The sequence below is a fragment of the Budorcas taxicolor genome, chromosome 18, assembly GCF_023091745.1.
Source record: "Budorcas taxicolor isolate Tak-1 chromosome 18, Takin1.1, whole genome shotgun sequence".
NCBI classification, from domain to species: domain Eukaryota; kingdom Metazoa; phylum Chordata; class Mammalia; order Artiodactyla; family Bovidae; genus Budorcas; species Budorcas taxicolor.
In genome coordinates, this window is record NC_068927.1 from 46,152,878 (window position 1) to 46,262,518 (window position 109,641).

Genomic DNA, 109,641 nt, shown 5'->3' on the forward strand with positions numbered 1-109,641 from the left:
GAAGTAGTCTGGGCTTGGTGGACCCCTAAGCGTCACTTCCTTTCCCCTGGTGTTGGCTCTCCATGCCTCCCTTTCCGTTTCCATGTTTTAATGATACCCTCCCTGCTCAGTGATTTGTGTTCAGGAAGCTAGGCAGTGATTACTTTTGTTTCTGCTCTGTGAATTTCCTCCCCCACTTCCTATTTTTACTGAGCAACTACAGGAAGTGAGGCGTCTCCTGGCTGGCAGCTGCTAAGTCCTGATTTTAGGTGGCAGAGAGCAAGGCTTTAGGGCTCTCTTTTTTTTAAATTTAGTTAATTTATTTATATTTATTTATGCTTATTCTTTGACCATACCACACGGCATGTGGAACTTCCCTGACCAGGAGTTGAAACTGTGTTCCCTGCAGTGGAAGCACGGGATCTTAACCCCTGGACCATCAGGGAAATCCAAGGCTTTAGGGCTTTTGGGTGGATTATTGTTTGTCTTTAGGTGGACAGGGGGCTGTCCTGTGCATTGCAGGATGTTTAGCAGCATTCCTGGCCTTACCCACTAGCACTTTCTCAGTTGTAACAACCAAAAAATGTTTCCAGACGTTGCAGAATGTCCCCTGGGTGGATGTCTGTGTTTGTGAGTGAGTGAGAGTGTGTTTGTATGTTTGTATGTATAGCCTTGTCTTCACTTGTTGAGAGCCACTATGTTAAAGATTGAGTGCTGACTTACTAATTTTGTGAAATGGGATAAAATAGAATGTTTGGTCCCTTGGGATTGGAGCTATTTGGTAGTTTTATTCCAGTATCTGATATTCTCATGCATTTTGAGCTTGCTACTTAGATTTTGCTATTGTCTATTATGCTTTCATTGAAAGGTCTTGGGGCCTGAGCATCTGGAGGCTTGGCTTCTAGTCCTCATAGAAGATACTCTTTCTTGGCCTTACATGCTTGCTCCTGAAGGCTAGTTCTTTGGAAGCTGAACAGTGTAAGGGAGAGAGCAAGAGGCATTTAGGATGTAACGGTAACAATAGCCAACATTTATGCAGTGTTTATGCAGACCAGGTGACCAGGATTGAACTGTGAACTGTGGTGAACACAATTGGCAGGACTGAATGTTGTAAGAGACTGTAAGGAAAGGGAACAGGATAGGGACCACCTGGGCTAACACATTTAGGGTTGATATCAAGGCAGTAAATATACAGGAGGGAGACCAAGGGATGGAAGGATGACTAGCATGGCTTATGAGTCTAGTCCCAGGAGAGTTGAATTTGGGTCCTCAGCAATAGACGTGGGTATGATCTAAAGAGAAACAACTTTCCTCTTTTTTCATCTCTCCAGTTCAACTTCCTGCCAATTCCTGTCAAGAATCCTATAGCATGAAACCATCTCCTAAGGATAATAAATAGAATGTCTCAGTCTAGATAATTGACAGAGGTGAGTAATGTAGTGATGGAGAGCTCTGCTGCTAGTGGCAGGCTCCCCAGGTGCAAACCAGCTCTTTGGGGACTATTTACCTCACCAGTGTAGCAGGAACCTGAAGAACTCACTCAGCTTCTTATGTTACCTCACAGGGTCATTAGGTAACAAATGTGAAGTGTGTAGCACAGTGCCTGCTACTTAGTATCTATTCAGTTAATGTCAGTTGTTTTTCTGTTACAGTTCTAGTGAATATTAAATGAAATTATGTATCTGAAGCTCTGGGTGTAATGCTTGACACATAGTAGTCACTTAATGATCAGTTTTATTGAGGAGAACTTGGGTGAACATGCCATTTTGTCAGCTTTTTTTTTTCTTTTTCAAGTGGACTCTTATCTAGCACTTAGCTTACTGCTTCTGTGGCTAGCAAGGCTGAACATATGAATGCTGTATAGAAATAGCCATTAAATAAATACTGAGGATGAACTAATTATTCAGCGAATAGCTGTTGAATGTTTACAAGGTGCTTAGCACCCTTGAATATCTTAAATGAGCTTCTTGATCTTTGCTGGAGGTGGCAGAGAAACACAGGGGAAGCTGGCAGTTGTGATGCAGTACATTACGGTGCAGCGGAGATGAGGCTAAGACAGGGCTAAAGACAGGATGCTATGTTGCACACGCAGGTGCTCCTACCGCAGGCTCTGTCAAGGTCTCTTCCCAAAGGAAGTGACGGGTCAGACATCCAGGAGGAGGGAAAGTAAGCCGGGAGAGCTTTCCATGCAGAAGGAGCTCAGTGGGTAGATGGTGAGAGGAAAAATGGCACAGGCACGAACTAGGCAGAAATGGGGTGGGGGAGGTGGGAGAAAGATGGGAAGGTAATGGAGAGCCGTAATCGGTTTTAAGCAGGAGAGTGGCATGATTAATCACACAGCAACCAGAGAGGAGCAGTCCAGGCATTTGGAAGATCACTCACGAGGCTCCTCTATAATTCAGGCAGGAGATAAAGATAGTTAGAACTTTGGATTGGCAGTGAAAATAGAAAAGACTTGTAAAATGTTAAGGAGACAGAACGAACATGACTAAATGATTAATTGAATATAACTCCAGGTTTCTGGCTTATTCGTGTAGGTTAATAGTGATGCCATTCACCAAGACAGGGAAGGAATATGGAAAGACTGGGGAGAATTGGTTCTAGACATTTGATTCAAAGACCTGTGTACTGGGCCGTTGAATATTTGGAATATGGAGCACAAGAGAAAGATTGGGGCTAGAGAGATGGATTTGGGGATCCTCCCAGTGAGAATTTGTTGATCTTAGAAACAGGATGCAACACAGAGCTCTGAGGAACTGCAGCATTTCAGCTCTGTCAGTGACTCAGAGAGGTGACTGAGAATGGCCAGAGGGGCAGGAGGAGAGCAAGGAGAACTAGCATCTTTGTCTGTCGCTCTTTTTAATGTGACAGCAGAAGGGGAGCCGAAAGAAGAGTCCTAAGGAGAGAGCAAGAGAGACCGAAGAACTGGGTCTTCTGGACATTTTCTCTTGTCTGAATAGATACTTTAAATTTGTGAATGTTGGGAATAAAATTCTTCAAAGCATTTTTCTGGAATGCGTTGCTAAATATGGCTTGTGTCATTCTGACTGACCCCCCCCAAAAAAAAATCACCATGGAAATGGTTGGACTTTGAACTTCATGGACAATAGCTTCACTTACCTCCCTAATTTCCTGTGAGTGTCCCCACATTATCAAGAGTGGGTATTTAGATTTACATTGCTGTGGACTGGAGAGGACAGAGATTTTTCTGTTTTCTCTGAAGGAGTTGTTTTTGGAGTCGTCATCTTTATTTTAAATAACAGCTTTATTAAAATGTAAGTTACACACCATCAGTTCACTCACTTAAAGTGTATCATTCAATGATTTTTAGTGTATTCATAGTTATTAGAACTACCACCACAATTTCAGAACGTTTTCATCACTCCAAAAAGAAACGCTGGGAAAAAAAAAAAAGAAACCCTGTGCTCATTAGCAGTCATTCTTTGTTTTTCTCAGTCACCCTAGCCCTAGGCAACCATTAATCAAACGTTCTGTTTCAGTGGATTTGCCTATTCTGGACACTGCATATTAATGGGATCATGCAATTTGTGAACTTTGTTTCTGGCTTCTTTCACTTAGTGTAATGTTTTTAAGACTCATCTATGCTGTTTTATGTATCAGTACTTCATTTCTGGTTTTTTTTTTTTTTTTTTTTTGGCTACTTGGCATGGCTGGTGGAATCTTAGTTTCCCAACCAGGGGTTGAAAACCAGGCCCCAGCAGTGAAAGCACCAAAATCCTAACTACTGGACCACCAGAGAATTCTCATGCTTCATTCCTTTCATGCCTGAAGAATATTATTCCGTTGTATGGCTATATGCCACTAAGTTGTTACACATTTGGGTTATTTCTGCTCTTTTACTATTATGAATAATATTGCTCTGGACCTTCATGTAAGGTTTTTGTGTAGACATATGTCTTTCATTTTTCTTGGGTATATACATAGTTGTGGAATTATTTGGTCTTATGGTAATTCTGTTTAAACTTTTGAGGTACTGCCAGACTGTTTTCCAAAGTGTCTGCACAATTTTATATTTCCATAGATTCCAGTTTCTTCACATCCTTGCTAACACTTGTTTTGACTGTATTTTTATCATAGTCATCCTATTGTAAAGTGATATCTCATGACTTTGATTTGCATTTCCCCGATAGCTAGTGATGTTAACCATCTTTCCGTTGCTTGTTGGCAATTTGTATATCTTCTTCAAAGGGTTCATCTATTTTTGATCATCACTTTGGACAAGGTAGATGAAGTTGTAAAACCTGATACTGTAAAAGAACAGATGAACATATAGAGAAATGAGGGAAAAGCATGCGTGTGTATGTGTGTGGTAAAAGATGCTATAAACAGAGAAAGACGAAGGACAGGCTCCCCAGAGAAATAACTAGCACTCTTTACCCATCTCAGGCATGAGCTTGAGAAACAGGGTGCTTGATGATCCTGTTATTTAGCTGTGACTTTTCTTCCAAAGTAAAGCCTCTACCATGGTCTCTCTCTTCCGCACATCACTTTGTCTTAAGACTACAGGTATTGCAACCACTGCCAAGTTTCTGTAGATCTATGGTCTGACAAGTAGAGAGGTCAGTTGCCACATGGATTAATAGTTTCATCTATATTGAAGTGTGTATCAGAATTTCCTTCCTTAAGTTGAATGATATTCCATTATATGATTATATCACACTTTGTTTATCCATTCATCCACTGATGGACATTTGGCTTGTTTCAGCCTTTTTGCTATTATGCATAATTCTGCTATGAACATTGGTGTACAAATATCTGTTTGAGTCCCTGCTTTCGGTTTTTTTCTGCATATACCCAGGAGTAGAATTGATGGATCATATGGTAATTAGTTATTAATGTATGTTTAATTTTTTGAGGAACTGCCATCCCATTTTCCAAAGTGACTATACCATTTTACATTTCTACCAGCAATGAACAGGGCTTCAGTTTCTATATCCTTGCCAACATGTTGTTTTCTGTGTTATTTTTTCTTTTTATAATATTGTTTCTAATGCATATGAAGTGGTATCTCATTTTGGTTTTGTTTTGCATTTCCCTAATGATTGGTGATGGTGAGTATTCTTTCATGTGCTTATTGATCATTTGTTTATTTCTTTGACAAATGTCTATTCACGTCCTTTGCCCATTTGACAATTGTTTTGTTTACATATATGTTTTTGAGTTGTATGAGTTCTTTTTATATTCTGGATATTAATTCCTTTACAGATATATGATTTACAAATATTTTCTCCCATTCTTTGGGTTATCTTTTTACTCAAAGTTATCTCTGCCAGTTGTGTCCTTTGATGTATAGAAGTTTTAATTTTGATGAAGTAAAATTAGTCTAGTTTTTCTTTTGTTGCCTGTGCTTTTGATGTCATATGCAAGAAATCATTGCCAAGTCCAAACTCATTGATTTTTATATATTTAGGGAATTTCACTCCAAAAGAGTTTTTCTTTTGATTCTTAGATTCTACCACTTTTGGCCGTTAATAGAGCTTAATTTTCAGGTTGACTCTGAGTCCTAGGACACGGGCTGGGTAGTGTTAAATGGGTTCCCTAATTTCTGACTGGATAAGAATTCCTGGGCTTATCTTTAGTTTTTGAGCCTAGATCTACAATCAGTGATTCCTTTCTTTTTTAAAAAAATCATTTATTACTTCTCTCTGGTTGCATTAGGTCTTCATTGCTGCGCACTGGCTTTTCTCTAGTTGTGGGCCAGTGGGGGCTACTCTTCACTGGAGTGCAGGGGCTTCTCATACAATGGCTTCTCTTGTGGAGCACAGGCCGTAGGCACATGGGCTTCAGTAGTTGCGGCCCATGGGCCTGGTTGCTCCATGGCATGTGAAATCTTCCCAGACCAGGGATCTAACCTGTGTCCCTGCATTGGCATCCACTGTACCACCAGGGAAGTCCCAAGAATCAGCCATTTCTATAAGGAGTTCTCATTCTAGTTGGTGGGAGGAAATCATATTAAGGGAGATAATTGCAACTGAGATATGAATTTAGGTTTTTTCAGTAAAGTAAATGTGTGCTTTTTAGAAAGAAAAAGATAAATCATGATTCAAATTTAATAGAAGGATTAAGACTTTTATTTCTTTGATTTTATATTTGTCTCTCTTTTCCTTTGTTGACCAGAGAGATACAGTCAAGATCCTATTTTAATTTGAAGTAACCCTTCTCTGTACCACTAATAGGAGTTGGCTGATTCAGTGGCCAGGAGTGAGAAATATGGAGGAGACCAGGTAGATGAACCTGTTTCCCACTCCTCACTGTACCTGCTGATTCAAAGCTGGACATTTATCCAGCTCTTCCTGGAGGAGGGCTGTGCTTCTCCACCTGTCTGGCTTCACGTGTTCTGGGAAATGTCTAGCTCTGCTCTGGTTTATCTTGTCGTACAATTTCCTCTGCTTCCTCTCTGTCTTCTAGAAAGTGACCAGCACTTAAATAGACTGTATCCCTCATCTGTTCTTATTACTGTTATGTTGATTCCCTTGTGAATATCTTTACTGTTACGTCTTCGGGATTTGAGCAACGTGGGCAGGTAAGTACATGTGCTGTTTTATTTAGCCTGTCTTCTTGAAATGAAGCTACTTTGTGCCATACCGTTTCTGACAACGTGTGCTGAGTGCTGCGTGCATGAGGAGTCACTTCAGTGGTGTCTGACTGTGTGACCCTGTGGACTGTAGCCCACCAGGCTTGTCTGTCCATGGGGTTCTCCAGGCAAGACTACTGGAGTGGAATGCCATGCCCTCCTCCGGGGGATCTTTCCAACCCAGGGATCGAACCTGAGTCTCTTATGCCTCCTGCATTGGCAGGAGGGTTCTTTATCACAAGTGCCACCTGTGAAGCCCCATTTCTGACAATAGGACTGTTTTTCACTCCTTTTTCTCTATTGGCTTAATGACTGAAATGGATTTTAAATTGTTCTCTGTGTTCACAGATAATAGCTATCACATCATTGAAACGTGATGCCAGCCACCCTAGAATACAGAGGTTTCTACTCAGTTAAGGGATTGGGTGACTTTATAAGACCTTTCTTGTCAGTAACTTTTTCTCAGACAAGCAGAATAATAAGGCCTACTTATTTTCACTTATTGGAATGATGATAATAGGATCATCAAACATTTAGTAGTTAATATGTGCCAGACATTATTCTACATGCTTTCTATGTATAAACTCATTTAACTCAATAACAGTAGTTACGGTTATTATCCGTATTTTACAGACGATGAAACTGAGGCACAGAGAGGTTAAGGAGCTTGCCCAAGGTCACATAGCTGGTAAGTGGCAGAGCCAGGATCCCACCCAGTTAGTTTGCCCCAAGACCACTGTTTTCCACTACATTCTTTGAAGGGAAGCCCTTCAAGTTTTTTCAGGATGACCACTTTTTTTTAATGTTATCAGTTATGGGTATAAGAAAACCCTTTTTAAAAAATTTGTTTATTTTTAATTGGAGGATTATTGCTATACAATATTGTGTTGGTTTCTGCCATAAGGAAAACCCTTTTATACTTAGCTTTTGTCTAGTTTCGAGCCTGTTCTTTGTTATTGGTCGAACTACAAATTGCTGCTGACTTTGATTATAGAAAGGAATGTTTTAAAAGATGTAGTTAGGTCTGAGTTCAATTTTAATTTATTGAGAGTTTTTGCAAATTATTGTAGTGTTGAAAAGATGTGACATCTCCTAAAATGTCCTTTTCTACTATGTGTTTGAGAGTCTTAGGCAGCATTAAAACTTATGAATACAACACAAATCTTACAAGCCTTGGCTACAGCTAATTTCTGAGGTCTTTCACAATGCATATTTATTTCCATGTAGCATGAATAGTGGATTCATAAATGGTGAATATTTTCCCAGTGAAAATTCTTTTCAAGAAAATACAGAGCAGAAATGTCCTTAAATGGATTGAACATATTTTAGCCCTTCAGGGAGATAAATAGGGGGGGAAGGCTTTCAAAAAACAGCAAGACAAGCACTGAGAATACTTTAAAAAAGGAAGGGATGTATTCCCATGCTTACATACATGTTTGTGAGCATTTTAAACTTTTTTTGGCTTTACTAGGTCTTTGTTGCTGCACATGGGCTTTCTCTAGTTGTGATGTAGAGGGGCTGCTCTTTGATACTGTACATGGGTTTTTCATTGCAGTGGCTTCTCTTGTTGTGGAGCACAGGCTCTAGGTGCTCGGGCTTCAGTAGTTGCGACGCACAGGCTCAGTAGTTGTGGCACATGAGCTTAGTTTCTCCATGGCATGTGAAGTCTTCCTGGACCAGGATCGAACCTACGTCCGCTGCATTGGCAGTTGGATTCTTATTCACTGTGTCACCAGGGAAGTCCTTTTTAAACTTTTTATTTACAGAAATGTTTGATCATGTGCAACAGTAGAACAGATAAAACAATGAAGCTCGTGCGTGCCTGTCGCTGAGCTTCCAGCAACATTTTGTGAAGGGCTGTTATAATGACTGCCATGATGATGACTCCTTAGATGCGTGTCACCACCTTCTTTGCATATTGTTTCTGGCAAAGTCCCATTTGAAAATGATAGGACTTTAATGGTATTTCAATTCCATGGTACTTCCTTGAATTCAACACTGTCTAGTTTTGATTACAGCAAAGATCAGCACAGGAACACCAGATCTATTAAGAATAAGTAGAAACCAATTTTTATTTTCTTAAGGGTCTTGTTTGTTCTGTCTGGTGAAGAACCGCAACCTTAACTGTGACTAAAATGGTTTTGTTAGAAGCAGTTATGATATAAGCAGAAGTTTTCATTGAATTGTCCAGCCAGCCCCTTGATTCTAAGATATAGAATCATTTATCACATGGAGGTGGAAGTCCCTTTCTGGATTTTTGAATGGATAGAAATGTTGATGAAATGCACCAGTTGCCATAAGTAGTGCTTATATAGTCTGCATCTTCACATGTCCTCGTCCTTGTGACTTTCAGCAGGTTTTCAGCTGACCAGTTTTGTTCTCAAATTATAGTATGTGTCTAGAACCACTTGAGAATCTTGTAAAAAATGCATGTTTTTTTCTGCCCCTAATCCCAAAGATAGATTCTTTAGATTTGGAGTGTACCCCAGGAATCAGCATTTTAACAGTCATTTCATTAAAAGGGATATTCTAATTCTAGTGTCAGAGAAGGAAGTCCTTAAGCTTTGGTTGGCTTTTTCCTTTCAACCTAGTGCAACAAGGTTAATGTTAATATGGGATCTTATCAAAAATTGCTTAAAATTTTCCGTTCTTTTGTTTTCACCATTCTTAATGATATGTTCAATGGGCATTATAACCACTCCTTGAACACTGATGTGACATACAGACAGCCTTATCCTAATACAGTTGCATCTTTGGTCTTCTTTTTTTTCTCTTGGCTGGACTGGGGCTTTGTTGCTGTACATGGGCTTTCTCTAGCTGTGGTGCGCAGGCTTCTCGCTGCGGTGGCTTCTCTTGTTGGGGAGCAGGGGCTCTAGGGCGCATGGCTTCAGTAGTTTCGGGGCATGGGCTTAGTTGCTCCTTGGCATGTGGGATCCTCCTGAACCAGGGATTGAACCCATGTCCCCTGCCTTGGCATGTGGAGTCTTAACTTCTGGACTACTAGGGAAGTCCTGCGTCTTTGGTCTTTAACAATTCAATTATGATGCTCATGACCTGAGGACCGCACCTCAAGAATATAGGTGCACAGGCCATGATGTGGATTCAGAGGGTCCAATATGGAGATTCCCTGGTGCTCCAGTGATTAGGGACCCCGTGCTTCCCCTTAGGGGGCACAGGTTCAATCCTTGGTTGGGGAACTAAGATCCCACAAGCCAGACGGCATGGCCAATGAACAACCAGCAAACAAAAAGTAAGCAAAAATAAAAAATCACTAAGGGTCCAGTATGTATTTCTCTTTGGTTTCCTGGAATGTGTTAAGTTGAGCCTTTGTCCTCCCCTGTTTGGTTATCTGCTGGACCAACCCTAAATGAAGTTTTGATGATGTCACCTGCTACCTCCAGCTCTATGTAGCCTTCTTCTGTAGGGAAGGGAAGGGAAGCACGGAGAGTGTGAACAGCAGGTGGTTCTTCACCTGGGACTCCAAATCCAAAACTGAAGGAAAACTCTGGTGTTTTGGATACATGTTTGACTATGGAGTGTTTTGTCATCAGTTCCTGAAAGGAATCTGTGGCCTTTCCCTCCCCACCTCCTTCCACTCCCCCACTCTGCATACATACACACAACAGAGAGCCGTGTCCTAGAGCAGCCTATGTGAGAATCACCTGGCCTCTAGACAGCAGTTGTAGGGACACCAAATTGCAAAACAGTCTCTACTCTGTGGAATCAGAATTGCTCTTCATCATCTGGTAAAAACTGCAAGCCACAGCTGGGCTGGGTGGCCAACTGTGGCCAACTGTATTGCTTAACTAATATTCCATGTGTCCCCTACATTTCCGAGTTTATCTTGCAGTTACATTGGCATATGTGACTAATACTGACCAAAGGGAAGTGACGTGTGCCACTTATGTTGGGAAGTGATGTGTGTCACTTATATTGGGAGGCACTGAAGAATGGATATGGGTTTCTTTTCTTGTGCTAAGGTGACTGTGGAAAGTACAAGTTCCAGTGATGTCCCTACAAGCTGAAGGGCTGCCAGACCCTCATTGAGTGTTATGTGAGCAAGAAATAAATCATCTTAGGTTAGGCCACTCCTTTCAGGATTTGTTCCTATAGCATAGCTTAACAAGGATAGTGCTGAATAGAACACTTCCATATGCATTTAGAGTTCTGGGAGTAAAGATGTAGGTACTGTGTGGTCTAGTGCAGACATTTAGTACCTTGAGATCTTTTTCCTTCATCTGAATTGAAAGGTATCCCTGGAAAACTTTTTTTTTTTTTTTTTTTGTGGCATGCAGGATCTTAGTTCCCCGACCTGGGATTGAACCTATGCCCTCTGCATTGGGAGCTTGGAATCTTTTTTTTTTTTTTAACATGTAGATTTTGTCACTTTAAAAAATTATTTAGTTATTTATTTTTGGTTGTACTGAGACTTCGCTGCTGCGCAGGCTTTTTCTAGTTGTGGAGAGTGGGAGCTGCTCTCCAGCTGTGATACACAGGCTTCTCGTGACACTGGCTTTTCTTGTTGAGGAGCACAGGCTCTAGGGGACATGGGCTTAGCAGCTGTGGCTCCTGGGCTCTAGAGCACAGGCTCAGTAGTTGTGGTGCAGAGGCTTTGTTGCTCCAAGGCATGTGGGATCTTCCTGAATCAGGGATCAAACCCACACCTCCTGCATTGGCGTGTGGATTCTTTATCACTGAGCCACCAGGGAAGTCCTGAGCTTGGAGTCTAATCACTAGACTGCAAGGCAAGTCCCCCAAACTTATTTTTTATTACGTACCTTTTGCTGTTAAATGAGAAGTTACATAGGGAAAATAACAGTCTTGTTGAGATATAATTCACATACCATATGTGTTATAGTATATTCAGAGTTGTTCAACAGTCACACTATCTAACTTCAAAGCCTTGTTATTACGCTGAAAAGAAACCCTGTACTCAATTAGCAGTGACTCTCCGTTCCATAAATCTACTTGTTTCTATGGATCTTCTTATTCTGGGCATTACGTATCAGTCAGGGTATATAATATATAGCTTCTTGTGTCTGGCTTCTCTTGCACTTAGTACAGTGTTTTCAAAATTTGTCCATGTTTTATAATAGCATGTATCAGTACTTCATTCCTTTATATGTGCATAATATATATTTAATGTTCCATTGTATATCTATGCCACATTTTGTTTATTCATGCATCAGTTGATAAGAGATTTGTGTTCTTTTTTTTTTTTTGATTATTTTGAATAATGCTGCTGTGAACATTGATGTGTAGGTTTTTGTGTGAATTTATATTTTTCTTCTCTTGAATATATACATTGGAGTGGAATTGCTGGGTCATGTGGTAACACTGTACTTATTTTGAGGAGTTGCCAAACTGTTTCCCAAAGTGCTATACTTTTTACAGTCCTACCAGCAATGTAGGAGGGTTCCAGTTTCTCTACATTCTCACCAACACTTGTTATTGTTTGTCTTTTTGATTGAAGTAATCATCTTTGATGAAGCAGCTACATGCAAACCAGTCAGTGAGATATTAACGTATATTTTAACTTGTTAAGTTGTTCTTTAAGCAGTTGTAATATACACTGGCATTTTTATAAAAATATTCACCATAAGCGTAGCACTAAAATAAAAAGTGTAATGAATAATAACAATTCTTCTGCTTGTTTAGTGTTTACAAATTTTCTTTTTAAAATAATGGATTCTAGAAGGGAGAAAAAGGGAGTAGGTGATTCTCCAAATGTAATTGTTGTCTCTCTTTTTAAAAAATTAATTTATTTCTTGGCTGTGCTAGGTCTTCTTGGGTTTTCTCTATTTGCGGCAAGGCGGGGATCTCTCGAGTTGTGATGCTCGGGCTTCTCGTTGTGGTGGCTTCTCTTTTTGTGGAGCACAGGCTCTGGGCACATGGGCTTAAGCAGTTGTGGCACACAGACTCAGTAGTTGCAGCTCACGGGCCCTAGAGCATGGATTCAGTATTTGTGGTGCATGGGCTTAGTTGCTCTGCAGCATGGAGATTTTCCTGGACCAGGGATCAAACTTGTGTCCCCTGCACTGGCAAATGGATTCTTACCCACTGCACCATTAGGCAAGTCTATACTTGTTCTCTTAAAGCATAAATTTGTCTCTATAAATTATGTACTTCTAATTTGTCAGATAGAGTATACCTTAAATATATAAGCTTGAGCCTTTTAAAATCACAATGAAATCCTGAAAGGTTGTACATAATGAAGTAGTTGAATTGTTACATTAAATATATCCTGGGGTTCACTACTTAAAGGAGTTTCTGTGTATCTTTTAAGATGGTCAGTAACCCTCTGATTATTTGTTTCGTAGATTGATGTTTTTGTTTATTTTTAAGAAGAAGAGTACCCCATTATGTTGGGAATACAAGTGTTTGAAGTAGTATTATGTATATAGTTGATCCTCACATAGATGCTCACAAATCTCAGATCCTGTGTTTGCAGATTAGCTTAGTGGCTAAAATTTATTTGCAACATAAAATAAATACTTGCAGACCTCTTGTGGTCAGTGGTAGACATGTGCAAAGTGGCAAAAAATTTGAATTGCCCAACATGCACACCCCCAGCTGGGGTTGAACAGGGTGACTGTCTGCCTTTTCATTTCAGCTCTCAGACTATAAACAAGTATTCTTTTCATAGTCTCTTTAGTGCCACGTTTTTTGCATTTTTATACTTTTTGTTGGCAGTTTCACTGTTTAAAATGGCCCCTAAGTATATTACTGAAGTGCTCTCTAGTGTTCCTAAATCCAGGAAGTCTGTGATGTACCTAAACAGAGAAAATCCATGTTTGATGAGTTTGATTAGATATGAGTTATAGTGCTATTGCCTGCGAGTTCAGTGTTAATGAATCAACAATATATGTTAACTAAGGTATCTTTAGATAAAAACATAAAACAAGGTTATATGTTAATTGGTTGGTGAAAATGTTTTGACTAGACATTTACAGGATCTTAACTTTGCATGTCTTCTGAGAGTACTGATTTAGTATTTGCTAATTCAGTGTTCATAGCAACTTTACATAGCTATAGAGTCAACTGTATGTTATGAGTTGTTTTTCTCTTGTTGCTTTCAAGAGTCTCTCTTTGGCTTTCGGCATTGGATTATAATGTATCTAGACTGAATTTTTTTTTCAGTTTATCCTACTTGGAGTTTGTTGAGCTTCATAAATGTATAGATTCATGTGCTTTCCATCAAATTTGAGAAATTTGGGAACTTTATTTCTTCAAATTCAGACTTAAATTGAAGAAAGTAGGGAAAACCATTAGACCATTCAGGTATGATCTAAATCAAGTTCCTTATGATTATACAGTGGGAGTGACACATAGATTCAAGGGATTAGATCTGATAGACAGAGTGCCTGAAGAACTGTGGACATAGATTTGTGACATTGTACAGGAGGCAGTGATCAAGACCATCCCCAAGAAAAATAAATGCAAAACAGTTGTCTGAGGAGGCCTTACAAATAGCTGAAAAAAGAAGAGAAGCTAAAGGTAAAGGAGAAAAGGAAAGATACACCCCTTTGAATGCAGAGTTCCAAAGAATAGCAAGGAGATAAGAAAGCCTTTCTCAGTGATCAATGCAAAGAAATAGAGGAAAACAATAGAATGGGAAAGATGAGATCTCTTCAAGAAAATTAGAGATACCAAGGGGACATTTCATGCAAAAATGGGCACAATGAAGATCAGAAATGGTGTGGACCTAACAGAAGCAGAAGATAATAAGAAGAGGTGGCAAGAATACACAGAAGTATACAAAAAAGATCTTCATGACCCAGATAACCACAATGGTGTGATCACCCACCTAGAACCAGACATCCTGGAATGTGAAGTCAAGTGGGCCTTAGGAAGCATCACTACAAAGAAAGCCAGTGGAGGTGATGGAATTCCAGTTGAGCTACTTCAAATCCTAAAAGATGATGCTGTGAAAGTGCTGCAGTCAATGTGTCAGCAAATATGGGAAACTCAGCAGTGGCCACAGGACTGGAAAAGGTCAGTTTTCATTCCAATCCCAAAGAAAGGCAATGCCAAAAAATGTTCAAACTACTGCACAATTGTACTCATCTCACACGCTAGCAAAGTAATGCTCAAAATTCTCCAAGCCAAGCTTCATCAGTACGTGAACTGTGAATTTCCAGATGTTCAAGCCGGATTTAGAGAAGGCAGAGGAACCAGAGATCAAATTGCCAACATCCGTTAGATTATCGAAAAAGCAAGAGAGTTCCAACAAAACATCTGCTTTATTGACTACACCGAAACCTTTGACTGTGTGGATCACAACAAACTGTGGAAAATTCTGAAAGAGATGGGAATACCTGACCACCTTAACCTCCTTCCTGAGAAATCTGTGTATGCAGGTCAAGAAGTAACAGTTAGAATTAACTGGACATGGAACAATGGACTGGTTCCAAACTGGGAAAGGAGTACATCAAGGCTATATATTGTCACCCTGCTTGTTTAACTTATATGCAGAGTACATCATGAGAAACACTGGGCTGGATGAAACTCAAGCTGGAATCAAGATTGCCAGGAGAAATATCAGTAACCTCATATATGCAGATGACACCACCCTTATGGCGGAAATTGAAGAACTAAAGAGCCTCTTGATGAAAGTGAAAGAGGAGAGTGAAAAAGCTGGCTTAAAACTCAACATTCAGAAAACTAAGGTCATGGCATCTGCTCCCATCACTTCGTGGCAGATAGATGGGGAAACCATGGAAACAGTGAGAGATTTTATTTTGGGGGCTCCAAAATCACTTCACAGTGACTGCAGCCATGAAATTAAAAGATGCTTGCTCCTTGGAAGAAAAGCTATGACCAACCTAGACAGCATATTGAAAAGCAGAGCCATTACTTTGCCAACAAAGGTCTGTCTAGTCAAAACTATGGTTTTTCCAGTAGTCCTGTCTGGATGTGAGAGTTGGACTATAAAGAAATCTGAGCACCAAAGAATTGATGCTTTTGAACTGTGATGTTGGAGAAGACTCTTGAGAGTCCCTTGGACTGTAAGGCAATCAAGCCACTCAATCCTAAAGGAAATCAGTCCTGAATATTCGTTGGAAGGACTGATGCTGAAGGTGAAACTCCAATATTTTGGCCACCTGATGCGAAGAACTTCTTGGAAAAGACCCTTATGCTGGGAAAGATTGAAGCCAGGAGGAGAAGGGGATGACAGAGGATGAGATGGTTGGATGGCATCACCGACTTGGTGGACATGAGTTTGAGCAAGCTCTGGGAGTTGGTGATGGACAGGGAAGTCTGCAGTCCACGGGATCACAAAGAGTTGGACACGACTGAGCACCTGAACTGAACTGATTTCTTAAAATACTTTTTTTGTGCCTTTCTCCCTCTCTTCTCCTTCTGTGATGCTGGTATGCTTGGTGGTGTCCCACAGTCTTTGAGACATTTTTCTTCTTGTTTCTCAGTCTAGATAATCTCAATTGGTTAATATGTAATTTCACTGATTCCTGTTTACATCTGCTGTTGAGCCCTTAATTTTTTTATATCAGTTATTATATTTTTCAACTCCAGAATTTGTTTGGTCCTGTTTTTTTTTAGTATCTCTTTTATTAGTATTCTGAATTTGCTAAGACATCATTCTCATATTTTTCTTTAATTTTTTTTCCTTTTTAATGATTTTTTTAAACTTGAAGTATAGTTCTGCAACCATCAGCACCATCTAATTCTAGAATGTCTTTATCATCTCAAAAAAGCTGTATTAATTGATAACCACTCCCCATTTCCTTCCTCTCCTTAGGTCCTGGCAACTACTGATCTACTTTTTTCTGTCTCTTTGCGTTTGATTTATATGAATGTTTCATGTCAGTGGAATCTCACATTTTATCTGGCCTTCTATTTCTGGCTTCTTTCTCTTACCATAGTGTCTTCGAGGTTCAGTCACACGGTAGCGTTTATCAGTGTGCTCAGTCACTCAGTTGTAGCCAGCTCTTTGTGACCCCATGAACTGTAGCCTGCCAGGGTCCTCTGTCCATGGAATTTTCCAGGCAAGAATACTGGAGTGGGTTGCCATTTCCTTCTCCAAGCATTTAGCAATGTTTCATTCATTTTTTATGGTTGAATAATATACCATTGTGTGGCTGCACCACATTTTGTTTATTCATTCTTCAGTTGATACACTTTAGTTGTTTCACTTTTGGGCTGTTATGAATAATGATGCTATGGACATTCATGTGTAATTTTTTTTTTTAATGAACTGATGTTTTTCAGTTTTCTTGGGTATATGCTTAAGAGTAGAATTGCCTGGTCTCAATGGCAACTCTCTGTTTAATGTTTTGAGGCACTGCCAAACTGTTTTTCACAGTTGCAGTATCATTTCACATTCTCACCAGCAACTTAGGAGGGTTCCGGTTTCTCCACATTCTCACCCACACTTATTTTCTGTTTTGTTTTTTGCTTGTTTTTACTGTAGTCATGCTAGCATGTGTGAAGTGATATCTTACTGTGATTTGTTTTTCCCTAGTGACTATCCATGTTGGGGATTGTTTCATTTGGTTATTGGCTAGTTGTATGTCTTTCAAGAAACGTCTGTTCATATAATTTGCCCACATTTTTCTAGGTTATTTGTCTTAAAAAAATTTTTTTTAAAGTTCTTTTTATATTCTGGATACTAGACCCTTAACAGATACATGATTTTCCATTATTTTTGCCCATGCTGTGGGTTGTCTTTTCACCTTGGTAGTAACCTTTGATGCACAAATGTTTTTAGTTTTGATGAAGTCCAGCTTATCTATTTTTTCTTTTATTGTTTGTGTTTTAAGATGTCATGTCCAAGAAACCATTGCCTAATCTAAGATCACAAAAATTTGCACCTATATTTTCTTTTAAGAGCTTTAAAAGTTTTAGTTCTAACATTGAGGTCTTTGATCCATTTTGAGTTACCTTTTGTTTATAATATAAGAGAGGGGTTCTTATTCATATATATTTTTTTCCATGAGGATATCTAGTCGTCGCATCATTTATTGAGAAGACTGTTCTTTCTCAACTGAATGGTTTTGCACCCTTGTCTAAAATTAGCTGACCATAGGTGTCTAGGTTTATTCCACACTCTCAATCGCATTCCATTTACATATATGTCTTTCCTTAAGCTAGTGCTCTGCTGTCTTTGTTACTGTAGCTTCACACCTAGGTTTTCAAATTAGGAAGTGTGAGTCCTCTGACGTCTTGTTTTCAGTACTTGGTAGGTTATCTTGGGTCTCTTGCACTTCCATATGCATTTTAGGATCAGCTTGCCTGTTTCTGTGGAAAAGGTTCAAATTTTGATAGAGACTGCATTGAATTTGCAGATGAATTTGGTGAAGTAGTATATTTTTAAGCATCACCGGTTTCATTTACATAAACTTTGGACTGTGAAGAAGGCTGAGCGCCGAAGAATTGATGCTTTGGAACTGTGGTATTGGAGAAGACTCTTGAGAGTCCCTTGGAGTGCAAGGAGATCCAACCAGTCCATCCTAAAGGAGATCAGTCCTGGGATTTCTTTGGAAGGAATGATGCTAAAGCTGAAAGTCCAGTACTTTGGCCACCTCATGCGAAGAGTTGACTCATTGGAAAAGACTCTGATCCTGGGAGGGATTGGGGGCAGGAGGAGAAGGGGACGACAGAGGATGAGATGGCTGGATGGCATCACTGACTCGATGGACGTGAATCTAAGTGGGCTCCGGGAGTTGGTGATGGACAGGGAGGCCTGGCATGCTGTGATTCATGGGGTCGCAAAGAGTCAGACACGACTGAGCAACTGAACTGAACTGAACTGAACTGAAAGTGGAAAAAAGTTTAATGTTTACGATGTTTATTAAAAAATTAAGTGAGTGTGTGGGCCTTACTTGACCTTCTTGAATCATTGGCAGAGGAATGGGGGTGGAGTCTCAGAGCCAGGAGCACCAGTGTGCAACAGACAACAAAGAAGGGTGTAAGACACTCACTGTGGCCAGTTCAAGGTGATAGTTGTCCTTCACAGAACGCACCGTTTCCATGTGAGCAGCCTTCTATCCTTCAGCACTCCTGCTGAGTGTTTCTCTTGCCCTTCTGAATTTGTACAGCCACATTGGTAACAGTGGAACACTTGAGTAGGGATGGATATGATTGCCTTATTATATGTAATTAATTTGAAAAATGAACATTTGGGAACATATTTCTTGCATATAGCTGTTTGATATATCATTTCTTGAAAAGTTTATGAGAGTTTTTAAGAGTCGAAATTCTCTTGAACACAGAGCTACAAATGGTGCCAGTTTAACTGGATTTATATGCTAGCCAGGTTAGGGTTGTACTTTTAGAGTATGTGTTTGTATTCATAACACTTTTCTCATCTCTTGCTCTTATAACCTGTCTACCTTCCTGGGTTCCTAATGGAATTGTAGAATCATAAAGAAGGCATGGTAATTGGCTATAATGAGTGAAAAGGTGGTTGTTGTTTAGTCACTCAGTTGTGTCTGACTCTGTGACCCCATGAACTGCAGCATGCCAGGCTTCTGTGTCCTCCACTGTCTCCTGAAATTTGCTCAAACTCATGCGCATTGAATCGGTGATGTCACGGTATGACGTATTTATTTTTATCTACCAAAAAAGCAAAGTAGAAAGAAAAGCTAGTTCTCAATAAGTAGATCAAACTATATACAGACATCATGTAGACTACATATGTCATTCAATAAAATGTATTTGAACTATTGTTATGTTTGAGAGAGCAGGTTGTTAAGGCAAGTGTAAACCTAATTAGCTGTGGAGGGAGAATCACACTGCTTCACTATTGTAGGTTCAGAAATGACAACCAGGGATATTTAGACCCTGCCTTTTGCACCTATCCAGAGCCAGGGCTTGTGTAGAAGCCTCCCGAGGGTGTAGGAACTGGCACAGCCTCCTTGACTTTGCTTTGATCATCTAGAGGGGAAATTGGTACTGGATGAGGATGAGAAGCAAACCTGCCAGCCACTCACCTCTCCAGCCTCTGTCTTTCGGATGCTGGACTTCGGCCGACCTGGGTATCCTGAACAGACCTAAAGTCATCCTGCTTCAGAGTCTTTGCTGTGGTAGTCCTTTCACGTGATGAGCCCTGGCCATCACTCTTGCACTTATCAAAACCTGGCGTACAATCATGGCCTACCTCCTTAAGGTAGAGTAACATTTCCTTCATAACAACCTTGATTTCTCAGTCTTTTGCTCATCGCTGCACTTCCCAATCCCCCTTAAGGTTTTGTGAGTGGTGTATTTGTCAACGGTCCTAATCGGGTACTCTTCTAATTGGATTTGTGAGCTCTTTGAGGAAAAAACAAGGGAATGCCAAACACAAACATTAGTCCAGGCCCCGTGTGATGTGTCACTTGTCAGCCTGAACTTTGAAGCGGTTTGTGTGGAATCAAACATTTTTTGTTGTGTTATTTTTGTACTACAACTTGAGGAATTTTCTAACCATCATCATATCATAGTTCTACTCTTTTATAATGTTTCTTATTCATTTGGAGCCCACCTTTGTGGATGATAGCATTTCAGGAGTTAATGTTCCAGAATTACTCACTGTCCTATAACTCTTCTAATTCTGTCTATTCCCCCCCCTCACAGGAAATGACTTAGAAGCCTTACAAGTACATCTGTGCATTTTTGCTTCAGACTTTACAATTGAGGGCCAACCCAGTCTGGAAGCACCTCTTATTAATGTTACAAGGAAACTGCTACCTCAGCAAACAAAAGGAAAGAAGAAGACTTATAATAAAAAATGCCATTTTTTTGAAGAAAAAAAAATTGTTTTCAGAAAATATTAAAGGAAATTTGGAAATTTTTCGCATTTAGAAAAAGCTTTACAGGTAAATGGATTTGGCAGGCAGGCTCTGTCAAAATTCTGAGATTTGATCTTCCTTCCTAAGGACTTAGTGTGAAGTGATTCTGTACTGCTTTTTAAATTGCTGTTGATCAGCTTGTGGGTTTTTGGGTTCTAACTTTTCTGGTATATTGAAGATACATTATATTACATTTTTTAAAGTTAAGTTATTTTTCTGCCATTGTAAATACAAGTATCAAAATATTCTTGCAAAGCAGTTCTCAGTAAACATTTTCCTCAGCAACCATATCTTTTTATTAAGAGGATGGAATGCTAGCAGTTCTTATATAGCATTTTGGACACACTTATTTTTTGTCAGAAGTCCTGCCTCCACTGAAAATATTAACTAGATAAACTTCTTGTCCTTTTCACGTCGACATTGGATCACATGGTCACCTGCCTCATGGAAATGCCTTTTTTAAAACTTAGATTTGCAGAACTCCACTATTTTTATACCTAGCCACCGTTTTAGGAAGAAAAAAAAAGGAATCAGAACCCTGACCCTCTCCCGGTCACTGGGACAGTGCCCTTCCCGCATGTATTGCTGCAGTGCCCAGGACAGTAAAATGGACTACAAGCGGCGCTTCCTGCTTGGCGGGTCCAAGCAGAAGGTGCAGCAGCACCAGCAGTACCCAGTGCCCGAGCTGGGCCGAGCACTGAGTGCTCCCCTGGCATCTGCGGCCACCACCACGCCCCTGGGCAGCCTGACCGCTGCAGGCAGCTGCCACCACGCCATGCCCCACTCCACTCCCATTGCCGACATCCAGCAGGGCATCTCCAAGTACCTGGACGCCCTCAACGTCTTCTGCCGTGCCAGTACTTTCCTCACAGATCTCTTCAGCACTGTGTTCAGGAACTCTCACTACTCCAAGGCAGCCATGCAGCTCAAAGATGTGCAGGAGCACGTCATGGAAGCAGCCAGTCGGCTGACTTCAGCCATCAAGCCTGAGATTGCCAAGATGCTGATGGAGCTTAGTGCTGGGGCTGCGAACTTGACGGATCAGAAGGAATTCAGTCTCCAGGACATTGAGGTAGAGTATCTTCTCTGTCATACTTGGGTTGGAAAGTGTATTCCAGAGGTAAGTGAGAATGTTGTTTTAGTTTTTTCTCAAATCACTGAAATGATGGTCTTTGTCCTCTTTCCACTGATTCTCTGTTCCTATGAAAAAAAATTTTTTTTGCATGCCACGTTTTGAATTGCTTTCATTTAAAATTAAGTAGGATAGAAGATTATTAAACAAATTAATTAGCCTAGATTTTCTTTAAATTTTCAACTTGGAAGTTAATTTCCAAATAACATGCTGTTAAAGTACACAGTGATGTGATGTGATAGTCACTCAGTTGTGTCCGACTCTTGCGACCCCATGGATTGTAGACCGCCAGGCTGCTCTGTCCGTGGGATCTCCCAGGCAAGAATACTGGAGTGGGTTGCCATTCCCTTCTCCAGGGGATAAAGTACACAGTAGGGACTGAGAATTCTAAATGTGATTATAAAGATTTATTTGTGAATTGTCATTATATAGACCCGTTGGTTTAATGTAGCAAGTTCTACACATGTTTACAGGATAAAGGTATTTTTCCAGTTCTGAATTTACAGTTGTTCATATTAGGATACATTTGATTCTTATTCAGGACATTTCTTAGGTCTTTGGTAGTCAAAATGAAATATTCTCCCTTTTTCAGGGCTTTATAAAATTGGAATATGAATTTCATTCAGAATAAAGGTGATGTTTTTCCTTCCTTCATTTAGAAAATAATTGTTGAACTGTCATCTGGTAAATTCACTCCACTGCTAGATTTTTAAAATTATTTTTAGTTGCTCAGAGAGTTTGTCTGAGTTTGATTTTTCCATGTGTCCTTGTACATTTTAGCAGCACATCAGAGGTTAGATTTCTGGATGCTAGGAGGGAGAATGTTTTTCCAGCATCCCGGGGTTGTATTTGATTTTTGGAAATCACCAGTCTTCTGAACCAAATCTCATGATTGCAGTGGCTGAATAAGCTAATTTATACTCTTGTGGGTTTGGGGGGAACAAAAGCTAAGCTATTAAGTATTATGACTCACTTTTAGTGTGTTTAAAAGGCATATTGTGATTTGGAAAGCATTTCCAAAAGGAATTTTTTTGTTTTATTTTCGGCTGTGCTGGGTCTTCCCTGCTGCACAGGTTTTCTCCAGTTGTAGCGAGAGGTGGCTACTCTAGTTGCAGCTTGCCGACTTCTCATTGCAGTGTCTTCTCTTGTTGTGGAGCATGGGCTCCAGGCGTGGGGGCTCAGTAGTTGTGGCACACGGACTTAGTTACTCCACGGCATGTGAGATCTTTTAGGACCTAGGGATCGAACGCATGTCTCCTGCATTGTGGATTCTTAACCACTGAACTACTGGGAAAGTCTTCCAAGAGGAATTTAAAATTATTTTCGAAAAGACATAATAGTCTTGGTTTAAATCAGGCATTAGGCATCTTCAGATTTTTTCTGTAGAGGGCAAATAGTAAATTTTAGGCTGCGTGGGCCACATTTGTCTCTGTCACAAATTCTTTGTTTTTTGGGTTTTTAAAAAAATAACCCTTTAAAAATCTGATAACCAGTTTTCCCTTGGAGACTTGTCTATTGGACTGGATTTGGCCTATTGCTGAATCTGCTGGTATAAATGTATACATGTGTAATATCTTCCTTGGGTCATTCTGTTTTGAACCTATCCAAATATATTTTTATTTTCTGATTTTTTTCCTATAGTCATGGCATATAGTCAGAGAAAGCATGATTTTGCAGTGTTTTTAAAAGTGGCTTGGCATAGTTTAAAGTATTTTTTAATATTATACATGTAAATCATATATAAAGCATATTTTTTAAAAAAATTGTACTTCTCAAAAGAAACTCAAGCAGTAGAATTTAACAGTACTGCTCGACTCTCCCATCTCATTCCTTTTCCCAGAAGAGACCACTGTTAACTGGGTTGGTGTGTGCCATTCCAGACTACTGTGTATAGATGCACAGATACACAGCTGTGACTTTTGTTTGTTTTATGTGAAAAACCAAGTGCAGCTCCCTGTCTGCTTGATGGCTGCTGGGCAGAGATGTGACAAGAGAGCACTTAGAGACTGCGTTCTCTGAAACAGTTGAACAGCATTAGGCCCAGACTGTTACAGCTATCATCCTATAATGGCACAACCATCATTAGCTTTATTTAGAATTTCAGTCAAGAGTGGTTTGAAAAATGAGGCCAAAGCCTCTTATTTTAACATGAACAATACTGAACTCTTCTTCAGGCCATGCCTCCAAGTGCTGGAGGAGACAGAGCTAGGCCTCCAGGGCCACTTCCCCTCTGACCCAGTGGGCAAGTGCCCGTGTTCCCCAGGACAGGACAACTAGAGAAGGCTGCACTAACCCTGAGGACTTGGAGTGAAGTAACCCACTGGGTGCAGTAGCACTTAGCCGGTCCCTTCTGCTTTTCTGGGACCAGTGTGGACCATTTGAGCTGAGAAAGGGAAGTATTTCTTGTTGTGTTTTGGAATTTTGGCTTGACTTTCCCCATTGAAATGTGATTAGGATAGCTGGAACACTACCATGTTTTTGTGTATAATGGGCTAAACAGGCTTTCAGAGTCTAAACTGGAAACTAAGTGCTGTTGATGGGTTTTAGAATCTATGCTTGTATTCTGGGTTTCAAACTGCTGACTTATAAGTAAATCCTAAAATGTGATTGCCAAATGTAGGCCTGCAGACTTAACATTTTGCTCTTTCCACAGAACAGTATTTGTTGTTTCTGGAATTTATGTACCGCCGTGGTCCCTGTCTCTCAGGATATTCACCAATTCAGATGGAATAGTTAGGCATTTTTTCCCCTGTGTTGGCTTTTAAAGATTTTATCAGCAAGGCCCAGAGACGCTCTTTAGCATTCATCCTTGGGGAAAGAATCTGTGGTCTAACATCGATGAACTTGACTGACTAGGCAAGGACCTGTGCTTGGCCACTGAGCCTAGGACTGTGGTTGAAGAAAGCCCTGAATTCAGTGTTCAAATGCTTGACCGTTTTAAACCTGAGATAGAGTACTAGTTCCACTGTCCCACCCCTTGAGGGGGCGAAAACATGCTTCTGATGCTCCCTGAGTTAAAGTCAGGTTTGGGATATGCTCACTGATTGACAGACCCTGCCGCCTGTGTCTAGGAACTGCAGTTGCTGACTGTGTGCTCTGGGGCAGGCAGGGTGTACATGAGTCCTGTCCTGTCTGTGTTCATTAGTGACTCTGCCCCTTACTTCAAGTGGTTCACCCTCATAATCCCACTGTTAGAGAAGTAAGTTGTGAGGGTTAACTAGTGCTCTTGACACTGCTTATTATGGGGCATGGAATCACAAAATGTGGGTTTAGAAAATGACTCTGCTTCTTATTGTCTGTGTGATGTTGAGCAAATCTTCTAACGTCTGTAAGCCTCAGTTTGCCCATCTGTAAAATGGAATTACCACCCACCTTCACAAGAGTTCTTGTGAAGATCAGAAGCGATTAGTGAGTGAAATACTTTACCCAGTTAGTTGTCATCCCATGTTATTATTGCTCCCAGCATGGCCTGAAAGGTGCTATTAGCCCTGCTCTGAAGTACAGAGCACAATTATGTACAGAGTCAGCGTCAGAGAGGAATGTACAGCACGTCATTCTTCTCCCCAGAACGCTTTTAGGGGGAAAAAGTTGCCAGTCCTAGGACATTTGCTCTACTCATTTATTTCCTGGTTCTTTAGGCAGGCCACCTCCCTTTCCCTTCTGTGTTACTGTTTCTTTGGGTGTTATAAGATGGCAGTAGTATTACCTTGCTTGATGTAGAAACTGTCAGGATCTTTTCAGCATAAAAGCCCTTAGGGACCTCTTCTACCAGTAGTCACTGCTCTATTACCTTGTAACTAGGATTCCCAGGTGGTGCAGTGTTGAAGAACCCACTTTGCCAGTGCAGGAGATGCAAGAGATGCAGATTCGATCCCTGGGTGGGGAAGATCCCCTGGGGTAGGAAAGGGCTAGCCACTCCAGTATTCTTGCCTGGAAAATTCCATGGACAGAGGAGCCTGTTGGGCTACAGTCCATGGGGTTGCAAAAGAGTCAGACATGACTGAGCAACTGAGCATGCATAGAATGGGGATGCTCAGGGAAGGGAATGGAGAGGGATGTGGGACACTTGCAGTAGCTAGGATTTTTTGAACAAGCCAGTTGACAGTTCAGATGGGATTTTCCCCCCTCTGGATTTATAGAAAATGTAGAGTTTACTTTGTATATGAACTGGAATGTTGTCTAAAATTAGAAATATGATCTTAATCAAGTGCTCCATGGGGATTCCTTTGTGTAAGTCTCTATCAGTCCAGCCAAAATGAATTCAGGAAAAATATGGTTTCCCACGTTGAATTTGTTCATCATATAAAGCTTTGACATCCCACAGCATTTTTTACAGGTAGACCACATGAGACCTGCTGTCTTTATCTTTTTGAGTCTAGAGGCATCTTCATTGGTATGTTAATTCCAATGTTCCTGTTAAAGGCCAGGCTACATGAGTTGAGTGGCTGTGAGTTCTCTTTGGTTTTGTCTACCTCAGTTTTATTTGTCCTAAAAATCTGGTATCCTAACTGATACTGAGCCTTAGACTCATTTGCAAGCAAAACATGTAGTTCATATTAAAGAAGTGTAGGCAGTCCCCTAACTAGGTTTTTATTTATTAGAAAGTCACAAATGTTAACTTCTTTTTACAAACATCTGTCACTCTTTTTAAATGAAATTACTTTTTCAGTGCAAATATGTAAGTGAAAGAATGAAACTGACTTGTAGTTCATGTGTTCATTAAACAGATATATGTTGCATACTTTACTTTGTGCCAGGCACAGAGGAAGCAGCGGCGAACAAGACAGAAGTGCCTCCTTTCATGAAGATAGATGAGGACTGTGATCTTAGACACTTGGTTAGAAAAGGCATCAGTGAGAATGTGATATTTGAGAAAGAAACTGGGGGAGATGAAGAAGCAGGCCTTGATGATAGCCAGGAAAAGAGGGTTCTGGGGAGGGGGAACAAAGCTCTTGAGGCAGGAGCAAACCTGAGTGTGTAAAGAGCAGTGAGGGTCTGTCGTGGCTGAAACAATGAGTGAAACGGACACGAGGGGTGAGGTCAGACAGGTAAAGAGGTCATTTTCTGCAGGGAGGATGAGAGAAGGACAGCAAGACGAAGTGATGACACCTCTCGCCTTGCTTTCTTCACCACTTGGGAGCTCTGGGGTTCTCGTTTCACGTTGGGGCCTCAGTATTGATACAGGGTTCCCAAGAGTTGTATGCCTTTAAAGGGATGTATTTTATATCTTCCAGCATTTTTAGTGACTTTCCAAGTACAGTGTCCCTCAACATCTGCAGGGGATTGGCTCTAGAACCCCCTGTACCGAAATCTGAAGATTCTCAAGTCCCTTATATGAAATGGCATAATAGTTATATAGAACCTACATACATTCCCATGTGTAATTTAAATAATCTCTAGATTATTTATAAAACTTAATATGGTTTAAATGCAGTGTTAATAGTTATTAAATTCAGTATAAATGCTATCTAATAGTTGCCTATGGCAGATTCAAGTTTTGATTTTTGGAACTTTCTAGAGTATTTTCCCCTGAATATTTTTGACCTGTAGTTGGTTGAATCTGCACAAGTGGAAATTGTAAATCAGAGGACCCCCTGTGTCACCATATTATAAATAGACTTTAAATCAAGTCTTTATGTAATTGCACCTTGGCTTTCAGTTCTGTGCATTGACAGATATCTTTTCTATACTGTGTACCTATGAATATGTTTGAAATAATTTATTTGTGAGCACTGACTGACTCTTAAGGACCTTAATTCAGGCATTTTAACGTTTATTTTGGATAGATGTATGCCAGAAATGCTGCAGAGCAACAGTAATGGAAAATATTAGAAACTGGTTTCAAAATGTGATTTTCATTAACCCTAATGGAATTAAATTTGCATAGTGTTTTTTTTTCCTTTGCCTAAAGGTAAAATTCAGTGTTACTTCTTTCTTGTTTCGTCTAGTTGACCTTCCATAACAGATTATGGAGTAAATGTTTCCTAACTATATATGCCAAATGAAAATTCAAATTGCTGGTATTAATCAGAAACTCAAATTCATTTTATAAAAAAACATATATAAATCCAGTTTTCAGGCTGTTAATTTCTGTCACTCTTCTTGGCTGTTCTTTTAACCAACTGAATGTTATCTAAATTGTCTTCAGATTTTAACTATTAGAAGAAGCTGTAATTAATTAGGCAGTTGAAATTTGGGTGATTGTGCAAAATTTCATTGTGAACAACAAATAAGATTTACTGCCTTCCCAGCCCATCTTTATGGGTAGAAGCTCCTGGGGCCAGAGGGTATCAGTCACTCTGGAGGGACTAGACCCTTTGATTTGTTAAGAAGTGCTGTGCACAAAAGAGATACAGATGTAAAGAACAGACTTTTGGACTCTGTGGGAGAAGGTGAGAGTGGGATGATTTGAGAGAATAGCATTGAAACATGTATATTATCATATGTGAAACAGATTGCCAGTCCAGGTTCAATGCGTAAGATGGGGTGCTCAGGGCTAGTGGCACTGGGATGACCCTGAGGGATGGGATGAGGAGGGAGGTGGGAGGAGGGTTCAGGATGGGGAACACGTATACATTCATGGTGGATTCATGTGAATGTATAGCAAAAACCACCACAATATTGTAATTACCCTCCAATTAAAAAAAAAGAAAAGAAAACTCAGTGCCAACAAGAATAAATAAAAGGATGGAAAAAGATGAAAAAAAAAGTGCCGTGCAGCCCACTCATTATTCTGAAAATTGTTAATTAAAAGGAGAAAAATGAGGAATTAAGCAAATTTCCTGCTTCTCCACTACAGACATTTTTCAGGGTAACCAAATATAGCCCTAGTGGATGAGGGAAGTTTTCTTCTATTTAGAAGACTCTGAGTACTCTCCTGTGTAGAAAAGATGATAAGATTAGAAAACTCACCATTTTGCATACCATAATGAATTAATTGACTCAGGTGGTGGTCAACAATGGGGGATAAAATCATTTGATGAAAGGCTGCTGGAGAGGAATCGGGCGTTTCTCAGCCAAATCCATTGGTCAACCTCAGCATCACTGAATCCGAGACAACCTTGTGATTGTGTCTCCTGATAAGAACTATACAGCACTCCCATAATGCAGTCTTATACTTATCGGTCTTTCTGCCATATCCTGGCGTGGGAAGGACCCTGAAATAATCTAGTCAAGTCTCTAGAAGGAATTGCCACTCTACAGGAAATTTGGGTGTGGTGGCACAAGTTATATAACACCATAAGGGAGCAATCACAATCACACAAATCCAGAAAGTGGCATATTCTATAGGCAGTTGACTTGATTTGTTCAGCAAGTCTAGTAGCATGAAGAAAAATTCAGTAGAGAGTTAAGAGATACAAATTAAAAGAGAATTGAGATAAAACAACCAAATAAAATGAGGTTTTTGGAGTTGAAATTCAAACCAAAAAAATAAAGACTTTTTTTGGCTACACCACATAGTTGATGGGATTTTAGTTCCTCGACCCTGGGTCCTCAGCAGTGAAAGCATGGAGTCCTAAGGACTGGACCACCAGGGAATTCCCCCCAAAAAGACATTTTTAAAGATAAGTTGGGAACTTTGAACATGTATTGGGTCCTGGTTGATTGGGATTTGCTCCAAAACATTCCAGCAGAATAAGGTAGAGTTGGGGAGAAGGATGAAAAAAACACAGCAAAATGGTTTTACTTGTTGAAGGTTTTTGATGGGTACATGGGGTGAGGGGTTGTTATACTCTGTTTTTGTGTATGGTTAGACATTTTCCAAGTTTAAAAAAAAGGGAGAGAGAAACTTATGACCACATGACAGGAGTAATGTATCATAAACACCCAATAAATAATTCCATTTCATGGAGTGATTTGTTCATACGAAGTGGTCTTCTAACAGAAACAGAAGTATTTAGGAAAAGTCCTGTGTTCTGTCTTACAGAATACTCCTCTGGCACTCTGGTCCTAAGTTTGTTGTTGGGGGGTTTTCCTATACAAAGCAATTTGGGATCAGTTCTAACATGTTTATATATATATATATATATTTTAATATGTATCTATTTCTTTCTTTGTTCATTTGGCTGCACTGGGTCTTAGTTGCTGCACTTGGAATCTTCGATCGTCACTGCAGCATGTGGAATCTTTTTTAGTTGCAGCGTGCAAACTCTTAGTTGTGGGCATGTGGGATCTAGTTCCCTGACCAGGGATCGAACCTGGGACCTTTGCATTGGAAGCACAAAGTTTTAGCCGCCAAACCACCAGGGAAGCCCCAGTTCTAACACTTTTTCCTGGAGTTAGCATCAGATCCCACAGTTAATGGCTCAGTCCCATAAGATTCCCCCTACCCCCTCACTTAGATACCAGTTACAAGTCCAGGGTGTTACCTATGTTTCTTAACAACTGGCTATAAATCAAAAGAACCCCATGACCCCTTCCACAGATTTGATTAATTTGTTAGAACAGCTCACAGAGCTCAGAAAAAAACATTTCTGAGAAATGTTTCTTCATCTCAGAAAAAAACTCAGTTATAAAAGGATGTTACTTAGGAACAGCCAGATGAAAGATATGCATAAGGCAAAGTTCGTGGTAAGTGGTGTGAGCTTCCATGCCCTTTCCAGGCCTGCTACCCTCCCAGCACCTGCACATGGTCTTTATCCCAGAATCTTTCTGAACCCCATCCTTTGGGCGTTTCTGAACCTTCATTTCACAAGTGTGGTTGCTTCAGTTTTGGTTGTTGGTGATTGATTCTCTCTCCAGCCTCTTCCCTTCTCCAGAGGGGTTGGGCTGAAAGTTTCAAACTTGGTTCCCCTGGCAACCAGCCCCTATCCTTAGGGACTTTCCAAAAGTCACCTTGTTAACACAAACTCAGGTATGGGGAAGATGCTTGTTATGAATAACAAAAGATACTTTCTCTCTCTTATCACTTAGAAAATTCCAAGGGTTTTAGGAGCTGTGTGCCAGGAACCATGGGAAAAGACCAAAATACATATTTATTATTAGTCACAATATCACAGAGAGTATTATTGAATAAGGTATAGTGATGAGAAAAAAGGCAAGTGCTTTTCAGAAAAAAATGAAGGAAATAAAAGTGAATCAAGGAAGAAAATGATGAGAATAGAGGAAAGATACCTCTGAAGGCAGGACCCCAGCAGCAAAGAGGAGTCGAGGAAAGAATGCTGTGCTTGCAATTTTGGTGACTAAAATGGCAGTGTTGCTTTCTTTTAGGAGACTATAATTTAATATTTCATAGTTACTAAAAAGTTATAGTTACTAAAAAGACAAGATGGCAGAGGAATAGGGAGGGGAGACCACTTTCTCCCCCACAAATTCATCAAAAGATCATTTGAATGCTGAGCAACTTCTACAAAACAACTTCTGAAACTGGTGGAGGACACCACACATCCAGAAAGGCAGCCCATTCTCTTTGAAAGGAGGTAGGACAAAATATAAAAGACAAAAAGAGAGACAAAAGAGTTAGGGACGAAGCCCTGTCCTGGGGAGGGAATGGGGAAGGAGTTGAAGTTTCCGCACAGTAGGAAACCCTCGCACAGGCGGGTCTGTGGGGAGTTTTGGAATCTCAGGAGGCAACGTAATTGGGAGAAAAAAAAAAAAGAAACCCATAAAATACAAGTCTAACCACTACTGTGGAAAAAAGAACTTTGCCGGAAAGGCTCTAACCTAACAACCTAACCTGGCCTGGCCTGCTCACAGAACAAAGGATTAAACGAATACCAAAGGAGAGCTAGCTGTGTACCGGCCCCTCCCCGCCCAGAGGCAGAGAGGCAGGCTTGGGACAGCCAGAGCCAGAGAGCAAGGGGCTGCATGTGTCTCAACCCCAGAGACACATCTTCCACCAGGAGGGTCACAGCCTGAGATCAGCTCTCTAGAGGAGACATGCGGTGCACCCAGGAAACCAAGTGGCCGGGACCGGGGAGGTAATTAAGATGCACGGCTCACCTGGGACAGTACGCTTGACAAGCACCTGTTCACCTGAGCTGCTTAGATCTGGGAAGGGTGCAAAACACACGCCCAGCCCACAGAGACTGAGCCAGAACTGGGTCTGAGTGTCTCCTGTGGAGGTACAGGTACCTTTTGAAGGTCATCATTATCTTCATTACCTCCACCATAGTTTGGGCTCAGGTCAAGCAACAGGGAGGGAACACAGCCCCTTCCTGCTGCTCTCCCATCAGGAAGAGCAGTGGCCTGCCACAGGGGCTCTGGGTGCAGCAGACCTGGGTAATGGCATAAGCCCTCTTGGAGGAGGGCGCCATTACCCTCACCATAGAACCACCAGAACTTCCACAGGACTGGGGAAACAGACTCTTGGAGGGCACAAACAAAACCTTGTGCACACCAGGATCCAGGAGAAAGGAGCAGTGACCCCACAAGAAACTGACCCAGACATGCAATGAGTGTCCAGGAATCTCCGGTGGAAGCATGGGTTGGTGGTGGCCTGCTGCAGGGTCAGAGGTGCTGAGTGTAGCAGGGCATGCATGGGACCTTTGAAGGTCATCATCATCTTCATTACCTCCACCATAGTTTGGGCTCAGGTCAAGCAACAGGGAGGGAACACAGCCCTGCCCATCAACAGAAAATTGGATTAAATTAGATTTACTGAACATGGCCCCTCCATGAAATCAGATTGATTATATTCTTTGCAGCCAAAGATGGAGAAGCTGTATACAGTCAGTAAAAACAAGACCGGGAGCTGACTGTGGCTCAGATCGTGAACTCCTTATTGCCAAATTCAGACTTAAATTGAAGAGAGTAGGGAAAACCACTAGACCATTCAGGTATGACCTAAATAAAATCCCTTTTGATTATACAGCAGAAGTGAGAAATAGATTTAAGGGACTAGATCTGATAGAGTGCCTGATGAATTATGGACTGAGGTTCATGACATTGTACAGGAGACAGAGATCAAGACCATCCCCATGGAAAATAAATGCAGCTGGGGAGGCCTTACAAATAGCTGTGAAAAGAAGAGAAGTGAAAAGCAAAGGAGAAAAGGAAAGATATAAGCATCTGAATGCAGAGTTCCAAAGAATAGCAAGGAGAGATAAGAAAGCCTTCCTCAGCAATCAATGCAAAGAAATAGAGGAAAACAACAGAATGGGAAAGACTAGAGATCTCTTCAAGAAAATTAGAGACACCAAGGGAACATTTCATGCAAAGATGGGCACTATAAAGGACAGAAATGGTGTGGACCTAACAGAAGCAAAAGATATTAAGAAGAGGTGGCAAGAATACACAGAAGAAGTATACAAAAAAGACCTTCATGACCCAGATAACCACAACAGTGTGATCACCCACCTAGAGCCAGACATCCTGGAATGCGAAGTCAAGTGCGCCTTAGGAAGCATCACTACAAAGAAAGCCAGTGGAAGTGATGAAATTCCAGTTGAGCTATTTCAAATCCTAAATGATGATGTTGTGAAAGGGCTGCACTCAATATGCCAGCCAATTTGGAAAACTCAGTAGTGGCCACAGGACTGGACAAGGTCAGTTTTCATTGCAATCCCAAAGAAAGGCAATGCCAAAGAATGTTCAAACTACCGCACAACTGCACTCATCTCACGCTAGTAAAGTAATGCTCAAAATTCTCCAAGCCAGCCTTCAACAGTATGTGAACTGTGAACTTCCAGATGTTCAAGCTGGATTTAGAAGAGGTAGAGGAACCAGAGATCAGATTGCCAACATCCATTGGATCATCGAAAAAGCAAGAGAGTTCCAGAAAAACATCTACTTCTGCTTTATTGACTATGCCAAAGCCTTTGACTGTGTGGATCACAACAAACTGTGGAAAATTCTTTAAGAGATGGCAATACTAGACCACCTGACCTGCCTTTTGAGAAATCTGTATGCAGGTCAGGAACCAATGGTTAGAAGTGGACATGGAACAACAGACTTGTTCCAAATCAGGAAAGGAGTACATCAAGGCTGTATATTGTCATCCTGCTTATTTAACTTCTATGCAGAGTACATCATGAGAAACTCTGGGCTGGATGAAGCACAAGCTGGAATCAAGATTGCCGAGAGAAATATCAGTAACCTCAGACATGCAGATGACACCACTGTTATTGTAGAAAGAGAAGAACTAAAGAGCCTCTTGATGAAAGTGAAAGAGGAGAGTGAAAAAGTTCGGTTAAAACTCAACATTGAGAAAACTAGGATCATGGCATCTGATCCTATCACTTCATGGCAGATAGATGGGGGAACAATGGAAACAGTGATAGACTTTATTTTGGGGGGCTCCATAATCACTGCAGATGGTGACTGCAGCCATGAAATTAAAAGATGCTTGCTCCTTGGAAGAAACGCTTTGACCAACCTAGACAGCATATTAAAAAGCAGAGACGTTACTTTGCCAACAAAGGCCATCTAGTCAAAGCTATGTTTTTTTCCAGTAGTCATGTATGGGTGTGAGAGTTGGACTATAAAGAAAGCTGAGCACCGAAGAATTGATGCTTTTGAACTGTGGTGTTGGAGAAGACTCTTGAGAGTCCCTTGGACTGCAAGGATATCCAACCAGTCCATCCTAAAGGAAATCAGTCCTAAATATTCATTGGAAGGACTGATGCTGAAGCTGAAACTCCAATACCTTGGATGCCTGATGCCAAGAACTGACTCATTTGAAAAGTCCGTGATGCTGGGAAAGATTGAAGGCAGAAGGAGAAGGAGACGACAGAGGATGAGATGATTGGATGGTATCACCGACTCGATGGACATGAGTTTGAGTAAATTCTGGGAGTTTGTGATGGACAGGGAGGCCTGGTTAGAACTGAGGTGAGCATTTGAACTGAACTGAAGTTAGTACTATTCATGTTCCCATTTTTTGATGAGATAGGTATGGAGTGGTTAAACAACTTTTTAAAAGTTTCATGGCAGATCCAGACTTTAGACACAGACAATCTGATTCTGTAGAGTACAAATTCTTGACAGTAGCTCTGCACTGCCTCTCAGCAAAACAAGGGATTGACCCCATGAACTGAAGAAAGTTAGCTCGCTCTCTCTCTGGTCATGACTGGATACAGGGGCTCACACAGTGCTGAACAGATCCAGACTGTCTCCATGCCAGAGTTACCAACACCCTCTGTTCTCTCCCAGGTTCTGACAAAAGTTCTGGAACTCAGTCTGATTGGCTTGACTTGGGTCACTTGCCTATCCTTGGGCCTGGTTGGCAAAAAGGTTAAACTAACGCACCGACTGGTCAGGCCTGACTGTGTGTCCAGTTTTGGTGCTGGGGTGCCTCCAGGCTGAGGGCACAGAGGGAGCAGTTCCCTGACGGCTGCTTCCAAAGCCACGGGACTAGGTGTTGGAGAGGCCACACTGCAGGTTCCAGGTGGAGCATGTCAGAGGATATGATGGGGAACATATTTATGACCCTGGAAACACCTGTTGAATTGTTTTGCTTTCAGGATTTTAGCAGTTTATTATGTCCTCTATGAAGCTTTCAGTTATGTCTCTTAGTAAAATTTCATAATTTCCGTTCTAGTGGCTGTGTATATTTTTAACATTCTTAACTAATCTTTATTTTAGTTGCTACCGTGAATGAAGTTTTATCTATGTATTTTTTGGCTTTGCTGGGTCTGTGTTAGTGTGCAGGCTTTTCTCCAGTTGTGAGTGGGGGCTATTCTCTAGTTGTGGTGTGTGGGCTTCTCATTGCAGTGGTTTCTCTTGTCGGGGAGTATGGGCTCTAGGGTTCTCGAGCTCAGTAGTTGGGGTGCTTGGGCTCGATTGTAGTGGTGCTTGGGCATGTGGGATCTTCCTGGACCCAGGGATTGAACCCGTGTCTTCTGCACTGGAAGGCAGATTCTTTACCACTGAGCCACCAGGGAAGCCCAGGATGAAATTTTATTTGAAAGTTTTTTTCTGTAACATAGGAACACCCTTGACTTTTTTATTTTTGTCTTATCTCCTGGTCTGTGGCTGGACTCAATAATTCTGATGTTTCATTTGGTTTATTTGGGGTTTTTTGGTATATGTGATCATGTCATCTATATATATCTTCTCCCTTCCAGTAGTTATATATCTTGTTGCATTGAACATAGATTTTACTTTTACTTTTTGGCCATGCCACGTGGCTTATGGAATCTTCTCTGAGGGACTGAACCCAGTCCATGGCAGTGAAAGCCCAGAAATCCTAACCATCAGACCACCAGGGAACTCTCTGACTATCAGCATAGATTTTAATATATAAAACAATGAGCTTTAAGAATGAGCATCTTTTTTTTTTTTTTTAAAGAATGAGCATCTTTGGTCCTCATTTTAATGAGAATGCTTTGGATGTATTACTATTGATTATTAATTTTAATAAATTAGTTTTATTTTGTATGTGATGCATACTTATGGTAAAAAATACAAACATTCTGAATGCCATAAGTTCACTTCTCAAGAGGTCATGCTTCTCTCTTCCAACTCCATCTCAGTCCCAGGTGGAACCACTATTAACTGTGTATCTGGGCAGAAAACCACAAGTAGATACACATACACAAACATACAGGGAAAACACACCTTTCTAGGCCCTATATACACCCTTAATTCCCTCAGTAGCATACTTGTTAATTGCAATATTGGTTCTCGGTTTGAGAGAATAAGCCTGCATTTCCAAGGCGTGACATGTTATACCCGATTCTTCATTCTGGGCAAGTGTGTCACTCACAGGAAAGCCTTGCATGGTTTACAGCCTTTTTTTCTCCAGAAGAGTCATTATCTCCCCCTTGCCTGTTGGGGATATCACCCTCAAAGTAAGCTCGAGGTTGCAGCTGGTGTCCATGGGTTGGCTGCAGTAGAGCTGTCCAGGGAAAGAAAGCAGGAAGAGTTCAGGGGTAATAACATTTGCACATGGATGCTGCCATGATGTCTTGCCCTCAGCTCTTCAGTCAACATGCTGCTCTTGGACTAGATTGGTGCTTTTATGCGGAGAGTAGCAACTGCTTTTTTTCTTCTTTCAACAAATATGTACAGAAAGATTGTCCGCTGTGTGCCAGGCACTGAGAATGTGACTGGGAGCAAAACAAAAGACCCTGTCCACATTCCGCTTAACTCCTAGGTAGTGAAACAAACGAAAAATAAATGGCCCATACAAACATAATGTCAGGTAGTGAGAGGCTCTATGAAGAAAAAGAATGAAGAAGAAAGACCTCTCTGAGGATGGAACATTGAGCAATGTCTGTCTGAGAGATAGAAGGATGCTCCAGGTAGGATAGTGGTTCATTTGCAAATAGGGTCAGTGTGGGCCTCCTTCAAAGGACACTAGGCATTGTCTAAAAGTCCAGTGGTTAGGACTTGGCACTTTCGTTGCTGGGCCCTGGGTTTGATCCCTGGTTGGGGAATTAAGGTTCCACAATGTGGCATTTTGCATGGTACAGCCGAAAAAATAAATAACCAACTCTGGAGGGTTTTTTGTTTCTTTTTTTCTTTTTTTTTTTTTTAGAAATATCGTTCTTGAAAATAGGACTATACTTCCCAACCTCCCTTACAGCTAGGAGCAGTCACTTGAGTAAGTTCTGATTCATGAAGATGTAACTGGAGGTTTTGGATGAGACTATAAGGAAGTTTCCTTAGAGGGAAAAAGGGTGCTCCCTTTTCCTCGCTTCCCCCAGTTTTTTACTGTCTAGAATGCAGGCAAAATGGCTGAAGGTCATTTAATTACTTAGAACTGAGAGGTTATTGAAGTATGTGAGTCTTGTGTGAGGATGAAGAGCAGAAAGATGGGAACTGAGCTCCCTGTGATACTCAGGAGCTCTCATCCTAGCTCTGGACTGCCAAACCCTAGATGTATTTTTGCCTTTGTTATTCACATTGCGAAGTTGTGTCAGACACTCTGCAGCCCAGTGGAGTGCAGCACACCAGGCTTCTCTGTCCTCCACTGTCTCCAGGAGTTCGCTCAAATTCATGTCCATTGAGTCGGTGATGTGATCTAACCATCTCATCCTCTTTCACCCCCTTCTCCCCCTGCCCTCAGTCTTCCCCAGCATCAGGGTCTTTTCCAGTGAGTTTGCTCTTTGCATCCGGTGGTCAAAGTATTGGAGCTTTGGCTTCAGCAACAGTCCTTCCAATGAATATTCAGGGCTCATTTCCTTTACGATTGCCTGGTTTGATCTCCTTGCTGATTTTCATCATAGAAAGAAGTAAACATTGGTCTTATGTAAGCCACTGCATTTGTTGTTGTTGTTATGTGTAGATAAAACGAATCCTAATTGAAAGGAAGCAGGAAGATCGGTTAAGAGGCTTTTAAAGTAATCCAAGCAAGAGATGACTGTAGCTTGGAATAGAATGGTAAAAGAGGGGGTGACTAGAAGCACTTCTACTCTTTTTCAGTGTGGTAAACTATACATAGCATAAATGTTGCCATCTTAACAGTTTTGAAGCATACAGTAGCATTAAGTACATTAATATTTTTTGCAGCCATCAACCACTATCCACCTCCAAAACTTCATCTTCTTCCCAAACTGAGTCTCTGCCTTCTGAACAATAACTGCCCCTCCTCCTTCGTCTACCGTAATTGACGTGGACTTAGTTCTTGTCACTGGCCTTGCACTGTCTCATGTCCTGGATGATAGTTTATAATTATACTTATTAGTTATGTAAAGATGTGTAGTAGTGTAGCTAAAATATAAAACTTCCTATGTGTGTTGCATGGTAATAAATTTTTGATATATTTTATTTTGGAAAGCAGACTAAAATAACATATGAAAGTGAAAGTTGCTCAGTTGTGTCCGACCCTTTGTGACCCTGTGGACTATATAGTCCATGGAATTCTGCAGGTCAGAATACTGGAGTGGGTAGCCTTTCCCTTCTCTGGGGATCTTCCCAACCCAAGGATCGAACCCAGGTCTCCCGCATTGCAGGTGGATTCTTTACCAGCTCAGCCACCGGGAAAGCCCAAGAATACTGGAATGGGTAGCCTATCCCTTCTCCAGCAGATGTTCCCAATGCCAGGAATTGAACTGGGGTTTCCTGCATTGCAGGCAGATTCTTTACCAACTGAGCTATCAAGGAAACCCCAAAACAACATATAAAATATCTAATTTTGGAAAAAAAAGAAAAAAGTTTCAGATGTAGGCCGGTTTGCAAACATGTAATCAGTGGTTATATCTATTCAGTAATATCTGACACTGTTTCTTTATTGAGCCCATCTTTTCCTCTTAATTTATTTGCAGTGAATATGTATTACTGGTATAAAAGTTTCTGTGAATCACAGTGCTTGGCCTGTGAAGCAGTTTAGAAACTGTGTCTGATGATATTGTTACCAGCAGTAAAGCAGCGTGTCAGGGGCAGAATGTAATCTTGTCTGAATGTTGAACGTTTGCTGTTGGCTCATCCATCCTTGGGCATGTGTTAGCTTTCTCTTGTCCCTAGTTCTTTCTCCTGTACATAGCATGGCAGCTTCTTTGTGCTCTGGGTTGATACCAACTGCAAAGAGATTATTGTTTTGTTAAGTGCTTTAAAAAACAAAAAGTTTAAATACTCACTGCTAATCAGTTTTTAGGTCAGACTGTACATCTCGGTCTCAGTGAGCTTGGTTTTTACATTTTCATCCTGTGATGTAATCTCCATAAGGTGCTTTCCATAGTCCAGGCGTGGTCTGCTGCATTCTCTGTTTCTCCGGAGACACGTTTAGGTCCTTATATCCCATTCCGGTCTCTTGGTTAGGTCATTATGTAATAACTGTGGAATTATCATAAGGACAAAAGATTGAGAACACTTGGAACCAACTGTAATGTTTAAGGTAGAAGTAAGTTTTGAAGAGAAAGAAATGATTGAATGACCTTGGAATTTCTAATAAAAGCTGCCAATCCGGATTGACTTCATTTCATTCATTCTTGACTTTTAAACTGATCAGAAATAAATACCAGGGCCCAAATGTTTGACACTATGGCATATGCAACATTTCTGCTTGTGCTTCACTTTGCAGGGATATGAGAAAGACGATTTATTCAGTGAGTTTGAGTAGAAAATGAATTTAGACATTGTGTATATCGATGTGAAAATCACAAGGTGTGTCACAGGTGGGGTGGACTTGGGCAGTCTGTAATTTCAACACGTGGGGATATAGTAAGGGCTGAGTAAGGCCGTGGCCCTGGAAGAGGAGTAGCTAAAAATTTGAAAATATTCTAGGAAGGTAGAATTGACTATGGTGGTGTAGAAAGGGTGGTCTTTTGGGGCTCAAAACAGGATGACCTTAAACTAAAATCTGTTTTAATTAATACAATAGAAAAATCACTGAAAAGAAAAGGTTTCCTGGTTATATCCATAAAGATAACCCCCTATATAGGTCCACTTATAGAGCCATGGGAAAGTGAGCACGTACCCTTTTCCTCCGCCATCAGCAAGTCCCAGAAAACAAGGTTTATTTCAGTAGATGCTCAGTGGCTGTTTACAATCCAGAATGCTCCATGGATGTTTAGAAGCAGTAGTGGCAAGGTCACTTAGTGTCTGTATTCAGGAGTTGGGCTTTTATGAGGAATTTAAGTCATACCAAAATATTTCTCTCTCTCTTTTTTTCCTTCTTTTTTTAAAGCTGTGCCGTTGCATGGTGTGTGGCATCATAGTTCCCCAACCAGGGATCAAACCCACACTTCCTGCAGTGGAAGTACAGAGTCCCAACCACTGGACTGCCAGGGAAGTCCCCAAGATGTTTCTCTTAATGCAACTCTGATAGTGGCCTCATATTGCCCCCAATTCCATCCAGTTTGGATGCCTTGAGATGAAAGTGTGTTTGTTTTTTTTTTTTAATTCAGATGCCAAGGGTAAGATTAAGTCTGATTGCTTTCTTCATAATTCTTGAATGAGACTGATGGGCTGAAGGCCCAAACAGATGTTTTGGGGCTTGGAATTCCTTAAGAGGTAAGAGAAGTTGTTCCTTTTCCCAAGCTCCATGTGCCCTCTCCCATTTTATCATTGCTGTTTGCAGCCAGTCTTAACTGTTGTCTGCTATGCAAATCATGAACTTCAAGACTCATGCCACCCCAAAGTGCCACAGGCGCTTGTGAAATTTGTTGCAGTCCTTTTCCCACTATCAGAGAAGACTGAGCCGTGCCTCCCAGTCTTTGTTCATCAGCGTCCCTGCACAGCGGTCCCCTCCCCTTCTTGATATCCTTAGCCACTGTTGTGACTACGTCCTGGATCTTGTCGTATGAAAATAGCACAGTCTGGTGGTTAGAACAGTTTTTGGAGTTAGACTCAGTGTCAGATCTCTACTGCACCACTTATTACCTGCTTGACGTTGGAGCAAGGTTCTTTCTCCCTCTAAGCCTCAGTGTTGTTATCTGTAAAATGGATGAATTGCTCTCACCCCCACAGCTTCACTTCACTGCATGTAAAGTACTTGGTATGGGTTAAACACTCAGTAAATGGTAGCTCTTGATTGACATGGACTTTCGTAGCTCCAGTGACATTTTAATCTCACTGACCACTCGTTTGTCCTTTAGCTTGCTACACATGTTCTGCATCTTCATGGGATCCCATAATCCAGGAAATGGTCTCCTTGTGGAAGAGACAGTTGAGACCCCCCCTGGTCTGGTGGTTAAGACTCTGCACTTCAAATGCAGGGGCCATGGGTTCAGTTCCTGGTCAGGGAACTAAATTCCCACATGCTGCTCTGCCAATATATAAGTAAATAGATGCAACTTTAAAAATAAAATTAAAGAGAAAATAACTGTCCTAGGCCCTTGGGTCACATGCTTTCAGATCCATAACTTTAGAGTCTCTGTTGGTTTCCAGGTTTCTCAGGAAGACCCCAAGGACTGGCACGTCCCTGGGTCAGGGAGGATGGAGCTTGTGACAGGAAGGAAATTGGGCTAAGACAGGAGATATTGTAGAGAAAAGGTGGGCAGAGACAGGCTGGAGGTTGAGCTCAGTCCTCTTCTGTTACTTAGGTACACTTGTAGAACATTCTTTAGATAGCTTTTCCAAGATCCAGGGTAACCATCGTTTTGATTGGCTTTTTAGTGAATTGTTTACAACACAAATATTTTATTGCAACCATAATTTGTGCTCTATACCTCATAAGTAGGGAGAGGGAGATGCTGAGGTCTTGTTTTTGCCACTTGAAAATCCCATGGACGGACGAGCCTGGTAGGCTGCAGTCCATGGGGTCGCTAAGAGTCGGACATGACTGAGCGACTTCACTTTGACTTTTCACTTTCACGCATTGGAGAAGGAAATGGCAACCCACTCCAGTGTTCTTGCCTGGAGAATCCCAGGGACGGGGGAGCCCAGTGGGCTGCCGTCTATGGGGTCGCACAGAGTCGGACACGACTGAAACGACTTAGCAGCAGCAGCAGCATACATAAGGAAGAAATTTAAGTTGGATGTCTCATCCAGGGTCAAGCATGTGAGAAGTGGTGGTGGTAACATTCCGAACGTCCCCCTTCTAAAACTGACCACCATCTCTCCCCATTCATTCCTGCAGCAGTGATGTCCTCTTTCCACCATTCTGCCCTCAATGGCAAGAGGACCCTCCCCAGCCCCTAGCCTGCCATCAGCAGCATTATCAGAGTGTCCTCTTCCAGGCCCAGGACCCTGCATCAGGCCTTCAGAGGCCGTTCCTAGAACTTCCCTTCAGAAGGGATGGACGGGGTACTCCCATTGTTCCCATGCTCTTGTCCTCAGAGAGCCTTTACCTTCCCACCTTGCCCCTCAGTGTTCCTTCTCCAATAGCCCCTGCCTTTGCACATCTACTTACTGTCCCCCACCGTTAGAAGGTAACCCTCAGGACAGTGACTTGATCACTGTATTTCTTGTAGTATCCTCTAGCTTTTTTTGTGCTTTGTACATACCACACACTCACATATTACACATTTGTTGAAAGAATGAATGACTCAGTTGTATCTGTCAGCAGCTGAAAGAATGTGAGCCCAGAGCGAATGGCACATGGCACGTCACTGCTCTCTCCTAGCAGCCAAGGAAGAAGGAGGAGGAAGAATTTGTGTGCCTGAGGACTCACACTTCTAAATAAAAAGGCCCTTTTAAGAACCAACAGGCAAAGGCCCTCTGGAGCCTCTGGAGGCTTCAGGCCTCCTCCTGGGTTTGCTCTGTGTGGAGCTTCAGAACACCACGTCATTCTGGCCTGAGCCAGTTAAGGGTGAGCGTCTGTCATGGGTCTGGTTTCAGTGTTGTGAGCACACAGCTGTCTCCAGGCGTGTAGATCTTGTTGAGGGCAAGGTGCACGCTGGCTAAGGGCATAGACACTTGAGTCAAGTGAGCCCTTTGCCAAATTCAGTTTGTGTCCCCTTGACAAAGTTTCATAACCTTTCTGTGCTTTAGTCTTACTGTTTGTGAAATGGGAATGACCTCACATGGTTGTTCCTAGGATTGAATGAGAGAATCCATGTGAAATCTTTAGCGCAAGTGAGGTGCATGCTGAGTGTTCAAGCTGGCTGATACTGTGTACAGTGCTAATTAAATCCTGTTTTTTTTGTTTGTGTCACAAGTTCCAGGTTGCTAGGTCTGTTTACTCTGTGTGGCTCACTCTGCCCATCTCTGATGGGAAAGAGCTTTGAGGGAGTAAGTGGAAACCCAGGGGGTTTGGGTGGGAATTCAGCCTGTTTTTCTGATTGTTCCCTGCAGAGGGAGGATGCTATGATGTGAAATTTCTGTGTTTGTTTTAGTTTTGTCCTGGTGATTTCCACAGGGGAAAATAATTCAGAGGGAGTAAGTGTCACCACTGGGAACTTGCCTGACTTTCTTTCTCCAGGAGGAAGAACTCTGCCTAGTGCGGGTAGGAAGGGGCAGCATCTGAACCGTGTGCTGGGAGGTGAGAGGTCCAAGGAGGGGTCTTATTTCTACCTGCTTCACAGGACAGTACCAGGCCAAAGAGGGCACTGGGGTTGAACTGTAGCTGCTTGTAACAGCAGTGGGAACCGTCACCGTGCCCCCGGGCAGTGCACTGATGCTGGCAACTGGTGGGCCCTCTTTGCTGTCCTCCAGTGGGATAAATTACAAACTTAGTAAGTAATTTTTTCTTAGCAAACCACTCTATAGGCCAGTGAAATATGAAATACTTTCCATTAAAAATGTTTTGAGGGACTTCCCTGGCAGCCTTGTGGTTTAATACTCTGCTTCCAATGCAGGGGTTATAGGTTCAATCCCTGCTTGGGAAATTAAGATACCACATGCCACATGGCATGGCCAATATATATATATGTATATATATAGTTTTTTTTGAATGTTATGAGGCATGTAAAAAAGTTACAATAAAGTTTTGTTGTTGTTGTCAAATTTGGTATGGATAAAACAACTGTAAAAGATTAGGGAAAATGTCAGTAATCTGAAAAGTGTCTGTTCAAGTTGCTTTGCAAGTAGCAAATTCTTATCTCCTTTAAAGAAAAAAGAAATAGGAAATTGTAGAGAATACCTTGTAGCTGGAGTTAACACAAGAAAGCAGAGAACAACAGTGTCAGAGAATAGCTCTTGCCAGTGCCAGAGGTTGACAAATAAAGGCACGTTTGTATCTTTTGTTGGTGGTATGTTGTATGTTTTTAGTACACATATTTTTATAATTATATATTAATAGTATACATTGACATAGCATTATGTACTTAGTTTCTAAAGTAAATTTTCTGCTTTAATGGACTATTGTATCAATCAATAGCTATACTAATATGTATTAGGCAAGTGGTTTTCTCCTGATCTGACACATGGATGTACCAGTATGTTTTGTTAACTCTGAGAAGACAGGTCTGTCAGCTTTGTTTCATAAGACTGGAAATATGACATACAGCTATGTTAATAACTATGTAATTACTATGTTAATAACACTGTTACTAAAATAACCTGTATCTTTGGATTCCATTTCCAGTGGAATATGTTCTTATAGTCAAACTGACCTTTCAGGTTTATAATCATCTGGCTTTTTTTCTGCCTTCTGAATACTGTGTGGAGAGAACTGGAATTGTGGCTTGCTGTGATTCCACTGGAGCTCACAGACAGTTAGGGTTGGTGTGAACAAGAATCCAGATGAGGAGAGTGGACGACGGGAGTAAGGGGAGGCTAGGTGGGAAGTGGGGAGGTCCATTCAAACCTTGAGGCTAGCAACTTGGTTATAATGTTTTGAGTTCTAGGCACCAGGCCACCCAGGTCCAAATGTGAGAACAAAGGCAGATCCTTTGTGAACAAAGGCATAGTGACTTTGTAACTTCCATGTGATTTCAGAATTCCAGTTAATTGTTACCTCTACTCAAATTGATAGTTGAGAATTGATTGCAGTAATGCAATATCAACCCACAACCTGAAAGTCTCTGACTCTCTTGTCTTCACAGGTGTTGGGACGATGCTTCTTGACAGTGGTGCAGGTCCATTTCCAGTTTTTGACCCAGGCATTACAGAAGGTACAGCCCGTGGCTCACTCTTGCTTTGCTGAAGTTGTTGTGCCAGAAAAAAAGAACAGCAGCAGTGGCGGCGGTTTGTCTGGCATGGGCCACACATCGGAACTGGAGGAAGCTGTGCGATCCTGGCGAGGGGCTGCTGAGGTAACCCTGACTCTGGGGAGATCAGTGCCCTTTGTTCAGATAGGAGAGGCTCCAGAGGGCCTTTGCCTGTTGGTTCTTAAAAGGGCCTTTTTATTTAGAAGTGTGTGAGTTTTCAGCTGCTGTCGTTAGATTGTTGATTCATTTAACAGTGAATGCCTTTGTAAATGCTCACTTCACACCAGGCATGCACCAGGTACTGGGAAGACAGCCTCTACTCACAGCCTCCTAGGAGAAAGGGCTTTACAAAAACAGGGTTGAGGAGAGGCCTTTGACAAGAAGTGCAGCAAAGTTTTTAGAAAGAGGGACCAGGGCAGAGAGGCTGGAGGGTAAGTGGAGTAAGCAGTCAGCTAGGTAGCTAGGTGGGGATGCAGTCAGCAATGACACTCTTTTTGTTGGTATTATAATACTCCTTTGTTTCTGAGGCTGGAAAAAAAGCCTTGCAAGTCAACACTTTAACTAGGATTTACTGTTCCATTTCACAGAGTAAAAGAGAATTTATATTATAATATTTAGTTTGACTCATAACCTCAATTAAATTGGCAAACTATTTGATTTTGTTTTAGAAATCTCCTCTAATCAAGTTTGTAAACATCTTTCAGCATTTTAACATTATATGTTCTGTTGTTTACTTAGTTCAGTTTTATGATGTTCCGTTGCATTGTTATTTCTTCTCAATTTCTTTTCGCTGTGTTGGTCTCTTTCATTTTAAAGATTCTCCTCTGCTTTCTTGGTGTTTATGGGAGCAGCCATGCAGTGCTAATTGGGGGTTGAGTGCAGGAGTGATACCTGCTGACTTCATCGCAAGTGGCCGGGCAGTGGGGTCCACACCTTTATCTTCTCACCTCACAGCCCTCTGTGCCCTCCTGGCTGCAGTCTCCTGATCACGCTGCTCACACTCTACAGCCTTTGTACGTGACTTAAGGTCTTCTCTACCCAACCTGTGGGTATCATTCATGCTGAGATCCCAGCCCAAGTGAGCAGTCTTCTGGTGCTCCTGTGACCTCCTGGCCTTGACCTTTTCCTTCACCCACTTCTGTCTGCCCTGGCTTTCTGCCTTCCTTACTTTGCTTTCAGCCAGTGACCCTGCCCCCTACACACTGAGAAAACAGAATGTACCTAGCAGCAGCCCCTCTTCTCCATTTCCACCCAGACGACACACCTCTCCCATTCAGACCCTCTCCTGTTCCTTCCTCTTCGATACAGCAGAGGAGGCGCCCTCCACTCCTGTGCGGAGTCTCCCTCTCTCCACCCTGCCCCCACCCTCAGGGCCTCTGTGCTGGGACCCTAGGTTTTGTCTCCCACCTCCTCAGCATGTTCCCACCAATACACAAATAGACTTACAAATAAAAATCCTCCATGCTCTGCCCTGTTTCTCTGCTCTTTTCATAGTCAGCTTCTTGGAAGAATTGTTTGCCTCACCTTTGATTCACCCTAAAAAGAGATTACTATTATCAGATATTTCAAGCATATAGGAAATGTCACATACATAACCATCTATCTTCCTTTTAGCTTTGGCAAGTGAATCTTCACTTTTTGCCACATGTGCTTCATACCTTTTAACAGAAAAATACTGTTACAAATGCAGTTGAATTCCCTTTATACTTCTCCACTGTCTTACTCATGTTCCTTTCTCTCTCTCGAGATAACCTCTTTTGATTTTGGAGTGTGACTCCTATGCATATTTTTATAGTTTTATTCTATATGTGTGTATCCATATGTGTATTGTTTTGCACAATATGAAGCTTTATATATAACGGGCATCATTCAGCTCACTAAAATCTGGCTTCCAGTCCTCCACCAGAACATGCCTTATCTTGTCAAGGTCACTGGTGCCTTCTGTGTCGCCAGAAACATTGGCAGAAATCCAGGGATCCCATTGACTCCATTTAGCAGCTCACATCGACTTGGGCCCTGGAAATCCTCTCTCCTTATGAAGAACCAAGTGCTCTTAGTTACCCTCTTACCTCCTAGGCTAGCCTCTCCAACCACTTTGCTATCTTCTCTTCAACATAACTTAAGAATGTGAGTTCCTCAAGGCCCAGTTCTACATGTCCTTTTCTCTGAGGGCCTCCATCTAGTCTTGGAACTTTGAAAACCTCTTGTGTGCTGGGGCTGTGGCGTATGTGTGCCCAGTTCCCTTCTCCTGTGGCCTCAGGCCCCCGTGTTCGGCTGCTGTTCTCCTCAGGTCTTCAGATGGCTCAGCCCTTGCCTTCCCACATACCCCTGTTCCTCTTCAAACCGTCCCTGCGCTAGCAAGTAGTACCCTCTCACACTGGGTCCCTTATGCAAGAAACCTGACATTTACCCTCCAGTTTTTCTGTCACAACTGCATCCAGTCCATACGAAAGCCCCGCAGACCCTGCCTCCAGAAGACTATTGTAGACCTGTCCCTTCATTCTGTGTCCACCGTCACGGACTTATTTCAGGGGATCCTTACTCTCCCCTGACGTCTTCAGAGGCTGGGCCTGCTTCTCCCTTTCCTGTCTTGCTGCCCCTCATCTCTCCCTCTTTCCTTAGGGTAAGGGGTAGACCTGTCCCTTGACCTGCCTAGTCCCGCATAGTCTGGCTCCTGCCTCCCCACCAGCCGCCTCTGGCCCCTCTCCCCGCTCCCTGGGTTCTAGTTCCTGCGCCTACATCTCTGCCTGTCCACCCCCTCCCTGACCCTGCACTTCTGTTGACTGCTTCCTCCTCTTTAAATGCAGCCTCAATGATGATTTCTCAGTTTCTTGGGTGCTCCCTGTCACAGTTCTTTATTTCCCTTGGGATGTGTTTTTCCATTTTATATTTTTCAAATGTTTTATTTGCTTGCCTTTTCAACCTACGAAGCTGTTAGCTCCAAGATTATAGGGACCAGGACTGGTGCTCCACTGTCTATCCAGTGACTCCTCTAACGTAAGACCTCTTTGTGAGCTACATATTTCGACTAAATGAAGAGTTCTAGAAAGAGAGTCAAATGGTTTCAAAATGTGAGACTATTAGGGTGCAGGGAGTGATTGGTCTTCATATAGAATTCGTGAAGCTTTGGAAATCTATGACATTATAGCTGCTGAATTTCCTTTAGTCTTGCAGTGTTGGTAAATGTTATAACTCCATTAACCTAGAAGAACAAAAATTCACTGCTTAAAAATGTTATTTGTTGCACAAGTATTATTGCAATAAAAATAGATGTTGAAAAAATTGAAAGACAGTTCATCCTGAATCCTTCCTTACATCTAATAAATCAAATATATATTTTTCTATAATCTCTAGTCCTGATCCATATGTATAGATAACTAGCATTTCATCATAAGACACAGACTAGTCTTCCTGTTTTTCTGTCTTATGTCTTCTTTTTCTGTCTTATGTATTCATTGTTGTTGTTTAGTTGCTAAGTCATGTCCAGCCCTTTGTGACTCCATGACTGTAGCCCACCAGACTTGTCTGTCCATGGAGTTTCCCAGTCAAGAATACTGCAGTGGATTGCCATTTCCTTCTCTAGGGTATCTTCCCAACCCAGGAACTGAACCTGTGTCTCCTGCTTAGTAGGCAAATTCTTTACCACTGAGCCACCTGGGAAGTTCAGTGTACTCTTCATAAGCATATATTTAATGACTAAACAATAAGTATTTCATTTTTCTGTGAGGATTTCAAAAGTTCTGTTTCTCCTTTAATGTTACAATGTAGTTTTTTTCCTGTTGGTGAGGTTTTTTTACTTTGGTGTATAGGACCACTCAACCAAATAGATACATTTTTTAATTTTGGAAACTTCAGGGGCCAATATACTAGGGTATCTATCTTTTTAAAGCAGAGAAACTTAAAATGTGAGATATATATATATATATATATAAAACAGGTAGGTAAGTCTTTTTTGCAGGGTTTTTTTTGACTGTGCCATGAGGCTTGTGGGATCTTAGTTCCCAGATTATGGATTGAACCCAGGCCCTCAGCAGTGACAGTGTCAAACCCTAACCACTGGACCACCAGGGAATTCCCAGGGGGTTTCTTAAATAAGGTAGTGCTATGTTGGGTTTGTTTTCTCATCAGTGCTTGGTTTAGTCTTTCAGAATTTCTGGCTGCTCTCTTCATAATAGAGATAATCCAGAATGACTAATGCTTAGATAGTTTCTTGCTTTATTTTCATTGTTTCTTTTCTTTTTTTTTTTTTAATTTTGCTAGTATCTGTAGCATCTTCTTTTACCTACCAGTCATTATTTCTGTTGCAGGCAACATCTAGACTGAGAGAAAGAGGCTGTGATGGCCGCCTGGCGGGAATTGAAGTTCAGCAGCTCTTCTGTTCTCAAAGTGCAGCAATTCCCGAGCACCAGCTAAAAGAACTGAACATAAAAATTGATAGTGCTCTGCAAGTATGTTTTTCAAAACTAGCACATTAATATCTGAGGAATGAAAACAAGGGGAGGAGTTTAAGTTTTGATGTTGAACCAACTGGAAAAGTAATAGGATAGTAGTTGGCTTCATGTCTTTTAATAATTATAGAAATTTACGATTTCTATTTTCATTGGACCGTGTCAGTTTAAAATCTACTATGTAATCTTGATTCTTAAAAACAATTTCTTTGCAGGCATATAAAATAGCTCTGGAAAGCTTAGGTCACTGTGAATATGCAATGAAAGCTGGTTTCCACCTGAATCCAAAGGCAATAGAAGCCAGTTTGCAGGTACGTTATTCCGTCTGGTGGCTCTGGTGAGCTGTGGTGTGCCAGTCGCGCCATCCACGTGAGCCAGTCGTCTTGAGAGCTGAGCCGCGGGTCACCTCTCTTGTCCTCTCCACCCATTTTCCAGGGCTGCTGCAGCGAGGCAGAGGCCCAGCAGACGGGGCGGAGGCAGACCCCGCCACAGCCCATGCAGTGTGAGCTTCCCACTGTGCCCGTGCAGATAGGATCAAGCTTCCTGAAGGGGGTCTCCTTCAACGAGTCGGCTGCCGACAACCTGAAACTCAAGACGGTAGCTTCCCATGGGGTTCCTCCAACCCGGTTGTGAACGTGAAAATAGAGTTCTTAAGGACACCTGGCGGCTTGTAAAGAATCTGGGTTAAAAAGCAAAACTGAAGCCAGGAGGCACTGGCCTTCCTCAGTAAACTGTTGTCTAGAAGCAGACCAGAGTGACGTTCCCCCCCCCACCCCGCCCCCGCACACACACATTTGATAGGTCTTTACTGAGCAACCGTTAGTACCAGACTAGGAGGTTTGACAGCCCCCTAGGTTGTGATAGTAACACAGGAGGAGGGGGCCTCAGCTAGAGGATTAAGGGATGTGACCCTTGAGAAGAGGGCTTAACGCAGAGAAAGACCTGAAGAATAAGTGTTGGGGTGAGGCTGGGGCTGTGAGACAGCCAGGAAGTGAGAGCCTGTCCCAAGAGCTGAAGGCCTTCCTTAGAGCTGAAGCAGGGTGTCCTCTGGCTATCCAGTACAGTCCCTGGTAGGATTTGGATTTAATTGTCCTGAAATGAGGGCTGGGCTCTTCTAGTTTGTAAAAGTTGTCCAGGTGATTCTAACGTATAGTCAGAACTGAGAGTCTAGAACAAGGGGAGACATGGCACTGCCCAAGGCTGGAGAAGCAGCCCAGGGAGATGGAAAGCCCCCAGTTCAAGGCTGGTGCCCCACCATGGCAGGTCACGTGATTAGACTGGCATTTCTGAAAGATCCCCCTGGCTTCAGGATAGACTTTTGGCTGGAAGGAGAGCAGCACTGAAGGCTTTTGGCCGTGGACCCATCTGGTGATAATGGGAGGCAAGTGGAAGGATTCAGGAGCAACCTAGAGGTTGTAATAAGCAGGACTCCAGGATTTACTGGCTATGAGAGGGAGGGGAAGGGAGATGAGGCCCAAGTTTCTGGCTTGGACAGCAGTTTTGGTGCTGCTTATTAAGGCTTGGCGATAGTCGTCAAAAATACATTTTTGTACATGATTTTAAGATTGCTTTTGAGATGTCCAAGTGGAGCCATCCAGCAGGCAATTGGATGTATGGATCTAGAGCTCTGAAGTGGGATCAGGGCCTGGGTCCTCACAGACAGGTGGTCTCTGGAGCCAGAAGAGAGGCTGGGGGAGTCCAGGAAGAGTGTGAAAGGGGTTCAAGGAAACTTTGGCATTTAAGAGAGTGGCCGTGGCTATTTTATAGTCACAGGGTCATACATGAACTTCTTCAGGCCTGTGCTGTATCTGCCACGGTGTACTCTCCGTACAGTACCTTGATCGGGGTACACTGTTGCTGTGAAGTCCATCTTGTTGGGAGAGTTCTGGATCACCGGTTTGTTGTGAGAGAATGTAAATCAGGAGTAGCCAGATGGAAGAGATGCCTCGGGAAGGAGCTTGGCAGTTTCCTGTTCTCTCCAGGCAGCACAGTCCCAGCATCTCCCTGTGTTCTCCAGCCCAGAACCTCCTAGGGTAACTTTTGTAAAGAGACTTTCTCCAGGTTAATTTCATTTATGATTTTGTTCAAAGTGTATAAAATAAAAGGTTTTGAAAGTACACTATAAAAATGTTGTTTATGGTTATGCTCTTGGGATGGGCTCTCACTTCCTGGCTGTCTCACAGCCCCAGCCTCACCCCCACACTTATTCATCAGGTCTTTCTCTACTTTAAGTCCTCTTCTCAAGGGTCACATCCCTTAATCCTCTAGCTGAGGCCCCTTTGTCCTGTGTTTCTATCAGAACCTAGGAGGCTCTTTATGGTTAATGTTTCAGTGAAGTAAATAAGAGGAGAAATCTTACCCTAGTACTGAAGTAATTAGGACCATTTGTGGAGCGTCCTATGTGCCAGGCATGTGTCAAATGTTCCCCATGTATCGTCTCAGTTAATGCTCACCCATGAGGTGGGCACAGCCCTTTTCCCCACTTGACAGAGAGAGGAACTAGAGCCCAAGGCCGCACAGCTAGAAAGTTGCAGACTGGAATTGGAGCTTATGCTGACCACTTTTTCATCCAGAATAAGGATGAAGTTTTCTGGTATTTACTTGTATCAGATAATTTTCTTTCCTTATTCAGAGGGATTCAGAACTTCAAAATTCCTTAGCCAATTTGCATCAGTAGATTGTTAAATAATGCTGTGTTTTGTGCTAGAATAGAAATCACATATGTGTATTAATGCACATGTGTCCATATCTAGCTAGTCACAGGTTTGAGAAAATCAAAATTAAGTGACTTGGGAGAACATAAAATTCTATTCTCTTGAGGGCTATTTTGTACCTATAAATGCATTTCTGTAAATTTTGGAACCTTGTGTGGCTTTATTTTGAGGTGTGAACTTTCTTTTTATCAATCTGTAGCATACGATGTTGCAGCTGATCAAGGAGGCAGGCTGCTATAATGGAATTACGCCCAGGGACGACTTTCCTGTGACTGAAGTCCTGAACCAGGTGTGCCCATCCACGTGGCGGGGTGCCTGCAAGACTGCCGTGCAGCTGCTGTTTGGCCAGGCCGGACTGGTGAGTGAACACTTGTGAAGGACCAGGGAGAGTAGAGGAAGACATTTTAAGCACGTGAGCATGTGGTGTGGGCTCACGTGTGAAAACATTGGATAATATAAACAGCCCTTTGGTTGCTGCAGAGTTTAGACAAGATGGGAAAGGAAGAGCATCATTAAAAGGTCTTTTTTTGGTCCTTTACTAGATTGATGTTATGTATTTGCAGGGGACCTAGTTGCAAAATGGTGTCTCAGGCTTTCCAGATTTTAAGGAAACCATTACATTAGTGATGATTTTGTAGGCCCTTTCACCTGGCCTGACTCTCCAGGGCTATAGTGGGTGTCTTTCTGTTGCTCAAACACAGCAGCCTTCTTCCTGTCTCAGGTGTTGCCCTTGATGTTCCTTTTCCCTGAGAATACTCCTCTCAGATCTTTGTGTGACTCACTCTTTCTCATTTTCCATATGTCAGCTCAAACATCACCTCCTCCGATGGTATAAGTAGTGCCCCATCCAGTCACTTTGTACCCCAGCTCTCTGTTTATCTCCTTTTATACAATAAAAATAACAACAGCAACTCCAAACTAAGTTTGATCTCTTCACCTTCGGTGAGAAGAATAACTTTTGCCAAATTTGGGTGGGATTAGGAAATCAACATTTAGGTGTCTTTAATTTTTGTTTTTTTTCACTATTTATCTGGTTGCACCAGGTCTTTTGTGACACTCAGGGTCTTTAGTTGCTGCATGTGGGATCTAGTTCCCTGACCAGAGCTCAGACCTGGGCCCCCTGTATTGGGATTGTGGAGTCTTAGCCACTGGACCACCAGGGACGTAACAACATCTAGGTTTTTGTCAGGCACCTTTGATCTGTGCACCTTATGTATTTATCCTATGTTCTAGCATGAAAGATTGCTTTTTGAAGTGTTATAGGTCCTCCTCCAGGAGGTTCTCCTCCATGAGAATCCCATGGACAGAGGAGCCTGGCGGGCTACAGCCCAGCAGGTCACACAGGGTCTGACACGAGTAAAGCAACGTAGCACACATGCATAGCATTTCAGAGATTAAAGGAAGCTAATTAGAGATCAAGGTAATTAAAGAACTGTTTCTACTCTGATTCCTGCTTTATTCATAAAAGGAGCTGTTGGGAGGATGCAGTCCTTCTGTTTGGTGTGGGTGAGCGCTCCAGTGGCCCAGCTCAGGGTAGTACTTGCTTTGTAGAGGGCCAGGTGGGTCCTGTCCACAGTGTTGAGTTACATTTCCCTTAAAATCTGTTCCTTAGTATAGGAACCCCCGAGAAAAAGAATAAATTGGAGACCCCTGGAGCCCACTGCCTTTAGTAGATTGATCCATATTCCCAAAGACCATTTTAAGCAGCAGCGGCAGCAGCAGCAGGGGAACCATGTCAGTAAGTTCTCTAGAAAGGAGTGTGTAAAATAAGGCAGGAAGACCCAAAGGCAGTTTTGAGAAAACAGCAGTTAAAAAAAAATGTTCCATGTTATTCAGAGAGCAGAAACTTCTTCCTAGTTCTCTGCTCCTTGATCCCAGGGCGCCTTTGTGTGTGACTGATGAAGAAACTTTAGATTACTGTTCTGGGGATGGGAGGAGAGAGGAAACACCTGCTTGTTCCAACAATGGCTGTTACTTGGACAGGAAGTCTTTTCTAAAGGACGCTGCAGACCGGCTGTGGGAGCTCTCTTTACAGCTATGGAAATCGGCTCCATTAGGTGCTGAATCTGGACTCCTAATAACCAACTCTGCACAGCTTCGCCCTTCCTGAAATAGTACAGATTTGTTTTTAAAGTGTTTTATGATTATTTTCTTAAATTTCTTTTAGTTATTTGAAAATACATTCATCACTTTGTCACACCCTTTGAATTACAAAGGATACTGTATCATCTGTGTAATGTTGAAGACTCTCCTCAGGACTTCCCTGGTAGTCCAGTGGTTGAGACTCTGCACTTCCAATCGAGGGGCCACGGGTTCAGTCCCTGGTCAGGGAACTAAGATCCCACATGCTGCATGGCACAGCCAAGAAAAAAAACAAAAAACAAAAAGCTGAAGAAAGAAACAACTCTCTTCCAGAAAGTTCCCTGGTGGTCTAGTGGTTAATATGCCATGCTTTCATAGCTGTGGCCCGGATTCAGTCCCTGGTTGGGGAACTGAGGTCCCACAAGTGCACAGTGTGACCAGAAATAAAACAAGAGAAAATCACTGAGAAAGGATTGGTTCTGCATTTTTCCTGAAGTAATTCTGTTCTTATTGATGGTTGAGGATAAAGTGGCCTTAACAAAAAGCCTCACCATCTTCTGGCTCATATTTGGTCATGACACGTAGGCTGCTCTAAAAGCATTGGTTTGATTTTTAATGACATTTTTACTTCTTTCAAGTGAAAAAATACTTAGATGAAGGAAACAAAGTAATTCCTAATTAACATATTTACAGCTTGGAAGAAGTACTAAAAATGATTGTAAAGTTCAGTACATCCTGCACCTAGAACGCAGTTTCTGTTTTTTTGAAGTATTACTGCTTTCAGTCGTCTTTACTACTTGCTGCTGCCTCCGTGGGATTCCTGACTGGCCTGTGTGTTTCTGTGTTGCCAGATAGTTTGCTGTCTTACCGGAGTCACTCAGCATTGATAGGCTCATGCATTTGATTTGTTTATGATCCACTTTTCTCTTTGAAGACTGATTGTTGTTTTTGTTTCTCTCTTAGGTGGTAGTTGACACAGCACAGATCGAAAATAAAGAAGCCTATGCCCCCCAAATCAGTTTAGAAGGCTCCAGAATTGTGGTTCAAGTCCCATCCACATGGTAACATGACTCTTACGCTAACGCAGGCCTAAGCTTTGGTTGATGTTTGCACATCTTTGGAAAGATTGCATTGCTTGTGACAAATTTGTTACTGAGTCCACAGCTTTTGAACAGAGTATATCATTTTCTTTAAGTCACCCAGCATTTCTCTGAAGCTGAGTATAAAACATAGAATTTCTTCTCCTTTGTTCCAGCAACAACCCTGCTGACCTAGAGGTCATGTCATCACACGCCCAGTGTCACTGAAAATCTGGAGGCAGACTGAGCTATTTCATTTTTAATTATTTGCTTATATTTATAAACTAATGAAGTATTCTTAATTTATTCAAACAAAAGCCCCTACAAATGAGTAAGAAATGGGCAAAGCACGTAGACAGGTAAATCAGAGGCGACATGGTCAACGAAGGGATGAAGAACATGTATAACCTCACCTAACAAAGAAAGGGAGGCAAAGCAGAAAGCACAGTGTCATTTTGCCCATCATGTTATTAAATTGTTTTAGAATAACAGTACTAGGTTTGGTCCAGACTGTACAAAAACTGGCACAGATGTTGTTGAATAAATCACACAGCCTTTCTGGAGGGCAGTTTCATTTGTCAGAAGCCTAAAATAAGGGCTGTGACCTCAGCAGTTCCACGTCTAGGGATTTATCCTTGTGATGTGCCTACAGATTCAGCACAGTTTCATTAGTAAATAGGAAAAATTAAACATATATTGGAAGACTTTTGCTATTAAAATCATGGGCAGAATGAATATTTAACTATATAGAAAATGTTTGAAGTAATTAGGTCAGAAGAGATAGTAAGGAATATTGACACTATTTGGGCCCGTGTGGACTAACATGGTATTTGGGTAATGCATTTGAATTGTATTTAAACCATTTCTTCTTGAAATGCGAAGGGGGTCCAGTGGAGATTCTGCTTGAAGTTTTAGAATTTGTTAATATATCAAGTGTGAAAGCAAAAGTGTTAAGTCACTCAGTCATTTCCGACTGTGACCCCATGGACTGTAGCCCAGCAGGCTCCTCTGTCCATAGAATTTTTCAGGCAAGAATATTGGAGTGGGTTGCCATTCCCTTCTCCAGGGGATCTTCCTGACCCAGGGATTGAACCCGGTCTCCTGCATTGCAGACAGATGCTTTACCATCTGAAGGGTTGGTGATTCACGTCATGTCCCAGAATCTCCCTTCTGTGAGTTTCTCCATAAATTTCTAAATTTGATTATTAGTTAATTTATATTCATGTCTTCATTCCTATCAAACAGTAGATTTTTTTTTTCTGGACTCAGCTTGCAGGATCGTAGTTTCCTAATCAGGGATTGAACTCGGGCCTGCAGTAGTGAGAGTGTGGAGTCCTAACCACTGAACTGGCAAAGAATTCCCCAAGCAGTAGATTAAAAGCTCACGTTTTTGTAAGAGTTTTGTGTTCCTGAAATTGTTTTCTAATTCAGGTTCTTACTGAAAAATACTAAACTTAACTAGGATTCTCATTTTAAAGAAAACATTTCCAACTCTTGGATAATTGGGTAAATATAAACAGCTAGTACTAAAATGGTTAACAATGCAGTTTACTTCCGGAACTCTCCCTTTTTGATTGATTTCCTTTGTAATTCATTGCCCATCCTTGAAAGACCTCACAGACTACAGAGGCTCCCTCTGCTGGCTACTTTTGGTAAAAATGGCACAGTTTTCATGTTTTTGTTTCAATTTACAGAATATGTGCTTGTTAAGAAGAACTCAAAAAGAAGTAATTGCTTTACTCCAACTTAGAGAAAGTGAAATTATTAGCAAAACTAGTCAAGAATTTATTATTTGCTTTGCTTTTAGCATAATGAAATATCTAAATTCTTTTTTTCCCCCCAAAAGTAGTATCTTACTTAGATTTTTAAACTGTCATATTTAAGCTGTTACCCATTCTTTCTTTCATCAAATATTTACTGAGTACCTAATATGTGACAGACACTGTTTTGGCTCTGGGAATTAAATCAGAAGCAAGACAGACAGGGTCCCTGCCCTTAATAGAGCTGGCCTTGTAATGGCGTGGGGGTTGGCGAGGGGACTGCTAATAAGCATAGGAGCTAAGCTCAAGCACTGGCAAGCGTATGAGGGGGATAGGAGTAGAGTGGCATCATCTGTTAGAGAATAACAGGTAGGGGTGGCAAGAGGAAGCTGCTTTGGATGAGGAGGCCGGTCATGAAGGGTCTCTTTAAGGATGTGACATTTGAGAGGAGCCTGCCACGCAGAGAGCAGATGGGGAAAGCATCGCAGGCAGAAGGAACAGCAAACGCAGAGACCTGAGGAGTGTGCTGGTGTGACTGGAGGTATGCTGGGTGGCGGTGAAGACAGGAGTGGAAGCCAGGACTTGCAGGGTCCCTGGGGGACGAGAGTTTTATCTAAGAACAGTAGAAGGTTTTAAGCCAATCAGGGTAATTTGTCAAAAAGAATAGGTTTAGTTTCTTCAGGGGATTTTACTAATCGGTTCTCAAGACTGATGAATGACATAAAAGTACCATTCTGTTGATCTTTAGAAAGAAATAATTAGTATCACCAGAAATTGTAGTACGTTCTGCATGACCAGAAAATGCTCACTTAGTGGGTGGACATGTGACCAGCCAGATCACAAGCAGAAGTTGGCTTGAGAACATAGAGCAAGTATGTCCTGGAGATCAGTGATTCCAGGCTGAGAGAATCAGGTGCATGGACCTCAGCCAGGTCCACTGGCCAGGATTCTCTCCTAGGAGCCCAGGGCCTCGTCAGGTGCTGGCAGAGCTTGCCTTGTTGCTTGCTTTCTCTGGGGTTTCTGAGACTGGCCGGCTCACACCCTCACATATATTTCTTCTCAAGCCAAAGTCACACTGGGGGATGCTGCCGCCTCCTTAGGGTGGCTTCGGCAAGTGTGATTTGCATCATTTAGCTCCCATAGCACTCAGTAACAGATGGCATCTTCCTGGTTCTCCCTCTCAGAAAAGGCCTGTTGATGGAGGTGCCCCAGGTGGGCAGTGGGGACCTGAATGCCAGCGGGAAAGCAGCTCTCAAAGGGGAGCAGTTCAGGCGAAGGCAACAGCATCAGAGATCCTGAGATGTGAGCAGATCCAACATATTCAGGGCGTATGAGAAGCCTCGTGGTTGGGACACCATAAAGAGGTGACAGTGAAGAGGATTGTGTCCAGAGAGGCAGGAGGTCCGGGTCACAGAGTCTTGAGCGCTGTGGTGAGGGGTTTGGATTTTATTTCGGCCACAGTAGGATGCCACTGGAGGGTTTTGCACAGGGGAGTGGTGTGTTCTGATTTGTGCTAGAGGAGGCTCACTCTCTTGCTGTGTGGAGGAAAGTCAGGGCTGAAGCTGGTGTAGGACAGTGAAATGGCGTTAGGACACCTGGAAGGCAGCCCCCGAACTCTTCTCTTCCTACTAAACAGATTCTAGACAGTTAGAAATCTGTGGAGACGCCAGGCCCTGTTGTATTGCTTCCCCTTCCTATTGTGGAGCAGCAAGCCCCAGTGTTAGCCCTGTCAACCTCTAAATATTCTTATGATTACTAAATATTTCTTTGGTGCCAAAAGTTGTGGCCTTTTGTATAAGGCCTGCTTGAAAATTGGAACCCTGTTGTGGAGAAGAGCAGCCTAGACTCACGCAACTTGATTGGTGCCTGCTGCTGCTGCTGCTGCTGCTAAGTCGCTTCAGTCGTGTCCGACTCTGTGCGACCCCATAGATGGCAGCCCATCAGGCTCTCCCGTCCCTGGGATTCTCCAGGCAAGAATACTGGAGTGGGTTGCCATTTCCTTCTCCAATGCGTGAAAGTGAAAAGTGAAAGTGAAGCTGCTCAGTCCTGTCCGACTCCTAGCGACCCCATGGACTGCAGCCTTCCAGGCTCCTCTGTCCATGGGATTTTCCAGGCAAGAGTACTGGAGTGGGTTGCCATTGCCTTCTCCGATTGGTGCCTAGGTGCCTGAAAGAAGACCCGGCTACCATGTCCCTGCTGCAGAGAAGCCTAGATCCCGAGAAGACGCTGGGCCTGGTGGATGTGCTTTACACTGCGGTGCTGGACCTCACCCGCTGGAGGGCAGGGAGGTGGGTGTCCCTGCCGAGGAGCAATGTGACCACTTACAGGGTCATGTGAGCTCATGTCACTCATAGTATGTGAGTAAATAAGGCGAGAAGGGGAACTTTGGGTCAACTTGTTATTTGGAAATAATTTCAAGCTTACAGAAAAGTTGCAGGAATAGAACAGAGAATTGCCCTTTATTTACCCAGACTCCCCAGTTTGTGAACACTTTTGCCTTCATTTGTTGTATCATTTCAGAGTTAAGTCCATCAAAAGGATTTTAACCAAGCTCACATTCTCCCTATGAACTCAGAGCAGAAAGGTGTTTAGAAAATTTACTTATATCTTGCATTAAATTTATTTATATCTGAAAGTGCTGACAGTTGCAAGATTATCTATTTGTGAATAAACTTTAGAACTGGTAGAGATCTTGAACATTTAGCCACAGGCCCTCTGTATGTCTTCATTCCTGAGCACACAGAGGCCCAGAACAGCAAGGTGACCTAACCAGGGTCACTGCAGCCATCACCTGCCCAGCTCCCCACCCCATGCCCTTTCCATCTCTAGGACTTTCTTTCAGTACTGGAAAAAAATATGCAGAAAACTTTGGAAGTAACAGCCCTCTGTTCTTGGCACTGTCTGTGAATTACCTTCAAAGGCAAGCCGGGCTGCCTCGTGTCCCTGGGTCCTGCCCACGCACCCCTCTCTGCTGTGTGGATTAGTCTGTGGACCCTCTGCTGGATCTGCCAGGCTCCCCTGTCATCCAGGCACACAGCCGACCTCTGCCAGATGCACCTCCCACGCTAGACTAGGCGTGCTTTGCTCTCCTGCGTTGCAGTCAGAGGGTTTCACTCAAAAATCCTCATTCCAGAATCCTAATGTAGTTTTCATGGCCCTGTGTTAGACACGGTGAAGGTGAAAGTGAAAGTGTTAGTTGTTCAGTTGGCTATGGTAGATGTTTTATAATAAATACAGATAGTAAGTGCTTAAATTATGTACTCTTAAAACTTTGGGATGTTCATGAAATAAATTAACCCAGTTCCAAACAAAGAGGTCTTTTCATTCTTAAAGTCTTTCTTGAACACCAAAGCAATCCCATTTTATTGTCCAGTTTGTATATTTGTCTTTTTTTAAAAAAATACATTTCCCTTTCAATAGGGAACAAGCTTTACCCTGCATACAGATCCAGCTTCAGAGGGAGATCTGTGATTTTGGAAATCAGGCTGACTTGCCTTCTGGGAATGGGAACAAGTCTTCAGGTGGCCTGCAAAAGACATTCTCCAAGCTGACCTCCCGGTTCACCAAGAAAGCTTCATGTCCCAGCTCAAGCAGCAGCACGAGTTATTCCATTCCAAATACCCCTTCCAAAAACATCTTCATAGCCGGGTGTTCGGAAGAGAAGGCCAAAATGCCCACTAATATGGATTCAAGGCTACAAAGCATTTTGAACATTGGTAATTTCCCTAGGACTGCAGACCCTTCACAGTCAGCTCAGAATTCCAGTAATCACATGGCCAATGGTTTTCTCCTGGAGAGGCGTGACAACTTCCTGCAAGGGGATGATGGCAAGGATGAGAAGGGTATGAATTTGCCAACTGATCAGGAAATGCAGGAGGTGATCGATTTTCTCTCGGGCTTTAACATGGGCCAGTCACACCAGGGCTCCCCGCTGGTGACACGGCGTAACTCTGCTGCCACAGCCATGGTGACTGAGCAGAAGGCAGGAGCCATGCAGCCACAGCAGCCATCACTGCCAGTGCCCCCACCACCGCGGCCACCCCAGGCCGGGGCGCATACACCTCTGACACCCCAGCCGGGCCTGGCACCTCAGCAGCAGTCCCCAAAGCAACCGCAGCCCCAGGTCCAGTACTACCAACACCTGCTGCAACCTGTCGGACCTCAGCAGCCCCTGCCCCAGCCCCGGGCCCCTGGGAAATGGGTACCTGGCTCATCCCAGCAGCCAGCGCAACCCGTCGGAGCTGGTCTGTCTCCCCTTGGCCAGTGGCCTGGCATATCTGATCTCAGTTCTGACTTGTACAGCTTGGGTCTGGTGAGCAGCTGTTTGGATGATGTGATGTCGGAGGTTTTGGGACAAAAGGCACAGGGACCTAGAAATAACACCTGGCCAAACCGTGACCAAAGCGATGGAGTCTTCGGGATGTTGGGAGAGATTCTGCCTTTTGATCCTGCAGGTATGTGAGCCCCCTCCCCACCTTGGAGTTTTAGCTTAAATAGTACCACCAAGGACTTCATAGGGCCCGTCTGCCATGGCCTTCCTCGTGGGAGGCAGTGACTTAATCCCCTTTAAAGACCCTTTCTCACTGTCTGATGGCAAGTATGGGGCAGCTCCAGCAAAGGGAGGAAGCAGTAGTTAGAATGAGTCTGAGAAGGTAAGTGGAACTATTTTCTTACTTTGTAGACGACAGAATTGAGGCTAAGAGAAGCTGAATGACTCAAAGTCCCAGTAGTCAAGAGGGCTCGAATCTGAGCCCTCCCATTCATGGCAGCCAAAATGACTGGCCCTTCGTGGGCTTCTTTTTCCCTGATTACATAACCTGTTCTGCGATTCTCTTTTGCTTAATGTCTAGAACCCCTGAAAGGTGGTAAAGCACCCTTCTACCTTCATAGAATTTGGCTTTTCCTGGCCTCCATTGTGAAAGTTCCCCAGAGTTATCTTAGGAAATTAGAAAAAGAATTTAGAAACAAAACAAAAGTAAACTAGGAGGAGGAGTTAAGGATAAAAGTTGTTCTACACCTGAAACTAAAATGATATTGTAAATTAGCTATACTTCAATTTCAAAAAAGGATAAAAGCCAAAGCTAAATAAGTTTGAAAGAAAAATATAGTAAACATTATAAACAAATCTAAAAGAAGGGTCTTTAGAAAACCGATAAAATAGAGAAGCCAATTTATTATAATTCTGATTAAGACAGAGCAAAGAAAAACAAGATTAGGAAAGAGAAGGATAGCTACAGATATAGGAGAGATTCAGAGAAGGCAGTAGCACCCCACTCCAGTCCTCTTGCCTGGAGAATCCCAGGGATGGAGGAGCCTGGTGGGCTGCAGTCCATGGGGTCGCCGAGAGTCGGGCACGACAGAGCGACTTCACTTTCACTTTTCACTTTCATGCACTGGAGAAGGAAATAGCAGCCCACTCCAGTGTTCTTGCCTGGAGAATCCCAGGGATGGGGGAGCCTGGTGGGCTGCCGTCCATGGGGTCGCACAAGAGTCGGACATGACTGAAGCGACTTAGCAGCAGGATAGGAGAGATGAAAAGAACTTTAAGGGTTTCCCTGGTGGTTCAGTGGTAAAGAATCCACCTGCCAGCGCAGGCAACACAGGTTTAATCCCTGATCTGGGAAAATCCCATGTGCCCCAGAGCAGCTAAGCCTGTGTGCCACACTACTAAGCCTGTGCACCGTAGAACCCGTGCTCTGCATCAAGAGAAGCCACCGCAATGAGAAACCATGCACCACAGCTAGAGGGTAGCCCTTGTCGCAACTAAAGAAAAACGTGCATGGCAACAAAGACCAAATAAATAAACTATTAAAAAAAAACTAATTTAAGACATTATCACATATGATGTGATGACACCACACTAGAAAACTGAATGGAAAATAGAATCTTTTCTCACAAAACATACATGATCAGAATTGCACTGAGTAGTGGAAAACCTACCCAGTCTATTCCAGGAAAAGAGATTGGAAAGGGAGTTACGAAGCCAACATGATTTTACTGTAAAAACGTAACTTTTTATGAATGTAGATAGATGCAAGAATATGTAGCAATATATCAAAGGAGTTACATCTGGTTCACTTTAGTAGTATAAGATAGTTCAGTCTAAGGAACTCAGCTCCTGTACAGTAATCTGTTATTTCACCCAGTAAATGAGAAAAATTCAGCAGAAGATGCCATCAAGACATTTGGTAAAAGACACCAGCAGTTCTTAAGTAAACTCAAAACATGAATAGAAGGAAATGTCTTGAATATGAAAAAGATTATCTGCCAGTAGCAAGTAGTACTTTGTACAGTGAAACAAACTCATTCCAGTTAAATCAAGACCCAAACAGTGTGGCAAATGATACTACCAGTACCATGTGACTTTGTCTTGAACTTTCTGGCAAATGTAGCAAGACAAAAACAAAGGAAATAAGTGGTATAATATGCGTTAGAAAAGAGATTAAAAAAGCACGTCTCTGGGACTTCTTCCCTGGCGACCAGTGGCTAAGACCCCGAGCTCCCAATGCAAGGGGTGCAGGTTTCATCCCTGGTCAGGGAACTAGACCCCCCTGCTGCATGCAAGGTACAAGATAAATAGATACAAATTGATCACTTTTTACTCTCATTTAGCAAATGTTATATGGAAGTGAAAAATAACGACCAGAAGAAATTTCCGACCAAGTGTACCCAGCATTATCTAAAATTAAAGGAAAGGAATTTTTCCTTATGTCTTCTCAGAATTCCTCATACTGCTGGTGTGTGCTCTTTTGTTCTTGCTCCCCTTGTGTGGGTGGATGTGGGGCCCCTACCTTGGGGAAGGTCTAATGGTTCCACGCTGCTATGGAAGACCAAGCTCCTCTAGCCACCACCAGTGGGGGCTGGTGTGGTACATTCTTCAATCGCTGAGAAACAGTGTGTACATTTTTTGACAGTCCTATAATTAAATCCAGAGTATTAATGGTGTTTGGCAGAACTTTATCATCTTTAATCTTTTCTGGGGCCTGAACAGCCTGTATGTCATTAACCTAGGACTCCTACTAGCTTTTCCTTCTGGATATCCCTTTCTTACCTTCAAGTCCTTCATGTAGCTTCCTGCAGATGCCACCCCATCAGCATAAGGTCTACGTGGCTCTTAAATAGATGGGGAAACAGTGGAAACAGTGTCAGACTTTATTTTTTTGGGCTCCAGAATCACTGCAGATGGTGACTGCAGCCATGAAATTAAAAGACGCTTACTCCTTGGAAGAAAAGTTATGACAAACCTAGATAGCATATTCAAAAGCAGAGACATTACTTTGCTAACAAAGGTCTGTCTAGTCAAGGCTATGGTTTTTCCAGTGGTCATGTATGGATGTGAGAGTTGGACTGTGAAGAAAGCTGAGCACCAAAGAATTGATGCTTTTGAACTGTGGTGTTGGAGAAGACTCTTGAGAGTCCCTTGGACTGCAAGGAGATCCAGCCAGTCCATTCTGAAGGAGATCAGCCCTGGGATTTCTTTGGAGGGGATGATGCTAAAGCTGAAAGTCCAGTACTTTGGCCACCTCATGCGAAGAGTTGACTCATTGGAAAAGACTGATGCTGGGAGGGATTGGGGGCAGGAGGAGAAGGGGACGACAGAGGATGAGATGGCTGGATGGCATCACTGACTCGATGGAAGCGAGTCTGAGTGAACTCCGGGGGTTGGGGATGGACAGGGAGGCCTGGCGTGCTGCGATTCATGGGGTCGCAAAGAGTCGGACACGACTGAGCGACTGAACTGAACTGAACTGAACTGAAGGGCATTCTGGAAGGATGAATTCCAGAAGGCGCCTTTTCAGGCAGGGGCAGCTAGAACCGAGTGCGGCCTCTGCACAGGCGCACGCAGCCCCTGCGCGCCCTCTTGTGGCCATCTTTGTGCAGTGCACACATGGCAGCTCCCAGAGAGAGCAATCTAAGGATTGAGCCCTGGTATCTTTCCCACCTTGAAGCTAGAAAGTATTCACTCATGAGTCATATTCAGTTTGTGACCTACAGACATTTTCATACTGTGTCTTTTTGTGTGACTTTCTCTAAATGGCTTCTTTGCTGTTTTTCTTCCACTGGTACTGGCCTGCACATCCTTACTCAGTTCTGTCCAGTATGTTTCCATCCACTTCTTCATACTTTCATAAATTTCACCCTACTCACTATCACTCTTACGATCTTCAGGCTGAATTAGCAGGTCTGCCTTCAGTATCCAGGAGAATATTGGATCAGACTTGAGCCCAAGGGGGAAGACCAGGTATTCTCTATCTGGCTGACCCTAATGCTTTGATAACTTTCAGGTTATCTCTTAGTTGAAGTCATCATCTGATCCTCTTAGTTGTTAAGTATGTAGCTCCAGACATTGGAAATGTTTAAAGTAACTAGTATTTGTCTTTCACATTTAGCCTTGGCTGCAGCAGACCTTTTTATTCTCTGTCTTTGTGCACATTCAGCTTGCCCTGCCCTAGGCAAACCCCTTCTCACAGTCCCTGTGCACACACCATTCCCCATCTTCAGACCTGTGTGCTAAAAGCCCCACCTCACCACAGTAGGCTTCTGAGCAAATTCTATAGCCCACTCTAGGCCGCACGCCTGGCAGCCCCTCACCACTCGTCACTGTGTTTGTCAACAGGACACCCTCAGAAGGTAGGGAAGAAACAAAGAGGCCAGTTTGGCCCCCAACCCTGTTTATTACTCTGTCTTAACACAGTGGGTTCAGATCCCGAGTTTGTGCGCTATGTGGCAGGAGTGAGCCAAGCAATGCAGCAGAAACGGCAAGTCCAACATGGTCGCCGCCCAGGCAACCCTCGGGGCCACTGGTCACCCATGGATGATGCCCATCGGACCTGGCCCTTCCCAGAGTTCTTTGCAGAAGGGTGAGTGCTGGGTGTGTGGGTGGGAAGCTGAGTTTGGCATCTGGGCGTTCTGCAGGGGACCTTGGTGTATACTCTTATCAGGCCATTCATTTCTAGGCCCCCATGTGAGAGAATGGCACATGGTCAGATCTTAGGAGTCAGAGTTTCGTGACTGACTAGAATGCCACGTGGCATGTGGTGTCCCTGTACATACACCATTGATATGAATTGATGATTTCTGAGACAGGCTCTTCTGCCCTGGACAAAGATCTTCTTTGGTCGTGTTTAGGACATAATTGCCTATTCAACACAGCCTTTAGCTGAAATGAGCATGGTGATGAAACCTGTGTCATTTATGGAATGTGATCTTTATAGCCTACAAAAAAAAGGCAAAGGTGTACAGTTTATGGATTTTCATCATAAAGACCTTTGGGGGAGTGATTTTTTTTTAACACCTCTTATTGCTCCCTGATTAATAACTCCGCACAGCTAAAGACCATCTCAGCTTTTTGTTTGCTCAGACATGAATTGCATATATACACCACAGCTTCTGAGGCATTTTTAGAGGAAGGAGAGAGACAAGGGACCACTATTGGGTTGTGAGATAAGAGCAAGGAAAAGACTGTTCCCTGAGGGCTGGGGTGGGGGTGGAGGTGGGCCTGGCCTCGGGCTGTCTAGCTGGGGTCCAGGCTTGCTGCCTGAGGCCTGGTACCAGCTTCTCTCTTTGGCTTTCAGGGATGGCCTGCACAGCGGCTGGGCGGGGGCTCAGGGAGACTCAGCCAGCTCGAGTGATGAGACATCCTCTGCCAACGGAGATAGCTTGTTCTCCATGTTTTCAGGGCCTGACCTCGTTGCTGCTGTCAAGCAGAGAAGGTATGAAGAAATCTTTAAACCAAAGAACAGAGGGTGCATGAATGTGATCCACAGCTTAGTCTTCTACAAAGCTCAGTAGCCCCATTGTTTCCAGGTACCCACGTTGAGAGAGGGAGAGGACCTCTTCCAGTACTGTCTTGCTGAAGCTTGGGTGGTGATGTAAAGTTGGGCTGAGTTTTTACTGGGAGAACAGTCTCATGCTCATGGTAGCCCAAAACACCCGTATGACAGGCTAAGAAGTATTACAGAGAGCAGGGTCTGCTGAGGCTGGTCTGCACCTTGTAGGGGACAGGGCTTTCTGTGGGAGGAGCAGGGCCAGGACAGCCAAGTTCTGATCAACTCACCAACAGGCTTTGCAACCCCAGACATGGGCCTGGCCCCCTCTTACCCTCAGTTTCTTCATCAAAGGTGGAACTGGATAAAAATAACCTCTGAATGGTATTTCAAAGTTGGAAAAGCAGTTACAGAGTATGTTTGGAGCTGAAGTTTTCAAGTGTAACTGTTAGTTGCTCAGTTGTGTCTAACTCTTTGCAACCCCCATGGACTGAAGCTCTTTAGGCTCCTCTGTCCATGGAATTCTCCAGGCAAGAATACTGGAGTGGGTTGCCATTCCCTTCTCCAGGGGATCTTCCTGCCCCAGGGATCAAACCCAGTTCTGCATTGCAGGCAGATTCTCTACCATCTGAGCCACCAAAGGCATTATAAGTTTTCAAAAGTAGTCACAAAAATGAAAACGGACCCTGAAATAAGAGAAGAATTTGTTTAGAAAGAAATGGAGAGACTGTTGTGGGTGTGAGGAAGCAGAGGCCTGCCAGGTAAAAAGGACATGAGCAGGAATAGAAAGCACATGGGGTCACCTGGGCGTCAGAAGTCATGGCCTCGTGTGATGGGACCAGGGTCCGTCGGATAAGAGTGGGGAGCAGGTAGATGAAGATGGAAGGGCACCTGAGTCACGCAGACTCGGATGCACAGAGGAGTCACTGTGGTGTTGGCAGTGATTGCTGACCCAGGCTGGGGCGCATTCTCATGCCTGGCCCTGGGCTTGGCATTCACATGCGTTTCCTCACTTAATTATCGCAAACACTGTGTGTGTTTACTAGGGCTATCATATCAAAGAACAACAGACTAGGGAAGTATTTAACAGCAAGGATTTTTCTCCTAGTTCTGGAGGCCAGAGCCTGAGATCAAGGTGTCAGCAAGGTTGCTCTCTTCTGAGGCCTGTCTCCTTGCCTTGCAGCTGGCCCTCTTTCCCCTGTGTCTTACGTGGTCTTCTCTCTGTGCACCTCTGTCCGGATCTTCTTTTCTTATAAGGACAGCAGTCATGTTGGATTGGAACCCACCCTAATGACTTCATTTTAACTTAGTTGTTTAAACAACGTATCTCTAAATGCAGTCACACGCTGAGGTACTGGGAGTTGGGGCTTTCACATATGAATTTGGGTGGGGGAGGGACACCTTCATTTATTCTGTAGCTCCTGTTATGTACCAGGCTCTGGTGATAGAGCAGCAAATAAATCAAAGTCCCCTTCTTCGTGAAACTGATATTCTACTGAAGGAAGGCCGATAAAAAAATCCAGTATGTTGGTTTGGATTAGGTTCTATAAAGAAAAATAAAGCGGGGTCTGAGGGCAGAGAATGCAGGGGACAGGTGGATTTCCTGTGTTCCAAATGAGAGTCAGGGAGGCTTCTGATGAGCAGAAAGCTGAATAAAATGATGGAGGAAGTGGCAGTGGGGTATGTGGGAGAGAGAAGAATCAAGGGTGAGATGCAGGGTTTTGGCCTGAGCCTCTGTGTGAAAGGGGGGTGTCATGGACCCTGATGTGGAGGCTGTGGGAGGAGTGGGAGCCTTGAGGAGAAGTGCAGACTGGAAATCAGAGAGGCTGGCTAGAGGTCCAGCTAGTCAGTTCAGCAAAGGCTGCTGCTGTGCACCGGAGCGCTGATAGACTGATTTACCTGGCTGGCTGCTGCTGCGTCTGCTTTTTTCCTTCCACTTAATAACACATTTTTTCACGTTAGTGGTAACTAACAGCTGTTTTTTTTTTTTTTTTTAAGTCATCTGTCTCCAGTGCATGGTAGTCAGTCAGTCTGTATCTATTGACTAACTTAACAAAAGGCTGCAGCTGGCGGACTCAGCAGCTGAAGTGGCTGGTGCCAGTCCTCATGCCCGCCACCCCCCACCCCCAGCCCAGCCCTGTCATGGCCTCCAGAAGGGTACCACACCATGGAGACCCACCTTTGCCCCCTGCACACAGTGGGCCCAGGGCCTCCCCACCCAGAACCAGGGCCTAGAGACGCCCACAGCAAGCAGCTAGGTGTGCCCTGGAGGGGGCCGGGTGGCAGGCAGCTGCGGCCTGAGCTCTGGGCTCTTTCAGGAAGCACAGCAGTGGTGACCAGGAGACCAGCACGCCGCCCTCAGCGCCTCTTCTCACCGCAGCGGAGGACGTGAACCAGGTACGTGGGCCCTGCTCTGGCCACACAGGGCTGGCTTCATGGGTACGGACCATGGACAAGGTTCCAAACCCTTAAGTTTTAAGAGTTGTGTGGGGTTCTTTGTGGTGAACAACTCTTCCTGTGGTTTTTGTCTAAATGATCAGCCATCTCAGCAGACTCAAGAGTCACGTGCAGAGGCAGTTCTGGGCTGTGCTGTCCAGAATGATGGCCATTAGCCCATGTGGCTGCTTAAGTTGAAATTACCTAAGTGTAAAGATTGAGTTCCTGAGTTGCGCCAGCCACGTGTGGTGAGCAGCTGCTGTACTGGGTGGCGTGGATGGAGCGCGCCTGTGGTTGCGCACTCCACTGGGCGGCGCTGCTCTAGGACTTTGGGAAGGGCTGGGGCTCACACCCTGTTTCCTTGGTGGGAATAAGGACCGGAGACTGGGGGAGGTGGGAAAGGAGGATCAGTTGCCAGAAATGCCACTAAGAATCGTCTTCTGTCTCTCAGGATAACAAAACCAAAACGTGGCCGCCCAAAGCCCCCTGGCAGCACCCTTCCCCGCTGCCCAGCACCCTGCCTGGCCCAAGCACACCACTCTATGCAGTCGCCAGCCCCGGCAGCCAGTGGAGCGACCCCATGCAGATGCTGCAGTCCCCGGTGTGGGCCGCCACCAGTGACTGCAGTGCCGCCTCCTTCGCCTACGTGCAGCCCCCGCCGCAGCCCCCACCCCCACCAGCACACAAGGCAGCCCCCAAGGGCTTCAAGGCCTTCCCTGGGAAGGCTGAGCGCAGACCGGCCTACTTGCCCCAGTACTGACCCCGGGCCTGCCTGCCTGCCCGCCCAGAGCTTTTGGGGCCAGGGGCTCCAGCCCAGGGCTGACTGGCTGGCAACAGCCCCCCAGAGGACCAGTGTACCCCTGTCCCAGGCAGGGATCCTTGGGGATGGAGGTGGTTGGCAGCTCCAAGCCTTTAAGGCCTGGCTTCTCAAAACTCTGGAGGCATCAGACACCTGGAGGGCCAGATGAAGATGGAGTTTTCTGACTCTCCTCAGGGAGATGCCAGGGGATGTTTGAGTTTAATAAGCACCTCTGGTGATTCTGATGCAGGTGGGCCACTGGCCACACTTTGAGAAACACAGCTCTCAAGTTTGTAGACCCCACTGTGTGTGTTGGGAAGGCGTTGGGGCTGAAGGCTGAGAGCAAAACTGACCATTCTTCTGAAACCTTCCCTTTCCCTCCTTAACACGTTGAGTGATGACCACACCAATCACTGTATTTTATAGCTATTTTTCATATAGGTTTTTAGTTAAAATATCTCCTGCCTAAAATGCATTGAATATTTTAAGATAACAAATAGAGTGGCTGGAGGTTTTTCAACACTATATTTAAGCTTCTATGAACTGGGCAAAGGATAGCATATTTGTGATGAGAAGCAATCACCTGGGTTTTCTGTAGATGGACAGCCCCTCGCCACCCCCAGCAGCACCCAAGGGGTGTGACCTTTACGGGATTTACAGAAGCAGGATCATAGCACTGATGGTGCGTGGAGATGAGCCTGCTGGCTGCTGCCTGTGTGCGGGATAAAGCTACACCTTCTGCCCTCACATCTTTCTACACACGGCCAGAGGCTTCGACACAGTTTCCTAGCGTGGGGGTGTGGTCAGGGGGCTGCAAAGAGACACTTGAAATTGCAGTAACATTGTGAGCTGGCTCAAGACAAACCAATTAAGATGTAGATAGGAATTAATTTAAAAGTTTTTCTTTAAAGAAAAAAATAAACCACCTCATTTTCAGTTAACATGTGCTGTTAAATAGATAACATCCTGTGGATTTAGGGATATTTTTCCAGCCAGAATGGATCCAGAAGAATTGAATGGTGCTTAAATTGAGAAATAATAAATATATCTATATAGACTAGACATATCCCACTGTATATTAATTGAGGTTACAGAAGTTCTTTATATAAAACTTATTTAAATTTTTCATATTTCATCTTTGAAAAAGTCTAATTGAGAAAAATCCATAATATTTTCTGGTATGAAAGTTTGACAGTATTAATATTTTTTTTTATATTTTCTTAAATCATTAAACCATTTTAATATATGTTAACTACTAATAAATGGTTTATTCTTTCTAACTCCATATAAGCTTTTCCAGCAAAGATTGTAATAACACAGTTATGTTCTCATTTTTCTATGAATATAAGTAAATTTATATTTAAAAATACCAAAAAGAATATATATATATATATATGATGTATGTAGACACACTAATTATAGAGGACCCTTAGGGTGTCTGAGCCCAGCCATCTGAATCTTTAGTACTGTGGTGCCAGGCTGTCTCCAGGCCTCGGGTGTTGTCTTTTGTGCTGAGTGGGGATGTCAGTGCTGCCTGTAGTCATGATCCTTTCACCGTGGGTTCTGAACATTCACCTCACCATGTTTACAGAGAACTGTTTTGTACATAGACTTTTCAGGCACGTGCTCTGCACCGACACTGCGTGGCTCTTGTCCGTGTTAGCTGTCACTGTGTGTGCGCTAACGTCTGTTGAAGTTATCTGTGGCTGTTTCCTTGTGAGATAGTTTTCTCCTCTCCTTCAGTAATGTGTCTCCAGTACCCCGTGTTTCGAGTTCTATTGTCCTGAAGTACCCTTGTTTTAATAGTGCCTCCCCAGAGACCTCGCCCTGGACAGAGGTCAGTCCTGTGTGCTCCAGCGCAGGTGACATCCACATTGCTAACTGCCACTTTCCAGTCTCTCTTTCTCGATTAAGGAAGACATTTTGTAATTGCGTCTCCATGGGCTGTGAGACTGTGTGAAGCTGTTTGTGTAGTCTCCTTGTGGGTGCTGTGTTCTCAGCACCGCCTTGCTTTGAACACTGGTAATTCCAGGTGCTGCGCTCGGCAGAGGGGTCTCGCCAAAGCGCATGTGTGTGCGTGTGTGAGTGTGTGTGTCTTTTGTGTGGCCAGGCGTGGCTGCCTTGCTCGTGTGACTAGTTACAACGCTTCCAAACTGGAACTCTACATTTTGTATCTTACTTTTAAAGCTCCTATAAGTAAAATAACTATTGGCTTTATTAAAATATACCTTTAATAATTTTTGGATCTCTGTCTAGAATGAACTGCAGCAGATAATCATGCCAGAAGCCCTGTCTGATTCATTACTTTGAAAAGCTGCACACGAATAGGTTTTCAGGTCAGCCTGTCCTCTGATTCTGAGCCCTTGCAAGGGCTTGTAATACCTTGTAATACCTCTGGGGGTATTAGGGTAAGCCGGGGCAGGGGGGTGCTGGCGCACAGAAAGTGGGACAGCCTACCACATCTCTCCTGTTGGCTTCCCTGAGGCCAAGCTGAAAGGGCCTCTGTGTGGTCAGAGCCACTGTTGTGGTGAAGAATGCAGACTCTCCTTGGGTTGTGGTCTGCCAACACACACATTCCACCAAGTGTGGGCACTTGTGAGCTGCCCAGCCAGCCTTTCCAAGAGGCAGACCCAGGCAGGAGGTCTCCCCTAACTCCGCCAGACACCCGCCATGTGGCAGACCCTCCCTCACAGGGACAAGAAGGACTCGTTGCACTGGGTGGAGCCATCCTGCTGCGGAGAAGGGAAGGCTGTACAGTGGGAACCACCGAAGGAGCGGGGGCTACAGGGGAGCCTCAGCTCATCGTCACTTACAGCAAGACAGCATTTGGTTGGGACTTCTCCATGAACTTAAGAAAATGGGGTAAATGAGTGTGAATATATAACCTACCAGTACAAGTACCACTCTGGCTTCTTTCTGCGGAAACTCCCAGAAGCTGAGCACGGGCACATTAAATTCACCTCAGGACAAGGTTGCTTAGTAGCAGCCATGCTGTATGAGTATTGCTAAGGAAGACACTGAAAGTTCATATTAAAATGCTAGCCAGAACATTTTATAAATGTTAAACGTAACATTTATAAATGTAAATGGTTATAAATGTAACCATTTATAAATTGCATAAAATGTGAACACACTTTATTCATATGTGTTCCTATTTAACATTGATACCCAGTGCTGTTCTCCAGGCAAGAATACTGGATGGGGTTGCTGTGCCCTCCTCCAGGGGATCTTCCTGACCCAGGAATTGAATCTGAGTCTCTTACATCTCCCGCATTGGCAGCTGGGTTCTTTACCACTAGCACCACCTGGGAAGCCCATATTCTTGCCTGGAGAATCCCATAGACAGAGAAGCCTGGAGGTCTACAGAGAGTCGCAGAGTCAGACACAACTGAAGTGACTTAGCACACACGCACTCACACACATGGTCCTGTTCACTGAGTTCTAATTGACAACAGTGGTGGAGACAGGAGTCCTGTAAACCCAGCTCCGTCCTGAATGGGTGGGGATGGAAGCAGACAGATGTTCACCAGAGCCTCAAGATGGTCCCTGGGGGCTTTGGCTCAGCTGAGAAATGGAGGACACACAGGCAGGTCCTTATGAGGCTGGTGACCCTCCTTTTCCATCTGGGGTTCCTGGGAGAGTGGGCATCCAGCTCTGGGAGTGTAGCTGAAACTCTGCATCCCAGCCATGGTTCTGGGAAAGGACGGCCCACTGTGTGACCCTTCTCGTGATCTGCTTCCTGATGTGGATTCAAGAATAAACCCTGCCAAAGGTCAGCTCCTTGATTCCCAAAAAGACATGTATGTGGACAAGTGACTGTCAGGGTGTCAACCACATGTGCCCAGGAGTCTGAGGAACCTCTGGGGCCAGGCTCTTGGAAGTAACACAAACAGATGGCCTTAGGATCCACAGGGGTTGGCTGGCTGGGCCCAGGCCTCTGCTTGTCTGTGAGGGGTCTTGTATGTGGGCCTAGGTGAGGAGGAAGGATTGTTTCCCGAGTGTCATGTTCATTTCAACATTTACTATTGTCACGCTCCTTGCTAGGATAGGAGCCAGGCTGCATAGAAAATGAAGTCTCTGCCCATAAACTCCAGAGAAGGCAATGGCACCCCACTCCAGTACTCTTGCCTGGAAAATCCCACAGACGGAGGAACCTGGTAGGCTGCAGTCCATGGGGTTGGCAAGAGTCAGACACAACTGAGCGACTTCACTTTCACGTTTCACTTTCATGCATTGGAGAAGGAAATGGCAACCCACTCCAGTGTTCTTGCCTGGAGAATCCCAGGGACGGGGGCGCCTGGTGGGCTGCCATCTATGGGGTCGCACGTAGTTGGACATGACTGAAGCGACTTAGCAGCAGCAGCAGCAGCCAGTGTTCTTGCCTGGAGAATCCCAGGGACGGGGGAGCCTGGTGGGCTGCTGTCTCTGGGGTCGCACAGAGTCGGACACAACTGAAGTGACTTAGCAGCAGCAGCCCATAAGTCTTTTAGGGAAGACAACTCCCTCTTTCCCATTCTTGGTAAGAGATACATATTCAAGCACTCTGCTCAGGCAGAAATCCTAGAAGACATTTTTGATCTTTTTTACTCTCTTTCACTTAATTAGCAAGTCCTACAAGCGCTACTGTGGTCTTCCCTGGTAGTTCAGCCCGTAAAGAGTTCGCCTGCAATGCAGGAGACTACAGTTCGATTCCTGGGTCGGGAAATTCCCCTGGAAAGGGAAATGCTATCCACTCCAGTATTCTCCACTCCAGTATTCTCGGGCTTCCCTGGTGGCTTAGACAGTAAAGAAACCGCCTGCAATGCAGGAGACCCCCGTTCAATTCCTGGATAGGGCAGATTCCCCTGGAGGAGGGCATGGCAACCCACTCCAGTATTCTTGCCTGGAGAATCCCATGGACAGAAGAGCCTGGAGGGCTACAATCTATAGGGTCACAGAGTCGGACACGACTGAGCGACTAAGCACAGCACAGCACAAGTGCTTCTGCAAGCCTATTTCAAATCCACCAAGTTCTTACATCTCCACTGCCATCAACCTGGTCCTCCCCATCTCCTGCCTTTCCTTCTCAGGCCTAACGTCTTCTGGACACCCCTGCTACCTCGAGGAAGCCTACCTACGGTGCCCACGTGCCTGGGCCTTGACATCAGTTCTGTCCGGCCAGAGCTCAGCCTCTGCCCGGCCTTGTTTAGTACTCCGCCATAATGTGTGTTTGCACATGTCCCTCTGGCCAGAATCAGAGCCTCAGTAGAGCAAGGAGTAAGTCTTGTTCATGGCCACAAGTGCAGGGCGCAGAATACCGCGAAGTAACTCCAGATAATACAAACGAAATGAGGTGCCGCTAAGGCCAGAGGCAAATTCTAATACACAAAATTTTAAAACCAAAACACAGAACTAGACTTGAATCGGTTTTCACATCGGGCTAAAAGAATACACAATGACCAGGGTTTGTACTAGAGCCGCAAGGAAGGGCTGTTTAGCTCTTTACCAAGTACAGAGTTTTCTCTTAGAGTGAAAACCTACGCCCATGTGCGGAGAGGAAATATTTTTTAAAGACGTAACTGGATTCACCAGGAAAATCTGGCGACACCCCAAAGCGACAGAACTCAGCTGAGCAGGCAAAGCACCGCGAGCACGGAACACGAGCTCCAAGCCTCCTGGGGGCGCTGACTCAGCCGTCCGGGTTTCTCTTAGCTTGCGCACGCGCAGTCTGCCCCGACCCGGAGTCTGCGCACTTTCGCGCACATGTCCATCCCAGACGTGCGGGCATAGGCGTCTGCAAGTTCGCTGGTCAGGAGCCGGCGGCTGTCTGAGCGCGGGGACATGCGCACACGTGCACCCCCGGACGTGCGAGCCCACACGCAGACGCGTGCGCACCCCCGCCCGCTCGCTACCTGCGCTGGTCCCGCCTTCCCTGTGCTTAGACGCGTGCGCACCGCCCCTCTGGAGAGCGTGGAGGGTGCCAGGGGATTCGCGGAGTTCCGGAGAACCGCGACTCCTCACCCTTTCCAGGTCACCGTGACTCAGCATCCTCGGTGGGTGCGCCGCCTCGGAGCAACTCCCGAAAATCCATCGGCGTGTATCGCCCCACACCCGACCTCCTTCACACTCGAGCCCCAGAACTGCTGCTACCCTGTCCCGGAACCTCCCTTTGTGCTTGTCCTGGTGATCTGGTCTCCATGCCCTGCCTGACTCCTGTCCAACGGCCCTGAATTGAGGCCTGACTTAGGTCCACCCTTCAATCCACCCCTCTCTCTCGGTTCATAGCATTTTGCCGAGGGCACTTGAAAGTGCCTGGCACTGGAGCGGTCTATTGAACTTTGAGAGCCAGGTTTTCTTTGGATGGTGGTTGTCAGCCCCGGGTCTGGATGCATAGAACCCTCTGAGAGAGCCACTTCTGAACACTGGTACTGTGCGGTTTACAGGCAGGGCTTGGCTCAGCATGCGGAGACGATTGTGGGGATGGTGATAGGAAACAGGTTTAACTTTTATCTGTATATGGTTTAGTCACTAAGTCGTGTCCGACTCTTACTCCATGGGCTGTAGTCCACCAGGCTTCTCCGTCCATGGGATTCTGCAGGCAAGAATACTGGAGTGGGTTGCCTATTTCCTTCTCCGGGGGATCTTCCCGACCCAGGAATCAAACCCAGGTCTTCAGCATTGCAGGCAGATTCTTTGCCGACTGAGTTATGAGGGAAGCCACTTTATCAATATAAATATAAAATTACCTTACTATTTTTCCAAACTGCAGACCTCACCCTACTCCCCAAGGTTTGATTAGAGAGGCTACCTCCACACCCCAGTGTCTGATCGTTGCCCCCTCCCCCGCACTCCCCCCACCCCCCACCCACACACTGCACCTTTCCTGGTAAGAATCTCCCTACTGCCCTACTCAGATGCTCAGATCCCATCCACGGGGAGCAGTGTTGATCCAGTGGTTGTATTCTCCTACCTCTCTGCCTTTGCCTATGCTGCTGTCCTTGCCTTTGGAAATGTCATTCTTGGCCATTTCCTCTTGTAAAATTCTACCCTGTCAATCAGATTTACAGGCTTAATTGATGTGCAAATAGAAGGTGGGGGAGGGGTGATGGAGAGGGCCTGTAAGAATTGCCTGCTTCTTCTCCTTCCCGGTACCCTTTTCCCAAGGCTGAAGAGTCAGGAAGTGGCCCAGGACAGGGCCAAGGCAGGGTTGTGATTAAGAACAGGGTTCAAGACTGGGGCAACCTTGAACTGCTTCTCTTCTTGGTTTAGCAGAATGGCTATTTTCAGATTTCTTAGCTTGTCTGTTATGCGGAGAGGATAAGGGATATCACTAATGGGGTGCTATGAGGGGTATGTGGCAGAGAATTTAGCGCAGAGCTCTGCATGCGGTAAACTAGCAGGAGTAGGAAAGTACCCATACTTTCCTGCTAATATAGAAAATCCACGTAACTGGAACTTCAACGTACAATGTTAGAATATTATGGGGAGATCTGAGAATAGGTGGGAAATCTAGAATAATTGAAGCTGCTGGGAATCACAGAGGCCAAACTGCTGGAGGTGTACATTATAGAATGTTAAAAAGAAGATGAAACCTCTAAAAAGGTAATCATTGGAGGCCTTGCCTCCTTCCTCTTAGGACCTAAGCTGCTCCTGTGGGTTTCAGGTGAATGGAAGTGGACATTGGGGAGGATAGTGTGGCAGGGGGCAGGTGAACACCCATAAAATCTTTGGAAAGATTGGGAGTTGTAAATGACAGCTTAGCTTAGAACAACATCAAGATGAGGGGAAATCAGTGGTTCATGCTGCAGCTGCAGACCAAGGTGGCCTGGCCCCAGGAACTTGGGTGATGGGGTTCACTCTGCCATCTCTCTGGAGGTCCTTCTCTTCATGGTCTGTCCTTTCTGACAGGCAGCTTAACACTACAAAAAAAAACTTGAGTTTTTCCTACTGGCTTTGGGTCCCTGTTTGGCTGTCTTGGGCTTCCCTGGTGGCTCAGATGGTAAAGAATCTGCCTGCAATGTGGGAGACCCAGGTTCAATCCCTGGGTTAAGAAGATCCCCTGGAGAAGGGAATGGCTACCCACTCCAGTATTCTCACCTGGAGAATTCCATGGACAGGGGAGCCTGGTGGGCTACAGTCCACAGAATTGCAGACAGCTGGACACGACTGAGTGACTTTCACTTCTGACTACTTAGGTCATGTGTTCATCTCTGATTCAGTCAAGGAGGCAGAGGAAGAAACCCAAGGGTGAGAGGTAGTGGCTTTGGATCAAGACAACAGATAAACAGACGTCTACTGTGATCACTGAAAAGAGCCTGCTTGAGAAAAAGGGAGGCAGTGGCTCCTACTGTCGAGAGTCATCAAAGGAATCATAGAGCAAGTGGATGATATGGGTAATAGCTACTGAAACTGGCCTTCCTGTTGGATGGAGTTCGGTTCTGAAACACAGAATTGAGGGTTGAGAGTGCTGTTCTGTGCAGATAGCTGGTTGGATGGGAACTCTGATTGGAGGGTTTCTCAGAAACTAGTGGAACAGATGCTGTTCAGCACTGTCAGGGTTCTGCTGGATATGGGAAGCCCATTTAAACCTCAGAGTTGACAGATGACCCAAAACTCTGGACAAATAAGGGCCATGTGGCAGGGCTGTTCCCTGCAAAGTCCTGTGACCATCTCTTCAATCTCTGACCCCTCTCTCTTTTCCTTATCTTTAGGAACTCAAATAATTCTGGGCAGACAGAGAAAGGCCAGAAGTGGCAGTGACAGCATGGTACTGGGAGGTAGGTCAGAGGAAGATCTACGCCTAGGACTGTAGCAGGACAGGGCACACTCCTGGATGGATGGTGTTTCTGGGGGAACTGGCTGATGGAGAAGCTCAATTTGAGTGCACAGTCCTTGGGCCTCTTCTCTCTGACTACATTTACTCCGTCTTACCCACACTCTCCTCTAGGCTCATGACTTCAAATGCTGTCTATTCACTCATGACTCCCAAGTTTTTCCTCTTGCCTGAACCATCCCTCCTCATACTCCAGACATGAGCACCCAACTCAACACCTCCACTTAGATGTCTAATAGGTTTTGAAAACTTGTCAAAAATAAGGTAATGATCTTCCCTGTAAAACTGGCATTTCTCCAAGATGCAATGGCAATTCCATTTTTCCAGGAATTCGGCTAAAAAACCAGATGTTATCATTGACTGTTCTTTTTCTTTCTCTTACTTCTTCACTCATATATATAGATCACCAGGCCCAACTCCTCCTACCTTGACACCTTCATTCCTGGTCTGCATTCTTGCTGTAGCATCCTGTCTGTTGTCCTTACTTTCATGCCTACTGAATTGTTGGTCTGATCCTTTGGTAAACATGTCAGATGGTGCCCCCCCCCCTCCTTTGTTTAAACCTTTAAATGGTTTCCCATCTCTGTGGGAATAAAACTCAAAGCTCTCACAATGACTTCTTGCCTTCCTTCCCTCTCTGACCTCATCCTTTCACTCTCCCCTCATTCACGCCGCTCCAGCCACACTCACCTTTTGCTGTTGCTAAAATATCAGCGTGCTTTCCTCAGGAGTTTTGCAGCTGCTCTTCCCTTTGCCTGAACACTTCTCCCCCAGATATCCAAGTGGCTTGCTTTCTCACCTTCAGGCTTTTGCTCAAATGTCACCTCCTTAGTGAGTTTTGCCTTGACCATTCTGTTCAGAATTGCATCTTCTATCTCCAGCACTCTTTTCAGTTTTCCTTTCCTCAGTAGCACTTACCAGCATCTGATAAGCCATATATTTTACTTGTCACCTAAGCATCCTGAACACCTGGAACACTGCCTGTAACACAGGTGTTGGAGGGAGTTAAGTGAATGAATGAATGAACGAATGAAGCAGGCAGGAGCTCGGGCTCTGTTCCCCAATCAATTCCAGGCAAAGGCTGGTGGAGTAGCAGCAGTCCAAGTGGCTGCCAGTTAGCAAGGAGAGAAGAGCTGAGGTCCCGGATCCCCGGCTGGCTGTGGGCTTGGTTGCCCCCGGGGCGCGGACGGAGGAGCGGGACGGGACGGGGCGGGGCCAGGGGCGGGGCGGGGCGGGGCCGGGCGCCTGCGCCATAAAGCTCGCCGCGCTCCGGGACTCTCCGCCTGTCGTGCGCCGCTCTCCACGCTTCCTTGTCGGCGCTCGCCCGGGTCCGTGTTCCCAGCCACTCACGCCATGGCCGCGCTCACCCAGAACCCGCAGTTCAAGAAACTGAAGACGTGGTACGAGCAGCACGGCTCTGACCTCAACTTGCGCCGCCTTTTCGAAGGGGACAGGGACCGCTTTAACCGCTTCAGGTGCGTGCGCGGACGGGAACGGGGGCGCGGACGTGCCGCACCGGGAGGCGGCTCGCGGGGCCGCGCGGTGCAGGGCCAGGGCCCGGAGGGCGGGGCGGCGGTCCCCGGGGTGGGGGTCTGCCGTGGATCCGGGCCTGGGCCCAGGCTGCCCTTCGTCCTTGAGGCCTCCTTGAAGCAGGTTTCCGGGTGCTCGCTGGAGGTCTCGGGGCCCCGGCAGCTTCGTCTGGAGGAGTCCCTTTCCGCACGCACCCCCCGCTTCCCTTCCAGGGGGATATCTCTCTTCCCTCCCCTACCCGCCCACCAGTCTCGGCCGGCTGAAGCAGCCCATCCTTCCGCGGTTGTGAGCAAGGGCCCTCGCTGACGCAGCAGGCGCGGAAGGGCTGCTCCCCACTTCATGCGATCCTGGCTTAGAACGGACCATCCGCAGGGTGTGGTCAGGGTGGGACAGGCCCGTGGGATTTGCGGGGAGCCGCGGTGGAACGCTGGAGAGGTGGAGCTGTGGTTCCTGCCCTGGAGGCTAGATCTGGAGACCCGTGATCAGGGGTAAAAGAGGAAATCTTGGGGGTTGGGAATGGCGAACCCATTGGTGCAGGTATTGGGCAGGGGAGATCTGTGGCGCCAGATTTGAGGTCCCTGATGGCCAGCCTTGTCCTCCGGGGCATTCCCTGAGTAGGTTGGGTTAAGGAGCCCTGGGCCAGAATGGTCCCTCCCTGGCCAAGGCGGTGGCAGCGCTCCCAGCTCTGCCTTCCCATCCCCCAGCTCAGTTGTGGCGGAGCAAGGGCCCCTCACCCAGTGTCTGCAACTTGCGCTGTGCTGCTCCTGCTGCAGGTCAGCCGGGTGGGCGGGCAGCTGACAGAGGACACCACTGTGCTGGCCAGCTGAGGCTTGTTTGGATTTGGCACGGGGAGGATGTTTTTTCTGGAAGCATCTTGTCAGGGAGCTGTCTGGGGTGTGGTGGGCAGCTTCTGCTATCTTTCTGCAGCTTGAACCTCAACACCAACCATGGGCATATTCTGGTGGACTACTCCAAGAACCTGGTGACGGAGACTGTGATGCAGATGCTGGTGGACCTGGTAATGTTCTGCTTTGGAAGGCTTGACCGGTGACCCATGATGTGGCAGGCGAGCAGGGCTCCTGGCGCCCCCAGATTCCTGAGCATCTTTACTTCCTTCTCTTAGTGAATCTCAGTCACTGCCTCTGTGCCCCTGCCCCTGGCTCAGGTTCTCACCGGCAGCCCAGGGGACCCAGTGCCAGGATGTCTGAGCAGACCCTTCCCAGGCAATGGGGGAGGGCGCCAGGCTGCAGCCGTCCGTCAGTCCCACTGGGGATCTGCACCAAGCCTTGTGCTTGAGGTCTTGGACTCTTGACCGTCATGGGTGGGACCAGGTCTCAGTGTCTTCTCTTCTCAGGCTAAGTCCAGGGGTGTGGAGGCCGCCCGGGAGCGCATGTTTACCGGTGAGAAGATCAACTTCACTGAGGTGAGCTGGCCAGTGGACAGCAGTCTCTGCACACCCTCCACAGCCTCTTGGTTCCCTTTGGGGTGCGTCTGACTGTTAGCAGCATCGCCTTGTGTCATACTCCTCCTCTTAGGCAATGCTTTTGCTTAACGAGGGACCTGAAGGTCTGTTTCCTCAAGCAAGCTGCAGGGCCCAACACACCCCAAGACACACCCCATGGTGTGTCTTCCCCAAGCCTGCAGTCTAGGTCTGGTGAGCGTGGATGACTTCCAGTGTCTATGTCTGCCCTGGGACAGCAGCTCTCAAGCGTGCAGGGAGAGGGCATCTCAAGACATGGTCAGAGAAATTAACTCTGACCTGTTCTTGCCGCAAGTTTTATTAGTGAAAAGCAGACTCCTGTCAAAATCAATCTCCTCAGTGGGAGGAGTCAACAGGAAGCTATGGCAGGGCCAAGTCTGGGTCACCCTGTTCCTGAATCGCTGTGGAAGCCTTGGAGGCTTAAGAATCACTGAGCACGCAAAGCGTCATCTTCATAATGTTACTAGTCTCCTTTTACACACGGGGAACTTGAAACTCAGAGATCAAGTCACTTATCTAATGTCATTCTCTAAGTGGCAGATTCAAGATTCAAACACGTCCTGTCTTTCACTGCTGGGCAGTCTGAGGGAGGCTGCAATCAAGGAGGGCTTCCTGGAGAGGTCATTTCATTGTCTATAGAACATGGCTCAGAAGTGACGTTGGACAGGGTGAGGGTGGTGTGGCATGAAGCCCTCTACCTTAGCGAGCCGCTCCCTGGGCTAGAGTCCTAAGATCATCCCTTCCTGTCCCTCCAGAGTCTCAGATGTGTTTCTTTCAAGGCCTCTGCTGCCCGAAGCTCGATGGGACTGTTCTCACTTGATAAGGCCAGCTGCCTGGCGCCTATCGCAGACTTAGGATCTGTTTTGGTTTCCGGTGGTGGGTGTGATGAAACACTTGGTGACGGAAGGTTCAGTTGCCTGCTTTGCTCCACTTCCAAGGGGCTGGGACACGTTTCAAGAGGTGCCAACAAGCACCATGAACTTTTTACCAGGATGATGAGACTGGGCGTCATGAGCGTTGGTCCTCTGTAGCCACTTACTGCTTGTCTCTGGCCTGTGTGGCCACCAGTCTGCCTTCGCTCACTCCATTCAGCTTTCCTTGACTTTTTATGCCCTGAACGTCCGGGGGTCATCGGGGCCTGTCCTAGGCCCATTCTTGTCTCTCCCCTTGTGACTATCTGCAGCACATAAAGCAAGGGGCACTTGCCATGCTTCCTCCCTCCCCCGGATCCTGGGGGTGGTCCCTACTTCCGTGAACACACAGTGGGTTCTCTGTATGAGTCCAAATGCTTAACAGACCTTAGGGCCTGAATGTCCATTGGGTGCAGCTGGGTGTGTGGCTGCACTGGGGTGAAGGCCTTCACACGCTCACTCTCGCCCCCAGGATCGGGCTGTGCTGCACGTGGCCCTTCGGAACCGGTCAAACACACCCATTTTGGTGGATGGTAAGGATGTGATGCCAGAGGTCAACAGAGTCCTGGAGAAGATGAAGTCTTTCTGCCAGGTATGGGCTGGACTTCCCACTAGCCATGTGTGTGCTTGTATTTGGGAATCTAAGGGTCCCGATGGGCCGCCCTTCCACTCTCCTTGGAGAGGACCCCAGCTCTCAGTAACCTGAGGTGGGGGCAGTGTGTGTGATTGCTGGCCATGGGGGCTCTGCTAAGGCACGGATTCCCCTAACCCTGTTCTCAAGGAAACCACTACTCGCAGCTGTGGAGCAGCCTCCTTCTTGAACTGTAACAGCTGTGGGCTCATGGTGACAATCTGGCCAGGTCAGAGATCTGAAAAGCAAAGTGAGGCCTCTGGAGGGTGGAACAGTCGGGGAGAGACTTGCTTTTTGTAACTTCTTAAGTCATGGATCCTTATTTCCTGGTCTAGAACTCGATAAAATTGAAAACTTAGGATTTTCTTGACCACACCCCTGCCAGATTTCCAGAGGCAGTCTTTATTTACTGTGAAATCTCGCAGAAGTTTCCTGTGCATGCGCTAGCCTGTCTGTCGTCTCTTTGAAGCACACACACCCACACACGTGCACACACATGCAGCTTGTCCCTGCTGCAGCATTAACGCACGTGGCTGCGCCGCCTCCTCTGTGGGTGCTGGGGTTGCCTCAGAGACCTGCCGGAGAGTTCCCCACATATATTGCCGTTGCCTCAGTGTCTACGCCAGGGATGGTTCTGCAAGAGTTCGTGATGTCCTTAAGCCTATAGTGCAAGGGTGATATCTGTGGGCTGCACTGTTTGGGTGGGCCTGTGCATGTCTGTGTGTGTGGATGACGTGTGCTCTGGGAGTGATAATCTAAGCTTTGGTCAGCTTTTCCCTGAGAGCAGTGTCCACCATGTGTGGCTGGTCAAAGTCTGGTCACTTTGGGTGAGAGCCATCTTCTGACTGAAATAGTGGGAGGTGATCTGGGCATCCATCCTAGAGGCAAAGGCAGCCAAGTCGGACTTCACGCGGTGAGGAAGGCTTGGGATCCTGATTGGAATCTGAATTCCAGAATGTCCCTTCACAGTGGTTGGTGCTGGTGATGGGCTTTGGGTGGAGGAGAGGGCATTTCCCCCCGCTTCATGGATCACAGCCCTGTCGTGGTCAAGAGGCTTTTGTAACTCAGTGAAGCTATGAGCCATGCCATGCAGGGCCGCCCAGATCAGACAGGTCATAGTGAAGGCAAGAGGAGAAGGAGGCGGCAGAGGACGAGATGGCTAGATAGCACCACCAACTCAGTGGACGCGAATCTGGGCAAACCCCAGGTGATGGTGGAGGACAGAGGAGCCTGGTGTGGTGCAGCCTGTGGGGTCGCAGAGTGGGACACAATTTAGTGACTGCACGACAACCACAAAGGGTGTTTCCAGCTGTCAGGTGTGAGTGCAGGAACTGATGTGCTCTGTGTGAAGCATGGTGCTCTGCTTGGTCAACCTTGGTGTGCAGAGGCATGCCAGGTGGAGAGTGTGTGGCACTGGTTGTCTGGGAAGCTGTTTCCAGGAGAACCCTCCCTTACAGCTGGCTGCTGGAGTACCTGACTCAGACTGATGGGTATTTATAGTACAAAAAAGCTGCTGAATAGCAGCATTTCCCCGGTGAGGAACACTCCCCAGGGCTGTGCTCGCAAAAGTTCGCCAAGATTGGGTGAGAATGTTCACTGTGACCTTGATTGTCACGGCAAAACCTGAAAACAGCCTGCCCTTAGTTATCAGAGGACTGACCAGTAAAATCAGTGTGTGTTCATACCCTGTAGTCCTGGGCACCATTAGGAATTAGGGACCTACAGCTGCTTTGACCTGCTCTTCTGTTCAGGATATATTGTGAAGTCAAAAAGGGAAGTTGCAGAACTGGTGGGTTTCGTTAGACACCATCTGGTCAAATAAAGGGTAAGTGTGGTTCTAGTAAAGATACACAAAGTTTCCCTTTTCAGATGCTGTATTATAACAAAACTGATGATGAGATTGAGGGTTGAAAAGCTGAGTAATTTATTTTTCTTTCTGTATTGATGGAAAAGTATTCATGGCAGTTGATTATTATATAAAAGAAATAAGTTACCAGGTCTTACTGGTTTTGGGAAAGCCATGTGTATTAGTTTCCTATCAGTATGTGACAGATTACTCAAGAATTTAGCAGCTGAAAACAACAGTCAACATTTTGGTTGATTGGTTCTGGCTCTGGTCTTATAAGATTTAGTCAAGGTGTTGGCCCAGGGTCACACTCATCTGAGGGCTTGATGGGGGCTGGAAGATCTTCTCCCAAGATGTTTCACCAGCAGTTAGTGCTGACTTCTGGGAGGCTTTAGTTCCTCACCTTGTGAACCTCTCCACAGGCTATTTGAGTGTCCTCATTATATTGAATATTTGCATGGTTACACTCTGTCGGCTTCCATACTTTTTAGGAACCTCTGAAAGGTGAATATAGTAGTATCTTTTACAGATAGCTTAAAAAAAATGTATAGATGTTAGCAGGTCCATAAGTATTTCTATTCCCTTCTGAAATCTAACATTGTTTTGCTATAATAAAGAAAAAGTTTAAAAGGAAAAAGACCATGAAAATTCTATGAGTGAAAGAAAATAACTCCACACTGTTATTTCGTAAGCTTGTCAGTATAGTTTTATCCTCCTAGGGGCTTTTGATCAGTGTTCTTGTCTCCAAAAGCATTCTTGAAAAGTATCTGTAGTTTACTTAGACATGCCATGTAGTTGTTTCTTGATGATTATATATTCAGCATGGAGCTTTAAGCTCCATTTCATCCCAACATGGATGTATGGAAAGCAGCTGCTTTGGGAAGAAAGTATGAAAGTAAGGTTGAAATGCATGAAGTAAGGTATGGGCTTCCCTGTTGGCTCAGTGGTAAAGAATCCATCTGCCAGTGCAGAAGACATGGGTTCGATCCTGGATCAGGAAGATCCCCTGGAGGAGAAAATGGCATCTGAAATTACTCCAATGATCTTGGCAAGAAACCCACTGCAGTACTCTTGCCTGGAAAATCCCATGGGTGGAGGAGCCTGGTAGGCTGCAGTCCATGGGGATGGCAAGAGTCGGACACGACTGAACGACTTCACTTTGACTTTTCACTTTCATGCATTGGAGAAGGAAATGGCAACCCACTCCAGTGTTCTTGCCTGGAGAATCCCAGGGATGGGGGAGCCTGGTGGGCTGCCGTCTATGGGGTTGCACAAAGTTGGACACGACTGAAGAGATTTAGCAGCAGCAGCAGCAGCAGCCAAAAATAAATAAATAAATATTTTAAACAGGGAAAGTAAAAGATGTATCTATTATGATTTGGATGACATAGCTACAGAGTTTTCAGGCTGTTACAAATTGCCTGTCTTCTTACTGCTTACAGTAAAATGCAAGCAGAGAGAAATAAACTTAATATAGAACATTTAAACAAAAAGAAGCCAGGAACTGTAGGATTTGAAAATTCCCAGCCTCTCCAGGCAGTAATTGCTTCCGAAATTAAAGATGGATGTGGGTTTTTGGCTGCAGAGTTTTCTCTGGTTGCAGTGGGGGAGGCTGTCTTGTTGTGGAGCACGGGCTCTAGGTGCTTGGGCTTAGTAGTTGTGGCACACAGGCTTAGTTACCTCGCGGGGTGTGGAATCCTCCCTGACCAAGGACTGAACCCAGTGTCCCCTGCATTGGCAGGCAGATTCTTAACTACTGGACTACCAGGGAAGCCCTACTTCACCCTGCCCCGATTAATGCAGGCAACAGTGTTATTAAATTTTCTTTCACTATATAACAAGGATTTTCTTTCTTGCAGTTCCCAATAATGTTTTCCTCCTATTTCTTTAAATCTACATCAGCAACCCCCTCGAGGACCTTTAAACCTCTGCTAACGGTCTCTTCCAGGCTTTTATTAACTCTCCTGAGGGCTCTTTTAGCTTTTACCCGTGTTTCTAAACTTCTTTTATGGTAATACCCTACTTCTAGTGCCAAAATCTGCACTAGTTATTTATCATATAACAGATTGCACCAAAACCTGATTTAAAATAGCAGTAAACAGTATTGTAAAGTAAAATAAAGTAAAACAATAAGGGAAAAAAAATAAAATAGCAGTAAATATTTACCATCTCGAAGTTTCTATGGAGGCTTCCCAGGTGGCGCTGGTGGTAAAGAACCCACCTGCCAGGGTAGGAGAGGTAAGAGCCATGGGTTGGATCTCTAGGTTGGGAGGATGCCCTGGAGGAGGAGGCATGGCAACCCATTCCAGTATTCTTGCCTAGAGGATCCCATGGGCAGAGGAGCCTGGTGGGCTACAGTCCATAGCGTTGCAGAGTCTCACATGACTGAAGTAACTTAGCACACACGCGCACATACACAGTGTCTGTGAGTCAGAGATTCAAGCTTAACTGGTTGGTCTTGGTTTGCAGGGTGGGTGGGGGGGTCTCTCTTGAGGGTTGTACTCAAGATGTTGGCCAGGGCTGTATCTGAAGGGTTCTGGAGGATTCTCTTCCAAGGTGGTTCCTACTCGTGGGTGGTGAGTCAGCACTGGCTGTTGGAAGAAGGCCACCGTTCCTCACCACAATGGCTTCTTCACACAACCGAGTCTTCTTATAATGTACATGGTTTCCCCAAAGTGAGTGATCTAAGAGAGCGAGGCATAAGCTGCATGGTCTCTCAGGGCCCGGCTTCTAAAGTCCTGCTCCATCACTTCTGCAGTATTCTGGTGGGTTCACAGCCCCATACTGGAGAAGGCAATGGCACCCCACTCCAGTACTCTTGCCTGGAAAATCCCATGGACGGTGGAACCTGGTAGGCTACAGTCCATGAGGTTGCAAAGAGTCGGACACGACTGAGCGACTTCACTTTCACTTTTCACGTTCACAGCCCTATACAGCACAGGGGGCTCCCTACACCCACACCTCTGTAGGGCTCACTCTGCACCCACGCCTCTAGAGTGTGTGGTTGAGGAGGCAGGACTCCGTTTAGGAGCACGTGGAGGCTGGCTGCATGTCTGTCGTTCTGTCCCTGGCACAGACTGGCCACGGTAGTTGGCATTTCACATCTCTTGGCCTCTGTCATGTTAGGTTCTGCTGGAAGTTCATTCTTCTTTTGCAAATTCTGATAATGTTGCTGGTTATGAGATGGGGGTATCACCCCTCCCTCCTACCCTTTCTCATGATGGACCAGGGTCTAGTTGATGATAAGAATCTAGTCCCTGCCTGAGTGTGGCAGGAATCTGACACTGTGGTCTCCGTAGGCCTCTCTGAGGGCCTGGAAGTTGGAACTAAGGTGTAAGGATACAGAAGTAATGATGCTTTTGAACAGCGGTTTATACTTGGGGGTTTGGGCTGATGGCATCTCCCTGCTCTGTGCCAGCGTGTCCGGAGCGGTGAGTGGAAAGGGTACTCGGGCAAGGCCATCACGGACGTCATCAACATCGGCATTGGCGGCTCTGACCTGGTAAGGAGAGGGCTGCCTTGGGATAGAGGAGGGGGTCCTATCCGGCCTTGGTTTCCCCAGAGATGGGACCTGGCTGTTCTCACCCCTTGTGGAATCTTGTTTTCTGATCCTCCATCTCCCCACAGGGACCCCTCATGGTGACTGAAGCCCTCAAGCCCTACTCTTCAGAAGGTCCCCGGGTCTGGTTTGTCTCCAACATTGACGGGACTCACATTGCCAAAACGCTGGCCACCCTGAACCCCGAGTCCTCTCTCTTTATCATTGCCTCCAAGGTACGGGCTTCAGCCCCGACCTGTCTCCCAGCCCTGTGTGTGCTGGGGTGGGAGCAGGGGTGGGGGAAATGGGTGCTTTGCTGCTACCCTGCACACTGGACCCTCCTGCCTGAATGAGCTGTGCTCTGTGGCTCGGGTGGGCACAGCTGCCCTCAGACCATTCCTTATCTGGTGGCCATCAGTTCACCCAGTGAAAGCCCACACTGGTCCACGTGTGCCTCTCTCTGAGGCCACACCCACTCACTTGGCTGAATCTCTGCTCAGCCCAGGACCATTCCTGTCTCTCAGAGATTTGTCCCTAATGTCTGCTCCTTTCTTATCCCAGAGCCAGGCCCAGATAACGTAAGCATTTGCTCTTTTGTCATTTATACCCTGTTTACTCATATCCATACACATTAAATATTAAGAATAATTCCATCTGGGTTTTGAGATACAGCCAAGTCTGGGCTGAAGGAGCCCCAGGCCACAGCAGCTCTCCTGGCTGACATTCTAACCTTTGACCTGTGGTTCCTCTGTGAAGTTGTGGAATCACAGAATGACACTGGTGCTTCCAGGCCTCTGCCCCAGACACACACCAGTCGGGGCTTTGAGGACATGTGGGTGGAGGTGATGCGGAGCAACTCACTGACCCGCACTCACTACTCCATGTGATAACTGGGCATCCACGTGGCCTCCGCTGCTGAGCTCTGGCTCAGGGCCGTATCAGCTGGGGACCAACTGCTGTACTCTCTGCCTGCAGACCTTCACCACCCAGGAGACCATCACGAACGCAGAGACGGCGAAGGAGTGGTTTCTCCTGTCTGCCAGGGACGTGAGTGCTCATGGGCAGTGGGCAGGCCGGGAAGGACAGAGTGGGTCTGCCTAGCCCTGTAGCCCTGTTTCACCTGAAGTTGGCAGCAGGAGGCAGCCTTTCTGGTTAAGATACTTGGCTTTGCCAGCCCAGACAAGCCCAAGGTGCAGACCCTGCTCTAACTGCTGAGGGCCCTTTCCTTAAGGCTACTGGCCCTGCGGAGCCTCTCTACCCCTGGCCCTGCCAAGTTTACAGGGGAAGCACCCTGGGCCTCGTGTGCCCGTGAGGTAGGATGGGCCAGCCAGCCTCTGACCCCTCTGCCTATTCTGCCTTGATTTGGGCCTCCTCCAGCAGCCTCAGAACTGAGGACTGGGGGCGGTGGGCCCCACCCAGGGCCTGGGTTTCTCCAAAGGCAGGAGGGTCACTGTCCCTGGGGGCGGTCCCCAGGGTGAGTGTGGTCTAACTTGGCTTATCTCTTGCAGCCTTCTGCAGTCGCGAAACACTTTGTGGCCCTGTCTACCAACACTGTAAGTGCCCACAGGGGTTCTTGTACCACCACCCTGGGTTGGGGCCCCAGCCAGGTCAGGGTCATAGCCTTTCCAAGTAAATGAGCTGACATGTGTTGACAGCATCAGGGATCTTGGCTCAGCCAAGACGGATTGCTTGCTTATGGGGGATGTGAGTTGCAAGCCATACTTGCCACTTCTGCAAGGCAGACGAACTTCTGCTGATCCATGAGGGGCTTGCAGTCAGTGGGATCACATTAACCACACCCGTTTCCCGGAATCTGACTGATAACCACAGCATTCCACACGTGTGACCTCCCTTGGCCTCTGCCACTGGCCTCCCCCCAGACGAAATGTGCCAGGTACAGGTTGGGGGTGGTGGTTCAGTCGCCAAGTCATGTCCAGTTCTTGCGACCCCATGGACTGCAGCATGCCAGGCTTATTTCTCACAAAAGGATGTTAGTTAAGCCCAGTGAAGGGATGTGAGTTTGCCCAGTGATTGTATGAGTCAGTGTTGTAAGGATTAGAACGTGGTTACCCATGTGCCAGCTCCTCCTGGCCCCAGGTTGTACAAGGTAGGGTTGGGGGCAGGCCTGTGGGAGTTGGGGCTTTGCTCCGGGAATCAAAAGGAAGGCAGACCTGGTTGAACACTGGCTGTGTGGTGGGCCTTGTGTTGGGCGGTCTGAGCTGGAAGCACACCCAGGTTCTCTGGACCCCTACTCCTTCCATGCCACCCCCACCCATGCCTCCAGTGCTGACCTGCCTGTGAGAGGAGACAGAAGGACATCTTAGGGCTGGCCAGCCACAGCACAGCTGTCCGCCTCCTGCAGGTAGAGCTGGTCAGTAGGGCGTCTCCTGTGGGGTCTAGGGAGGGGGCTGCTGAGCTGTCTGTGTAGAGGACAGAATAAGATTGGTCATCTCCTGAAGGCTTTCTGGGGCTCAGTCACCTTCCCAGCATCAGAAGGGCTGGGCAGGTGTCCAGGTTGTCTGTTCCCTGGCCTGGCAGGTGGCCCCTGCCTGTGCTCGGGGTCCAGCCCGGGGCCCGGTTTCCCAGATGTCCCGGGGGTTGGGTCTGGGCGGTGGCTCTTGCAGAGCAGCGTGAGGGAGGTCCTTGCAGTGAGTGTGCAGCTCCCCTTCAGCAGGAGGGCTTGGCCAGTACCAGGCCACCGATGTGCTGGGTGTGAGCTGGCCGGACATCTGACTCTGGGGTGGGCGTCTCCTGGTGCTGCCCTGGGCTCACAGGCGGCTCCAGCCCCGCCCCAGTGAGGGCTCTGTGGAAGGTGTGTTGCTCCTGAAGCTTGGACAGCATGACTCCTCATGCCTGCAGGTTCTCGTGCAGCTAATCCCGGCTTCTTCCTTCTCTCTCCCTTTGCCCCTTTTTAGGCCAAAGTGAAGGAGTTTGGAATTGATCCTCAAAACATGTTCGAGTTCTGGGATGTAAGTAATGGCACTTGCCTGTGGTGGGTGAATTATGTTCTTTACTAAGTCGAGCCACAGATGAGGGGCCCATGGAGTCAGGTCAACGTTTATTGAGCACCTGCTGTATGCCTGGCTTTGGGACAGGCCAGGAGGTCCTCAGGGAGCAGGAGCAGCTTTGCTCAGTCAGGATATGGCCCCCCTGCCACCGAGGGGGGCTTTCAGGGCCAGGGTGACACCCCTCTGGGTGCCTGCAGTAGCACCCACAGTGGGGTAACCAGAGCCACCCCCATCCCCCTCGGTGAGCTGAGGTTGTGAGTTATTCTCAGTGATGACCTTTCTCTGAACCACAGCCGCAATCTGTAAAGGCCAAGGGGCAGGGCAAGGCAGGAGTGTGACTGGGCAGGCCTGGAGAGGAGCTGCAGAGGCAGCTGGAGGTGGCAGAGAGGAGGTGCCAGGCCTGGGGCCGGGTGGGGCCCGGCTGGGCAGCTTGCAGAGCCAGCACTGCTGAGGGGCAGAGCTGTGGGCCAGTCTAGCCACGGTGGTCCCACAGGCTCATCTCCACTGAAGCCACTGTGGGTGCCAAGCAGCGAACCGGACTTGTCCCTGCGGCTGGCCTGAGTCCAGCCGTGGTGTAGGAAAGGCTCTGGCTGCAGAATGCAGGCAGGCTTGGGATGCAGGGATGCAGTGCAGCGAGTGGTGTGGGTGCAGTGGGTGTGGCTCTAACACTTGACCTTGGCAGGTGTACCTAAGAGCAGCCTCTAATTGAGGGATTTCCCCTTGGGGCTGATTCCAAGCCTTTATACTGTAAGCTCTCTGCTGAGTGGCAGCATCTGAAGGTGTAACCTCCTTTGGAAGCTGTAAAGGTGTAACCTCCTTTGAAAGCTGTAAAGGCCTTGGAGTCTGGGAGAGAATTTAGCCTTCGTCCCCTAAGGCGTCTCTTGTGTGTAATGAGTTAACTTCTTTCCAGAATGGGACTAGTTATGTACCATCCTTGGAAGAATTGAGAAGAGTCACTCAGATCCTTGTCTGCGTCGCGTGGCTCAGATGAGGAGCCCCGGTCGAGAGAGACTGTGCAGCTGCTAACAAATGCATGCATGCCTGATACAGGAAGGGGCGCCATCCTCCTGCATGCATGCCTGATACAGGAAGGGGCGCCATCCTCCTGCATGCATGCCTGATACAGGAAGGGGCGCCATCCTCCTGCATGCATGCCTGATACAGGAAGGGGCGCCATCCTCCTCCCTGGGATCTCAAGCTTGAGCAGGTGGTGGTCAGGGCCGTGCGGGGGCTCCCGTGAGCCAAGGAGCCCGGCAGAGCGGGGCTGTGTCCCAGTCTGGGTTTTCACTGCGTGTAACCACCCAGTCTGAAGAAATGAGTTGAAGTGTGGCTTAATCAGAGACCTGGGTCTCCGAGGTAAGGCCTAGGAACACGAACATGGAGCTGGGACTGGCTAGTGAGTTCCAAGGGCCTGGAGTGGGCACAGTGGAGGCCTCTGGGCCAGGCATACCTGGAGGGACCTGCTTGTATATTGCTGCATTGAGAAGGTGACATCTGAGGAGCCAGGAACAGGTGAAGTTTCTGGACCTAGGGTCTCTCATTTGAGAAAGAATCATCAGAATAGATACAGCAATATTGTGCTGGCCGCGAGGTAAGATCAGAGGAGTCCAGTCAGGCGTAGGCATGTGTAAGTGGTGAGGCCTGCTCATCTGTGTCCAGGGGACGCAGCCACGGTCCAGGGTCCATGGGGCATCCTTGTGTGTCGGGCTTAGGCAGAGGTGAGGTGGTAAACTGGGGGGGTCTTTCAGGGCTCAGCCAGAGTCAGCATATATTGGGGAGCTCATTTTGGCTGTTGATGTCTGAAGAGGAGCCAGGACAGGTCCAGGTGATGTCTGAAGAGGAGCCAGAACAGGTGCAGGTGATGTCTGAAGAGGCAGCCCCAGGATGGGTAAAGGTAAAGGGGAGATTCTGGAAGAATTCAGATGCTTATTCTGTCGAGTGGTGTCTGAGGAGCCAAAATTACGCACAGGTACTTAGACCTGGATCTGTGAGTTCAGGATGGGTGTATACAGTGGGATCTCTCTGACTGGCTCTGAAGAGTGAGCCTCAGGTACTGGATGGCTGATCACTCAAGTGAGGCTGTTAGAGTTCAGATGAGACAAACATGGAAAAGTCCCCCGAGCCAGGTCAGCCTCTGTGTTCTCAGCATCCTGACCCAGTGAGATAGGCAGAGCTCAGGGTGTTGTCGAGCCCCCTGGGGTCCCATGACCAGCCCAGGACGTGTCAGTAGCACTGGGGTCTGGCTGGGGTAGGGTTTGAGGTGCCCAGATGAGGGAGTGGTAGGAATGTACCTGGTTATCAAAGGTAAGGACTGGGGAGTCGGGGCAGGTGAAGACAGGTGAACTGCTGAGGAGCTGCGTCACTGAGATGTGTGAGAGGCTGCTGCTGCTGCTGCTAAGTCGCTTCAGTCGTGTCCGACTCTGTGTGACCCCATAGACGGCAGCCCACCAGGCTCCGCCGTCCCTGGGATTCTCCAGGCAAGAACACTGGAGTGGGTTGCCATTTCCTTCTCCAATGCATGAAAGTGAAAAGTGAAAGTGAGGTCGCTCAGTCATTTCCGACTCTTCGCGACCCCATGGACTGCAGCCTACCAGGCTCCTCCGTCCATGGGATTTTCCAGGCAAGAGTACTGGAGTGGGATGCCATCGCCTTCTCCGGGTGTGAGAGGCTAATGGTAGACAAAGGTCTCTAGAAGTGCCAGAGGCACAGACCACTCAGACCCTGTTTGGCACCAGTGGGCTCTCACCAGGTTTCCCTCTGGCCACGGCAAGCAGCCAGGAATCTGTCAGGTCTCCGGGAAAAGTCTGTTCAGGTTAGGTTTGTACAGCGGGGTCTGCTAGGGGTCATCTGTAAAGCTACATCTGTTTGAGGTCTCAGAAGCTGGAATCAGACGAGGTGTGTATAACTCGGTGTCTTGGGGAGACCTGAGGAACTGAGATTAGACAACATCTGGGCAGAAGTGGATTGGTCAGATAAGGACACTGGAGCCAAAGATAGTTAGAGACAGAGCTGAGTCTGACAAGTGGGCTTAGAAATCCACGATTGGCCCCAGGTCAGAACTGTGTCCTCAGTTGTTGTCTGAGCAGTTCTGGTGATGCTCAGGGCAATGGCCCAGGGGCCCCTGGGAAAAGAGTGAAAAACTGGAGTCGGGCAAAGAGATGGAGCACTGCATCCGTCCATCTGGAAGGTTCAGGGATTTTGTCTGTCTCAGGTGTGCAGAGCAGGTATGTCAGGTAAGGTTGGAGGAGTTGAGGCGAAAGACAGGTTTGTATTCCTGGTTCCCGAACAGGTGAGGTCTGAGTTGTTGAGGTTAGTCCCTGGTTTGTACTCTGAATCTGAGGAGCTGAGGTTCAGTGCAGGTAGATAGAACTGAGTTTTTCAGGTTAAGTCTGTAAGCCAGAGGCAAGCTGGAAGTAGGCTGAAAAGCCACGTTTGGGTTAATTAAATTCTGTCCCATAGTTGAGGTCAGGAACAAGTAGGAGATCTGTCAAGTGAGGCCTCAGGAGCCGGAGTTAGGCTTATCTAGAAAGAACTGGATTTCTTAGATGATCTCTGAGAATATAAAGTGAAGACAGGTGGCTAGAGGGAGGGTCTCAGGTGGGATCTCAGGAGCTGGGATTGGGCCCAGATGAATAGAGCTGGATCTCCCAGTCAAGGTCAAGATAGGTAGGTAGAACTGCTGCTCGGCAGATGTCTTATGATGATGAGTTGTGCCCAGATGCAGGTATGTGGAATTGAGTTTCTCAGGTAAGATCTATGGAGTCTGCATAGGGGACAGGTTTTATTCTTGGGTCTCACAGGGTGAGTTAAGCACAGGTGAGTAGAATAGAGTTTGTCGGGTAAAGTCTGTGGAACAAGTTCAGGAAACTGGGTCTGTCCAGTAAAATCTCAAAAGTCACAGGGAAGTCCAGGAAAGAACCCAGTGTCTTAGACGACCTCTGGCGAGCTGAACTGGGGCAGAGCTAGCCTGTCAGGAGCAGCCTCGGGAGCCAGGATCAAGCACAGGTAGCCAGAGGTGGCTCACCATGTGCGGTTGAAAGACCCAAGGTCATGCACAGGTAGGTAGAGGCAAGGTGGTCCAACTGCGGGCTCAGGAACCAGGGTCAGTCTCAGGTCGGTAGAACTGACTGGTCACACGTCAAGAAGGACCAGAGTCAAGCACAGGTCAGCAGACCTGGTCCACTAGGTACAGTGTGTGAGGTGCCAGAGTCATCAGCAAGTGGACAGGACTGGTCTGCTGGGCATGGCCTGAGGATCTGGGTCATACGCAGGTAGGCCAAGCTAGTCTGCCTGATATGGACTGAAGGTCCAGGGGCACGTACAGGTAGGCGGAACTGTTCTGTTGGGTGTGGTCTGAGGACTCAGAGTGGGGCACAGGGGGGCAGAGCTGGTTTGCTAGGTACAGTACAAGGAGCCAGGGTCATGTGCAGGTGGGCAGAGCTGGCTCATGGGGCTTGATCTGAGGACCCAGGGTCAACTACAGGTAGGCAGAGCTGGTCCGTAATGTATGGTCTGAGGACCCAGGGTCATGTGCAGGTAGGCAGAGCTGGCTGGGTAGGTATAGTTTGAGGACCCAGGGTCATGTGCAGGTAGGCAGAGCTATCTGCTCCGTATGGTTTGGGGACCGAAGTCAAGCACAGGTAGGGAAAGCCTGTGCTAGGTACACTGTAAGAAGCCAGGGTCATGTACAGGTAGGCAGAACTGTTCCACTGGGTATGGTCTCAGGACCTGGAATCAAGCACAGGTAGGCGGAAGGTCTGAGGAGATTGAGTCGTGCACAGGTAAGCAGAGCTGGCTTGCACAAGGAGCCAGGGTCAAGAACAGGTAGGTAGACGTGGCCTAGGGATGGTCTGAAGGCCCAGGGCCGTGAACAAGTAGGCAGGTAGGGTATGGATGGGTATGGTCAGGTGATCCAGGGCCACGCACAGGTAGGTAGAACTCATCCGCTAAGTGTAGTCCAAGCATCAAGAGCCAGGCACAGGTAAGAGTGAGCACAGGTGCAGCACAAGGAGCCCGGCTTGAGAACAGGTGATAGAGGCGGCCCACACGGTACAGCCTGAGGAACCAGGGACACACAGGTAGGCAGAGCCTGGGCTGTTTGGTATGGTCTGAGGATCCAGGGTCAAGTGCAGGTAGGCAGAGTTGGTCTGTCAGGTATGGTCTGAGAGTCCAGAATTGTGTACAGGTAAGCAGAGCTGGTCCGCCAAGTACAGTCGAAGGATCCAGGGTCATGTACAGGTGGGCAGAACTGTCCGCTAGATATGGTCTGAGGACTCAAGCAGAGGTAGGCAGAGTTGGCCCACACGGTGTATCATAAGGAGCCAGGGTCAAGGGCACAGGTAGGCCGAGCTGGCCCACTAGGTACAGCACAAGGACTCAGGGTCTTGTACAGGTAGGCGGAACTGGTCTGTCAGGTATGGTTGTGTACAGGTAGGCAGAGGTGTCTGGTTAGATACGGTCTGAGGAGCCTGGGTCAGAGGCAGGTAGGCAAAGCTGGCCTGCTAGGTGCAGCATAAGAAGCTGGAGTCATGTACAGGTAGGCAGAACTGTTGTGCTGGGTATGGTCTGAGGACCCAGAATCAAGCACAGGTAGGCAGAGCTAATCCACTAGGTAAGATCTGAGGAGACAGAGTCACCTGCAGGTAAGCTGAGCTGGTTTGCACAAGAAGCCAGGGTCAAGTACAGGTAGATAGAGCTGGCCCGCTTGGTACAGCCTCGGAACCCAGGGTCATGTACAGGTAGGCAAAGCTGGTCTATAAGATGTGGTCTGAGGAGCCAGGGTCATGGTCAGGTGGGTAGAACTGGTCTGCTAGGTATGGTCTGAGGATCCGGGGTTAAGCCCAGGTAAGCAGAGCTGGTCCACTTGGTAGCACAAGGAGCCAGGGTCGTGTCCAGGTGGGTGGAACTGGTTCATAATGTATGGTCTGAGGAGCCAGGGTCAAGCACAGCTAGGCAAAGCTGGGCTGTCAGGTATGATCTGAAGGTCCAGGTTGTATCCAGGTAGGCAGGACTGGTCTGTTAGGTATAGCACACGAATCCAGGGTCACGTACATCCTGGTGCCCTAGATATGGTCTGACAATCCAGGGTCATGTACAGGTAGGCAGAGCTGGCCCAGCAAGTTGTGTTCTGAGGAGCCTGGGTCAGAGGCAGGTAGGCAAATCTGGTTTGGTAGGTATGGCAAAAGGAGCCAGGGTCAAGTACAGGTAGGCAGAGCTGGCCCACAAGGTGCGGACTCAGGGTTACGTACAGGTAGGCAGAGCTGGTCCGTAAGACGTGGTCTGATGAGCCGGGGTCAAGTACAGGTAAGCCGAACTGGTCTACCAAGTGCAATCTGAGGACCCAGGATCAAGTATAGGTAGGCAAGGCTCATCTGCCAGGTATAGACTGGATCCAGGGTGATGTTTGTGTAGGCTGAGGTGGTCTACTAAGTATGGTCTGAGGAGACAGGGTCACATTCAGGTAGGCAGAATTGTTGCCGGTATGACCTGAGGACTCAAGAGTTAAACCCAGGTAAGCAGAACTGGTTCACAGGGCACAGCACGAGGAGCCAGGGTCATATACAGGTGGGTAAAGTCTGTCAGGTACGGTCTGAAGGTCCAGGGTTATGTACAGGTAGGCAGAGATAGTCCATGAGGTACTGGACATGAAGCCAGGGTCGTGTACAGGTAGGCAGAGCTGGTCCCCTAGGTATGATTGGAGGATCCAGGGTCGTGTACAGGTAGGCAGAGCTGGTCCCCTAGGTATGATTGGAGGATCCAGGGTCATGTACAGGTAGGCAGAGCTGGCCCAGCAAGTATGTTCTGAGGAGCCCAGGTCAGAGGCAGGAAGGCAAAGCTGGTCTGCCAGGTGTAGTCTTGAGAAGGCCTAAGGATCAAGGTCACATGGGCAGAGGTATATAAACATGATCTTAGGTGGGTTTTTGCCCCCAGGGTTCAGGTACAAGTTGGCATCCCTGGACTTGTTAGAGGAAATGAGTGGGGCAAGGTCTAGCTCAGAAATACATAATTGGTGTGACTGGTAAGGCCTGAGAAGGTGACTCAGACACAGGTGGGACCCTCAGTGGTAGGAGCAGGCTTGAACACAGATAGGTAGATGTGACTCCCTCAGGTGTTGGATTCAGGCAGAGGTATATACCCCTGGTCTTCTGGTGATGGCTGAAGGACCAGGGTTAAGCCTGGATTGGTAGAGTGACTTCTGGTCAGGCACTGGGGTCTTCTGCAGGTAGGTGGAACTCTGGGGTCATAGGTGATCTGGGGGCTCTTGGTTGGACATGAGTAGGTGGAGGTGACTCTCAAGCAAGGACTTTGGGGTCAGACATATGTATGCTTGGGTCTTGCAGGTGAAATCCTTGGAGCATGATTCTGACCCAGGTCATAGAGGTTAGGCCTGGGGGTAATCACAAGTAGGTAGAACCACAGCTCTTGGGGGGGGACTGCTGAGCACAGATATGCGGAGATGTTTGCGTCTGATGAGGTCTGAGACTCCCTGCTGAGGTTTTGATGCCCAGGTTAAGCAGGGACTGATACAGCATCGGATCTCTTGGCGAGATTCCTTGGGAAGGTGTGAGGAGTCGAGTTGGGCTCAAGGAGGTGGCTTGGGTCTGTTGGTTGAGATGTAAGAGGTCACAGTTAGGCACAGACAGGTATGTGAAGCCTGGTTCATGAGCTGGACTGTCTGGAGCCTGTCTCTGACAGGTATATAACCTTGTGGTATGAGGTACTGGAGTCAGACATAGGTAGGCAGAGTTAACCTCACAGGTGAAGCCATTGTATTATTGCCCAGGATTTCTTTGTGGGCCTGGCTTTGTCAATGAGTCCATGGATCAGGGTCACATGGGCAGAAGTATATAAACATGATCTTAGGTGGGTATTTGCCCCCAGGGTTCAGGTACAAGTTGGCATCCCTGGACTTGTTAGATGAAATGAATGGGGCAAGATCTAGCCTAGAAATACATAATTGGTGTGATTGGTAAGGCCTGAGAAGGTGACTCAGACACAGGTGGGACCTTCAGCGGTAGGATCGATGAGGACACTGAAGTGGGTAGCGTGGACTGTCATCGAGGGAAAGCCGGAGTGATCGTAGGTATGTGTACTTAGGTCTGCCTGGGGAGGTCTGTGGAGCCCTTAGGTTCAGGTAGGAGAGGCAGAATATGCTGAGCCACGTCAGCCACCTGTCCTTAGCACCCTGGTCCAGTGTGATGGGCAGTGCTGCGGAGGCCAGGGGATCTGTAACCAGTCCGGGGTGTAGTCTGTCGCACTGGGGTCTGGTTGGCAGGGTCTGAACTAACCAAGTATGGAAAGAGACTGGATTATACCTAGTTGGAGAAGGTGAGGTCTGAGGCTAGTGAGGCTCAGAACTTAGAACTGACTGAGGTGCTATATCTTTAAGGTGTGTTTTGAACTCACTGCAGGTAAAGGTGAGGTCTAGCGATCTGTGTCTGCAGCTTGAGGTTTCAGAGGCTTTGCTGGGCTCTTCCCAAAAGTCAGGTCTGAGACCCTGCCCTGAGCCAAGGTCAGCAGCCTGGAATCTGTCAGTCTGAGCCCTGGCCGTCTGTTCAGTCCAGTTTCTGGGTTTGAGTCTATTGGGTGAGATCTGAGAGCCTCTGTCAGGCATAGTGTGGTCTGTGGGACTGACACTGTTGGGTCAGGTTCCCCCAAACCCAGACCCTTTCTAAGTAAAGAACCCCATCATATTCCTCTTTATTACCCAAGCCAGAAACGTCTGATCCTCTCACTCTTGATCCTCTCATTCTTCCAGTTCATCCTGTTTAACTGAACTTCCTGAATCAGTGCTGTGCATCCGCACCACCCCCATCCAGGGTAACATCACTCTGTGGACGACCACTGGGGCTCCCGTGCGGTTTCCTGCTTCCCTTCTCCCCTCACCTACAGACTTGGTTCTCCATCCTTGCCTCTTGTCTGCCCACCAGTTTATCACTCCTTCCTTCATCTTCAACATTGTGCTACCCGTATTCCTGCCCAGCCTTTCTCAGTGGGCTTTCAGGAGAGAATTAAATCCTAATGCCCCAAGGCAGCCATTGGATATAATTAATTAGCATCCCTCTTTTGCATCTGGAAGGATGCTAGCCTTGGACCAACCTTGGGAGTATGGAGAAACTAAGTCCCATTCTTCACATCCAGGCTGAAGCACCTTCAGAGTCCTTTTATTATTGGTTTCAGTATTGTATTCCTGTCTTCTAAGCACTTTATTCTCATTTTCACATTTATTCGCATGGTTGTTTCATTTATGTCTTTCACCCCCATGGATTGTTGGCATTGCCTATGCTAGGAACTTGATGGGTACTCCATAAATAGTTGTTAGGAAGATGTGATTGGAGCTCTGAGGATTCCAATGGTACAAAGTGGAATCTGCAGTGTGGCATGGGAGGACACAGTGTGGATGGTAGGTCTCGGTCTGTCTTGGGCTGAGGCTGAAGATCAGTCAAGCCCAGGTATGAGCTACTGGGCCTGTCAGTGTCCCAGGAAGCAGGGCTGGCACAGATAGAAGGAGCTGTGTTTGTCAGTACAGCCTGGGAGTCGGGGAGGGGCTCAGGTACAAGGCACTGGATCTCCTGTCCGAAGAGGCAAGGCCAGACTCAGGTATGAGGCGTTGGGTCTGAGGAGCAGGGGCCACAGACAGGTAGGAGGTGCTGGGTTTTTCGTTGTTCAGGGTAGCATGGACACAGGTAGAAGGTGCTGGGTCTGTTAGTGTTTACAGAGGCTGGACACAGGTATGAGTCCCTGGTTCTGTTGATGTCCTAGGAGGCATGACCAGACACAGGTATGGGATTCTGATTTGTCAAGTGTCCAAGGAGGTGGGCTCGGCACTGGATCTGCTGGTGTCTGAGGAGGCCGGACCTGGCTCAACTATGAGGCCCTGGGTCTGTCAGTGTCTGAGGAGGCTGGACCTGTGCAGGTATGAGGCCCGGGTCTGTCAGTGTCTGAGGAGGCTGGACCTGTGCAGGTATGAGGCCCGGGTCTGTCAGTGTCTGAGGAGGCTGGACCTGTGCAGGTATGAGGCCCGGGTCTGTCAGTGTCTGAGGAGGCTGGACCTGTGCAGGTATGAGGCCCGGGTCTGTCAGTGTCTGAGGAGGCTGGACCTGTGCAGGTATGAGGCCCGGGTCTGTCAGTGTCTGAGGAGGCTGGACCTGTGCGGGTATGAGGCCCGGGTCTGTCGGTGTCTGAGGAGGCTGGACCTGTGCAGGTATGAGGCCCGGGTCTGTCGGTGTCAGAGGAGGCTGGACCTGTGCAGGTATGAGGCCCCGGGTCTATCGGTGTCTGAGGAGGCTGGAGCTGGTTCAGGTATTAGGCCCAGGTCTGTCAGTGTCTGAGGAGGCTGGACCTGTGCAGGTGAAAGGCTCGGGTCTGTCAGTGTCTGAGGAGGCTGGACCTGTGCAGGTATGAGGCCCAGGTCTGTCGGTGTCTGAGGAGGCTGGAGCTGGTTCAGGTATGAGGCCCAGGTCTGTCGGTGTGTAGGGAGGCCGGCCGGACCTGGTGTAGGTATGAAGCCCAGATCTGTTGGTATCTGAGGAGGCCAAACCTTGCTCAGGTATGAGGCCTGGGTCTGTTGGTGTCTGGTGAGGCTGGACCTGTGCAGGTATGAGTCCCAGATCTGTCGGTATCTGAGGAGGCCAAACCTTGCTCAGGTATGAGGCCTGGGTCTGTTGGTGTCTGGTGAGGCTGGACCTATGCAGGTATGAGGCCCGGGTCTGTCCGTGTCTGAGGAGGCTGGACCTGTGCAGGTATGAGGCCTGGGTCTGTCGGTGTCTGGGGAGGCTGGACCAGCCACGGTAAGGTCTTGGGTCGAGTCTGTGGCTCTGGTCAGTCCATGTGTAGTTAGTGCTGTTGGTCAGCCCAACAGCTGCCAGCACCTGGCTTGCTGTCTTGCTTCTCAGAGGTGGGTTGGCCCAGGCCCTCGGAGCTGCACTTGTAGAAGAGCATGGCTCCCGGGGACAAGTTCCCTGGCAGGAGGGAGGGGGGGCGGGGTGTGCCAACCCCTCCTCAGTGCCTTTTCCTGTCTCTTCTAGTGGGTGGGAGGTCGCTACTCGCTGTGGTCAGCCATCGGACTCTCTATTGCCCTGCACATAGGTGAGTGTGTGTGTTTTTTGTCTCTTGTCTTGGGAGATGCTGCTGCAGTCTGAGGTAGGGGTGGGGGCTCATGTCCCCAGATGCCCTCCTGTTCCCTCAGGCTGCTGGCCTCTCTGCCCTTGATGGGACCCTTTCTCCCAGGTCAGATGGGACAGGCCGAGTGACCCTTGGGATTTGCAGGTTGGCCTTTGTCCCTGCCCCTCAAAGCTGTGGTCTGGCTCATTCCCCATGCCAGGTGGAGTTACAGCTGCCTTTGAGCTCAGGACTGACTCTGATTTGAGAGGCTTTCCACAGGCCCTCGTCCTCCCAGATCCTGTTGCTTCTGGCTCCCCCTCCAGCCTTCCCCTGGTTCTAGAAGAAGCTGTGTCCATGGCCTGGAGCACAGGGCACGATCATTTCTGGTGACGCTAGTTTTGTGTTGCAGGATTTGACAACTTCGAGCAGCTGCTCTCAGGGGCTCACTGGATGGTAAGTGCTGAGGCCCGAGTTCTCCGGTAGGCGCCGGCCAGAGACATGTGGGTTGGTGCAGCTCCCTCCCCCTCGGCACTGCTCAGCCCCTGTCCGCCCTGGTCTCCTTGCAGGACCAGCACTTCCGCACGACGCCCCTGGAGAAGAACGCCCCCGTGCTGCTGGCTTTGCTGGGCATATGGTACATCAACTGCTTTGGGTGTGAGACGCACGCCATGCTGCCCTATGACCAGTACCTGCACCGCTTTGCTGCCTACTTCCAGCAGGTACCAGCTGCCAAGCCAGGCCTTGGGTCAGGGGCCCCCTGAGCCCAGGTTACTTCTCCTCCTAGGGCCTTTCCCCCTGTTAGCCTCAGGCGTGTCCAAGGCCCACCTGTGCTCCCCTCTCATGGTGAATCTCCGTAACCAGGATCCATGTCAGTCAAGTTGGGCTACCATGGGAGGGGCAGGACTGGCTGGCATGGTGTCGTGCTGGTCAGGCTGTGGCATGGCTCAGAGCATATGCCTCAACCAGGTCACTTCTTTCTTGGACATCACCTGTTAGGCTGGGGCCACAGCCTGGGATCCCCATAGTTTGCACTGCCTTTGTCTCCCTCCAGAAAAGCAAGTTTACACCCAGTCTGTGGTGCCTCTTTGGGCTCCTCACAGCCCTCTGCCCCTGGAATTTCCACAGCCCCCTTGAAGCAGCAGATCCTGTGACTGGAGGAGGTGCTGAGGCCCCCCAGGACCAGAGTCTGGTTGGGGTGATGGCCCTCAAATGCAGTACAGCCTGGACCCCAGCCTTCCTTAAGAAATCACTTAAAGATTTTGTGACCAGTTTCTCCTCTTAAGAAGGTCTTCCCTGTACTGCCATACCTGCCTTCCCCTGGTCATGGGTCCTCCCTGGACCTCCATTCCTACCTTCTCTTGGTCACGGGTCAAAGGCAAAAAGCTTGTGACCTCTGCCCTCCCAGGTGAGGACGTAAAAGGATCGTGCCTGTGGATATCTTATGGGGCAGGGCAGGCACACCTGGTGCACCCCAGGCAGGTTTTGGGGATGGTGTGTGAAGAGCAAGACTTGCAGATCGAGGGCTGGGTTTCTGGCCCCGTTCCAGGGTGACATGGAGTCCAATGGGAAGTACATCACCAAGTCCGGCGTCCGCGTGAACCACCAGACGGGCCCCATTGTGTGGGGGGAGCCAGGGACCAATGGCCAGCACGCCTTCTACCAGCTCATCCACCAAGGTAGGGCCCGTCTGGCCTGCGCAGGAGTGAGGATGGGGAGGGCCTGCCAGCAGAGCCCCCTCCATCAGATGAGGGTTCCCCTGGAGACCATATGGGCGGCTCCCATGGCGGGGGTGGGTATCTGAGTGACCGCCATACCCTTCACAGGTACCAAGATGATACCCTGCGACTTCCTCATCCCAGTCCAGAGCCAGCACCCCATAAGGAATGGTTTGCATCACAAGGTAAAAACACTCTTCCCGACCCTCTTCAGCTGTCTCAGATTCACGTCACACCCAGACCTCTTAAGACTGATGCATTAGTCAGCAGTGACTAGTTGGCTGTTCCTGTCACCACAAGCTTCGTGGCTAAAAACAACACTCATTCATTGTCTTGGTTTCTTTGGGCCCCAGTCCATCACGCATGCTGGGTCTCTGCTCAGGGTCTCAGGCTGAAGTCAGGGTGTCCGCAGGGCTATGTTCCTTTTTGGAGGCTTTGGGGGGCAGCCTTTTCCTCATTCATTCAGATTGTTGGCAGAATCCATTTCCCTATCAGTTCATTCGCTCAGTCGTGTCCAGTTCTTTGTGACCCCATGGACTGTAGCATACCAGGCTTCCCTGTCCCTCAACAACTCCCGGAGCTTGCTCAAACTCATGTCCATCAAGTCAGTGATGCTATCCAACCATCTCATCCTCTGTCATCCCCTTCTCCTGCATTCAGTCTTTGCTAGCATCAGGGTCTTTTCCAAGAAGTCAGTTCTTCCTATCAGGTCACCAGAGTATGAGTTTCAGCTTCAGCATCAGTCTTTCCAGTGAATATTCAGGATTTATTTCCTTTAAGATTGACTGGTTTGATCTCCTTGCAGTCCAAGGGACTCTCAAGAGTTTTCTCTAACACCACAGTTCAAAAGCATCAGTTCTTCAGTGCTCAGCTTTCTTTATAGTCCAACTCTCACATCCATACATGACTCCTGGAAAAACCATAGCTTTGACTAGATGGACCTTTGTCAGCAAAGTAATGTCTCTGCTTTTTAATATGCTCTCTAGGTTGGTCATAGCTTTTCTTCCAAGGAGCGAGCGTCTTTTAATTTCATGGCTGCAGTCACCATCTGCAATGATTTTGGAGCCCCCCAAAATAAAATCCTGTTTCCACAGTTTCCCCATCTATTTGCCATGAAGTGATGGGACCAGATGCCATGATCTTTGTTTTTGGAATGTTGAGTTTTATCATTTCCCTATGGTTGTAGGACCAAGGTCTGGTTTCTTTGCTGACAGCTAGGAGCCATGCTCAACTTCTAGAAACCCTTTTGGCTCTTGGTCTCAGAACCAGCAGGGGTGGGCTGAGTCCGTCTGATACTTCAATTCTGTCCTGCCTCTGCAGTTACATGTCTCTGGATGACTCACTTGCTTTCCCCTTCTGTTATTTTTAAGGGCCATGTGATTACATTGGGCCCACCCAGATAATCTCCTTATCTTAAGGTCTGTAACCTTAGCTCCAAATCCCTCTCTCTACCAAATCCCTTTTGCCATGCTGGGTACCTAGGCATTAACAGCAGGGGGCAAAGATCAGGGATTCAAGATCTTGTCTGCCACAGCAGCAAGGGGAAAACCACCCTACTCTACCAGAGGACTGCTCCTGCCTTGTCTTGGGTGTGCAGAGTAGCACAGATTACTGTGGGCACAAGCTTTGGACTCGGTGTCCTGGGTTTGAATTCTGATTCTTCCCCTCTGTCCCTCTGGCTGGGATTCAGTTTTGTTGACTTGAAGAAACTGAGGCTCAGCTAGAAAAGAGAGATGATGCCTCTGCCCGTCATGGTCTTAGAAAATAGACAGTGGTAAAGTTCTTAAAAGGGCCCTCAGCAAGTAGTACATAGTCCTTGAAGGGTCCTTACTGTCGTTACCTAGTTTCTGGTGTCCTTGGATGTGCTCTCTTGTCCCCGCTTGCTCCAGATAAGCTCTAGAGTCGGAGGCAGTCAGGCTGACCCCAGCTGTTGAGACTAACCCTGACTGGGCCGTGGCAGGCAGTCTCATCTGTCTGCCTGGAGCTCACACAGGGCTTCACGATGGTACTTGATGTCTCTCTCTCGTCAGATCCTCCTGGCCAACTTCTTGGCCCAGACTGAGGCCCTGATGAGGGGGAAGTCGACAGAGGAGGCCCGGAAGGAGCTTCAGGCTGCTGGAAGGAGTCCAGAGGACTTTGAGAAGCTGTTGCCCCACAAGGTCAGTGCTTCTCTTGGAGTGGGCTTTGGGGTGGCATCCTGGAGTAGGAAGGATAAAGTTGTGTGGCCGTGGCCCGGCAGCACTGTCCTGTCCTGCACAGTAGGGGGTGCTGTCCTCACGGACCTGCCCACCCCAGCCTTGGGCAGGGTGTGCTTCCCTTCTGAAGAGCTGGAGACCACGACTAACTGGGGGATATTCGTGGGTGTTTTCTGAAGGTCTTTGAAGGAAATCGCCCGACCAACTCAATAGTGTTCACCAAACTCACGCCATTCATTCTTGGAGCCTTGATTGGTGAGTAAGCGGGGAAGGTCTCAGCTTGGGGTAGGTCTGAGTGGGCTGGGGGAACCCTGACATGCTTCCCTCCACATGTACCCCCTCCACAGCCATGTATGAGCATAAGATCTTCGTTCAGGGCATCATCTGGGACATCAACAGCTTTGACCAGTGGGGGTGAGTTGCTGGCTCGAGGGGAGGGTAGGGAATGCCTACCCAAGGTGAGTTGGCTTGTGGATTTGACTAGTAATGCTGGAAGCCTCCTCATACCCTTCTTTCTCCTGTCCCTGGCAGAGTGGAGCTGGGAAAGCAGCTGGCTAAGAAAATTGAACCTGAGCTTGATGGCAGCAGCCCAGTGACTTCTCATGATTCTTCTACCAATGGGCTGATCAACTTTATCAAGCAGGAGCGTGAGGCCAGAAGCTAATAAACTTGTGCCCAGCAGCAGTCCCTGTTGTGACTAGTCCTTCTTGTCTGCCTGCCCAGAGTCTGCACTGCACGGTCCTGCCCAGAGCACCCTCTGGTTTTGGGCTTGGACCACGAGCCCTTTGGGGGAAGCTGGTCTGGAATTGCCACCCCTGCCCTCTCAGTGTCCACACCTTCTCTGTTCTACAATTGGCTGCAGTGTTTCAGTGTAACTGATTTTTCTGATCTATGTTTATTGTTCTTGTACCAGGAAGAAAAATAAAGATGTCACAAAAGAGGTCATGGGCTTAGCCTCTTTGTCATGAGATGGGCTCTCTGCAGAAGTCAAGGTGCCCAGTAGGAAGAGTGGTTGCCTTGACTGAGGCGTGACTGTAATTGGTGAGCAGATCCACACTGGAAGATGGTCCCTTGAGAAGAGAGTGGGTGCAGCGGAGCACTGTCCATGTCTCGAGGGCAGCTTGGCCTCTGCAGCTGGATCTCTTCTCTATCTTCTTACACTGCTCACCTCTGTGGCTTTGGAAGGGACTGTATCCTTCCATGTGCTGAACGGTTTTTAAAACCACAGTGAGATTTTGTCTCTTTTGGATGGATTCCTGGCCCAGATCAAGAGTGACTGATAACTTCTGGCCAGGTGCTCAGGTAATTCTTTCCTTTTGTAAGGTAGATATTGAAAAAAAAGGAATTTTGAACAGACTGCTCTTTATCTTCTATTTAAGGTACTTCTATTCAAGATTAAATAATACTTTTGGCCAACTTAGCTGAAAAGGAATTTCATGTAAAGAATTGTTTGGACTTTCCATGTCATCCAGTGGTTAAAAATCTGCCTGCCGGTGCAGGGGACATGGGTTCAGTCCCTGGTCCAGGAAGATTCCACATGCCACGGGGCAACTAAGCCCATGCACCGCAACTGCTGAGTCTAAATTCTAGAGCCCAGGAGCCACAGCTACTGAGCCTGAGAGCCCTACAGCCTGTACCCGAAAGCAGAAACCACCTCAATAAGAAGCCTGTGCATCGCTAAAGAGCCGCCCCAGCTCACTGCAACTAGAGAAAGACTTGGCGTGGCAATGAAGATCCAGCAGAGCCAAAAATGAAGTGAAGTGAAGTGCAAGTTGCTCAGTCATGTCTGACTTTTTGCGACTCCATGGACTATACAGTCCATGGAATTCTCCAGGCCAGAATACTGGAGTGAGTAGCCTTTCCCTTCTCCAGGGGATCTTTCCAACCCAGGGTTGAACCCAGGTGGCTGCATCGCAGGCAGATTCTTCACCAGCTGAGCCACAAGGGAAGCCCAAAATAAATAAGCCCAAAATAAGTAAGATTGAAAAAAAATGATGAGCAGAAATGATGGGCAGGCTAGAGGCTGAGCTTTCCAGACCTATACCCTAGACCATGACACAGAATGATCTCAACCAGGAAAACTACTGCCCCTCATAAGGCCCTGCTGCCCTCGACCCTGTCATCAGGGTGGCCTTGACCCCATCTTCTGGGCTGCCTGCATTTGAGTTGTCCTGTGAAGAGTTGACTCATTGGAAAAGACTTATGCTGGAAGGAATTGGGGACAGGAGAAGGGGATGACAGAGGATGAGATGGCTGGATGGCATCACCGACTCGACGGACGTGAGTTTGAGTGAACTTCGGGAATTGGTGATGGACAGGGAGGCCTGGCGTGCTGCTATTCATGGGGTCGCAAAGAGTCGGACACGACTGAGTGACTGAACTGAACTGGCTTGGTCATATTCCTTCCTCAAAATGGAAAAGTCAGGACTTGTATAAAAAGAAGACAAACTGCACCCATGAAAGGAAGGAATACCCTGATTGTAGAGTGACCATATAGGGGCAGATGTCCACCTAAAGTAATAGCAATTGTCACCACTTCTCATCCTCCTACTGGTGAAGTGAGATTCTTTTTTTATTCCCAGAGTGAACATCCACTTCTCTCCCCACTTTTGCAGAAGTGATAGAGGCTCTTCAACACTCAAGCTCTGTTGAAACCCCTGCTGACCCACCTCCTTTCTTAATACAGCTGGTGAAAAGTGAGCTATATTCCCAGCAAAGGCACTTCCTCTATTACAAAAGAGCAAGCACACACAAACTTGCAGAGAGGAAAATCCTGGTGGCAGACCGTCTCAGGCTGACTTGGTTTCACACAAAGGATCTTGTAGCAGTGAGACCCCCGAGTTCTAGGCCAGCTGCCAAGTCTCATGTCAGGAGGAAGAGGACCTGGAAACCACCAGCTGGGCACATGTCCCTCGGCCCTACCTTATTTTGCTC

At 46.4% G+C, this 109,641-nt stretch overlaps 2 protein-coding genes and 1 non-coding gene across 3 annotated transcripts; 2 read left to right on the forward strand and 1 right to left on the reverse strand.

Annotated features, from left to right (window-relative positions):
• Positions 1-20,213: 20,213 nt before the first annotated feature.
• GARRE1 (granule associated Rac and RHOG effector 1) lies at positions 20,214-71,016 on the forward strand. The gene is made up of 13 exons (XM_052655591.1): positions 20,214-21,436; positions 44,749-44,958; positions 49,161-49,301; positions 49,517-49,612; positions 49,737-49,898; positions 52,215-52,373; positions 55,061-55,158; positions 59,099-59,224; positions 60,357-61,390; positions 65,632-65,797; positions 66,512-66,649; positions 69,022-69,100; positions 69,591-71,016. Exons 1-13 carry the CDS (start codon positions 20,942-20,944, stop codon positions 69,897-69,899), a joined length of 3,213 nt encoding a protein of 1,070 aa, XP_052511551.1. The 5' UTR covers positions 20,214-20,941; the 3' UTR covers positions 69,900-71,016.
• Positions 29,674-29,746, reverse strand: TRNAG-UCC (transfer RNA glycine (anticodon UCC)). The gene has a single exon. It is a non-coding gene; the product is annotated as a tRNA-Gly (tRNA).
• A 9,007-nt stretch (positions 71,017-80,023) lies between the features above and the next one.
• Positions 80,024-107,647, forward strand: GPI (glucose-6-phosphate isomerase). Its single transcript, XM_052655402.1, has 18 exons — positions 80,024-80,225; positions 81,208-81,298; positions 81,635-81,703; positions 83,144-83,263; positions 88,567-88,650; positions 88,776-88,922; positions 89,662-89,733; positions 90,195-90,239; positions 91,602-91,655; positions 102,722-102,782; positions 103,207-103,250; positions 103,364-103,516; positions 104,344-104,473; positions 104,621-104,697; positions 106,543-106,671; positions 106,887-106,962; positions 107,055-107,121; positions 107,239-107,647. The coding sequence occupies exons 1-18, from the start codon at positions 80,104-80,106 to the stop codon at positions 107,369-107,371; spliced, it is 1,674 nt and encodes a 557-aa protein (XP_052511362.1). The 5' UTR covers positions 80,024-80,103; the 3' UTR covers positions 107,372-107,647.
• Positions 107,648-109,641: the final 1,994 nt, after the last annotated feature.

What these genes read in the sequence shown, in the direction of transcription:
- GARRE1 (XM_052655591.1), top strand. Translation starts at nt 20,942, where the DNA reads ATGTATTGCTGCAGTGCCCAGGACAGTAAAATGGACTACAAGCGGCGC. An exon ending in TCTGCCTTTTGATCCTGCAG is followed by an intron (nt 61,391 to 65,631) that starts GTATGTGAGCCC and finishes GTCTTAACACAG; the next exon opens with TGGGTTCAGATCCCGAGTTT. An exon ending in GCTGCTGTCAAGCAGAGAAG is followed by an intron (nt 66,650 to 69,021) that starts GTATGAAGAAAT and finishes GGGCTCTTTCAG; the next exon opens with GAAGCACAGCAGTGGTGACC.
- GPI (XM_052655402.1), top strand. Translation starts at nt 80,104, where the DNA reads ATGGCCGCGCTCACCCAGAACCCGCAGTTCAAGAAACTGAAGACGTGG. An exon ending in GACCGCTTTAACCGCTTCAG is followed by an intron (nt 80,226 to 81,207) that starts GTGCGTGCGCGG and finishes ATCTTTCTGCAG; the next exon opens with CTTGAACCTCAACACCAACC. An exon ending in AGAAGCTGTTGCCCCACAAG is followed by an intron (nt 106,672 to 106,886) that starts GTCAGTGCTTCT and finishes TGTTTTCTGAAG; the next exon opens with GTCTTTGAAGGAAATCGCCC.